The 140,061-nt window shown below is 36.9% G+C and overlaps 4 protein-coding genes and 1 pseudogene across 8 annotated transcripts; 2 read left to right on the top strand and 3 right to left on the bottom strand.

The window, feature by feature from the left end:
• The first annotated feature begins 27,164 nt into the window (after window positions 1-27,164).
• LOC133675315 (uncharacterized) lies at window positions 27,165-108,946 on the top strand. 2 transcript variants are annotated; one of them, XM_062096657.1, is made up of 7 exons: window positions 27,165-27,287; window positions 29,559-30,139; window positions 30,291-30,446; window positions 30,669-30,692; window positions 105,662-105,688; window positions 106,961-107,586; window positions 107,923-108,946. In XM_062096657.1, exons 2-7 carry the CDS (start codon window positions 29,581-29,583, stop codon window positions 108,613-108,615), a joined length of 2,085 nt encoding a protein of 694 aa, XP_061952641.1. In that variant the 5' UTR covers window positions 27,165-27,287; window positions 29,559-29,580; the 3' UTR covers window positions 108,616-108,946. The 2 variants fall into 2 exon arrangements, with proteins under 2 accessions (XP_061952641.1, XP_061952642.1); XM_062096658.1 differs by lacking the exons at window positions 27,165-27,287; window positions 29,559-30,139; window positions 30,291-30,446; window positions 30,669-30,692 and adding exons at window positions 104,522-105,113; window positions 105,263-105,418 and having other exon boundaries at window positions 105,641-105,688.
• On the top strand, window positions 32,841-34,705 carry LOC133675213 (ankyrin repeat-containing protein ITN1-like). Its single transcript, XM_062096519.1, has 2 exons — window positions 32,841-33,515; window positions 33,838-34,705. The coding sequence occupies exons 1-2, from the start codon at window positions 32,856-32,858 to the stop codon at window positions 34,519-34,521; spliced, it is 1,344 nt and encodes a 447-aa protein (XP_061952503.1). The 5' UTR covers window positions 32,841-32,855; the 3' UTR covers window positions 34,522-34,705.
• LOC133676373 (small nucleolar RNA R71) lies at window positions 74,962-75,072 on the bottom strand (annotated as a pseudogene).
• Window positions 87,063-92,017, bottom strand: LOC133676272 (uncharacterized). 2 transcript variants are annotated; one of them, XM_062097921.1, is made up of 5 exons: window positions 91,814-92,017; window positions 91,627-91,712; window positions 88,576-88,657; window positions 88,392-88,486; window positions 87,063-87,756 (listed from the first exon to the last, which is right to left on the bottom strand). In XM_062097921.1, the coding sequence occupies exons 1-5, from the start codon at window positions 91,877-91,879 to the stop codon at window positions 87,105-87,107; spliced, it is 981 nt and encodes a 326-aa protein (XP_061953905.1). In that variant the 5' UTR covers window positions 91,880-92,017; the 3' UTR covers window positions 87,063-87,104. The 2 variants fall into 2 exon arrangements, with proteins under 2 accessions (XP_061953905.1, XP_061953906.1); XM_062097922.1 differs by having other exon boundaries at window positions 88,576-88,654.
• Window positions 108,947-113,734: 4,788 nt separating the features above from the next.
• Window positions 113,735-125,204, bottom strand: LOC133675250 (ankyrin repeat-containing protein ITN1-like). Of its 3 annotated transcripts, none has more exons than XM_062096573.1 (7): window positions 125,093-125,204; window positions 123,826-124,382; window positions 123,511-123,666; window positions 123,246-123,293; window positions 120,552-121,042; window positions 114,122-115,030; window positions 113,735-113,997 (listed from the first exon to the last, which is right to left on the bottom strand). In XM_062096573.1, exons 2-6 carry the CDS (start codon window positions 124,346-124,348, stop codon window positions 114,164-114,166), a joined length of 2,085 nt encoding a protein of 694 aa, XP_061952557.1. In that variant the 5' UTR covers window positions 124,349-124,382; window positions 125,093-125,204; the 3' UTR covers window positions 113,735-113,997; window positions 114,122-114,163. The 3 variants fall into 3 exon arrangements, with proteins under 3 accessions (XP_061952557.1, XP_061952556.1, XP_061952555.1); XM_062096572.1 differs by having other exon boundaries at window positions 114,129-115,030; XM_062096571.1 differs by having other exon boundaries at window positions 114,135-115,030.
• Between the last annotated feature and the right edge of the window lie 14,857 nt (window positions 125,205-140,061).

Below are 140,061 nucleotides of genomic sequence, written 5' to 3'. Positions count from 1 at the left end.
ATAATATCTTTTTACATCCAAACAAGCCTAAGCTCAAAGCATTTTGAATCTCAAGACCTTCATTCAAAAGCTAGCAAAGGGAGAGATGTTCCAGAATTGGGAGACCCAAGAAGCTCTATTGGTGTTCAAAATTTAATCAACAATGCTTGTTTGATCATGATATTGTGTTGTTTGCCTTTTTCACCTTTTTAAATCGAGTTTTCAAATGTCAATTGGATTTTATCCTCTCTTTTTTTTAGCTAAACTTTTCCTTTTAATGAGATCATGCATTTTCAAAAGTTCATCTTTATGTTTTTACTATGCATTTACACATCACTTTCCGCTCGTAAAAACCCTGAAAGGGGATCTTCCATAACAAACACCTGCACTTTACACTGAGAATGAATGGCTGAACTTTAAAGAATACATATTAGTTGTAGAAGAAGAAGAATGAAAGGGAAATAACATTAGGGGATTCACAAAAATTAATAAGAACAACATGAACAAGCTTGGAAACCCGCTAAAGAGGAATTTGAAACCATAGATGTGGGCAATGAAAAAAATCAAGAGAGAGTTGAAAATAAGGATTTTGATCACCCCTAAAAGAAGGAGAAAAGTTAATTGCACTACTCCAAGATTATATAGATTTTTTTTTTCATGGTCCTACAAGGATATGCCTGGTTTGTATAGGATACCACTAGTAGAAGGATGCAAATCGGTTAAGCAAAGGTTAAGAAGGACCAATCTGAATGACTTGATCAAGGTAAAGATATAAATTGCAAAGTAGTGGAATGCTGGTTTTCTAGAAATAGTTAAGTATCCGCAATGTGTGTCCAACATAGTGGTAGTACCCGAAGAGGACGATAAAATCAGAGTTTGTGTGGACTTTAGGAACTTAAACCGAACTAGCCCTAAAGACAATTTTCCTCTATCACACCTAGATTTGCTAGTTGACAATGCAGCACGTAACTCCATATATTCCTTCATGGATGAATTTTCTGGCTACAGTAAGATAAAAATGGCGCAAGAGGATAAGGAGAAGAAACCTTTGTAACACTATGGGGAACATTTTGCTACAAGGTCATGTTATTTAGGTTAAAGAATGTCGGGGCCACCTACCAAAGGGCCATGGTGGCTTTATTTCACGACATGATGCAAAAAAAGATTAAAGTATACGTGGATGACATGATTGCTAAATCTAGAGAGGGAGCGAATCATGTCCAAATATTGAAGGAATTATTTGAAAGACTAAGGAAGTACAAGTTGAGGCTTAACCATGCAAGGTGTTCATTCGGGGTGAAATCTAGGAAGTTGTTGGGATTTATGATGAGTGACAAAGGGATAGAAGTGGACCCTGGTTAAGTAAAGGCTATTCAATCTATGCCAACTCCCAAGGTTGAGAAGGATGTAAGAAAGTTCTTGGGAAGGTTGAATTACATTGCTCGGTTTATATCCCAATTAACCATGACTTGTGACCCAATCTTCGATTGTTAAGGAAGAATAATCTTGGAATTTGGAATAAGAGTATGAAGAAGCTTTCGCGAAAATCAAGCAGTACCTACTGAATCCACCCTTATCTATCAAGCCAAATGGCAAGTTCTAATGGCTGAGTACGACATAGTATATATGACAAGGAAAGCCATGAATGTCATCGCCGATCACCTAGCTGACCATGCTATGGAATATTATGAGTTGTTAAAATTTGATTTTCCTGATAAAGATGTGTTTTCAGTCGAGGAAGGGAAATCAGATTGGTGGATTATGTACTTTGATGGTGCTATGGTAATGAAGTGGGGGCAATGCTAATCTCTCCTGATAAGAAACATTATCCGGTTTCATTTAAGTTATAGTTTAGGTGCACTAACAACATAGGAGTATGAAACTTGCATTCTCGTTTTAGAGGTGGCATTGGAGCTAAATATTAGAAAGATAGATATGTATGAAGACTTTATTTTTTATTATTTGCCAAGTGAAAGGAAAATGGCAAACCAAGGACGAGAAGTTGAGACCTTACCAAGAATACCTGTCTAAATTGGCTAGAGAATTTGAGGAATAAAGTTCACCCATCTAGGAAGTGAAGGAAACCATTTTTCTGACGCTTTGATCACGTTAGCTTCTATGGCTAGAATAGACTTTGGGCACAAGGTACACATTGATATCAGAAATAACCCAGCTCATTATTGCTCAGTTGAGAGAGAAATAGATGGAAACCCTTGGTACTATGATATCAAGAATTTCATCCAAAAAACCAGACATATCCCATGGGGGCATCCAAAATCAACAAGAAGACTTTGAGGAGGTAGGCAAGGGATTTCTATCTTGATGGGGAAACTTTGTATAAGAAATCATCTGACGGGACTTTGTTGAGATGTTTGGATGACGTGGAGGCAAAAAATGGTGAAGAAATTTATGAAAAGAGATTTGATCTGTCGATATGGTCCCCTAGAAAAGATTATATCTAATTATGGCTAGAACTTCAATAGTAAGATGATAATAGAACTCTGCGCTAAATGGAAAATCAAGCATTCTAATTCCTCGCCATATAGGGCAAAGATGAATGGTGCGGTAGAAGCTACTAACGAAAATGTCAAGAAGATTATTTAGAAGATGGTAGTCACGTACAAGTATTGGCATGAGATGTTGCCATTGGTCCTTCATGCATACTGCACCGCAGTCCGAGCACCAACAGAAGCCACCCCGTACACTTTGGTATATGGAATGGAGGCGGTGATGCCTTTAGAAGTGGAAAACTCCCCATTAAGAGTATTGGTAGACTCTGAATTTAGAAGAGGAGGAATGGGTAAAAGTTAGATATGAATAGTTGAATCTGATCAGTGAAAAGAGGATAGGCAATCTGTCATCATCAACTATACCAAAGAAGGATGACCAAATCATATGATAAGAAGGCCCGACCTCGAGGATTCCACGAAGGAGATCTCGTACTAAAGAAAATGTTGTTTTTACCAGGAGAAGATTAGAGTAAATGGACGCCAAACAATAAGGGCCCTTACATGGTAAAGAAAGCATTCTCGGGAGGAGCTTTATTGTTATCTAGAATGGATGGAGAAGATCAAGTTAGACCTGTGAATTCTGACTCTATAAAGAAATACTATGCTTCCCAGTCAATAAAATAAAGTTCGGCCATGAATTCTCTTCGTAAAGAACTTTTTTTCATAAAACGTATGATCTCATAGCATTTGAAATCTTTTACTTAAAAGAACTGTTTTTTTTAATGCATGACTAAGGAGATGACTCCATCAATTGGGGAGAACCAAATCAAATCTAAACTTGACATATTTTTGCTCACCACACTGGGGGCAAGAAGTGTACGAAGTGCACATAGGGGTCCATAGTGAACCAAAGCCCAAAGGGGTATCATCATAAAAACTTCTAAAAAAGCATCTTTTATGAGAATTGTTAATTGCATTGAAAGTTTCAGTTTTCATGAACAAAACCAAATTTTTTGAGTTTTCCTTTTAAAATAATGATAAAAGACAATACTAAATGGAGCAAGAAAGGGCCCCATAAGGAACCAAAGATCTCTTCACCAAGAGGATAGGAAGTATAGTGTGTCGAGCATATTCTGTTTCAAGAGGACGAGTCGGACAAAAAAATGGAAAACAAGAGCTCAATAAGTCTACAACAGAAAGGGAGACCTATGTTTCCAAAATAGGTAACAAAAAAAAACATGCATGCTATTTGTCATAACACTAACCTGGCAGGAGAAGGTGTGACGAAGGCCAAAATAGTTCCAAGTTTTTGGGAAAACCGTTGAGGTCCAAAATCTCAGGTCAACAAAACTATAGAAAATGATAGGAATTGTGAACCAGCACTGCTTCATTCCTCGAGGTAAGATGATTTCTTTTTAAGTTCAAAACGGGCAGGTCACCCGATATTGAGATCATTTTTTGAAAAAAAGCGTTGAATTTTTCTAAAAAAATAGGACAGGTCATCCGATATTGAGACCATTCATTAGAAAAGCGTGGAGTTTTCTAAAAATATTTTTAAGATGGGCAGGTCACCCGATATTGAGACCATTGGTTAGAAAAGCGTGGAGTTTTCTAAGAATTTTAAGATGGGCAGGTCACCCGATATTGAGACCATTGGTTAGAAAAGCGTGGAGTTTTCTAAGAATTTTAAAATGGGCCGGTCACCTGATATTGAGACCGTTTCTTCGAAAAGCGTGGAGTTTTCTAAGAATCTTAAGATGGGCAGGTCACCCGATATTGAGACCATTTCTTAGGAAAGCGTGGAGTTTTCTAAGAATTCTAAGACGGGCCGGTCACCTCATATTGAAATCATTTCTCAGAAAAGCGTGAAGTTTTCTAAGAATTTTAAGACGGGCTGGTCACCCGATATTGAGACCATTTTTTAGAAAAGCGTGGAGTTTTCTAAAAAAAAATTGAGGTGGGCAGGTCACCCGATATCGAAACCATCCCTTAGAAAAGCGTGGAGTTTTCTAAGAATTTTAGGAGGGGCCTGTCACCTGATATTGAAACCGTTTCTTAGAAAAGCGTGGAGTTTTCTAAGAATTTTAAGAGGTGTCGGTCACCTGATATTGAAACCGTTTCTTAGAAAAGCATGGAGTTTTCTAAGAAAAGCATGGAGTTTTCTAAGAATTTTAGGAGGGGCGGTCACCTGATATTGAAACCGTTTCTTAGAAAAACGTGGAGTTTTCTAAGAATTTTAAGATGTGCCGGTCACCTGATATTGAAACCGTTTCTTAGAAAAGCGTGGAGTTTTCTAAGAATTTTAAGAGGGGTCGGTCACCCGATATTGAGACTGTTTCCTAGAAAAAAAAAGCGTGGGGTTTTTCTAAAAAAAATAAAAAAACCTGGAGTTGTTCTAAAATTTTTACAATAGGCAGGTCTCCAGATATTGAGACCCCTTTCTAAAATCCTTTTCTCTTACATCTGGGTAGGTCACCCATCATAATGAGACCATCATTTTTTCTGGGTAGGTCACCCATTAGAATGAGACCATTCTCCATATTTTTTTACCTGGGTAGGTCACCCATTATAATGAGGCCATTCTTTCCCCTGGGTAGGTCACCCATAAGAATGAGACCACTCTTCCCCTTTTCCACTTGGGTAGGTCACCCATCACAATGAGACCATTTTTTCTGGGTAGGTCACCCATTAGAATGAGACCATTCTCCATCTTTGTTTTACCTGGGTAGGTCACCCATTATAATGAGGCCATTCTTCCCCCTGGGTAGGTCACCCATAAGAATGAGACCACTCTTCTCCTTTTTCAATTGGGTAGGTCACCCATCACAATGAGACCATTTTTTCTGGGTAGGTCACCCATTAGAATGAGACCATTCTCCATCTTTTTTTACCTGGGTAGGTCACCCATTATAATGAGGTCATTCTTCCCCCTGGGTAGGTCACCCATAAGAATGAGACCACTCTTCCCCCTTTCCACTTGGGTAGGTCACCCATTAGAATGAGACCATTCTCCATCTTTTTTTTACTTGGGTAGGTCACCCATTATAATGAGGCCATTCTTCCCCTGGGTAGGTCACCCATAAGAATGAGACTACTCTTCCCTTCTCTCCACTTGGGTAGGTCACCCATCACAATGAGACCATCTTGCATTTGGGTAGGTCACTCGTCAGAATAAGACCATCTTGCATTTGGGTAGGTCACCCGTCATAATAAGACCACACACACATTTTTGTATTGGTTTCGGATTAAAGGAGATCACCAGATGGGATCTTAGTTTAACCTAACCCCACACAGAGTTTAGCTTTGGTTAAAGGGAATCGCTAGATGGGATTTCAGGTTGACCAAGCTACACACCAACTTTGCTTCGAATTAAAGGAGATCGCTAGATGGGATCTCAGGTTAACCCAACCACACACATAGTTTAGCTTTGGTTAAAGGGAATCGCCAGATGGGATTTCAGGTTGACCGAGTTACACACCGACTTTGCGTCGGGTTAAAAGAGGTCGCCAGATGGGATCTTAGGTTAACCCAATCAAAAGGGCAGGTAGCCCATGAAAATAGACCAATTTTCTTTTTTTCTTTTTTTTTTAAAAAAAAAGGGCAGGTCACCCATGATAACGAGACCATTTCCTCTTAAAAAAGTGAAATGCTTGGATGAGTGGATCACTCAGCAAGCAAGGAATACTTTTTTTTTCTTTACAAGCTTACTGTTGTAACCCATTTTTGGGTCCCCAAATAAATGAAATAAAATAAATAGCCAAAGGAGGTTAGAAAAATAACAGGAGGCAGAAGCGCTCAGCAAATGGTCAGAAAAATCAGTCAAGGAGGTTAAAAATACAAAGATTGGATTTTTGACAGTATATTCTTGAAGGATGAGAGCCCTGTTGAGAAGGAAAATTTGAAATTTGAGGAGAAAAGCCCAAATTTGGAGGTTTATGGACTTAATTGGATTTTTAATTGAATTTACAGGGGATTTGATTGCAAGAAAAATTGATTTTTAAGTCAATTTGGGCTTTAATTAGAAGAAATTTAAGTTCTGGGGCCAAAATATATTTTTTAGGAATTTATTGGGTCAAATCAGGGGTTTAATTGAATAAATATTGAAGTTTAATGATCAATTAGGGGTTTAATTAAAAAAACCGAAACCAGGGACCAATTTGGAAAAACCGGGTAAATAGAGGGGGCTGTTTTATTTGGAAGTTTATTGATCAATTGAGGGCTTAATTGCATAAATCAGAGGCCAAGGACTAAAGTGAAAAACGCGGCCAACTATGGGGGCGGAGATCGAATTTGGTAGGGATACAATTGAAATGAACAAGAAATGATAGAGGACTGATTTGAAGTTTGGCTCATTTAAATGAAACGACGCGTTTTATCCAAAACGACATCGTTTCATTAATAAAAAAAAAAAACAAAAAAACAAAAAAAAAAAGAGGAAGGCCAGAACGGTGTCGTTTTGAACGACACTGTTCATCTTCCTCCTTCCCCCGTCAAACAACAACAGAAGACAAAAACCATTTTCAAAAAAACCATCCCGCCTCTCTCTCCTCGTCCCCACCGAAGCCCCACACCTTTAGACCACCGAACGGGTCAATGGCCGACCACCCACCGCGCACCACCCGCCGAACCTCGGCAGCCGCGCCCATGGCCGACCAGCCGGCTGCCCCCCCCATGTGAGCTGTAAAAAAGGCCATGGCCTTGGCTCTATAAAAGGGGACCCGAAAGAGGGAGAAGGGGTGGTGGAGGGGGAGAGGAGAAAACGAAAAAAACAGAGGACGAAGGGAGAGGGAAGTGACCCGAAAGAAAAAAAGAGGTGAGAAAACGGGAGGAAAAGGAAACGAAACAACCTCACTCTCTGCCACTGGAAACAGCCGCAGCACCGCCGCCCGTGAGCCACCGGCCTCCGCCACAGCCTCGCCAAGACGCCGCCACCAGCTTCCTCCAGGTAACCCTTCTTCTCTTTCATTTCCTGCATTTTTTTTTTCTTTCTCTGCATGCAGAACGAATAGCGTTCTGCATGCAGGGGTGGGGGGAAAATAATTCCCCCCACCCGTTTTGGGTTGCTGGGCCAGGCGGATCCTGGCCCAGCTCTGCCTTCTGGGCCGGGCCTGGCCCAGAAGGCAGCATTAGTTTTTTTTTCTTTTTTGGGCCGAGATCGGCCCAATCCATTTTTTGGGCCGAAATCGGCCCAAACACCTTTGGGCTGAGTCCGGCCCAGCCCAGTTGGTTGGGCCGGACCAGCCCAGCCCATTTAATATTATATATTATATATTATATATTATTTTGTTTTAGATTATTTATATATAGATATATATATATAAAAAAAAATTACGTAAATTCTTCAAAAATTATTTCAAAAAATATGTGATTTTTCTGTAATTTTATTATTGTATTTTGATCAATTTTGGTTTGTATTTTTATGTTATAGAAATATAAATTCGGTTTTAAAATACCCGGTTTTCATAAAAAAATCAAAGATTTGCAAAATAAAAATGTCTTTAGCTTTCAAAAATTTTCTAAATATTTTTAAAAATATTGTTGATTTTTCTGCATTTTTTTATCAAAGTGGATTAATATTTGGTTATATTTTTATACTGTAAGAATACAAACCCAGTATTAAAATACCCGATTTGCGTCAAAACATCAAAAAATACATAATTACAAAAAAAAAATGTTTTGTTTTCATGCATACGGCCTAGTCTCTCCAATATATATATATAAATATCACAACATCATATTTTTCATACAACAAAGAAAATTTCAAAACGATATATGTATTAGCATGCATTTTGGCTTTAATAACCAGTTTATTCAAGCCATGAGAACTAGGCCAATATTTCAAAAATTCTAAAAAAATCTTTTTGTCTTCTTTTAGTATTTGGGATTAAGAATTTATACGTAAAATGTATTCCTGATATTAAAAATATAGCTTTTTTTACATAGACATTAGAACGGTTAGGTTTTACCCGATAAGATAAGGACCTCCTTATTGAGGAGGACTTTTCTTGAACCATAGACGGACCAACATACATAGACATTAGAACGGTTAGGTTTTTTACCCGATAAGATAAGGACCTCCTTATTGAGGAGGACTTTTCTTGAACCATGGACGACCCAACAACTAGGAAACACAACGAGACCTTGAATTTTATCAGACAAACAAACAAAGCAGCTTACCTTAGGTAGGACGTATTTGGGGTGCTAATACCTTCCCTTTACGCAACCAGTCCCCGTGCCCGATCTCTGAGACCAGTTAGGGTTCCTAGTGACCAAAATACTAGGTGGCGACTCCCACACCATTTTTATTGCTAAGAGACAAAGAACTCCTTGTCTCTCCATATTTACCAGATATACCCCCCATCACAACACCTGAGGGTGGACGATCGCCGCGACGTCGCGCACCCCGCGACAGAATGGCGACTCCGCTGGGGACCTTGTGGACTAAGCTTTGTTTTTGTCTGATTTGTTTTTGTTTTCGTGTGTTTATTGTTAATATGCCTTTCCTTTTGTTATCTGCTTATATGCTTTAAATATTTTTACACATTGTTCATGCATTTGTATAGAACTGTCTCATACATCTTATAGAACTGTTACATGCCTTACATACTTCGATTATTGAGAGCACACACAAACTTTAAAGTTAAGTGGGGGACTAGCAGCTTACCTTACGACTGTTAGTCAAGGTTTAAGTTTGTGTAAACCCCAACTCTTCGCTGAGTGCTTAGACTGGTAATAGTTGGTACATGTGCCATCTCATTGCCTACAAGCCCCCATATTGCCTCCACGAGGGCAATCACTGGGACAGCAAGAGACCCTTTTAGAGACTGAATAGCCAACCTACCCTCGTCAAGCATAAAAGAATTAGAACCGGCTATAGGGTGTATGCTCCACAAAATATTTTTGCATAAGACAAAACCTAACCATAAGGCATTTGGTTTTCAGGTCTTTTCAGCTCACATCATATATGCATCATGCATTGTTCTTTATCATACATTCTTTTACATTTTTCCACGCACGCCAGATCGTGAAACATAGGTCCCACCTCCAAAATCCACAACACCCGGTCTAGAGCGAGAATGGAGAACGAAGAAAGAGCCCACTTAGAGTCACATTATCAGACCGAGTTGGAGTCCGTAAAAAATGAAGTTTCTCGGCTAACCGACTTACTCGAGCAGCTTTTAAGAGCTAAGAAGGGGGAGGGAACATCAGCACAACATGAAGGAGCGCCAGTAGCTCACATCCCTCAAGCATCTCAAAACCAGGGGGCAAACTCGGCCAATGAACAACATTTTGTGCCTATCACCCCTATCCAGCCAACTCACGCTCCAATCACTGTGGACTTAACAGCGGAGGGAATCCCGGATAATAGGTCTCCTAGTTTGATGGACCAAGACAAGCTGTTTGCTTTGGAAGAAAGATTAAGGGCAGTTGAGGGTAATGACTGGTTTGACCCTATACGAGCATCCGAAGTATGTTTGGTACCAAACATTGCGGTGCCAAAAGATTTCCGGATACCAGAATTCATTAAGTATACTGGTTTGGAATGCCCAAACACTCACCTTCGATCCTACTGCAACAAAATGGCGGAAGTAATCCATAACGATAAATTGCTAATCTATTTCTTTCAAGATAGCCTAACAGGATCCGCTTTGAGCTGGTACATGAGGTTAGACAGTGTCAGGATCAGGAGCTGGAGAGACTTGATGGAGGCTTTCCTTAAGCAGTACAAGTTTAACATAGAAATCGCTCCTGATCGAACAAGTCTAATGTCAATGGAGAAAAGGAGCCAAGAGTCGGTAAGGGCCTATGCGCAAAGGTGGAGGGATGAGGCAATGCATGTCCAACCCCCTTTGATAGAAACGGAGATGGTGACCTTGTTTGCCAATACCTTTAAAACACCATATTATGAGCACCTAATGGGTAGCTCATCTCAGCATTTCTACGATGCGGTACGCATAGCTGAAAGAATAGAGCAAGGGATTAAAGCTGGACGTATAGTTGAGCCATTGGAGGCGAAGGGTTTTATTGGAAGAAAAATGGAAGGTCACATTTACGACTTTGAAGGTGGGTCTAAGGGCAATATAGTGGATTCACTCAACCCACAAATACCTACCTCTCATGTTGCCCACATAAACTTTAACAAACCATTTTCCTCTAATCGAGCAAATAACCAGTCAAACAACCAAAACAACTACCAAAGACCAAATACAAGGTACATTGCAGAACAACTACCGCCATTACCCATGCCTTTGAAGGAAATGTATGCCAAACTACTGAGCATTGGACAAATAGCTCCTATCCCTACATTACCACTACAACCACCATTCCCCATCTGGTATAAGCCCGAGTTGACTTGCGAGTACCATGCTGGTATTCCCGGACATTGTCTTGAAACGTGCTACGCTTTCAAGAGCATGTTGTTGAAGCTCATCAAGATAGGATGGGTATCGTTTGAAGACACACCCAATATCAATTCAAATCCATTGCCTGGTCATGACAAAAGTAATAGGGGATAAAGGGTTGGAAAACCTTGGTCAAGAATCGTCAATAATGAAGAAGGCGAGATCGAAGGAGAAGACAAGGAAACGCAAGTGGGGAAGGAAGATGAAGCATTGCCTCGGTTGACTTTCCATAACGGGTTGACCCAATAACTTCTCGTAGTTTTCAAAATGTAAAACAACTTTATTTGCCTTAGCATGTTTTTGTCATTTGCTTTTGTCATTGCTTTTATTTTCTCTATTTAGCAATCAGGGCTCATGTTTTCAGCCAGATTTTATGTTTGTCTTTGAGCCTACTTTTTTAATAAATGATGAGATTATGCACTTTTTGAACAAGTTTGAGTGGTTATATCATAAAATGGTTTAATATGAAATTTAAGAAAAGCTAACCCTAAAGTACATCCCTACCTCTGATAGCGTAATGAATGGATAAATGATTAAGGGGTCACTTTATAATCATCTGTAATTGTCTTTATCAACCATAACAATGTGCATTTTGAAAAAAAAAAAAAAATCATCATTATCCCTTCACGCACTAAAAAAGTTTATCATTGGCTGAATGAATAAAAGCCCAGACTAGGATCACACCCCTACACTGGGGGCAAAACGAGTTGTTTTTTGAATTGGTGGGAAGCCCATAGTTTTGAAAATCAAGCTAAAGAATTTGACAAAAGCATGACAAAGAGGCAAATACAAGTCATACATTTTGAGAAAAGGACTACTTGAAGAAAGTCAAAGACTTCTTCTCCAAGAATATGATAGGCAACACGAGAGATGAATTCAGCATACGACTTCAAAAGTAAAGTTCATGTTAAGAGGAAGTCTCATGAACTAGAAGAAGAGGATGGGGCCTATGTTTCAAAACCAGGTACGAATGCATGCATTGCATCTAATCATAAATCATTGCATGTATGTTTTTTGGATCGTTACAGAAGGAGATCTTAGCGCATTCCAACAAGATTATGGACAAAGAAAGAATCATTGAGTTGATTCTAGAACAACAAGAAGATAAGATAATGGTTTTCAAACCATGCCAGCAGGAAGAACGACATCAATAGCATTCGGTAAAAAGGAATCGCCAAATGGGATTCCAAGTTGTTAAGATCGCTAGAAGGGATCTCGTATTTCGATGGAGGTCGCCAGAAGGGACCTTAAATTTCAGCTTTTGTATAAAAGGAATCGCCAGATGGGATTCCAAGTTGTTTGGATAAAGGAGATCGCAAGAAGGGATCTTGTATTTCGATGAAGGTCGCCAGAAGGAACTTCATGTTTTAGCTGAGGTAAAAGGAATTGCCCGATGGGATTTCAAGTTATTTGAGATCACCAGAAAGGATCTCGTACTTCGACATTCATCAAGGAAGGTCGCTAGAAGGGACCTCGTATTGAAACTATTTCTTAGAAAAGCATGGAGTTTACTAAGAATTCTTCCCCTTGGGTAGGTCACCCATACAATGAGACCATTATTTTTCTTGGGTAGGTCACCCATACAATGAGACCATCATTTTTCTTGGGTTCGTCACCCATACAATAAGACCATCATTTTTCTTGGGTTCGTCACCCATACAATGAGACCATCATTTTTCTTGGGTTCGTCACCCATACAATAAGACCATCATTTTTCTTGGGTTCGTCACCCATACAATGAGACCATCATTTTTCTTGGGTTCGTCACCCATACAATGAGACCATCATTTTTCTTGGGTAGGTCACCCATACAATGAGACCATTATTTTTCTTGGGTTAGTCACCCATACAATGAGACCATCATTTTTCTCGGGTTAGTCACCCATACAATGAGACCATCATTTTTCTTGGGTTAGTCACCCATACAATGAGACCATCATTTTCTTGGGTTCGTCACCCATACAATGAGACCATCATTTTCTTGGGTTCGTCACCCATACAATGAGACCATCATTTTTCCTGGGTAGGTCACCCATAATAATGAGGCCATTCTTCCCCCTGGGTAGGTCACCCATAATAATGAGACCACTCTTTCCTTTTCCCATTCGGGCAGGTCACCCGTCATAATGAGACCACATACGTGTTTTTGTATTTGGTTATGGGTAAAGGAATCGCCAGATGAGATTCCAAGTTTTTGGGGTTAAAGGAGATCACCAGAAGGGATCTCGAGATGACTAAATTTTGATCATAGTTTTTGGGTTAAGGAGGATTGTTGTAAGGACAAAGTTTCAGAGCAATCGAGCTCCGACTAAATCAGTTTCGGGAGCTCAGTTTTGGTTTATCTTTATAAAACTTACTGCGCAGAACCTCTGCTCCATAAGCTTTATAAAGAGGGGGCATCTGTTGTAACCCATTTTTGGGTCCCCAAATAAATGAAATAAAATAAATAGCCAAAGGAGGTTAGAAAAATAACAGGAGGCAGAAGCGCTCAGCAAATGGTCAGAAAAATCAGTCAAGGAGGTTAAAAATACAAAGATTGGATTTTTGACAGTATATTCTTGAAGGATGAGAGCCCTGTTGAGAAGGAAAATTTGAAATTTGAGGAGAAAAGCCCAAATTTGGAGGTTTATGGACTTAATTGGATTTTTAATTGAATTTACAGGGGATTTGATTGCAAGAAAAATTGATTTTTAAGTCAATTTGGGCTTTAATTAGAAGAAATTTAAGTTCTGGGGCCAAAATATATTTTTTAGGAATTTATTGGGTCAAATCAGGGGTTTAATTGAATAAATATTGAAGTTTAATGATCAATTAGGGGTTTAATTGAAAAAACCGAAACCAGGGACCAATTTGGAAAAACCGGGTAAATAGAGGGGGCTGTTTTATTTGGAAGTTTATTGATCAATTGAGGGCTTAATTGCATAAATCAGAGGCCAAGGACTAAAGTGAAAAACGCGGCCAACTATGGGGGCGGAGATCGAATTTGGTAGGGATACAATTGAAATGAACAAGAAATGATAGAGGACTGATTTGAAGTTTGGCTCATTTAAATGAAACGACGCGTTTTATCCAAAACGACATCGTTTCATTAATAAAAAAAAAAAACAAAAAAACAAAAAAAAAAAGAGGAAGGCCAGAACGGTGTCGTTTTGAACGACACTGTTCATCTTCCTCCTTCCCCCGTCAAACAACAACAGAAGACAAAAACCATTTTCAAAAAAACCATCCCGCCTCTCTCTCCTCGTCCCCACCGAAGCCCCACACCTTTAGACCACCGAACGGGTCAATGGCCGACCACCCACCGCGCACCACCCGCCGAACCTCGGCAGCCGCGCCCATGGCCGACCAGCCGGCTGCCCCCCCCCATGTGAGCTGTAAAAAAGGCCATGGCCTTGGCTCTATAAAAGGGGACCCGAAAGAGGGAGAAGGGGTGGTGGAGGGGGAGAGGAGAAAACGAAAAAAACAGAGGACGAAGGGAGAGGGAAGTGACCCGAAAGAAAAAAAGAGGTGAGAAAACGGGAGGAAAAGGAAACGAAACAACCTCACTCTCTGCCACTGGAAACAGCCGCAGCACCGCCGCCCGTGAGCCACCGGCCTCCGCCACAGCCTCGCCAAGACGCCGCCACCAGCTTCCTCCAGGTAACCCTTCTTCTCTTTCATTTCCTGCATTTTTTTTTTCTTTCTCTGCATGCAGAACGAATAGCGTTCTGCATGCAGGGGTGGGGGGAAAATAATTCCCCCCACCCGTTTTGGGTTGCTGGGCCAGGCGGATCCTGGCCCAGCTCTGCCTTCTGGGCCGGGCCTGGCCCAGAAGGCAGCATTAGTTTTTTTTTCTTTTTTGGGCCGAGATCGGCCCAATCCATTTTTTGGGCCGAAATCGGCCCAAACACCTTTGGGCTGAGTCCGGCCCAGCCCAGTTGGTTGGGCCGGACCAGCCCAGCCCATTTAATATTATATATTATATATTATATATTATTTTGTTTTAGATTATTTATATATAGATATATATATATAAAAAAAAATTACGTAAATTCTTCAAAAATTATTTCAAAAAATATGTGATTTTTCTGTAATTTTATTATTGTATTTTGATCAATTTTGGTTTGTATTTTTATGTTATAGAAATATAAATTCGGTTTTAAAATACCCGGTTTTCATAAAAAAATCAAAGATTTGCAAAATAAAAATGTCTTTAGCTTTCAAAAATTTTCTAAATATTTTTAAAAATATTGTTGATTTTTCTGCATTTTTTTATCAAAGTGGATTAATATTTGGTTATATTTTTATACTGTAAGAATACAAACCCAGTATTAAAATACCCGATTTGCGTCAAAACATCAAAAAATACATAATTACAAAAAAAAAATGTTTTGTTTTCATGCATACGGCCTAGTCTCTCCAATATATATATATAAATATCACAACATCATATTTTTCATACAACAAAGAAAATTTCAAAACGATATATGTATTAGCATGCATTTTGGCTTTAATAACCAGTTTATTCAAGCCATGAGAACTAGGCCAATATTTCAAAAATTCTAAAAAAATCTTTTTGTCTTCTTTTAGTATTTGGGATTAAGAATTTATACGTAAAATGTATTCCTGATATTAAAAATATAGCTTTTTTTACATAGACATTAGAACGGTTAGGTTTTACCCGATAAGATAAGGACCTCCTTATTGAGGAGGACTTTTCTTGAACCATAGACGGACCAACATACATAGACATTAGAACGGTTAGGTTTTTTACCCGATAAGATAAGGACCTCCTTATTGAGGAGGACTTTTCTTGAACCATGGACGACCCAACAACTAGGAAACACAACGAGACCTTGAATTTTATCAGACAAACAAACAAAGCAGCTTACCTTAGGTAGGACGTATTTGGGGTGCTAATACCTTCCCTTTACGCAACCAGTCCCCGTGCCCGATCTCTGAGACCAGTTAGGGTTCCTAGTGACCAAAATACTAGGTGGCGACTCCCACACCATTTTTATTGCTAAGAGACAAAGAACTCCTTGTCTCTCCATATTTACCAGATATACCCCCCATCACAACACCTGAGGGTGGACGATCGCCGCGACGTCGCGCACCCCGCGACACTTACTATGCAAAACATTGAGGAGTTTTGCTTCGTAAGCATTGTAAAGAGGGGGCATCTGTTGCTACCCAATTTTTGACCTATATTTTGATAAATTTTCAAATAAAATAATAAATAAAAAATAATAATAAGGGTTTACATGTGACGATAACATAAAGCATCAAGGCTAATATTAAGGAAGCAATATGTCAAGGAGATAATTAATGAATCATATATAATTACTGCAATATAAAATACCATATATATATATATATATATATATATGATTTGATTCGTGCTGGTTATGGAAAATAATCACTGCAATATAAAATACCATATATATAGGATTTGTTGGTGCTGGTTATAGAAAACAATCTCTGCAATAATTATTGTAATATTTCCTTGAATAGCACGTGTAGAGATTTTCTATATAAATAAACCTCCAGCCATAATAATCAGTGAGAAAAATATTGAGAATGAGGTAATTTTTCAGAAAAGAGAGAAAACACAAAGAAAAACCTAAACCTATCCTCTCTAGCAAAGAAGCCATAGCCCTCCCCCCTTCTCATCTTTTTAAAAAAACGAAGCAGCCACCCCCTGATTTTAAAAAGAAAAAAGAGATCTCTCTCTCTGGCCGGACACTGTCCCCTCTCCCTCTCATCAACATAGACCTTTTGCCCTGCTGGTCTCCGCTCACTCTGCTCTCTTGAGGACACGGCGTCCCTGAGCCGCATCCGTAAGGCTGCAAGAATGTTTCTCACCCTGGATGAGAAGAACCAACGCTGAATTTTCGAAGGTGAAGCCTTTCTCCGCAGGATGAACATGTTTGACTCCCAGAAACACATTGATTTTTCTCTCATAAGTCCACTTGGAGGTGGCGGTCCTGGAAGAGTGAAGAGAAAGAATCAGAAGGCTGCTACCTAGTGGATGCTTGAGGCGAGAAGGCAGAAGCTCTGTCCATCAGCTTGCACGTCATCTTCTACATTTAAAACAGGTCATATCAGCAGGTATGAGCCTCAGTTTTTTCTTCTTCTTTGCCATATGTATATTTGGGGTTTGCTGTTCGTTCTTTTCAAGAACTTGTTAGCTGCCATTTATTTCTTTAGTCTTAGTCTTTAACATACGGGGAATAAAGCATGGTGCCCAGGTTCTTCTCCTTTCGCATGAAATTAGTATGGCTGCACTGCATCAGTTTTTTTTAGCTCAAACTTTGGTGTCAGAACCTTGGCCCCCTTTGCGCATACAGAAGTATTCATTTTCCAGTTATAGCATTTTAAGTTAGTTGGCTTTTGAATGGGTTTTTATGAGTTTTTTTAAGTTTTTTTGTAAATCTTACAATATATATGAGGGCTTGCTATTTTTTATCGTAATGTTTGCGTTAAATTGCGATGCTTATGATTTGGACCAAATACAAAAAATGTTTTTTTTGTGTGTTGCATACGGCCAATACCCTAACATATTTTGAACTTTTTTTATAAACAAAAAATATTCGAAGTTTTGAAAATGTGTTTTCGCATGGATTTCTTAAACACAACAAAAAAATTGTTTTCTTGCATTTATGGATTTTACAACATGTTTGGAAAACTCCAAAGGGTATTGGCCAATATTCCAAAAAATATAAAAATCTTATTTTTGGGGGGAATTCATCTATTATTCACCGTTAATGTTTGGATAAAGAAACCTCAAAGGGATGAATATCCAAAATATTATTGGGAATAACTTGTTATTATTCACCGTTAATGTTTGGATAAAGAAACCCCAAAGGGATGAATATCCAAAATATTATTGGGAATAACTTGTTATTATTCACCGTTAATGTTTGGATAAAGAAACCCAAAGTGGTTAATATCCAAAATATTTTTCTAGGAATAATAAGTCATTACACATCCTTGAAAGAAGCCTTGATTGTAATCGAGGACATTTCAATTTTTTTACTCCGCGGTTTACGAGCCGTAAGAGTATGAAATACTAAGGGGAAAATGAGTTTTTAAGGCACATGGAATCTCCTTGGATTTCTATCTTAATAAATTTAGTTTGAATCAAACCTAGGAAAATTGATGGGATTAGAAAAACACCAACACCATAGCAATTATAAGACAAACCAAATTAACACCAAGCAGCTTACCTTAGGTAGGGCGTACTAGGGGTGCTAATACCTTCCCTTTACGCAACCAGTCCCTTGCCTTAGAATCTCTGAAAGACCAGTTAGGTTTCCTAGTGACCATAATACTAGGTGGCGACTCCCTTTATCCACAATCAAAACAAAAGACTCTGAAATCAATCGAGGATCATAGGATCGCCGCGCTCCGCTCGCGAGGCTGCGACAATGCTAGGGACTACTTTAATCAGATTTTATCATCATACTTTGAAAAAGAAGGGATTATTCATCAATCATCTTGTGTTAATACTCCCCGACAAAATGGGTTGGCAGAAAGAAAAAATAGACATCTCCTTGAGACTACTCGAGCTCTACTTTTCCACCATCAAGTTCCAAAAAATTATTGGGGAGAAGCAGTTTTAACCTCTATGTATTTGATAAATCGAATACCTTCAAGAGTTATTGGTTTCAAAAGTCCTTTAAACTATTTGTCAGAATTCTTTCCAAAGAATAATTTTTATTCTAAAATTCCCCCAAGGATCTTTGGGTGTGTCACCTATGTTCACATTCATAAACATCAACGAGACAAACTTGATGCTAGAGCTCTTAAGTGTGTTTTCATAGGATATTCTATCACACAAAAAGGTTACAAATGTTATCATCCATCTTCAAAGAGATTTCTTGTGTCAAAGGATGTAAGTTTTAATAAAAATCAGTCTTTCTTCAACAAATCTTCTCTTCAGGGAGAGGAAAACAACACAGAAACAGAAGATAAGACTAACAATGACTTTGATATTTTTTCATTCCAAATCCCATCTAGGCAACAATCATCTCCCATTTCACCATCCTGTGAGTCTCCAAATACTACTCTGCAGGGAGAAACTACTGCTGACAGACCTCTTCAGGTATATAGAAGAAGGATACAACCTGATTTGACTCTCTTGCAAGCCCAAGAATCCGAACCAGAGCAAGGTAATGAACTTTCTCATTCATCTCTACCTATTCCTGACCTTGATCAGCCAATTGCTATTAGAAAAGGAAGAAGAGAATGCACTAAGAATCCCTTATATCCTATAGCTAATTTTATGTCATTTCAAAAGTTCTCACCATCACACAAAGCCTTTCTCTCAAAAATAAACACCATACCTATCCCCAAAAACTTATATGAGGCTCTAGGAAATGAGAATTGGAAAACTGCCATGAGAGAAGAGATGAATGCACTAGAGAGGAATCAAACATGGGAAATAGTTGAGTTACCAAAAGAGAAGAAAACAGTAGGGTGTAAGTGGGTTTATGCCCTGAAATATAAAGCTGATGGCAGCCTAGAAAGGTATAAAGCCAGGCTAGTTGCAAAAGGATTTACACAAACATTTGGTATAGACTATCAAGAGACATTTGCTCCAGTTGCTAAGATGAACACCATTCGAATTCTGTTTTCTTTATCTGCTAATCTTGGATGGTGTATGCAGCAATATGATGTTAAGAATGCCTTCTTACATGGAGAGTTGGAAGAAGAAGTTTATATGGATCCACCACCAGGATTCAGTCACTCCCTTCTTCCCAACCAGGTCTGCAGACTAAAGAAGGCACTTTATGGCTTAAAACAGTCTCCTAGAGCCTGGTTTGAAAGGTTCACCAAAGCCATGGTTTTTCAGCAAAGCCAAGGAGATCATACTTTGTTCATCAAACACTCCAGTTTAGGGGGAGTTACTATTCTGATTGTTTATGTTGATGACATTATAATAACAGGTGATGACTTTGTGGAAAGAGATAAGTTGAGAAAGAGACTTTCAGCAGAATTTGAAATTAAGGAATTGGGGAAGTTGAAATACTTTCTTGGCATAGAAGTGGCACATTCAGAAAAGGGGATTTTTATCTCTCAACAGAAGTATATTCTTGACCTTCTAAAGGAAACAGGAATGGTTGACTGTAGACCATGTGAAACACCTATTGATCTAAAGCACAGACTTGAGAATGATGAGGAAGGAGCTACAACTGACAAGGGTCAATACCAAAGGTTAGTTGGTAAGTTGATCTACTTAGCTCACACTCGTCCAGACATTGCTTATGCCGTAAGTGTGGTGAGTCAATTTATGCACAACCCGAAAGATTCACATCTACAAGCAGTGTATAGACTTCTCAGATACTTGAAGTCTACTCCTGGAAAAGGAATTTTGTATAGAAATCATGGGAATTTGAACATTGAATGCTATACGGATGCAGACTATGCTGGTGCATTAACAGATAGAAGATCAACATCAGGATATTGTACTCTACTGGGAGGAAATCTTGTGACATGGAGAAGCAAAAAACAAAGTGTTGTGTCAAGATCAAGTGCAGAAGCAGAATTCAGATCAATGGCCCTTGGAATTTGTGAGTTGCTATGGATGAAGATTATCCTAGAAGATTTAAGAATCAAGTGGGATGAACCAATGAAGTTGTATTGTGACAATAAGTCTGCCATTGCAATAGCACACAATCCAGTACAACATGATATAACTAAACATGTGGAGGTAGATAGACATTTCATCAAAGAAAAGTTAGAGAGTGGATTGATATGCACTCCTTATGTGCCTACCGGGGAACAACTTGCTGATATACTTGCTAAAGGTGTTCAGAATCCTATGTTCAAAAACACCTTGGACAAGCTGGGAATGAAAGATCTCTTCCATCCAGCTTGAGGGGGAGTGTTGAAGATTCTGAAGTAATTAAGGCAGATTTGAAGCTGATTTGTTGGGAGTAAAAATAGAAAGTCAGATATCCTTTCCTATAAATCAGAACCTAGCAATAATACCTATTTATGTGTAGTTAATAGCTGTCCTAATATAGATATTTAGATGCTGTATATATTCAACAATTCATTATGAAATAGAGTGAGAAGTCAGAATTTAACAACTCTCCATAGTTCTTCATATTTTACAATATCTTCGGAGTACAGTCTTTCAGAGTCATCTTTTACTTTCATCCACCTCTTCCTTAGAGCTGCGTGCATACTCTGATGCTGATCATTGTCATAACTCATTTTTGCGTTCTTCCGAATTACATTTTCTTTTCTTAAAAAAAAAAACAGAACACTAAAATAGTGCTGTTTTGAACGACACTGTTCTCCTTCTTCCCTGCGCATGCAGAGGCAGGGAAGAAGAAGATTTTAAATCATTTTTCCCGCTTTCACTCTTCCCCCCGACTTGATCACTCACTGACACCACCCATACCCGCATGCCCTGCCACCACGACGAAGGAAGAGAAAGGTCATGCCCTGCAACTCCCACGCCACCATGCCTTGCACTTGGACAGGGTATGGTGAACCTCTCCCCCGGTTGCCTATAAATACAGGGGGGAGAACAGAAAACAGGAGGGGGGACGAATGTGAGAGAGAGAAGGGGAAAACCAAACAGAACAGAGAGGGAAGAAGAAGAAAAAAATAGAGAAGGGAGGAACGATTTGAGAAAGAAGACAGGGGGGTTTACAGGAGAACAGAAAACAGAGGGGAGAGTTTGTTTTTGAGAGGAGTGAAGCTCGGGCAAAATAGAAGAAAAAAGGAAGAGAAGGGGGGAAGAAGAGAGGAGCAGAGCAGTGACAGAGAGGGAAGATACGGAACCGAATAGAGAAGGAAAACAAACCGGGGGTGGGGAAGAAGATTTTAAAGACAGATAAGAGGAACAAAGAAGGCCAGAAACAGAGGCAACACTAAGAAGGGAAGGAGAACCACCGGCCAAGCAGCTCCCCCAGTTCCCCTATTGCCACCAACACCGTGAGCTGTCAGCAGCAAAGCCACGGCAGAGAGAGGAGGACGTTGTTGACAGAGGCAACACACATGGGGAAGAAGAAAAAACCGCAGCAGCTGCCGCCGTGCCTCTCCCCCGCCACTGTGATCCACTACGAACAGGAGGGAGGCCACACATCCACTGCAGAGAGGGAAGAAACCTTGTTGACAGAGAGAACAAAAAACAGAGGAAGAAAACAGCACAACGAAGTAGAGGGGAGAAGAAGAAAGACCGCCGCCTCAACCACAGTCTGCCACCACCGCTGGCCCCACGTTGCCCTTCACGCCGGCCAGACCACCGCCATCGCAGGTCAGCCTTCCTCCCCCCTTCTTCTTCTTCTTCTTCTTCTTCTTCCCCGCTGTTCATGCAGCAGTGGGATTCGGCCCAGATTTTTGTGGGCCGGGTCTGGCCCAGTTTTCAAAAAATTTCAAAATAAAATAATTTTGAAAAATTTTGTGATTTCCCCACGTATTTTGTTACGGAATTTTGATTAATACCGGTTTGTATTTTATGCCATAAAGATACAAATCTGGTATTAAAATACCCGATTTTCATCAAAACACTGAAAAACAAAAAAAAAGGCATGTTTTTGTTTTCATGCATACGGCCAAGTCTCTCAAAGCTAAAAAAAACTCATATTGTTTTCATACAACAAAGAAAACTTCAAAAAAAATGTTTTAGCATGCATTTTGGCTTTAATAACCAGTTTATTAAAGTCATAAGAACTTGACCAATATTTCAAAAAATCCAAAAAAATATTTTGTTTAGTTTTAATGTCTGAGATTACGAATTTATACGTAAAATGTATTCCCGATATTCAAAAGGTAGTTCTTTTATAGACATTAGAACGGTTAGGCTTTACCCGATAAGATAAGGACCTCCTTACCACGGGGGATTTTTCTTGAACCATAGACGGACCAACAATTAAAAAAACATGACAAGACCCTAGATTTTTATCAGACAATAAAACAATGCAGCTTACATTAGGTAGGGCGTATTTGGGGTGCTAATACATTCCCTTTACACAACCAGTCTTTGTACCTGATATCTGAGACCAGTTAGGGTTCCTAGTGACTAAAATACTAGGTGGCGACTCCCATTCCTTTTTTCCACTGATAAAAAGACAAGAACTCCTTGTCTCTCCATATTTGCCAAGATAGACAGACCACACCTGATGAGTGAGGGTGGACGATTGCCGCGACGCCGCACACGTGCGACAATCATGGTAGTGATCCCACAGATCGCAAATCGGTTACTGGTTTTTGTATCTTTTTAGGTGATTCTCTTATTTCTTGGAAGAGCAAGAAACAATCTATTGTTTCTCAATCCTCAATTGAAGCAAAATATCGTGCTATAGCATCTACTATTAAAGAGATTATTTGGTTACGTTGGTTACTTGAGGATATGGGAGTTTCACTCTCTCATCCTACTCCTATGTATTGTGACAATCAAAGTTCTATTCAAATTGCTTATAACTCGGTTTTTCATGAACGAACTAAGCACATTGAGATTGATTGTCATCTTACTCGTCATCATCTCAAGCATGACACCATTACTTTGCTTTTTGTTCCTTCTTCCTTGTAGATTGTAGATTTCTTTACCAAGTCGCATTCCATTTTTTGTTTTCGTTTTCTAGTTGGCAAACTCTCGATGCTTGTAGCTGCCGCATCGTGAGTTTGAGGAGAGATGTTAAATAATACATTTATCTTGTTTTATTTATTAAGAGTAGAATAATATTTTTAGCTTAACCTATATATAAGCTCTTTGTATTTAGGTTAAATGATGTACTTTTCACAAATAATTACAAAGGAGAATTCTAGCCTCCTTCTCTTTCATGTTCATATTTTATTTGTGTTAATTGAATTATTTTAACAGCTAGAACTCTTGGAAAGAAAAATATTCATGATGATCTGGATGCTAAAGAGTTTTCAAGGAACTAGCTAGGTGGTACAAAGTTCAAACAATGATGGGAGATATGTTGTTTGTTAGTATCTATTTCCACGATCTAATATTCTAAACCCAAATCCATGTATGGTCCAGAAATTCACCTCACTGTTTTTAAAATCTCTCTCCTTCCTAAAAATAATCGTCTACTTCTAGTATTTTCTTATGATAAAAATCTTTTTCGATCAACTTTCGTTTATCAAATCTAAACTTGTTTTCATTACTAGTGTCTTGACGAGACCTTCCACATTTTAAATTATGCATTTAAAAAATAAAAAATGTTTTCATACCACCCCATCTAAGATTCTAATCTTTAAATAATATATAATAGGATGCATGTGTTCACAAGCTCCACGATGTGATACACTTTTATGTATGTATGTATGTATGTATGTATGTATGTGTAAATAATAGATTAATAATAGATTAAGAGGTTTCTATGGAAAGAAAATTTGGAATTACTACGATCATATATAGGAATAGCATTGCAGATTGTGACATTCGAACTTTGATGCGTGTAGAACCTGGGATTGCAAAGATTTTAGCCTGTGTTTTGTGAAGGAAATAGTCAGGTGCAAAAATGAGTGGATCTCTTCATGTCCGGCAATTTCGGGGGTGTTTGATAGTGTATTAATGGTTGGTTTTTAAAGTTTTTTTTATTTGAAAATATTTTAAAATAATTTTCTTTTTATTTTTTAAATTTTATTTTTGACATCAACATATAAAAATGATCCAAAAATACTAAAAAGATTAATTTAAAGCAAAAAAACAATTTTAAATTTTGATAAAAAAAACAGGCTAAAACTCAATTATATCGAACAAACACTTTAAAATGGAACACCTCCCACGCTCTCAAATAAGCTTCTAAACACGTTTTAAATTCTGACAGTCGTTATTTTCAAAGGACTGATAACAACTTGTTTTCTAAAACAAAAACCAAGTGGTCAGTTTAACATGGTAGCTTGCCCTTGTGTTTTAGTCAATTTTAAAAAATAATTTACTTGGTAGCCTTATGTGGGGGGGGGGGGGGGGGGGGGGGAGTGATGAAGCAAACTTTGAGGCATATTGATCATGGTTTAAAAACGAAAATTGAATTCTACAAGATCGAATCTTGTGCTGTGTTGTTTCCCAGTAGCTCAACGGTAGAGCCAGTAGGCTTTATGTAGCGCTTCAAATTCGATGTGACCCTAACAAAGTAAAAAATGAAAAAAAAAATAATCAAAACAAAAATTATAATATTAATATAAGAAAAGAAGAGAAGGAATAATAAATAAATAAATCTTTGTTCGAGATCGAGAAATTCATTTACTCAAAAAACTTCATCACTGTGAGACATATAATCCAAATCCACCACCGACAAGCCTGTAACTTCTCCCAAGTCCCATCACCTAGTGTCCCTAATGGAGCGGAAAATATTGAACAAATGGGGTAATTAGCACACAAACGGCGAATATTGACTTAGCGGCAAAAAAATAATAATTTCGCGGAATAGCAAAGATTTGAATGTTGTAATTCTAAATTATGACATTTAATTTAATATTGCATTTTTAAAACATAACATTAATTAAATTCAGAATTAATCAATTGCTTGGTTCATAATGATCAGTTAAACCCGTCAACTAATTATAAAAATAACAAGAAAAATCACAAAACTGTCAAAATAAAATCTGAAAACTCTTGTACAAAATTGAGTGTGATCCAATGGTCGAATCAAAAGTTATGATTTTTTTTAGTCATCATTCTAGTTTGGCGCAACCAGACCTCTTTTTGGGCCTTGACCGATCTCACTAATCCGTAAATACTTCTTCTAGGTCATTCATGTAATATGTTTAGGGTAGATTCTTATCTAGTTATGACAGACCCCCATATGATTGATAAAAGCATTAGTTATTGCAAGTCTAACTACATTATTGACATATATTTGAAAGAAAAGATGCATAAAAATTATGGTTTTATATGAAATAGTCAATTGGTTCATACATCTGAATCAAATTGATCGACCAGTTGAGTAAAATGATTATCATTGAGGAGGCTACATGCTAAGTTGTTGCGCTTCAGAAGCGCGACTTGTTTAAATGTCGTTATTAAGGTCCAATTAAGCTCCAACGAGAATATATATATAAAAAAAGGCACATCTTGCTCAGCCAAGACTACTTTATTGTAGTCGTGTTTACGAACTGGTCGTGTTTAAGAACTGGAGTGTGATTTTTATAAGTTAACTCAAATTGATCTTGATCAATATAAAATAATATTATTTTTAATTTCATCCTTAATTATTTTATAATCTTCATCATATTTAGTTTGAATTTTGATTAGGATGGTAGTTTTTTAATAATAAAGTTCAATTACGAAAAGATTAGAATACTTCATTATATATGTTGCTTTTTTTTTCCAATAGGAGATGAATTAAAAGGACTTTTAAGATTTTTTTTCTTTCAATTTCTCAATAAAACCCTATTACAATGGGTATTTTTAAACAATGTTCTCGCTTCTCCTTTAATTATTAATTAAGAAATAATCTAAAAAGTTGTCACTATCCAGGAATAGTTAATGAAAATGATAATAATAAAAAAAGACTAAAACCAAAGTCAAGCTATTAATGGAAATTTCAAAGCAAGAGCTGCACATGTGTATTCTCGAAAACACATGATATGTCAATTGTTAGCGTCCATGTTACTGATTAATTAATTAACAACAAATAATATAAAATGCAAGGTTTTTTTTTTTCACCGGACACTGTTTCTTGAAATATAATATATAAAATAAATAAAATTTTATAATATATAAAATAATTAGTTACACCTGTGCATTGTTAACTACGTCATGCTATTGTTATTTTTCATTTCTTAGAACATGTGCATTGTTGAAAAAACATGCAAGATATTGATTAATAAATAATCTAAAATCAAAGGTATATGTCATGTAATAAGTTAATGAAAGTTTTTTTCGTTGTTCCCGTAACGATGCTTTCACTTTATTCATTAATTAATATAAAATAAGTTATATCTTCCATCTACAGATGCATCATTGCCTTTTCTTTTCTTTTTTTTTTTTTTTTTTTTATGGAGAACTCAACATGTTTTAAAATTAAATCACACTCTATTGTCAAAAATTAAGTTATATAGTATTAAAATCATTATGAAACACTTACTTAGTGATTTTAATTGCCTTTTTTTTAAAAAAAAAAGAAAAAAAATTAAGGGGGCAAACACTCTTACGAGGATTTCTACCCAATTTTAAAACTGGCTGCTAAGATACATACACGAGGTTAGCCAAACCTATTTCCTGAGCTAAATAAAAGATTGCACGATCCCAGTCAACTCTTCTACTATTTTTTTATTTGTTAATTTTTTGTCTTGCTTCAGGAGGCCTTTTTTTTTTTCCGGGGAAGGTGTGAGCAGAAGGGGACAGGTTATAAAGTGATAATCCTTTTCTAAAGCTGTAACGTCGCAGAATTTATCAGGATTCAAAAGTCTGTGGGACTAGAAGATTAATAAGGAGAGGAAAGCCAGAGGCGCAAAGAAGCGAACCTGACGATTCGACATTGTGAAGGATAGGCTGAGCTAGGTAAGAATATATACTTCCTCCTAACTTGTTTAAATCCCTTCGTCAATGCATTCTCTGAGTGAAGATTTGCTCTAGTAAAGCCGTGTGTTTTTATGCTCTGTGTTAAGGTTTTCCCTTTCATTTGTAGCTGTGCTTATAACTATGATGATCGATACGGAATTATATGGTTGCTTTTTTTCCTGCATGCTTCACTACTTTCCTTTTTATGCTATGTTAAACAGTGCATGGTTGGTGTTCCTTGTTTTCTCTTGTGCCATTTAATCAATCATATGGTAAAATCGAGACCTTCCCCTATTCATTCAAGCTTCAGTTTTGACTTACGTGATCTATTGTGGTGTCGGATGAGAGTTAGAGCCCGATTTGTATTGTGATAGTAATTGTTTTGTAAAGTATATTTTGCTTCGAAATATATTGTAATAATATTTATTTTTTAAAAAAATCTATTTTTGATATTATCATGTCAAAACAATAAGAAGAAAAAAAATATAAATGTAAATTGAAAACCTTATGCAAACATCTAATTAAATAAATTGAGAAATATTTGTGTAAATAAATTAATAAAAAATCATTAATAATAACTAAAAACAAAACATAAAAAATCAAGACACACATGTAGATTAAGATATTTGATATCACAACATAGAACATTTACCTGGTTGTGTTTACTGAATTTATTTATTAAAATTATTTTTTTATTCAATTAAATGATAATGAAAATAGATACACTTTTGGAATTGATTGAATAAGATAAAAGAGACAAAAAAACTATGCAAGGCTAGACATATTAGAAGTATTATCTACAAATAAATATTTTTTTTAAAAAAAGTTCATCTATATAAAATATATAAAAATTCATAGAAGAATTAGTATCTTCAAAGATTAAATACATACAAAATAATTTTAAAAAATATATTTATTAAAAAAAAGCTAAATAAGCAAAATAAAAAATCCACAAACCATGGATTAACCTGCAAAACTTGTTATCTAGGTCATGAGATTGGAATAACTCCATTGAAAATAAAATTAAAGAGAATCACAAAGTCAATCTTAAAAAAAAGCTAATGTTGAACAATGAAATAAAAAAAAAGCTAAAAAAAGATGTCGACTCACATCAACTTTTCAAATATGTGAATTAGATTATTAGACCGAAAACACCATACATGGAAAAACAGTGAAGTCCAATCCCTAACAAATCAAATATTAAAGGATAAAATCAGGAAAAAAAATCAATAACACAAAATGATATGAAGTAAAAAAAAATGATAATTAAAAGAATGAGGATGAAAATTGAATTAAAAAATTAGAGGACAACAAAATATTTTTTGATTGGAGGGTTAAATTGAAAAGAAAAATAAGTTTAATAAATTGAAAAAATAATATATAACAAATTGAAATTGAAGGAATAAATTGAAAACAATTTTTTTTATAAAATGACAAAAAATAAATAAAAAACCAAAAGAATAAGGATTGAAATTGAAAAACTAAAAAAAAAAATCCACCAGCAACAAACCACCCCATCTTTGTTGTCATGCATCGCACCAAGAGAAAGAGGATGTGACGGTGCCTTCAACAACATAATAGAAGGGTAAGTTTGGTCATCGAGCGCTGCACACATCGATCAAAGGGTGCAAGCACCTATATTGCATGCACTAACAACTTTTAGATTTAAATATTAATTTATCAAGTGAAAAAAACCAAATTGCCCTCCATGTTTATGAAATTAACAAAAAAAACATATATGAAAGGAAAAAAATACCCCTGGATGCATGGCTTTTATATTTAAACTTTTTTGAACTTTTTTGTATTTTTTATATTTACTATAATGGTATGGAAATGGAACCATTTGATACTAAAATTAATACTTTTCATGATCAGTTTAATCGATATCAATTAGCCACTTTCTCTCTCTTTATTATTTTTAGGCGAGTTTTTAGGAATTGACAAGTTCTTTTTAAGAATTTCGTTGTATTAACGTGGTCTCGATCTTTCTTTTTAAGATTAGAGGTCGAGTAAGATATTGGCACTTGGTGAGGAGTCTTACAGAGTACTTAACGAATGGATTAATTGATTGTCAATAAATTTTGAAACATCCTCAGTAAATTGCTTAGTACTCAATTTATAGATGTTAATCCGCCTAGCCCTCCGCCCTTACCAGTCTTCTAAATTATTTGTTTTTTGTTTACTTAATGTTTTCAATGAAGAGTTTGCTGGAACCAAGAACGTACGTAGCATTACGAGTTCGCTCCTAATTATTAATGAATACAATTGCAGAGAACTTTAAGGTAGACAAAAAATGAAGAGAGAAGGCCAAATGGGGACATATATAACTGTAGCGAAGGATGTCTACCTAGCAGCCTTGGAAGAAGACTGGGATAGGATGATACGTGCTTGCAGTGGCAGCAGTGATATGTACGTGATGTCTCCAGTAACGGTTTCGGAAGATACTCCATTGCACCTGGCAGTGTATAGCAAAAAAGTTTGGCCGCTTCAAGATCTACTTCATATTGCCGATAAAAATCCAAAGCTCGGGAATCCATGTACAAAAGAGAACGCGTATAGAAATACAGTTCTTCATGAAGCAGTTTTTGCTGGAAATATGGAAGCAGTAAAGCACTTACTCCAGTTTACCCCTAAAGAACAGGGTGACTATGATCCTTCAATGCAACTTCAGACTAAAAACGCGCTTGGGGAGACTCCATTGTATAGAGCTGCTGCATGTGGTAAGAAAGAAATAGTGGAGTATTTAGCTGGACAAACGAGCCAAATCTTAGAGGGAAAGCTATCAGAGGATCACAGCAAGAGAGAAGATTCAAAGCCGATTCTTCATGCTGCCATCCAAGGACAACACTTTGGTTTTGTTCTTAAACCTTTTATTCTCTCTCAAACGAGACTCTTAAGACATGTAGCACACACATTCATCCCCAAACACTTTAGGTACAACTTAAATCTACAATTTATTAGGAAAAAAAGAAAGTAAAATGACATTATACTTTCTAAATGCAGACACTGCTCTGACGTTGCTGAAACTGGATCCATCACTTTATGAAATGAAGGACAATCAGGGAATGACCTGTCTTCATGTCCTTGCTGGGATGCCTAGTGCTTTCAAGAGTGGACATGCACTGCGCCCAATTACCATTACAAACTTGTTCTACCGTTGTATGTTTGATGCAACATTTTTTCTTCTATTTATTTATTTTTATGATCAGCGTTAATAAGCTAACCCCAGCTCGAACATCTGCTCTCAAGGCAAGCTGTTTAAACGGCTGATTAAACACTGCTTTTCGAGTTTTAATTTCTTTTCTTGGAGCATGTTAAATTGCTTACACTACTTTAAATCCCAGAAGGTTTGATTTGACTTAAGTTGTGAGTTTTTTGCAGGCCTTTCCGCCGCAAAGGGTGATGGCGACCAGAGCCGGAGTAAAAAAGGTACTGAAGATAAACTATTTTGCCATCTTGGACAGCCTAACTATTAAATTGATAATAATAATTTTCCACTGATGATGCTCCCTGGTTCTTGTGGTTTTGAAATCGAGCAAGTATAAACAACAACCACACTGCTCATGCAACAAAATCCTCAGTAAATGCCGACAGGAATTCGTCGAGGGACGAAATTTCCTGCTGCCAAGCAAGAAATATAATCGGCCTTATACTTAGAGATTGGGAGGTAGACCGCACGAGCTGGCCTGATGGATTGTTCCAGTCTCGAGCTTGGGTTTAGCGTTTCCCTATGGGGCTAGTACTGTCCACCCGAATATATATAACTAAAATAAGAACTGCCATATAATCTTTCTAACAAGCTTTTGAAAATGTTGACATTAATCCTTTCAAGAACACATGCTTGTGCTTGGGAAATTGTTGAAAAGATAGGAGAGAAGCTAGCTGTCACGGGGTAATTTTTCGCTCCGCGAATAAACTCGTGTGGCAGCCTAGTCCCTCACCAGACTCAGCCTTCCCTCTCCGATGTCACTCGTGTTTACCTAGCAACTTGTTTCACTCACCCAAGAGGTTTCCCACACTTTCTCTCATTACGTAGACAAGCGGAATACACAAGTAGATTGCACACCACAAAGCACACCGAGAATACAAGAAGAACTCTCAACCTTTATTTATCTCGTCAACAAAGGATTACACAATGTGTACTATGCACAGAATTCGCATGCTACACAACCAAGCTTACACACGTTATTTCCTCTCAATGCATCCTCTCTACAACTAAGAGCAACAACAACTATTTATAGCCAAGTATGTGAACTGCAAGGCTCATCCATGATCTTCTATTTTTCAGGACATAGTGGGGCACTTTCTCTCCCATGTTCTCCATGATCTTAGCAGCTTGGAGAGCACCCCAGTTATGCTCCCACGTTCTGCCCCCATGATGCTGCCACTTCACCCACATTCTGCATGCCAACCTGGCAGCCCCATCTGCGTCAGCTGTTGAGTCACTTGTATGCCTTGGACAGTCTTTTGTTCAAGTTTCAGATCGTGCCAAGTCGAACCCATGACTTGCACGAGTTTTCCTGTCTGGCCTGGACATTCCAGCGTCCAGCCCATGTTCGTCAACAATCTGCGCTGCCGATTTTTCTTTGACGAACCTACAACCGCATAAATCTGCGCTGCCGATTTATCCCACTGTTGGCATAGTTGCCAGTAACCTTAGGCACTGTTTTGGACAGCCTGCCAAAGTGTGCACCTCGTGCACTTTTAACACTGTTACACTAGCCTACAGTATGATCACAGTATGGATAGAACATTAGAAAATATCTTTTTTAAAAAAAAACACATCTTTTTCTCCTTTCTGAGAGTCACTTGAACGGAGGGAGTACTCTTTGACCTCGCCGACTTGGGAGGTTTTCCTTGTCTAAATGGGTTTCCTAGTTTCAAAAGATAAAATATTAAATTTTTCTGATCCGATTAGACTAAAAGAAAATGGATCTTGTTATGGTTATATTTGTAAAGATCCGAGTTGCCGAGCTAAAAAGGCTCCATTCTCTTTTTTCTAGACCTAGGAATTTCAGCCTCTTCTGTTCCTCTTCTATGATGTGATAATTTCACGGTCATGTATCTCACTATGAATCCAGTTTTTCAAGCTAAATTGATTTTCCCTTTTTCCGTGATATGGTCACTCGTACAGAGATCTAGGATCAGTTCATATCATTTGATGATCAAATTGTTGATGTGCTTACCAGATCTCATTCATCTACGCGCTCTGCATTCCATCGATCTTATTTGAATGTGGTGCCTTCTCCATATTCAACTTGCAAAGGCATGTTGAGGAATAAAATCATCTGACAGAATAGGAGAAGCCAGAACAGAAATCCTTTTGTGATACTAATGATACATACATACATACATACATATAGGAAGCAACAGTCAGTAGCTGCTTTGTGAATGATTTTTCCGCAGCCTTCTATTTGGGAAACTCCGGAAAAGTGACATAGGAGTAGAAACTTGTACACTTCTCACCAAAGTTGAACTTTTGTATTTTTTCCGGTATACTCCTCTGGTCATATTTGCAGAAAATTCATTATCTAGCTCTGTCGGTGTATATCTCACATATGAAGAATCATGATAGGATGGCCTGTGGTGGAAAGAATCCAGAAAGAAAAGCACAAGCATGAATCTGCATTGGAACTTGCCCAGGAGCTTATCAAAAAGAACCAGCGTAAATGGTGGCAATCTATCAAAGTGAAGCCTACCAAAGTTAATATCGAGACCCCTGGTCAAGGAAGCAGAGGAGGACAAAGTGAAAGGCAAGGAGGGGGCGGAATCCCGGGAGTAGGAGGCGAAGGACAAGAGGGGGCACGAGTAGGAGTGGACACAGGAAAAGGAGGGGGAGGAGGAGAGGTAGAAAATAATGAAAATGTTCAACCAAAGATTGAAGAAAATAGAAGACAAGACAGGCCTCCTTCACCTCCAAACCCGTTGTTTATAGCAACTAGTAATGGAATAGTGGAGATTGCTGAAGAGATACTTGATAAATTTCCTCAGGGTATTGAGCTTGTTAATGATGAGGGGCAGAACATATTGCATGTGGCCGTGATGCATCGACGGCGGGAGATTTTCGGTCTTGTAAAGAAAAAGAATATACTAGTGACCAGGCTGAGTTCGAGCGTAGATAATAATGGCTTCACATTGTTGCACCAAGTTGCACACGTGAAGCACTACAGCGGAGGAGCCAAGCCCGGCCCTGCTCTCCAGCTACAAGAAGAAATAAAATGGTTTAAGGTGAGCTAGCTACTCTTAGTACAATCGTAACCCATGCCATATTTTTATGAAATGCAGTTCTTTATTCCAAGCTTTAAGTAATATCTGTTCGTTAATTACAGAGTTTTCAATTTGCCTATATTTCAATTTACTTGAAAATCAGTGAAAGGCAGCTCTTTATGCCTCGCAATAAGTAAAGTAAGATTGTACTTTAAATGCACAATCTGTTGCTTTAATAGAAGAAAAAAGAGAATATGTGCCAATGAAAGGGAAACCCATTTACCTATAATAAATGACTTTACCGACACTGATGAATTTGTTTCCATGTTCTCTGTCCGTGCAGCGAGTGCAGATGGTGGTTCCACCTTCTCTGTCCGAGCAGCGGGTACGGTGGGTGCTTCCGAATGAAAAGAATGACAAACTCATGACTGCATTCGAGCTCTTCCAAGAGGAGCATAAAGGTCAACTCAAGTTGGCGCAAGATTGGATCGAGAAAACCTCTCAGTCATGCTCAGCAGTAGCCGTTCTTTTGGCCACCGTTGTCTTTGCTGCCGCTTACACTATACCTGGAGGTTCTGACGATCGTGGCTTTCCCATTTTCCTTCACAATCGTTTCTTCATAGCTTTCACTGTCTTGGATGTTACCGCCTTAGCGAGCTCCTTGACCTCAGTTGTGATGTTCCTTTCTATCCTCACCACTCCTTTTGAATGCGAGAAATTCTATCACAATATTCCTCGGAAACTGATATGTGGCTTTACTTTGCTCTTCTTCTCAGTGATGACAACCATGCTTGCTTTTTCCTGCACTCTTCTTTTAGTCGTTCGCTTGAAGAAGCAATGGACCACAGGTCTGATGTCCATTGCTGCTTTCCTTCCCGTGTCAGTATTTGCAGTAATGCAGTTCCCTTTATATGTCGCATTTATGACTACTATGAAGGACTTCTTTAAGGAAGTCGTGAAGTTTCTACCTTGGATCCACCTCCCTTTCCGCTCCCATTTCAGGCAAGGGAAGGCCAGAAGAAGATGATTGGCATTTTGAAAAAGTACCTGTTTGCTTCAATATGTGTCTGGAGACCTACCATCGTCTTCAGTTAAGTATTTACTTGTTTTTTCCTTGTAACAAACCCTTCTTTATGGGAGTCAGTCAGTGCCTCTGTCATTTTCTCTTATGATCAGGACACTAAATGAAAAATAAAATATTTGTGATCCAATCTGAAGCAGGGCCGAATCATTCTGGCAATGAGAAATTCCATCATTGATTATCTTTTTTTTTTTATAATCATCGAGAGTATATTGAGAAGGCCATAAAGCGAATAACCAAAGAGAAATACAAGCAATATAAAAAATTAAAAAAAAAAAAAAAAACTGATCTACTACAGCAAATAACAAGAAGACAACCTAAGATTTCTTATTACACCATAATTTGATGCCATCAGAAGATCTTAAGAGGTCATTTCCTGTATAATTAAAGTTTGAATATTGAGTATGCAACCAAATAGCAACCCGATGAAGGATGGTGGAGAAACAATCAAACAAGTTTATAGCTCCCTCCTCAAAAACAATTTTGTTCCTCAGCAACCATATACCCCAAATAGTACTACTTGAAATTAATCTCCAAGCTGATCTTTGGAATTTGCCATGAACCATTTCGGGCCACTGCAGAAGAAGCAAGTCAATTGTTCTCGGTAAACAACATTGGATACCCCACCAATCCAAAACTTTCATCCAAACACTCCTAGAAAAGTTACAATGTATAAAAAGATGCTCTGAGGTTTCCAAATTTGAGCTGCAAAAGACACATGAAGCTTGTGTGGCAGACAAAACAGTCCGTTGATAGAGAAAAGCTCTTGTACTAACTTTGTCCTGTACTGCCAACCAGAGAAACACCTGAACTTTTGGAGGACCCCTTTAATCCAAACATTGGCTTTGAAGACTCTATCAGTCGCAGAGGAGGTATTGTCAATTAGGGTGCAACACGATTTAACTGAGTAGCTGCCATCAGAATTGCATGGCCATATAAGTTTGTCATCTTTTCCTTGACGAATTATCATTGTCTCCAGCATTGAGAGCAAATGATGATATTGTTGCTCTTCATAAGATAAGAGCTTCCTACGCCAAACCAGATTCCATCGCCATTGATCATTCACCCATTGACCCATGTCATTAACCAAACCATTCCGAAAAGTAGAAATTTGGTAAAGCTTAGGGAAAATGCTACGTAAAACATTTGATCCTATCCACATGTCAGACCAGAAAAGGATGGAGGATCCATCTCCAATCTTGAAATTAATGTTTTTACGCAATAATAAGTCGATGACACTGTTTGGATCCAAGATTGACAAAACATCTTTCCAAAATGGGGAAATCTGACCATGCAATTTTGGGATTCCATTCTCGAAAGTTGGGGAGTAAAGATGGGTTGTTACCTGTTTCCATAAGGCTTGTTCTGGTAAGCTTAGCCTCCATATCCATTTGAAAAGCATGGATATATTTTTTGACATTAAAGAACCCAACCCGAGGCCTCCTTCTTTTCTAGCTTTCACAACAATACGCCACTGCACCTTGCAGATTTTCTTTTGCTTCGCCACTCCAGACCACAAGAATCTTCGTTGAATAGATGTTAGTATATTGCAGACACCTTTGGGCATAAGAAAAGAAGACATATAATATACTGGCAATGAACTCAAGACACTTTTGATTAAGCAGATACGTCCTGCCATACTAAGCATACGACCTCTCCACATGCTCAACTTTCGTCTGAAATTCTCAATAATAGGCTTCCATGTAGACAATCTTTTAGGATTGGATCCTAAAGGCATGCCTAGATAAGAGCAAGGCAACAAATCAAATCTGCAAAAGACTGAATGTGCCATACTAGCACAAGTATCTTCCCCAACATTTATGCCAATTAAAGAGCTTTTATGGAAGTTAATGTGCAAACCTGAACAAATAGCAAACCACAACAGGATCCTTTTAACTGTTTTGACCATATGAAGATTAGCAGGCATGAAGATCAAAGTGTCGTCTGCATATTGTAGGTGACTGAGGCAAAAGTTGTCTCCAAAAGGGATACCTTTGAAAAGATCATTTGAAGCTGCTCTTTGAAACAAAACAGATAATCCCTCTGCTGCTATTAGAAAAAGGAATGGAGAAAGGGGGTCACCTTGGCGAATCCCACGACCCATCAGGAATTCCTTAGAAGGAGATCCATTAATCAGCACTGATAAATTTGCAGTGGAGATGCAAGTGTTGATCCAATTAATCCATTTTTCACCAAAACCCATATGCCTCATAACCTGCTCTAAATAATCCCACTGCACACTATCGAAAGCTTTGTGAAAATCCACCTTAAAGATAAGGCTCGGCACTCTGTGTCTTTTCAAGGAATGAATTGCTTCATTGGCAACCAAAAACCCATCAATTATTTGCCTCCCTGCCAAGAAAGCTGTTTGATTCTCACTAATAAGGTCATGCATAACTGCTTTCAGACGGCTAGAAAGAACCTTTGCCATTATCTTGTAAATGCCATGAATCAAACTAAGAGGCCTGAAATCTTTGAAGCCAACCGGGGAAGCTATCTTCGGAATTAGATGAACATAAGCATGATTGACTCCTTTTGGAAGCCTACCTGTTTTGAAGAAATTCTTGGCCAGGTCTAACAGATCATCTACAATAAAATTCCAAGCAAGCCTGTAGAATTTGAAATTGAAACCATCTGGACCCGGACTCTTGCTCCCATCACAATCCCAAACACTCTGCTTTAATTCCTCCAAAGTGATATCTCGCTCCAAGTTAGCTGAAGAAGAAGCCGAGTGTTTTAAAACCAACAGGCCCTAAACCAATTCGGAATCTATCAGGACTTCTGAATAAGTTGGAGAAGAAGTTAACTGCCGCATCTTTTATGACTGGTAAACCTTCAACAACAAAACCATTATGAACCACTTTCTTGAGATGGTTTTTAGCCCTCCTGAAGTTAGCAACTAGATGGAAGAAACGCGTGTTGCGATCGCCCAGGCGACACCAAATTTGGCGAGACTTTTGACGCCACATGCTTTCTATATGCAAGTTACATTGCCACTGTTTCTTGATCAATGAATCAAGCGAGTTCTGCTCTATAGTAGATAATTGCCCATATTCTGATTTGTTTTCTATAGCTGAAATATTGCTTTGGATCAATGACAAAGCAGTCTCCTGATGCCTAAAACCAACCCTGTTCCACTGTCTGAGCCGAGTTGCCATAAAGCTGAGCTTCTTAATGAGCTTGAACTGACCTGAAAATTCATTGCAAGCTTCATCCCATATACCCTTTACGATATCTTTAAAATTTGGATGATGGAGCCAACAATCCATGAATTTGAAAGGAATCCAACCTTTTTCTGCAGGTGAAACCCCTAGGATTAAAGGGCAATGATCAGAGAACCCTCTTGGAAGCCGTCGAAGAGACAAAAGGGGGAATTGCAAATGACAACAAGGACTAGAAAAAATACGGTCTAGTTTACTCATGGATCCCCCACGAAACCAGGTGTACAACCCCTCTGACATGTTGTACTCGATTAGGTTGCAATCATCAATAAAATGTCTAAAAGCCGTTGAACCCACCTTGTTAATGAAGCCACTGCTTCTGTCACTTCGCAACATAGTTTCATTGAAGTCACCTGCTAAAAACCAAGGACACTCAAAAGCAGCCTTCAGAATACGAAGGTCCTTCCAAAGAAGAAGTCTGTCAGCTTGATTGCAAGGGGCATAAACACCTACCACCGCCCCTGAGAAGCCTGTCAAGGCATTCTGCCCAAATAACCCGATCCAACCATGACCATACTCCACTGATGATACCGCAAACTTAGAGTTATCCCACATAGCCAGAATGCCCCCTTTAGTACCTTCAGCCTCATTACCAAACCAAGAAACATTACTGACGCTCCATAATTGAAAAACCAATCTGTCTTAGTAACTTTGTAACTTAGTTTCAAATAAAAAACAAACCTCTATATCAAAATCCCTGATTAACTTTGAAACTGTCCTCTTCTTTCTAGCTAACCCCAAACCACAAGAATTCCATGAAAGAATCTGCATAAGAAAAGAGATTTAAAATCCTTACAGAACAAAGAGGAATATCTGCTCACTGGGATGCTTCCCAATCAGCCTTCTCTTTACGCCTTTGCTGATTTATATAGGATGTGAAGTCATCTAAATTGTGAGGTTTTTCAATCTGCAAAACCTCTCCTATTTCCAGCATTAAACAAACCTCATCACCCTCAGAAGGTTTATTGTTTTTGTCATGAGCTAGCAAGTTCCTCCTGTTACACCTCTGTATTGTTGAGTCATCAGAATCCATCTCACTCGTATTAACTGTGTCATTCAAACTTCCATCAGCTGTAATCATCTTTGTACGTCGCAACTTCCTTCTTGTTTTTGCAGATAGAGCAATTGCACTCTCTTTTGTGTTTGCATCAGAGTGCAAAATAACTGGGTGATTCATGTGTTGCGGTTCCAGAATTACTATGGCTTGAGGATTATATGTTGATTGAAGGGCTAAATCATTGTTTGATCCAAATGAAATAGAGAGAACGTCAGATGGGCTTTGAGATCCACTGCCATAAACTGGGCTTTCAATCTGGGCCAATATAAGGGAGTCAAGGTCCAAGGCAGCTGCAGGTTTTCTAGCATCTTCTCTCAAAATAGGAGTGCCCTGTCCCATATATACGGTAAGAGCATTGGGAATGGGACTGCTTTTTATATAGCTGCTGTCAGAAAAAGAAAGATTGTATGCCATAATTTCTGGAAATCTCTCTAAAGATGAGGCAACATGTTGATCTTGCACCACATCCAGATGAAGAGCATTGAATATGATAAGAGAGCTGTCGTCAGAAGTTGGTAGCTTGTCTCCATCCTGTGCCAGATCTGAATATTCCCACCCGCTGTTGCCGCCCCCAAGAGTCCTGGTGACTGATGGAGCCACACCTGCTTTGTCCTCATCTGTGTCTACGCCATCACCCACATCAACCGAGTCTTCCTCATCATCCTCATCCCCTTGCTCTAGGGATGTCTGAAAGTCATCCATGGTGTATGAAATAGAGCCAGCAATTGGGTAATGTAACTGGTCCATCTCCTCTATCTGAACCTGATATGTTTGATTATTGAGTTGCAAAGCAATCACCTTATTCACCTTATCCAGTTGTGTACCAATGAGGATCTGTAACTGTGATAGTTCAAAATGCTTGAGAGTAGTTTTATCATAACCTATCATCTGACCAGATCTTTCTAAAATCTTTGTGAGGCATCTGCAATTCCACCCTATAATGGGTAGATTTGTTATTGTTATCCAGGCCATCCGATTCAAAGTTGTGTCAGTCTCAACCCAGGGGCGAACTTCCTCAAAAAATACATCCTAACATTTATTATTCTTCCTCCATGATTCCATTAATATGTCTCTATTATCAAAAATCACAAGGACCTAAGATGCCCCAAGAAAGCGCAGTCCAACAAAATCTATATCATGTTGGATCAGTCCAAAACGTATAGAAGAGTAATTGGATCCTTTTTTTATTTTTCCCAGAAGACATCTCTTTAGCCAAGCATAATCCTCTTCTTCAATATCAATGGAGAGTTTTTCAAAGTAATCATTTGGTCCAGAAGCCACAGGCAGAAGTATTTGTTCCACTTTTCCTTCACTGAGTACCTCTTTGTAACTTCTTTCATCTCTTTCACTAATAGGCACTCTTATAGTTGTTTTGGATTTTGATCTGTCAGGAGCTCTGTTCTCTCTTGGAATCTTTTTATAGTGTCTGGCGAAATTGGCCTTTAGTCTGTGATATTCAAACCAAATGTCATTCACACTCTCTAGCAAAACTTTATCAGAAAAGTTTGATGCTATTGTTACAAAACCAAAAAGACTCCCTGATTTGTTGACACGCCTGGATACATAGAGTTTGAGTACAGAGCCAAACTTGTTAAAAGAAGCCTTTGTGCGATGGTAATCAGCCTATATTGGGAAACCTTCAAAGTAAATTTGTGGCACTAAAAAGTTAAAAGAGTGGTTATTCTGGGTTTTTGGGCTAGAAATATTGTGAATGTGTTTAGGAGGTGGTTGTTGTTTTGGGTCAAGGTGGAGGTGGCTATTGGAAAGGGATTTTTGAATGTTTGTTGATTTGTGGGATTTTAGAAACCTAACCTGCGTTGAGGAGGCTGTATTTTGGATGTTTTGATGATGGTTTGTGGGTTGTTTAGTGATTGAGTGGGTGCTGTTAGCTTTGAGGGTTTGAAGTTTCGGATTGGAAGCCATGATAGATTCTGGGCAGAGCTTCAAATAGCAATTACTCACCAACAATTCAACAAATAACAAATCGCAACGGTGAACAGGTAAAACCAAATCTTATGCAGAACATATCCAAATATCAGCTCAAGTTAATGGTTGGATCTCCATAGATCGGAGTTAGACCAAAACTGACCTGAGATTGATGGACCACTGTTGAGCGTGCATAACTTTTTGTTGGAAGAGTTTCATCTCATCTCCACCGTTCCGAATGTGTAGTACGACCATACGCATCACATATCCAAAATTCAGATGGATCCAACGGTAGAAAGAGAAGAAATAAGCCGGCGATTCTGACTGTTCCGAGAGTGATTTGCCCAGAAATTTTCAAACGGTAAGATTTCTCTAGTGAATTCAAATATGAACGATCGCTCTGGTCAGGATGTGGGAACTATAGTGACACACAACTTACCCAAAATTCGTGTTAATCCAACGGTGAAAGAATGAGAAATCGGCCAGAGACGCTGACAGTTCTGAGGAGGGTTTTCAAAAACCTTCAAGCTATTAGATTTTCAAAATGTGACTGATATCCCCTCCTGTCAGAATGAGGACAATGCGTTACAGAATCTGGTTCTAGAAAGGGTTCTTTTGAGGATGAAGGAGGTGGCGGGCTTGGTGGTGGAGGTGGTCTGGGGAGGAAAGGGTTTTTTACTGTAGCATCTATTCTCTTAGGTTTAATACTCAAGCATGTTTCTCGCTTTCCTTAAGACCAGAGGAAAGATCCATCATTGATTATCTTAATCACCATCATTATATATTTAAGGTGTTTAGGAAATTTCTCGGCAACCACCACTTAGTTTTTGTTTTGAGAGTGTTCGTGAATTAATAAATCATGCTGTCCCTGTTATCTTACGTGTCACATTCTCTCTCTCTTCTTTTTCTTCTTCCCCAAGTGATAAAGGATTTACCGATGCTCCTTTGGCCTTGAAACATTCTCCATTAACATGCTCTAACGATCATAATTACCATCAAAGCATGGATAACAAAATTATCTGAACCCTTGATTTATTTTTTGTGTTGGAATCGCTACTGCCGTAGAAGTTCCTTATTGCTACCAGTATTTGCTAACTTCAGACGCTCTTTTTGCGCTGCGATTGGAGGCTGATTTTCCTCCGCCACCTTTTTAGGTTGATGCATTGGTTAAAAATTGTTGCTTTTGTGCTTACTGCTACTTTTTTTTAAGGCATTATTTTACATTGTAATAGCCATGTTCTGTAAATTGTTTTTTTATTTAAAAATATTTTAGAATAATATTTTTTATTTTTTAAAATTTATTTATAATATCAACTCATTAAAACAATCCAAAAAAATATATATATTTTTTGAAGCAAAAACAAAATCAGCTTTTGAATTAAAAAAAATTAATATGGTGTTGTTAGGATACTGGCATGCAAACCCGACAAGATAAAAGGCAAGAGATAGGATAAAATGAGAAATGAGACACACAAGAATTTACGTGGTTCACCCAATTTGGCTACGTCCACGGGCAAGTATAGAAGGATTTTACTAAGTAATGTGGGAATTACAACCTCTCTCAAATAATAGGAGAACAACTAAGAATCTCTCTATTACTAGGAGAAAACACCTCACTTACTCTCTCACAAATACCTCACAACTTTGTGGGATTACTCTCTCTTCACTCTCCTCTTCTTCTTCTCTAACTTGGTGTGCAAAATAAGCTTGAAGGCATTGCCTATTTATAGGCAAGAGTGAGGGGACAAATGCCATAAATCATGGCACCAATTATGCCATAAATTATGCCATAAATCATGGCACCTAATTATACCAACAACTCCACTAATATTTGTCTTCCACCAATTAATTAAGTGGTGGCTTCACATTCTCCCACTTGAAGACTTTGATGATTTAATCAAGTCTTCACACTTGATCATCTGTGATTCTTCTATCCTTTCTATACTTGCCATCTTCATGCTGCTTACGTTTCTGCTAGGCCAGAAGAGGATCTACACCATATATACTTATCAGTGTTGACTGGTTTGGTCAAAGCATCTGCTGGGTTTTCCTTTGTGTGAATCTTTTGAAAGTCCACACTTCCATCTTCCACCACTTCGCGAACAAAGTGATACTGAACATCTATGTGTTTTGTTCTTGAATGAAACGCTGGATTCCTTGCAATATGCAAGGCACTCTGACTATCACAATACAAAGGAATCTTCTCTTGTTTGTGTTCGAGCTCCTCCATAAGTTTCTTCATCCATATTGCTTCTTTACAAGCTTGTGTAGCTGTTATGTACTCAGCTTCTATTGTGGACAATGCTACAACAGTCTGAAGTTTAGAGATCCAGCTCACAGCTCCTCCTGCAATTATGAACACATAGCCTGTAGTGGATTTTCTTTTCTCAAGGTCACCAGCAAAATCTGAGTCAACATAACCTCTGACAGTAAATTCTGATCCTCCATAACATAATGCAACATCTGAGGTACCCTTGATGTATCTCAAGATCCTCTTAATAGTATTCCAATGCTCTCTACCAGGATTTGTCATGTATCGACTAGCTGCTCCCACTGCTTGTGCAATGTCTGGTCTTGTACATATCATGGCAAACATTAAACTTCCCACTGCTGATGCATACGGTACTCGAGACATCTCCATCCTCTCTGCTTCATTGCTAGGAGACATACTTGAGGATAATTTGAAGTTAATAGGAAGTGGGGTGGAAATTGGCTTACAATCTTGCATGTTGAAGCGACGCAAGATCTTCTTCAAATAATTCTTCTGAGAAAGCCAAATCTTCCTCTTACTTCTGTCTCGGTGAATTTGCATCCCTAGAATCTTGTTTGCTGGTCCCAAGTCCTTTATATCAAACTCCCTAGCCAACTGTGCCTTCAATTCTTGGACTCGATCTTTGTTCGGGCCTATCACCAACATGTCATCCACGTACAACAACAGAATGATGAAAACATTATCTTCTTCAAACCTCTTGTAATACGTACAATGGTCTGAACTGAGTCTGTTGTACCCAAGGCTAATTATGAAGGAATCAAATCTCTTGTACCAACACCTCGGCGCCTGTTTGAGACCGTATAGAGATTTTTTCAACCTGCAAACCAAGTTCTCCTTGCCTGTTTCAGCAAAACCCTCTGGTTGGAGCATATAAATTTCTTCTTCAAGTTCTCCATGAAGAAATGCAGTTTTCACATCTAACTGCTCTAGGTGAAGATCAAATATAGCACACATTGCCAAGACTACTCTGATTGTAGTAAGTCGTACCACCGGAGAAAATATCTCATTGAAGTCTATTCCTTCTTTCTGAGCATATCCTTTCACCACCAATCTTGCACGATACCGCTCCACTTGATCATTGCCATCACGTTTTATCTTGTAAACCCATTTGTTGCCAATGGCCTTTCTTCCTTGTGGTAGCGGAACAAGATCCCAAGTGTTATTCTTGTGCAGAGCTTCAATCTCTTCTTGCATTGCTGTCATCCACATAGATACATCTGTGCTTTTGATAGCCTCATGGAAAGTTGATGGCTCTCCATCCTCTGTTAGAAGACAATATGCAATATTGCTCTCAGTACTATATTCTGAGTGCCAAGCCGGTGGTCTTCTTTCACGAGTCGACCGCCGAACTTCAGGAGTTTCAGACTCTATTTGTTCTTGCTCTTCATGCTCTGGTGCAGCTTTAGAAGAAGTATGATTCTGAGTATTTTCAATCTAGACTGCTGTAGTCTCCTTTAGAATGCTATTATGTTCTTCCATTTGCATTTTACCTTCTGCAAATATGACATCTCTGCTGATGACTACTTTGTGGGCAGTGGGATCCCACAAGCTATACCCCTTCACTCCATCAGCATATCCCAAGAATACACATTTTCTGGATTTTGAATCCAGCTTGCTAACTTCTTGTGTATTGTACATCACGTACACAGGACTTCCAAATATATGCGATCGAGAATAATCAGCTGGCTTCCCAGTCCACATCTCCATCGGTGTCTTCAGCTCAATTGCAGTTGATGGAGATCGATTTATCACATAACAGGCGGTATTGACTGCTTCTACCCAGAATGACTTTCCTAGACCTGCAGCCTTCAACATTGCTCTTGTTCTTTCTAATAGAGTTTTGTTCATCCGCTGTGCCACTCCATTTTGTTGTGGAGTGTATGCCGTTGTGAACTGCCTTTTGATACCTTCATGTTGACAGAAGTTATCAAATTCATCACTGGTATATTCTCCTCCATTGTCAGTCCTCAAACACTTGATCTTCTTTTCAGATTCAAGTTCCACCCGCGCTTTGAAAATTTTAAAGACTGCGAACACATCTGCCTTCCTTCTAATTGGATACACCCAACATCTCCTGGAGAAGTCATCTATAAATGATACAAAGTATCTTGCTCCTCCCAAGGATACAACCGGTGCTTGCCAAACATCAGAGTGAATCAGGTCTAAGATGCATTTGCTCTTAGTTGTTGATGTGCCAAACTTTAACCTGTGTTGTTTACTTGTAACACAATGCTCACAAAAGGGTAAAGTAACCTTTGTAAGCCCAGGGAGTAACTTTTGATCAGAGAGAACTTTCAAACCTTTCTCTGACATGTGGCCTAGTTTTTGATGCCACATCATCGTCTTCTCTTCTGCAGGATTGGCTGATGCGATTGACGCTTCTGCCCCATGATGTGTTTCTCCCATTAATACAAACATGTTTGCAACTGTCTTTCTTGCCTTTAAAACCACCAACGCTCCTTTGACAATTTTCATTATTCCATTGTCTGTTCGGATCTTACAGCCAAGACTATCAAATTGTCCTACGGACAAAAGATTCTTCTTTAAGTCTTTCACATGTCGCACTCCTGAAATAGTGCGAATCAAGCCATCATACATCTTCAATTTGATGGTGCCAATGCCAGCAATCTCTACAGCATGATTATCACCCATGAACACTTTGCCTCCAGAGATGGGTTCATATGTATGGAACCAATCTCGATTAGGAGTCATATGCCATGTTGCTCCTGAATCCATTAGTCAGACGTCAGTAAGCTCTTCTTTATCTGTAGAGATTGTCGCTGCTTCACTATATAAAACCTCCCCATCTTCTGAGGTGCTCGCAACACATCCTTGAGGTTTTGATGACTCTGCAGTGTTCTCTATACCCTTTTTAAACCAACAATCCCTTTTGAAGTGCCCTTTTCTGCCACAGTTGTAGCATTTCACAGTCTTCTTGCTTCTTGATTTGGACCTCCCTTGCCTTTGACTCCCACTGGAGCCACGCTCCGTTGATCTCCCTCTTGACACCAATAATGCCTCTACTTGGTTTGAACTATTTCTGTCTCCTTTATTTTTGCGCCTATTTTCTTCTTCCAAGATGGCGGCTGCAACATCATCAAAGACTAAATAGTTTGTGAGGATATTATTGGTCAAGTTGATAATGAGCTAATCATACGAATCTGGAAGACTTTGAAGTAGAAGCTCTGCACATTCACTTTCCTCTATTTGTTGACCCAACGTAGTGAGTTGAGAAAATAGAGTCCTTATTGTGTTGATGTGGTCAGTCACCACCGTGGTTTCTGCCATTCGAAGGGTATAAAGTCTCCGCTTTAAGAAAATCTTTTTGTGCAAAGACTTGGACTCATATAGCTTTGTTAGAGTCTCTCATATCTCCTTAGCTGTTTTCTTCTCCGCCACAATTGATAATACTTCATCGGCTAATGCTAAATGTATGTTAGCAATAGCATTGCCATCCATCTCATTCCATTTTGCATTATCAGTGATCTCCGCGGGTCGATCCCCAATTGCTGCCAAGCAATTGTCTTTCCTTAAGATTGCCTTGATTCTCATTTTCCACAATGAAAAATTGCTCCCTTTGAACCTCTCAATCTCGTACTTTGCTGCCATTTTATTCACCGTGATCTATTCAGCTATCACCGTTTCACCGATCTGTAACGTATATAGAACTAGTATCGTGTAAATAATACTTCACTAAGTAAATTCCCAGGAAAGATTGGAGGGGTCACAAACGGTCCCGCTTAAAACCCAATCTCCTTAGACTGAAAGCCTGTATTTATTCACCGCACTGATTTTCTATAGACGCCAACAGTATCGTATGTAAACAGTATCGTATGGATGAATAGTGTCGTAGACGTGAATAGTGACCGTATACACGAATGACTTTTGTGCATTAACAACACCAACCAAGAAGGCTCTGATACCACTGTTAGGATACTGGCATGCAAACCCGACAAGATAAAAGGCAAGAGATAGGATAAAATGAGAAATGAGACACACAAGAATTTACGTGGTTCACCCAATTTGGCTACGTCCACGGGCAAGTATAGAAGGATTTTACTAAGTAATGTGGGAATTACAACCTCTCTCAAATAATAGGAGAACAACTAAGAATCTCTCTATTACTAGGAGAAAACACCTCACTTACTCTCTCACAAATACCTCACAACTTTGTGGGATTACTCTCTCTTCACTCTCCTCTTCTTCTTCTCTAACTTGGTGTGCAAAATAAGCTTGAAGGCATTGCCTATTTATAGGCAAGAGTGAGGGGACAAATGCCATAAATCATGGCACCAATTATGCCATAAATCATGGCACCTAATTATGCCAACAACTCCACTAATATTTGTCTTCCACCAATTAATTAAGTGGTGGCTTCACAGGTGTCACCGGAGAAACAAAGACTATCTGCTGCTGCTGCTGTTTTGGCTACTCCTGCTGCTGCGCAAACCTTCTGCTGTTGTAACTTGAAGCTGTTGTTACGTGAGGAAGCGGCATCTTTGCTGCTGCTTCTCTTCCCATTTTTGTTACACGACGAAATTACAATAATACTCTTAAATTTTTATTTTTATTTTTTTAAAAAAAAACCTCATTCTGCGTGGCCTTGGTGTTTTCACTTTTTTTCAAAATGAAAAACTAAATTACCTTTAAAATAAATAAAAAATGATAAAATTTATTGTCAGGGTTTTTTTTTGTATTTTTATCATATTTATTTTTATATTAATTTGAATAAGGGGCAAATTAATCTTTTAAAAATAAAAATATATATTATCAAAACACACGCTAGCAAATAAACGCTGGCAACTAGATTCATTTTCATTTGAATGACTCCAATATTTATGGTCAAGTAAACAATTGATCCATTTTGCTAAGTGGTAACTAGATTCATTCTATGAGCATATATAGACCCACATTAATTGCCACCAAGAGAAAGTTCAATTATGAAGAAGAAGAAAAAGGAATTTTTTCTGTGCAGAGACTTTTCCCTAAGCTAGATCTATTTTTAAATGCAATAAACCCATCAATAACTTCAATAAAATTAGTGAATTAGAGGACTCATTTATTTTATTTTCCTTTACGTTGTAATTAATTTTGAAGTCTAAATCTAACAAATCATTATAGCTATTGTAGCTGTACGTATTTTAGACATGAATGATATTGTGATTATCCAAGTATTTAAAATTATCTTTAGACTAAGTATAACTATGTATTAAAAGTCTATACAAGAAGGCCATACAAGAAGAAGAAAAGAGCAGACTCTTCATAAAGGAGATGAAAAAGGGTACAGCCTTAATTTTAGTCTTTTTCGATAAGTCTTTTATTTTTAGAACTCTAATATCGAAAGTTGTTGTTTTAATTAAAAAAAATCTTTTTTTTAAAGGATCAATACCAAAAAGTTTACAAACAATCAAATCAACATGTCTAAGGATCAACGTCAATTTTTTTCGGTAATCAATTAATGCAGTTGAGTGAAGAACAAAGGATCTTGCAAATAATGCTGTCGAGGATGGAACCAATTAATGTTTAAGGAAACGGGGAGGGCAAAAATTGACTTAGCGAAAGTTTTTCAATTTTTCAAAAACAAATCAAATAATATTCCTTATTTAGGAAAAGCTTATTCTTCTTTCTAATTTCCTTATTAACCAAAGTGCTTATAAGAAAAAAAAAAACATTTTTCAATTGATCACCGAGTAATTGGGACAAATTGATAAAGTTATATTGTTTAATAGCGCGATGCAGACGTTCAAACAACATGAAGGATCAATCAAGACAAATTACAATTCAATGCGGTGCGGCCCCCCCCCCCCCCCCCCAATTCTTATTTAGGAAAAGCTACTTTCGTGAAATTAGTATTAATATTTAGTTTAGCTTTTTCTTATTTACTTAGTTATTAAGTTTGATATTTTTTTTATAAATAGAAAACCAATATCTTTGTTTTTCTTTGCTATCTCAATACACATATTTTTCTCTATAAATATATCTTCAAAGCTATAATTTATCATTTTTTCCTTTTTTCTTACATCTATGTTTTTTTTAATTAAGCTGTTTTTATTACTTCATTTACTTCATTTATTTTTTTATATATTTTTTAAAATCTTTCCATTTACTTGAATTTTTTCAAACTTTAATATTTTATTTGATATCTTTTAATATAATTTTTTTTAATTTTCATATGCATATGTAGAATCCACATCAAATTTTGCAGTGTCAAGTTAATTTAGAAGATCCAAAGACACACCCAGAATGACAGGAGCACGTACCATCAGGAAAGGAGAAGTGTCATTTGTGTATCCTAGTTAGCTACCCCAAGCTTTAAAAACTTCAAAAATGAAAGCACATGCAAGCAAGGATTACTGAAATTAACAATATATATCAAGCCATTTTGTACTTTTTTAATTTGTCAAGCAATATAACCAGCTCTTTAGCATAAAGAGGCTATACACATCAGCTGTTTCAATGAGTAATTCTCCACACTATATTGATAAATACTGTGTGCAATATATACAGCAGCGTGGAATTCAGTTTTGGAAACAAATAAATGGTAATGCTAAAACTATGCTATTACAGTATACAGCTGCTGTTACAATATACAGCTGCAGATTTCAAGCTCCAAATATAGCGTTAATGGCAGAGTCTTTACCATGATTTTCGGCTATTCCTTCTCTGTGTTGATTTGAGCAGATTCTCTGCAAGTTTCCCTGATATAGCAGTAAGATCACACCTGCTTAAAAAAATTTCTTAATCAGTTCACACCCAGAGGACTATTGGATGTTGACGCAGCAAATCACAAGGCAAACAGAAAAGCTCTGGAGAAAGAGTCTTTAAGTCTATAGTTCTTATTCAATCCATAGCTACATAACTGGGGTCTTAACATCGTATAATATAAGTTTGCTATAGTTGCGCAATGGAAATGGATTTTGACCCTCAAACAGCCTTTGTTGGCTTCACATGTGTTCCCACGTTACAAAGCTCTAAATCAGTTTTTCATATTGGGATTTCGGATCCAATCAGACACTCGAATTTAAGGTTTTGCCTTCCAATAGTTAACTTTTGGGGCTTCTGTTGTTTACTCTTTTTTAATCGAGCAATATTATTGATGATAACTAGCCATATAGTAGATGTGGAGATTGTTAGATTTTGACAGAATAAAATGCAGAGGCCAACAATTAACACATTTATTCTGAAACTTCACATGTTTATTGATCATTAAAGGTCTTATTTAAGCAACAAGAAAAAACAAAAATGCAAGTAACAAGCAGCTCAATTTGCTGTTGTTACGTAACAGAATCTAAGAACATCATGACAAAATAAAGAACTAACAGATTTTGACAATTTCAAATCAACAAGTGTTTTATTAAATCTTAAACTCTTATCAGGCTCCACATCAGCAGGCTCCACATCGGCAGATTCTGAGGCATCAATTCAACACTTCTCTTTGGCTCTGAAGCTGCAGACTCCAAGTCTCTGTCTTAAGAACTGATACTTAGCTTTAGGAAGTGGCTTGGTCAGAATATCAACATTTTAATTTTCTGTTTTGCAATAGATCAGCTGTATTTCACCTTCTCTTTGTACTTCTCTTAGGAAATAGAGTTTTAGTTTGAAGTGTTTCATTTTTCCATGAAACACAGGATTTTTTGCAATTGAAATTGCAACTTGGTTGTCTACAAGTATCTTTGTGCTTTCCTTTTGCTTTATCTGCAGATCAGCCATCAATTTTCTAATCCAAATGACCTGATTCACGGTGGCAATAGTAGCTACATACTCTGCTTTTGTTGTGGATTGAGCTAGGACTTCTTGGTTCTTAGAGCTCCATGAAAAAATAGCAGAACCAAAGCTAAAACAATAACCTGAAGTGCTCCTCATGTTATCAATTGTCAAATCATTGTCAGAATAACCATGGAGTGTGAAGTTTTTAACTTTATAGAACCTCAATCCATAATCAATTGTTCCCTTGATGTATCTGACAATTCTTTTTGCTGCTTGAAAATGAATTTCACTTGCACAATGCATATACCTTAAAAGTATACTTGTAGCATTCATAATGTCTGGTCTTGTTGCAGTGAGATATATCAAGCACCCTATTAAGGTTCTGTAGAGCTTTTCATCAATTTTTGCAACTCCATCTTCTTTGCAAAATTTCTCTTTTTGATTCATTGGTGTTGATGTTGGTCTGCACTCTTCCATGTTGAACTTCTTTAGAATCTCTTTGGCATATTTTTGCTGGCATATGAAGATTTCATTCTGCTTTTGTTTAACTTCCATGTCGAGAAAGAATGTCATTTTTCCTGGGTTAGTCATCTAAAAAACATCCTTCATTTCTCTTTTGAACACATCAATTTGCTTCATGTTATTTCCTATCACAAGTACATCATCCACATAAAGAGAAACCACAAGTAATTTGTAGCATATGTGTGGCGTCACGGCGAAAAAATCCACTCTCAAATCCTAGATGTTGGTATCCTGAAAAAAATCGGGAAAAATAGGGAGACAAGGAATTCTTGTCTTTTATTCGTGAAAAAATGGAATGAGAGTCGCCACCTAGTATTTTGATCACTAGGAACCCTAACTGGTCTCAAAGATCGGGTACGGGGACTGGTTGCGTAAAGAGAAGGTATTAGCATCCTAAATATACCCTACCTAAGGTAATCTGCATTGTTTTATTGTCTGATAAAATTTAAGGTCTTGTCGTGTTTTCTAGTTGTTGGTCCGTTTATGGTTTAAGAAAAGTCCTCATTGGTAAAGAGATCCTTATCTTATCGGGTAAAATCTAACCGTTCTAACATCAACAAAATGATTTAATATGCAGAATATGTCTTACGTATAAAGTCATAACCTCATATACTAAAATTAAAAAAATATATATTTTTTAGAATTTTTAAAATATTAGCTTAATTTTCGGGACTTTATTAAATTGGTTATTAAAATCAAAATATGTGCTAATATAAATTTTTTTGAATTTTTGTTGTCTTCCCCACTCATTCTCTCCCTCACTACAAACCCTCCCCCCGTTGCATAACCCAGACTTGCCTCACACACAACAAAACAAAACCATTTCCCCATCATTATTTACAGCTCCACCCGACAGAGGGAAAGGTCGTCGCTCCTTTCATCTCTAGACTGAACACAGCGGTAGCTCCCGCTGTATTCTTCAACTGCTCCCGTCTCCGCTTTAGCCACGGTCTCCTTCTCCTGGCCAACCACAGCCCCCCGGCCCTCACAGATCTCCACCGAACAGACCCCACCACAAGAGCAGCCGATCTCCTTCACCGCCAATCGACCAGCTCGCCCAGACTGAATCAGAGCCTCTAGTAGCAGCCCGACATAGCGGCGCCCACAGATCCCAGATCTGTCCGCCTCCAGTCTCCAGCACTCCTCCCACAACTGCCGGATCTATCACCTGGAGAAGGAAAGAACAATGAACCGAAAATAGAAAAAAAACAGAAGAGAATAGATTTGAAAAAGGAGAAAGTGTTGAATATTAAACTCAATCTAGATGGTCAAGGAAGGCAACCACCAGCTGCCACCGACCAGCCGCCAGCCACTAGCCGCAGCCGCCAGCCGCCTTCACACCACCGTCCACAGCCGCCTTCACACTTGAAGGTTGAATTTTCTTGTTTTGAATTCGTGTATAAATAGCAAGCTGAGCTTATGCTATTATGTGTGGGAGAGTAGAGAGAATAGAGAGAAACACTAGAGAGAAAGAGAGGGTGTGTATTGTTAAGCTTGTTGTCTTTCTTTTTGCTCCTGTAAGCTTGTGTTCTTGAAATAAAACTTTATGTTTTATCCCCTCTGAGTGTTTCAAAGCCACCACCAGTGGTTCCTCCCACCAACAATTGGTATCAGAGCCCCGTTCGTCAGAAAACAGAGGTATTTTCAGAGATAGACGAATTTTCAAATTTGTCAAAAACAAGTTTTGATCATTCCACCGTGTAGAGCTCATCCATACGAACTCACTGCCGCAAAAATCAGCTCAATCGGACACCGGGGTGATCCACACGCGCCTCCTGAAGATCCGGTGACTGTAGCCCAGTCGCACCCACGCGCGCCAGAGGAAGAAGACGAGTGACGTCCACGCGCGCCATATTGGAGCCGTTTAAGCCGCGCCGAGCCGAGCCTCCAGCCGTGCCAAAGAATATTCCCGAGAATATTCCCTTTTCAAGCCGAGCCGCTCTTAGCCGAAGCCGAGCCGATAGAATATTCCACAGAATATTCCCGGTTCAACCCAGCGAACCGCCCGACGCCCAGAATTGGTTTTTGGACCGGTTCACCCATTTTCTGACCCGATTTCTACAAAGTCAGACCGGTTCCCGACTATTTCGACCATTCCGGATCTATCTACAGTGTCCGTTGTGCCAAATTCAACTCCCAAAAGGAGATATAGTCATTAAAAGAGCAAAATGACTACAGAAAGTACACAAACACTCATCCCGAAGCTGACCAAAGACAACTATGATAGTTGGTGCATCAGATTAAAGGCATTCCTTGGTTCACAAGAGTGTTTGGAGATTGTACACTATGGTTATGATGAACCAGAGTCCAAAGAAGAAGAAGATGCTTTACAAGAGGCACAGAAGCAAGCCCTGAAAGTCAACAGAAAGAAGGACAACAAAGCAAAGACCATCATCTACCAAGGTCTTGATGAAGATACATTTGAGATCATAGCTTCCGCTGAAACATCAAAAGACATATGGGAGGCTCTCCAACAAAAGTACAAAGGTGCTGACAGAATCAAGAAGATTCGTCTTCAATCTTTGCGAGGTGAATTTGAGTTATTACAAATGAAGTCCTCGGAGTCTATTTCTGATTATCACACAAGGATTATGGTGATAGTCAATCAGATGAGGAGAAATGGAGAAGCCATCGTCGATTCTTGAATTACTGAGAAAATTTTGAGATCCCTAGATCCAAAATTTGATTTTGTTGTTGTCGCTATTGAAGAGTCCAAGGAAGTGGACAAGTTGACAGTTGATGAGCTTATGAGTTCTTTGCAAGCTCATGAGCAGAAGATTGTAAAGCGAAATGGAGATAAGGCCATCGAGCATGCCTTACAAGCAAAGCTGTCTCTCAAGGACAGATATGTGCAAGGGGAGACTTCAACAAGTGGATATACCACTCAAGCAGGAAGTCAAGAATCCAGAGGAGGATTCCAGAGATTTCAAGGAAGAGGTTCTTGGAATACAAGCTTCAGAGGAAGAGGTGGTAGAAACACCACCAGAGGAGGTCGAGGACAACAAGCATTCACTCCTAGAGGAAGAGGAGGCGGTTACAATAATCGTGATAAGAGAAATATCCAGTGTTATAAGTGCAATCAATTTGGGCATTATAGCACTGAATGCAGAAGGAAAGCTCCGTTGGAGATACGTGAGCAAGCCAACTATGCAGAAAAGGATGACAGAGAAGACGCTGCATTTCTTGTCCAACAAGAACTTGGCGAGAAACAGGAAAATATATGGTATCTAGATACTGGAGCCAGCAATCACATGTGCGGCTACCGAGAGTTATTTAGTGATCTAGATGAGACCAAGCAAGGTCTAGTTACTTTTGGAGATACCACAAAGGTTCCATTCAAAGGTAAAGGCAGCATCCCAATCAAGTTGAAGAACGGCGATTCCAGCTACATCGCCAATGTCTATTATGTCCCAGCCATAAAGCAGAACCTGATCAGCTTAGGTCAACTTTTGGAGAGAGGATATACTTTTTACTCGAAGAATTGTCATCTGACAATTAGAGACAACAATTGGAGATTAATGGCCTATGTGAAAATGTCCAAGAATAGGATGTTTCCTTTGAACATCCAGTATGATGCAGCAAGGTGTTTGAGTGCCATCACCAACAGTGAAGAATGGCTTTGGCACCTGAGGCTTGGACATCTGAATTTCACAAGTCTGAAGATGCTAGCAAGCAAGAAGATGGTCAAAGGTTTGCCCCACATTGATCATCCAGATGAAGTCTGTGAGAATTGTGTCCTCAGCAAACATCACAGATCCAGTTTTGCCAAAGAAGTCAACTGGAGAGCAAAGAGGCCACTGGAGTTAGTGCACACAGATGTGTGTGGTCCAATAACGCCTATGTCGACTGGACAAAATAGGTACTTCCTCACTTTTATTGATGATTTTAGTAGAAAGACGTGGATATACTTTCTGAAGAGGAAGTCAGAAGTATTCAATTGTTTTAAAGATTTTAAAGCAATTGTGGAGAAGCAAAGTGGCTACATGATCAGAACCGTGAGATCTGATCAAGGTGGAGAATATACAGCAAATGACTTTGAAGCCTATTGTACACAACAAGGCATTAGACATCAGACAACACCTGCGTATACACCACAGTTGAATGGTGTAGCTGAAAGGAAGAATCGCACGATTCTTGACATGGCAAGAAGTCTGCTCAAAGCAAAGAAGTTGCCCAAGCAATACTAGGCTGAAGCTGTATCATGTGCAGTGTATCTACTGAATCGCTGCCCAACCAGAAGTTTGCAAGGAGTCATTCCAGAAGAAGCATGGAGTGGTCACAAACCAAGTGTTACTCATCTACGAGTCTTTGGTTGTGTGGCATATGCAAAGATCCCAGATGCAAGAAGGAGAAAGCTCGATGATAAAAGCGAGAAATGCATCTTTGTTGGATATGGTGAAAGAAGGATGGGATACAAGCTGTATAATCCCATCACGAAGAAGGTGATTATGAGTAGAGATGTTATCTTTGAAGAAGATAAATCTTGGGAATGGAATGATGATAAAGAAGCAACCAAATGGATCAACATTGATTTGATCCTTGAAGGTGAAGAAGTACCAACAGTACTTGTCGAAGAACCGATTGTGCCAGCAGCTGAACCACAAAGTCCGGTACACAGATTCCCTGTATTCAACAGGAGGAACACACCAGGAGCATCATCATCAACACCAGCAGCAACATCCTCATCGTCAGAAGGACAAAAAAGGATGAGAAATCTTGACGAGTTGTACGATGCCACACAAGTCATCGAAGATACAACTCTATTTTGTTTCTTTGCAGATAATGACCCACTTAGCTTCAACAAAGCTATCACAGAAGAGAAGATAGAAGCAATGGATGAAAAAATACATGCCATTGAGAAGAATAATACCTGGAAGCCGACTCATCCACCAGAAAACAAGAAAGCAATAGGTGTCAAAAGGGTCTACAAGACGAAAGCCAAATTAGTGGATAAAGGCTACAAGCAAAGAGAAGGCATTGAAAGGAGAAGTGTTCATGCTTGGCATGACATCCCTCGATTGAGTTTAAAGGGGAGATTTGTTGAATATTAAACTCAATCTAGATGGTCAAGGAAGGCAACCACCAGCTGCCACCGACCAGCCGCCAGCCACTAGCCGCAGCCGCCAGCCGCCTTCACACCACCGTCCACAGCCGCCTTCACACTTGAAGGTTGAATTTTCTTGTTTTGAATTCGTGTATAAATAGCAAGCTGAGCTTATGCTATTATGTGTGGGAGAGTAGAGAGAATAGAGAGAAACACTAGAGAGAAAAAGAGGGTGTGTATTGTTAAGCTTGTTGTCTTTCTTTTTGCTCCTGTAAGCTTGTGTTCTTGAAATAAAACTTTATGTTTTATCCCCTCTGAGTGTTTCAAAGCCACCACCAGTGGTTCCTCCCACCAACAGAAAGAACCGAAAACATTGCTGTTTGTGTTTCTTTGCTTTGCAGGTGATGGTCGCCCTCGCCGCCTGCAGGGAAGGAAAGAGGGGAGGAAGTCGTTCCAGATCCACCCCTCCCCTGGTTTTTTTTCTTGCGGTGGCACATGAACCCACAAACCAGTAACCCGACTGGCTTCTACCTGCAAGCATGCGTGAATAATTCACGCACGCTTGCTACAAGCACCATGTAATTAAATTTCAAGTGCACAGTGTTTGTGCATTATCTTGCAAAGCTGGAGAAGTTTACCTGGAAGCAAGACGAAGGCAACAACATACTTTGGACCTCTATCTTCCCCTTTTCGTTTGCTTTTCCTTGCTACTAGTATTTATGTTTTTTCCCTGTTCGTCTGAGCTCGATCCCGGATACTGCAGATTTGAAAGAGATTCAATAGTCCCTCTCCTCTGTTTCCATCTCCCTGTGCTACCCAGTTCTCACTCGTGCATCCCTCTGTTTCCTTTTTTTATTCTTCCTATTTTTTTTTTGTTCTCCTTCAGCTCCCCTTCTCTACTCTTCCTCTCTGTACTCTCCTTCTCTTTTTCTCCCTGTTCATTCTTCCCCTGTTTTTTTTTTCAGTTTTGTGTGCTGTGTAATTTCGTTTATGTCGTTTGGGGTTTTTTTGGTTTCTCTCAGTACTCTATGTTTGCCTCTATTATCCCGTGTCTGTCTGCGTCTTCTCTCATCTCCTTCCCCTATTTCTCCTCTCCTTGGTTTTTTTTCTCCCTCTACTCTCCCTTTCCCTCCTCTTTGTCATGGTCGTTCTCTGGTTTTTATGGCCAGAGAATGCCATTCGGTCGCCTCCAGATAATGAGGCGAGCATGCATGGACTTTAATGCAGGGATAACGGTCGACGATTCTTTCGTGGACATTTAGCAGGCGTTTCTTTCTCTGGCTTTATAGCCGAATAAATGCCATGCGTTTCAGTAACGTATTGCATCGTGGGCAGGTGGGGCTAGTTGTTTCTTCTGTTGAAATAGTTCCCTGGTGCAATGAAGAAGATGATGAATAATGTCCTTTGAAACGACGCGGTTTTGGGATGCGAAAGGACCATTTTTAGTTTGGTCACTCGAGTTCTGAAATTTTATAGTCAAGTTCTTGGGCAAATTATAATTTAATCCATGAATTTTAATTTCTTCCAAATAAAGATCAAATTGACTTAATTTTTTTTTCTTGCAATCAAACCCTCCGTAAATTCAATTAAACCTTCAATAAAATTTAATTGAGTCCATAAACATCTGATGTTGGACTTTTCTTCCTCAAATTGAATTTTCTTTCTCAACAGGGCTCTCATCAGTCAAAAATATACTGTCAAATTTTAATCTGTGTTTTTCTAGTCAATTTCTCTTTTTTTCAGTTTTCTAGGCATTCCATCATCATTTTCTCGTTACTATTATTTTTTGGATTTCTTTCGAATATTTTTTTAATACATATTTTTTTTGTATTTTCTTTTTTTTATGTGGGGATCCAAAAATGGGTAACAACATAATTCATCATTGACTTTCTTGAAATAGAGTGTAAATTCACTTAGACTTTTTGTAAAGCCAAAGTCTAACAAATGTGCATCAATCCTGTTGTACCAACCCTTTGGTGCATGCTTTAAACCATAAAGAGCTTTTTTCAATAGATATACTTTCTCCTCTTCTCCTTGAACGACAAAACCTTTAGGCTGCTCCACAAATATTTCCTCCTCCAAATATCCATTTAAAAAAGCAGATTTGACATCATTTGATGTATAATCCAGCCATTTTAAGCAGCAAGAGTAAGTAGCATTCTTATAGTATCAAGCCTAGCAACCGGAGCAAAAGTTTCAGAGAAATCCACTCCAAACATCTGAGCATAACCTTTGACAACAAGCCTTGTTTTGTGTTTGTTTGTAGAACCGTGAGCGTTGAACTTGGTTCTATAAACCCATTTGACTCCTATGACCTTTTTATGTGTAGGTCTGTTCACTAGAATCCAAGTCTGATTTTTCTCAATCATTATAAGCTCCTCCTTCATTGTTACCATCCAATGTTGATCTGCAACGACTTCTACATATCCTACAGGCTCAATTATTGCAACATTACAACTATGGTAGATGTTAGAGAGTGATCTGGTTTTTATAACAGATTCATCATCAATGTCAGCATTCTCCTCTTGGAGTTCAAGCTTCTTATTATTCTCCCAACTCTAGCTTTCTGACTCAAAGAAGTGGATGTCTCTACTAACAATTACTTTGTTGTCTTGTGGAAGATAAATCCTGTAGGCTTTTGAAACTGAACTGTAGCCTACAAAGAACCCAGGTTCTGCCTTTTTATCAAGTTTGTCTCTCTTAACCTGCAGAATATAAGAGAAACAAAGACAACCAAAAGTTTTTAAATTCTGGAACTTTGGTTTGTAGCCATACCATGCTTCAAATGGAGTCTTTTGTTGCAAAGCTTTTGTTGGTAATCTGTTCAATAGGAAAATTGTTGTGTTTGCACCCTTAGCCCATAAATTCTTTGGCAACCTTTTGTCATGTAATAAACACCTTGTCATCTCCATGAGTGTTCTATTTTTCCTCTCAACCACCCTATTTTGTTGAGGGGTATAGGGTGATGTCAACGGGTGCTTAATGCCTTCTTTTTCACAGAATTTGTTGAATTTTTCTGAGGTATATTCTGTTCCATTGTTTGATATGATCACCTGCATTTTATATGTACTTTGTTTTTCCACCCAAGCTTTAAACTTCCAGAAGATGTCAGCAACTTCAGACTTATACTTCATGAAATAAATCCAACACATTCTTGTATGATGATCAACGAAAGCAATGCAATACTTACTGCCATTCAATGATGGTGTTTTCAAAGGTCCTCCCACATCAGTATGCACTAACTATAGTTTCTGTGTAGCTCTCTAGGTTTTATTTTTTTGAAAAGGAAGTCCTGTCTGCTTCCCATACTGGTAGGCTGCACATGAAGGAAGTTCTTTTTCTAAATCAGGTAAGCCTTTCACAAGATTCTTCTTCTTCATAAAAAGTAGAGATGTATGATGAAAATGCCCCAATCTTCTATGCCAAAGCATTATACTGCTATTTGATAAAAGTGATAGTTGTTCTTGTTCAAAATGAAATAGAGGTCTGCGCCATTGTAGGGACCAGAGCCAAATTCCATTGCTCCATCTACCGATGTTAGCCACCAAAGCAGATTTAGAGGAAGACAAAAGATATAGCCTAGGGAAGGCTGTTTTGAGAGGGTAGTCACCAATCCAGTTGTCTAGCCAAAAGGATGTTAAACTGCCATTCCCCATCATGAATTTGCAATGATTTGTGAAGACGTGGTGAATGTCGGTTTGAACAATGGACATAATATCCTTCCAGATCTAGGAGGGTTAGTTGTAGAAAATTGGGATCCCATTCTCATAAGTTGGATTGTACATCGAAGAGATAATCATTTTCCATAAACTTGTACATGGGGAAGAGAGTCTCCAAATCCATTTTAGCAGCAGGGCTCTGTTTTTTGATATAAGGGAGCCTACACTGAGGCCTCCTTGTTTCTTATCGCACATCACTAGTCTCCATTGGATCTTGCAGAAAGATCTTTGCTTGGTACATCACCATAAGAAACGTCTTTGGATGGATGAAAGAAGCTTGCCTACCCCTTTTGGCATCTTGAATACAGACATAAAATATATAGGCAGGGAATTAAGGATACTTTTAATGAGACATAGACGACCAACCATGCTTAGTAATCTCCCTTTCCACATATGAAGCCTTTTATGAAACTTCTCTATCACTGGCTTCCATGTAAAGATACGAGATGGATTGGCTCCCAGTGGCATGCCAAGATATTTGCTTGGGAGGGAGTCTGATATGCAGAAAATAGATGTAGCCAAAGGGAGTCTGATCTGCAAAAATAGATGTAGCCAAACGCAAGCACAAGTGATTGTCGACATTGATACCAATAATGGAGCTTTTATGGAAGTTTATATGAAGGCCTGAAGTCAGAGCAAACCATCTTAAAATTCTTTTGACTTGAACTAATTGATCAATATCTGTCGAGTTGAATATTACCGTGTCATCTGCATATTGTAGATGGCTGAGGAAAATTCCTGATGTGAATTGTAGCCCTTTGATACTATTCCCACTAGATGCCCTTTGAAAGAGGACCGAGAGGCCCTCAACAGCTATGTCAAACAGAAAAGGGGAAATCAGGTCTCCTTGATGCAGTCCTCGCCGAACAGAGAATTCTTTTGAAGGAGATCCATTAATGAGGACCGAGAGTTTTGATGAAGAAAGACATTCATAAATCATGGTTCTCCATTTTTTGCCAAACCCCATATAACCCATGATATCATCTAGGTAATCCCAGGAGATTAAGTCGAAGGCTTTATGGAAATCAATCTTGAAAATTAGACCTGCCGGTTTTTGCTTTTTTAGATCACTCACCAGCTCATTTGCAATCATAAAGCCATCTATAATGTTGCGGTCTGCTATAAACGCTGATTGGTTAATGCTAATGATATCTTGCATAATAGTTTTCAGTTTGGATGCAAGGATTTTGGCAATGACCTTGTAGATACCATGAATCATGCTGATAGGCCGAAAATCTTTAAACTCTATGGGTTTTACTGTCTTGGATAGGAGAGTTACGTAGGTTGTATTGATTCCTTTGGGTAGCCTTCCTGTTCTGAAGAAGCTTAAGACTATATCGAGGATGTCATGAGCAATAAAATCCCATGCTAATCTGTAGAATTTGAAGTTGAAACCATCTGGTCCAGGACATTTTGACCCATCACAACCCCATACACTACGCTTCACTTCTCCCATTGTGATTTCCTACTCCAGCCATTCAGAGGATTCTTTAGAGAGCCATTTGAAACCCAAAGGATTTAACTACGGCTTTTTTTCAGAGGGGGTGTCATCACCCAATTTTGGGTGATTCCCCAAAATTCGTTTTTTTTCAAAAAATCAAAAAAATCAAAATAAAAATAAAATAAAATAAAGGCTGCAAAAATAGGCGAAAATCAAGCTGCAATTTTCGGAATAATTTCAAGGGCCAAGTGTACGCTGTTATGCCCAAAAATAGAAAAATGCAAATTCAAAAGTCAAACTAAATGAGTATTGGACGAGTTTGCATAAAAATTAAGTCTAAGGACATAATTAAATTTTTAATTGGCCAATTTGATTTAATCATGGGCCAAATTGAATTTTAATTATGTTCAAGAATTAATTTGGGTCCAATTGAAGGATTTAATTAAGTGTAAGGACTTAATTATACTTTAAAACGGGTCAAAAATTAATTGGAGGGCTTAATTGGTTAAAATTAAGTTTGGGAGCTTAATTTGGACTTAATTGAAAAATCAGAATTTTTGGAGACCCAATTTAATTTTTACCAAATGAATTGATTGAAATTAGGGGCCAAACACAAAACTTGAGGGACCAATTTTGAAGCCCGAAAAACTATTTTTGCCTATAAATAGCCTTCATTTTCAGCTAAAAGGGGGGGCAATTTTGACAACTTAAAAAAAAATACAAAAAAAACCTAACCCTAAACCCATCTTTTTTTCAAGGAGAGCTGCCTGCACATTTTCCTTCTCTTCTTCTAGCAGCCGCCGCCCCCCCTGTGTGAGTTTTGGTTTTGCTTTTCCTCTCCAGCAGGTTGCTTTCTCCTCTCCACACAGCCGCTGCAGCTCTTCCAGCCGGACTTCTCCCCTGAAACCGGCGCCATCTCCACACAGCCGCTGCACCTATCCAACCGGGACTCCATTTTCCTTCACCCAACCCCGATCCACCCTCTCCACTGCCTTCAACCGGCCGCCGCTCCTTCTTGCTCCACCAGGCAACAGCGGCGCCGTCTCCATCCTTCTCCCTCCGATGGCGTCTGCAGATCCAGCCTCCCCCTTAGCAGTGGCCGCGACAGCAGCGACCCACAGTCGGGTCTCTTTCAACCGACCCAGCAGCTGCTCCCACTCCAGTTTTCCGACAGACCGTCTCCAGCTCCTCCCCCCAGCAGTGGCAGCAGTAGCAGCATCTTCACCTTCGGTCTCCTCCACAACCACCGAACGGCGGCAGCAAGCCACCTCGTCGTCTCCTTCAACCAGCGCCCACAGACCAGCAGCTCCATGGTCCAGCGACCGGCCGCTTGAAGAAGAAGAAACCGGATCTGCAGTGAAGCAGATCCAACCATGACAGACCCGAAGGAACCGGATCCAAAGAAATGAAAACTAAAATCAACTGCCTGTGTTGCGTTTTGATTGTTTTGCAGGTAGCGGTGTTCCTCACAGACGGCAGAGAAGAGAAGGAGAAGAGGCCGGTTTCGGCCAGCTGTTTTCCCTGCGGCGCGTGGGTCCACGCGCCGCCAGTGGCGGTGGCGCGTTGGAACACGCGTCGCCAGCTGTTCCTGCCTCCAATTCCTGTGCAGAAGGGTTCCCTTGCAATTTTTGGAGTTTTGGGGACCATTTTGTAAATTGTGGATTATTTAATGTAATTGTTACTTAGTTTTGAATTGTTATAATTTGTATTGTGGATGTAAAAAGAAAAGAAAAAAAAAAAAAGAAAAAGCAAAAAAAAAAGGAAAGAAAGAAAACAAAAGAAGAGAAAAATATAATAAAAAAAATGTGTTTTTGTTTTTTGTATTTTTTATTTATGTTATTGAATTATAAAAAATAAAAAAAAGCAAGAAAGAAGAAAAAAACAAAAAAATGCATGTTTGTATTTATTTCAGGGATCTTTTTATAATGAGACGACAAAAGAATAAAGAAGGATTTAATATTTTGATTGGATCACGGTGTAGAAATACAAACTTGTACGGAAGTAGTATTTCTAAAATCCGATGAAAAGACAAAATTTTTAAAACTTCTTTAAACACATCAAAGCCACGAAGCAGCTTACCTCAGGTAGGGTGCGTTAGGGGTGCTAATACCTTCCCTAACCACAATCAGTCCTTTACCCGTGAATTTCTGACAAGACCAGTCAACTTGGGTTTCCTAGTAACCCTCAATTAAATACTAGGTGGCGACTCCAAACAAAATCAATTCCAATAACAGAGAGAGCAAAAAGCGCCATCGCCAGGACGGGTCGACGCCGCGCGCGGGGTGTTTTCCGACGTGCCACTGTGAAGGAAAGGAATCATGGAGCCAGCTCTACCAGATGTTTTTGATTGCCCTCCAGCTTGATCATGCCCCCAAGTATGCAAATCAGGTTTGGGGATGAGGCTATGTGAAGGAAGATTTGGTTATTTACAAGGAGTTGTTTTCATGCAGAATTTTTGGAATTTCAAAGCTATTCCAGACACAGAAATCATTTTGATGTTTGTTCAAAGCAAACTCATTCTGAAGAAAATCAAGTGATTCCTATTGAGAGGTTTTCAGATGTGATGAAAACTTTTGGTTTTGATTTTGGTGAAAATGTGAAACATGAAGTGACATATGGTTAGTCACAAAAGGTTTAAATTTCAATTTGGGGGTTATTGAGAACCGTCTTTCGAAAATGTGAAGTGACATTTGGTTGGTCACAAAAGGTTGAAATATCAATTTGAGGGTTATTGAGAACCGTCTTTCGACGAAAATGTGAAAAAGTGACATCTGGTGAGTCACAAAAGGTTTAATTTTCAATTTGAGGGTTATTGAGAACCGTGTTCAAAGCATTCATTTTATTTGCATGAATAATGATTTTGCTTGCATGAGAAAGCGCTGCCTACCGATCCAGATTGCTTGCCTTTGATCAGAAAGGGCTTGATTAGGCACGTAACGTAGGCTTTGGCTCTTGGCTATGAAGAAAAGGATATTTGTAGGCTCAAAAGGTGTTTAAGGGACTTTAAGACTAAGGATCACTAGTGCTTATATCCCAAACTCTTTCGTTCCTAGATTTATGGACCTTGGAATTGATTTGTAAAATGGTCCATGGTGCCCCCCAGTGTTGGGCTTGGGCTCTTTCTCTTTGTTTTTTTCTTCATTTGATTTTGAGCATCATTGCATTGGCTTTTTTTGCTCAAAATTTTTGGATCATTTGGATTTTTTTTTATGCCCCCGGCTTTGTACCTTTGATTGATTGAGAATTTTCTTTTGTGCCCCCCAGTATTGTTTGGGCACTTTCAATCGTTAAGGTTTTTCATGCCCCCTAGAGTTATTTGGGCATTTTTAGTCATTAAGGATTTTTTGCACTTGCCCCCCAGTGTGGGGTGTGATCCTAGCCAAGGTTATTTTTCAAGAAAAATCTATTAGGCTCAAAAGGGGACTGCAAAGGATATATTTTCGCTTTGTGAAAGGATTATCAAAGATGGCCTTTCTTCATCTCAAATGCATGCAATTAGGATCGGTAAGCCTTGCTTTCATGCGAGTATGCAGAGTGATTTCTCATTATTCATGCAACCAAAACTGAGCTTTAGAGTCACTTCATTGTGTTTTTGTGTTTTTTTTTTTTGGGTTTTCTTGGTGTAAGGTTACCTCTCTAAGGAATCACCCGAATTTTCAAAACTTGTTTGTTTCGAACAAACATCAACAGGATTTCTGTTTTTTGTACTAAACTTTGATTTCCCAAAAATCCTTGTGAAAACATGGGGTCATGCTTGTTGTGGGAAAAAGGGAAAAACACCAAAGAATTCTTGGTGCGGTGGTTTTGTAAGTACAAAGGTGTGCTCAGTATGTTATTTGAATGAACACACAAAAAAGAAAACACATGATTTTATTTAAAGGAAAGGCTCATTGGACAAGGAAAGTCTTGTGGCGTTTTGAGCCAAATTACCAACAAAAACTGGAATAGGTTGAAAAAATCAAGAAACTTTTGCAGGCATGATCAAGCAGGGGTAGCAACTGGCTCGCCATTTTGCGGTGCAACTCCCCTTTGGATTGTGTCAAGGCATTTGATATTTTTTTTGGGGCAGAACAAGAACAGACTCCATTCTGCCACGGAGGTGCAATTCCCCTTCGGATTGTGTTTAGGCTCTTGAACATGTTTGCCCCCCAGTTTTTTTGGGTTGAGTTGTTGTTGGGTTTGAACAAAGATGATAGGTCAGTTGGAAGGAATCAGTTTTTGCTCGAGTAAGCTAGAGGCGAGTCAAGCTTTTGTTTAGAGACTCCAACTCTTTTTGAAAATGAGTGCTGCGATGAGCACATTTTTTATCTCCCATGTTTTTCGCTCAAAATTGGGTGTTGCAAACTCATAGGGGACCCACCTTTTATTCTGGTGCATGCATGAGAAAATGTATGAACATGCAATCTATATGATGAACTTGCCCTTCGAGGGTGACATATGATTGTCACTTTTGTATGATGAAACAAGAATATTGATTCTTGCCCAAACTCTACAATGAAAATTTTCGAAATGACGATCATTCTATCACCCACAAGTCTTGAATTCAAGATGTTTCAAGAAGGGTTCGCCCCGATGCAGATAAATGATAGCACATACAACCTAAGGACAGGTTCTATTGATTATGTGAACATGGGTAGGTTTTCTACCTGGTCTCAAAAAGGTCTATGAACCGCCCAGTGATCACCTCATGTGAAGGCAGTATAGGGGTTTACAAGGAATGGTCAGGGCACCCTGTGACCGCCATTACCGAGTAAACACTCAGCTCATAGTTGGATTTTCACAAATCTGAACCCCGACTGAAAGTCATGAGGCAGACCGCTACTCCCCACCTAACTTAGAGGTTTGTGTGCTTTCGAAAATAAATACAGGTGATACATGAAAAATTCTAAAAATGCATGGATAAAATAAAAAGGACATAAATGGCAAAATTTAAACACATCAAATACACGAAGCTTAGTCCAAAATTGTCAGAAACAATACCTCCCTAGTGGAGTCGCCATTCTGTCGCACGTCGGAAAACACCCCGCGCGCGGCGTCGACCCGTCCTGGCGATGGCGCTTTTTGCTCTCTCTGTTATTGGAATTGATTTTGTTTGGAGTCGCCACCTAGTATTTAATTGAGGGTTACTAGGAAACCCAAGTTGATTGGTCTTGTCAGAAATTCGCGGGTAAAGGACTGATTGTGGTTAGGGAAGGTATTAGCACCCCTAACGCACCCTACCTGAGGTAAGCTGCTTCGTGGCTTTGATGTGTTTAAAGAAGTTTTAAAAATTTTGTCTTTTCATCGGATTTTAGAAATACTACTTCCGTACAAGTTTGTATTTCTACACCGTGATCCAATCAAAATATTAAATCCTTCTTTATTCTTTTGTCGTCTCATTATAAAAAGATCCCTGAAATCAATACAAACATGCATTTTTTTGTTTTTTTCTTCTTTCTTGCTTTTTTTTATTTTTTATAATTCAATAACATAAATAAAAAATACAAAAAACAAAAACACATTTTTTTTATTATATTTTTCTCTTCTTTTGTTTTCTTTCTTTCCTTTTTTTTTGCTTTTTCTTTTTTCTTTTTTTCTTTTCTTTTTACATCCACAATACAAATTATAACAATTCAAAACTATGTAACAATTACATTAAATAATCCACAATTTACAAAATGGTCCCCAAAACTCCAAAAATTGCAAGGGAACCCTTCTGCACAGGAATTGGAGGCAGGAACAGCTGGCGACGCGTGTTCCAACGCGCCACCGCCACTGGCGGCGCGTGGACCCACGCGCCGCAGGGAAAACAGCTGGCCGAAACCGGCCTCTTCTCCTTCTCTTCTCTGCCGTCTGTGAGGAACACCGCTACCTGCAAAACAATCAAAACGCAACACAGGCAGTTGATTTTAGTTTTCATTTCTTTGGATCCGGTTCCTTCGGGTCTGTCATGGTTGGATCTGCTTCACTGCAGATCCGGTTTCTTCTTCTTCAAGCGGCCGGTCGCTGGACCATGGAGCTGCTGGTCTGTGGGCGCTGGTTGAAGGAGACGACGAGGTGGCTTGCTGCCGCCGTTCGGTGGTTGTGGAGGAGACCGAAGGTGAAGATGCTGCTACTGCTGCCACTGCTGGGGGGAGGAGCTGGAGACGGTGTGTCGGAAAACTGGAGTGGGAGCAGCTGCTGGGTCGGTTGAGAGAGACCCGACTGTGGGTCGCTGCTGTCGCGGCCACTGCTAAGGGGGAGGCTGGATCTGCAGACGCCATCGGAGGGAGAAGGATGGAGACGGCGCCGCTATTGCCTGGTGGAGCAAGAAGGAGCGGCGGCCGGTTGAAGGCAGTGGAGAGGGTGGATCGGGTTGGGTGAAGGAAAATGGAGTCCCGGTTGGATAGGTGCAGCGGCTGTGTGGAGATGGCGCCGGTTTCAGGGGAGAAGTCCGGCTGGAAGAGCTGCAGCGGCTGTGTGGAGAGGTGAAAGCAACCTGCTGGAGAGGAAAAGCAAAACCAAAACTCACACAGGGGGGGCGGCGGCTGCTAGAAGAAGAGAAGGAAAATGTGCAGGCGGCTCTCCTTGAAAAAAAGATGGGTTTAGGGTTAGGTTTTTTTTGTATTTTTTTTTAAGTTGTCAAAATTGCCCCCCCTTTTAGCTGAAAATGAAGGCTATTTATAGGCAAAAATAGTTTTTCGGGCTTCAAAATTGGTCCCTCAAGTTTTGTGTTTGGCCCCTAATTTCAATCAATTCATTTGGTAAAAATTAAATTGGGTCTCCAAAAATTCTGATTTTTCAATTAAGTCTAAATTAAGCTCCCAAACTTAATTTTAACCAATTAAGCCCTCCAATTAATTTTTGACCCGTTTTAAAGTTTAATTAAGTCCTTACACTTAATTAAATCCTTCAATTGGACCCAAATTAATTCTTGAACATAATTAAAATTCAATTTGGCCCATGATTAAATCAAATTGGCCAATTAAAAATTTAATTATGTCCTTAGACTTAATTTTTATGCAAACTCGTCCAATACTCATTTAGTTTGACCTTTGAATTTGCATTTTTCTATTTTTGGGCATAACAGCGTACACTTGGCCCTTGAAATTCTTCCGAAAATTGCAGCTTGATTTTCGCCTATTTTTGCAGCCTTTATTTTATTTTTTTTATTTTGATTATTTTGATTTTTTGAAAAAAAACGAATTTTGGGGAATCACCCAAAATTGGATGATGACAGGGGGAGTCATACAACTCAGAGAAATAATCCACAGCAGCCTGCTTAATACCCTGCTGAGAATCAAAAGTGTTGCCATTATGGTGGATTTTAAGGATAGATGATTTAGCCTTCCTGAAATTAGCAATCAAGTGAAAAAAATTTGTTATTTTTGTCCCCCAATTTGCACCACATCTGTCTTGATTTCTGCCTCCAAATAGATTCAATGTGATTGTTGCGAACCCAGCGGTCTTTCAACAAAAAGTGTAAATGCTCCTGCTCTTGGTCGGTTATACCTTCTTCTTCACATTTTTCCTCTAGTATGTTGATAGCTGAAAGGGTTCGTTGAAAGGCAGCTTCTTGATTTCCAAATTCAAGCTTATTCCATTGCCTCAATCTGACTGCAATATGATTGAGCTTTTTGAGAAATTTAAAGCGGCCAGGGTGAAGGGAGCATGCATCATTCCAGAAGTTTTCAATAATGTGCTTGAAAGTTGGGTACTGAGTCCAACAGTCCAAGAAACGAAAAGGATGCCATCCATGGTCCTGCAAGAAACTAGATAGAATTAAAGGGCAATGATCCGAGAACTCTCTTGGAAGTCGTTGAAGAGATAAACTAGGAAAGTGAAGATGGCAGGATGAGTTTGCGAACTTATGGTCCAGTTTGCTCTTAGACCCTCCTCTGAACCACATAAAATAACCTTCTGCTAAAGGGTATTCAGTGAGCTCACAAGACTGCAGAAATCTGCTAAAAGAATTTGAGCTTGCAGGATGACAGATTCCACTGTTTCTGTCTTTCTAAGAGAGTGTGTCATTAAAATCTCCTACTATTATCTAGGGAACTTCAAAAGCGTGCTTAAGAAGAATGAGATCATCCAAAAGTTTTTGTCTGTCCTGATAGTTATAAGGAGCATAGATGCCAATAACAAAGCAATGAAAATCACTGTGAACATATTACCATATAAACCGATCCAACCATGACCATATTTAATATTAGAGACTTCAAAGTTAGTGTTTTTCCACGTAGCAAGCAGACCTCCTTTTGTTCCATGAGCATCATTACTAAACCAACTCACATGATTTTCATTCCAAATACGAGACACAAAGCCAATGGAACAATTAGCTAGCTTAGTTTCCAGCAGGAAACATATATCAATCTTATATTCTGTTATTAATTTCATGATTCTTCTTCGTTTCCTCATCATGCCCAAGCCACAGGAGTTCCAAGAAAAAAATATTCATGACAGAATTAAAAGATCTATCTGCAGGGACAGGGATGAAAACTTACTATTCATAGTTGTTTCTGTCAATCTTCCCTCTCCTTTTCTAGCTGCCTTATGATAAGCCCAGAAAATTTTTCCAAGAGAGCTGAATTACCAAGACCCAAAGCTTCTCCCAAATAGATCATTTTGTTGACTTCATTGTGAGACGACTGATTAGTACTTAAAAGTGCATTCTCATTAAGGCTTTATATCATCATATTGCACTAAAGTATCATTAAATTCCCTAACTAAAGCATGTTTTATAATAACAAGTCTAATAATATAATATATCTTTAATTTATGGTAAATGCTTGTTTTGAATGCAGGTATATCTCACAATTCAAAAGATTGATTGATGTGATTAACTAGTGAAAGTGAAGAGACAAAAAGAGGACTAGGCTAAGAGAAGAGATGCTGGTTGAAGTCCAAACTGGAACACCATTTGGTTATTTGATCATAACTAGAGTTGTAGAACTCGGATTTAGGTCCAATTTATATGGATGGAAAGATAAGACATAGACCTAAAACTTTTATTAGAGTTCAAGACTCAATTATGCCGTTTTCAAGTTCAAATCTTAGCAACAACAAAGAAGTCAGAACCTGTCCTGCACCTCAAACACTATTCGGTTTTCAGCTCATATCTTGAGTTCTAGAAGTCCAAATGAGCTCTGGTTTTTTTTGCTGGTGTTGCTATCCAATTTTTGACCCATGTTTTAATAATTTTTTTTTAAAAAAATAAGGGTTTACATGTGGCGATAAAATAGAGCATCATGGCTAATATTAAGGAAGCAATATGTCAAGGAGATAATTACCGAATCATATATAAATTATTGCAATATAAAATATCATATATATATGATTTGATTTGGTTATGGAAAATAATCATACCATAGATATATGATTTGATTCGTGCTGGTTATGGAAAATAATCATTACAATATAAAATACCATATATATAGGATTTGTTGATGCTGATTATAGAAGACAATCTTTGCAATAATTATTGCAATATTTCCTTGAATAGCACGTGTAGAGATTTTTTATATAAATGAACCTCCATCCATAATAATAGGGAGGAGAAAAATATTGACAAGGTGGTAATTTTTCAAAAAGAGAGAAAACACAAAGAAAAACCTAAACCTATCCTCTCCAGCAAAGAAGCCGTAGCCCTTCCCTCCTCTCATCTTTTTAAAAAGAAGCAGCCACCCCCTTGATTTTAAAAAGAAAACAGAGATCTCTCTCTGGCCACACACTGTCCCCTTCAGCTCTCATCAACACAAACCTTTTTCCCTCACTAGAATCGGCTCCCTCTTTGGTTCACCAGTTGCTCTCCCTTTCAGCCACAAGACAACCACCACATACTCCTTTCTCGTGTCACAGCCCCATCTCTCTTTTCACAGACCTTCCCCTTCCCTCAGCAAAGTTTTCCCTTCCCGTTAGTCTAAAAAAACAGCCCATAGCCGCTCATCAACACAAACTTTCAGACTCTCTCTCGACCATACCCACCTTCAGCAGCACACTGCCCTTTCCATCTCCATTCTCAAAATCGAAACACATCTTCCCTTTATCACCCAAACAGCAAGAAAACCAAAGCCTCGTCCTCTCCTTCTTTCTTTTTGGCTTCTCCGCATCACCACCAGATTCTCCCCCCACGGTCCAACAACCTCTCTTAAGATCAGCCAAAATCGTGAGCCACAAGCAGCGTCAGGAGCTTTGCTTCACATTCCAAACAGACAGCTCTTCTCTGAGTCCTGCACTAGTATGCAGCCATCTCCAGCTTCATCAGCGGCATTGTCTTCAGCCCCGACAGCCATCGCTAACTCGCAGCCAGCAGCAGCAAAGGGGATTTTCACTTCTGCCATAGTTTGCTCCTCCAGCAACATCCTTCTCTTCCCTGCAGAGGCTGCACTGGTCGTAGTAACACCGAAGGGCCACCATTGAGATAATCATCTTTCAGCCAGCAAACCTGTCTCCACCGGGAACAGCGAGGAGGGTCGTCCTTCGTGAGCAGCGCCCGACCGCCTCCCTCCACTTCTCCTCTAGTCCCTGCCTCACCAGGTAAGCCGTCTCTCTTCTCTTTCAGTTTTTTTAAGTAAAGGATTTGGCACTGTGCGAAGGTAAATTAATTACCTTCGCACTATGCAGTGCATGCGTGAGTAATTCACGCATGCAAGCTGCAACAGTGCCCAGCCGGGTCATTGGTTTGGGCCAGTGACCCGGCTAGGCTTGCTGGGTTCAGCCCAGCCACATGGGCCGAGCTAGACCCAGCCCAAAAAAAACAAGTAATATCGTTGTTTTTCTCTTGTATTTATTTTATGTTTTTGTTATTTTTTTATATTGTGGAAATATAAATCTGGTATTAAAATACCTGGTTTTTCCATGAAATGTTGCAAATATATATATGTCTGAAAAACAAAAAATGTTTTCTTGTGTGTTGCATACGGCCAATACTCTAACATGTTTTGAACGCTTTTTTATATATATATATATAAAAAGAAACATTTGAAGTTTCAAAAATGTGTTTTCACATGGATTTCTTAAACACAACAAAAATTTATTTTCTTGCATTTCTAGATTTTACAACGTGTTTGTAAAACTCCAAAGGGTATTGGCCAATATTCCAAAAAATACAAAAATCTTATTTTGGGGGAATTCATCTATTATTCACCGTTAATGTTTGGATAAAGAAATCCTAAAGGGATGAATATCCAAAATATTATTGGGAATAACTTGTTATTATTCGCTGTTAATGTTTGGATAAAGAAACCCTAAGTGGTTAAATATCCAAAATAATTTTCTAGGAATAATAAGTCATCACACATCCTTGAAAGAAGCCTCGATTAGAATCGAGGACATTTCAATTTTTTACTCCACGGTTTACGAGTCGTGGGAGTATAAAACACTAAGGCAAAAATAGGCTTTTAAAGCGCCCTAGATTTCTAAATTTTTGTCCCTCATTGTGATTTACGAGTCGCAAACTCTTGAAATACCAAGGGAAAAATGAGCTTTTAAAGCACATGGAATCTCCTTGGATTTCTATTTTAATAAATTTAGTTAGAATCAAACCTTAAAAAAACGGATGGAATTAGAAAACACCAACACCATAGCAATTATAAGACAAACCAAACATCAAGCAGCTTACCTTAGGTAAGGCGTACTAGAGGTGCTAATATCTTCCCTTTACGCAACCAGTCCCTTGCCTTAGAATCTCTGAAAGACCAGTTAGGGTTCCTAGTGACCAAATACTAGGTGGCGACTCCTTTATTCACTAAAAAACAAAAGACCCTGAAATCAATCGAGGATCGCCGCGACGCCGCGCTCCGCTCGCGAGGGTACGACAGCTGGAAAGCTGAGACAATTGCCCAAATCTTTCATGGAACAAAGGGCTCAAATTCTGATGTTAGCAATGACGTTTTGGCCAGCCAACAATATCAACAATCTGCCAACAATATCAAGAACCAGCAGCCAACAATGTCAAAAACCAGCCACCAAATCAGTGGTTGCCTACCAATCAATAGTTATGAATCTTAGCCTATAAAAGGAGGCATTTGCCATGTATTTAGTCATATTATTTTTCAGATCAAAATCATGTTCTTGCTTTCTCTCTTTATATCTTTGTAATGTTCAAGTTTTCTTTCATGTTATATTAATCTCTTGTTTATGCCTTTTCGTTTCCTTTCTTATACTTAGTTAACTTATATCATTTTTATGTTCTTATGTTGTTTATTTATGTTTTTCTTCTTCATTATGTTTAGCTAAGTTAATTATGTCAAGATGAAAAGGTTTTACTAATGGTGTTAGAATAGGTATAATATAAACTCAACATGGACTTTAATGTTTATATCCAAGAAAGTTTGTTATTAGCATGTCTTATCTTTTTATCTTACTAATTCTTAATACCTTGCTTGTTAAATGGTTAATCTAGATTTGTGTTCTATAACACTTGGTACATCAAATGCTTGATCCTTCATAGTTTTCGGCCGACATCGTTATTGTGATAGGAACTTGATTTGTTGTTAACATAAGCTAGCAACATGAATGTCTGATGATATTTATAAGTATGGTGGTACTTAGACAAGATAATTAATATGATCATGTTAATACTTTATAATGAGCCATTAATGATAAATCATCCTATTTGAACCTCCTTTGTGTGCGGTTTCTAGTTGAGTAATAAAACGAGTTTATATTATATTTATTTGAAATACCATTAGTGAATCCTCTAACCTTGACATCTGTTTTATTATTGTTTAAACCTTACATCAATATCACATCCCAAAACTCTCTTCAACTCCTTTTTTGTTATTATTCTCTTCAAATCTTTGTCTTTATTTGTAATTTATATAATTCACCTCGTTGTGGTTCGACCTCGGTCTTGCCGGGTTATTTATTACTTTGACACTCCTGCACTTGGGATAAGACATCAACTCTTTGAAAGTGTCAAGTTTTTGGTGCCGTTGCCGGGGAGGTAAGTATTGTAAAAATTATATATTTCTTTTATTTTCTTTTGTTTTTACTTTTATTTGTTTTTCTAATTTTGTTCTTTTTCTTTTTCTTTTCTTTTCTTTTGCACTTGCATGAGAGTTTGGACACGTACATTAAGTGGTAGACTTTCTAGGAAATCTTCATTTTCTTTAGAAAACATGGCCGAAGAAGATAACCAGTCAATTCATAATGAGAATAATCATGTGAGAACACTTAGAGATCATATGAATCCAACAAGAACAAGTGCACCATCATGTATAGTTTTTCCTCCTGATGCATCTCATTTTAATTTTAAGCCAAGTATTATTCAACTTTTACCCACTTTTCATGGCTTAGAATTAGAAAATCCATACTTGCATTTAAGAGAATTTGAAGAAGTTTGTAACACCTATAATGACTTAAATTGTAGCATGAACACCATCAGATTAAAGCTTTTTCCTTTTTCATTAAAAGATAAAGCTAAAACATGGCTACAAAATATTAGGTCAGGATCCATTCGTGCTTTAGATGAAATGCAACAACAATTTTTAAAGAAGTTTTTTCCGTCTCACAGAACAAACTCTTTCAAAAGACAAATCACCACTTTCACTCAAAAACCAGGAGAAACATTTTACAAGTATTGGGATAGATATAAAGACTTGCTTAATACCTGTCCTCATCATGGTTTTGAAACATGGAGATTGGTCTCACAATTTTATGAAGGGTTAACACCTAAAGATAGGCAAATGGTGGAATTGATGTGCAATGGAACTTTTAAAGATAAAGAACCTGATGAAGCAATGGAGTACCTAGACTTGCTAGCTGAAAATGCTCAAAATTAGGACACCATAGGTACATGTGAGGCACCAGGTAAAACTCAACCTCATACATCTAATGGAGGCATGTACAACCTTAGGGAAGATCATGACCTCCAAGCCAAATTTACATCTTTAGCTAGAAAAGTTGAGGCACTAGAATTAAAAAAGAGTAGTCAAATAAAATCTGTTCAAGAAATTGTGTGTCAAATTTGTGAAACTAATGATCACTCAACCAATGATTGTCCAACTTTGCCTTCTTTTAAGGAATGTCTCCATGAACAAGCCAATGCTTTAAATAGTTTCCAAAGGCCAAGTCATAACCTATACTCACAAACGTACAACCCTGGTTGGAGAAATCACCCAAATTTCAGTTGGAAGAGTGTAACAATAATGCACAAACTTCACAACCATCATTTCAAGCACAACATAATTTTCAAAATTCTCATGGATATGCACCTCCTTATGTTCCCCCTCCTAGAAGAAATCTTGAGGAAACACTACATGCATTCATTGAAAAGCAAGAGACAATCAACATTCAAAATGCTTAAACAATGGCAGATCTAAAAGATACTCTTGCAAAGTTCACATCTGCTCTTAGTTTTCAAGAGAAAGGTAAGTTTCCATCTCAACCCTAGCAAAATCCCAAAGGGCAATCCAATTCAAGTGCAAGTGGTTTCGGAAGCCAACATATGGATCAAGTCAAATCAGTCACTACTCTCCGCAGTGGTAAGGTTATTGAAAAACCCGTTCTTGAACCTTGTGAGAAAGAAGATGAGTTAGTCTCTGAGGGTAAGGAAAGGGTTGGACCTGAACACTGTAAGGAAGAGACTGATTCCCTACTAGCACTTCCATTTTCTCATGTCATGACCAAACAAAGGAAAGTCAATCACAATTCTGAAATCTTTGAAACTTTGAAACAGGTAAGGATCAATATACCTTTGTTAGATGCTATTAAACAGGTACCGTCTTATGCTAAATTTTTGAAAGATCTGTGCACTGTGAAGAGAAAACTGAATGTGAAAAAGAAAGCCTTTTTAGCCGAACAAGTAAGTACCATTCTTCAGAACAATAATGCTTTGAAATATAAAGACCCTAGTTGTCCTACAATTTCTTGCTTTATTGGAGAACATAAAATTGATAGAGCTTTACTTGATCTTGGAGCTAGTGTGAATTTACTTTCATATTCGATTTTTCAAAATCTCAATCTAGGTGAGTTAAAACCTACTTCTGTAACTCTTTCACTTGCTGATAGATTTATAAAAGTACCTAGAGGAATAGTTGAAGATGTGTTAGTACAACTTAATAAATTCATCTTTCCTATGGATTTTATTGTCTTGGATTCACAACCTATTGAAGCATGCAATTCAATTCCTGTTATTTTAGGATGTCCGTTTCTTGCAACTTCTAATGCTTTGATTAATTGTAGGAATGGACTAATGAAGCTATCATTTGGAAACATGACATTGGAGATGAATATTTTTAACATTTGCAAGCAACCTGGAGATGATAATGATTTACAGGAAGTAGATTTTATTGAAGAATTAGTTTATGATCAACTTGAATCTATTTTGAGTAAAATTGAGTTGGATGAATCTGAAGATTTGCAAATGATTTATTCCCAGAAAGAAATCACGGATGAAAAAGGCACTGAAAATGTTGATGCGGATCTTTTGTCATGAGTGACAACAAATTTGACATCCGACATCACACCAATCGATGATTACTTTCCTGACGAATCCTTACTTTCTCATAGTCCAATGCCTTGGTTTGCTAATCATATCAATTTTCTTGTAACAGAAGATTTGCTAACTCATTTGGATACTCAAGACAAAATAAAGTTTTTGAGCGACGTCCATAACTTTTATTGGGATGACCCTTACTTATTCAAATATTATCCTGATCAAATATTTCAAAGATGCATTCCCGACAATGAGGTAAGTAGTGTCATTAAACTTTGTCATTCTGAGGCATGTGGAGATCATTTCTCGTCAAAAAAGACAACTGCAAAAATCTTACAAAGTGGATTTTATTGGCCCACCATGTTCAAAGACTCATATAAATTCTGCAAAACCTGTGAAAATTGTCAAAAGGTGGGATTTATTTCAAAGCATAGAGAGTCTTTAGATAATCTTCTATTGACTCTGAAGTCTCATCATAGTGGAGATGTGCATCGTGCAATTCATGATTTATGACCCTATTTTCATAAAGAACAAGATCGACTTAGTCTTGGGAATCTGACTAAAAAAAAGACCCTGTTTGCTAGTTTTTAAGAAAACTGGATGGGAAGCTTATCCCCGACCCACAGAGAGCGTTTAAGTTGTTCTTGGACGTAAAACCAAGGGAAGATGTGAGCCACAATCATAACTGCTTATACATACACATGTTTTACAAGAGAGAGAGAGAGAGAGAGTGAGTGAGACTCCAGCTAGCCTACATATAGGTGGCATGATTGCATTTTTAATTTCTCATCTATAAAATCTTCTCTTCCTTCCCATCATTTCTACTCGACCCATTCATTTAACAGATATAGAAGTGTGTAGAAATGGCAGGTTCCTCTATTCCTAAAATAAAAAATATTGTGTTTTTTGTGGATCCAGTCCTCGGAAAGAAAAAGAGTTTTTAGAATCAGCAAATCATCTTGGTCAGGTACTAGCTGAGAGAAAGATTCATTTAGTGTATGGGGGAGGCAGCCTTGGGTTAATGGGGCGTGTGTCAATAACTACATTTTTAGGAGGCTGTCAAGTTTTAGGGGTCATCCCCAAAGCTTTAGCCAAAGGGGACATCATTGGAAAAAAAGTTGGAGAGGAACTACAGGTCTCCACAATGTTTGAACGACTGTCTGTAATGTTTAACCATGCTGACGCCTTCATTGCTTTACCAGGTGGTTTGGGAACTTTAGAAGAGATATTTCATATTTCATCTTGGGCTCAACTGAACATTCACCAGAAACCTATAAGTTTGCTCAATGTTAATGGTTTTTATAATACTTTACTGTCTTTCCTTGATCATGTTGTGGAACAACAATTTCTAACATTTTCAGCGCGACAAATCCTCATCTCTGCTGCTACTACTGAACAATTGATTGATGAACTTCAATCTTTCATCCCTGTAGTTGATTCCTTTATGAGTCGACTCAATTGGTCAATCACGAAACATCGTAAAAAGCTTAGATTGGATTTGAGCCTTAGTTTGTGAAAACTTGTGTCTTTTGGTTTTATTAATAGCATAATATTTGTGTTTTGTTCTTTCTTATATTTGTTTAAGTGTGTTTCAGGTTTGTTAGTAGTCGCTGTTCCAGGTGATGTCTTCTATACTCTATCTTTCAACCTTAGAACATTGAGGACAATGTCTCGTTTTGGTTGGGGGGAGAGGGTAGTAGTTGATAAAAAAAAATTTAACTAACTGTGTTTTCTATTGTTACAACCATTTGCAAACTTGTTGTTACTAGGATGGCAGAGAAAAGGAGGAACTTTAGTGACTCTTGAGACGCATCTTAGTAAACATTCTTAACAAGGTCTATCATAATACTTCTTGAAATATTTAGATTTACAAACTCTCACATTATTATCACTTAATTCTGCTCATATACTCATTTAACAAGTATTTTTAAAGCTTCATTCTCACATACACACTTTAACATATGATTGTGGGTTGCATATTGGATTATTACATTATTCATGTTCTTTTGTTAAAGGTAACAACTAAGGGAAGTGGATAGTATATAATATGCCAAAAAAAACAAAATAATAATAATAATAACAAATTGAATAAATAAAAAAGTAGATAAGTTTGGTTTCGTAGGCTCTTTGACTTAAGCAATTAAGCCCGAAGGGGTGTTTTAACACCTAGTACCCTAAAATCAACTGACTTGGGAGCTATTGGCCCAATGCTTGTTACATGGGTTAGGGAGAAAAGCTTAAGGGAATCAAACATTGCACTATCTATGTATCAGTATCTGCAACCCGAGTTACTAAGCTCGTTGGGGTGTCTCAACACCTGATGCCCTAAGACCAACTGGTCTGGGAGTCATTAGCTGAAAGTTCATTACATGGGTTCAAGATACATTGTGTTATAAATTCATGCTTTCAAAAAAAAAATTCCCAACCCAAGGAAGTTAACCTTAAACATTGGAACAAAATTTTGTTTTCTTCTATGAAAAGCTCCATAGCTATGTTTTGATTTACTGAGCACAAAAAGAAGGTTTATTAATATCTTGTTTAAGAAGTATGAAGCAGATATATAAATTTAATGAGAGTTTGTTTATTTGGATAGATTAATGGAAGTTAAATGATGAATGCCTTGCTTTGTGGAACTTGAAAATTGTTTTTATATTTTAACGCTTTGATTACTAGGGACTAGTAATAAGCTGGTTGGGGGATGTGATTAGTACTTAAAAGTGCATTCTCATTAAGGCTTTATATCATCATATTGCACTAAAGTATCGTTAAACTCCCTAACTAAAGCATGTTTTATAATAACAAGTCTAATAATATAATATATCTTTAATTTATGGTAAACACTTGTTTTGAATGCAGGTATATCTCACAATTCAAAGGATTGATTGATGTGATTAACTATTGAAAGTGAAGAGACAAAAGGAGGACTAGGCTAAGAGAAGAGATGCTGGTTCAATTCCAAACTAGAACACCATTCGGTTATTTGATCATAACTGAAGTTGTAGAACTCGGATTTAGGTCCACTTTATATGGATGGAAAGATAAGACATGTCGTTTTCAAGTTCAAATCTTAGCAACAACGGAGAAGTCGGAACCTGTCCTGCAGCTCAAACACTGTTCGGTTTTCAGCTCATATCTTGAGTTCTAAAAGTTCAAACGAGCTCTGGTTTTTTTTGCTGGAAAGCTGAAACAATTGCCCACAGCTTTCAGCCAGCAAACCTGTCTCCACCGGGAACAGCGAGGAGGGTCGTCCTTCGTGAGCAGCGCCCGACCGCCTCCCTTCACTTCTCCTCTAGCCGCTGCCTCACCAGGTAAGCCGTCTCTCTTCTCTTTCAGTTTTTTTAAGTAAAGAATTTGGCACTATGCGCAGGTAAATTAATTACCTTCGCACTATGCAGTGCATGCGTGAGTAATTCACGCATGCAAGCTGCAACAGTGCCCAGCCGGGTCACTAGTTTGGGCCAGTGACCCGGTTAGGCTTGCTGGGTTCAACCCAGCCACATGGGCCGAGCTGGACCCAGCCCAAAAAAAACGAGTAATATCGTTGTTTTTCTCTTGTATTTATTTTCTGGTTTTGTTAATTTTTTATATTGTGGAAATATAAATCTGGTATTAAAATACCTGGTTTTTCCATGAAATGTTGCAAATATATATATGTCTGAAAAACAAAAAATGTTTTCTTGTGTGTTGCATACGGCCAATACTCTAACATGTTTTGAACGCTTTTTTTTATATATATATAAAAAGAAACATTTGAAGTTTCAAAAATGTGTTTTCACATGGATTTCTTAAACACAACAAAAATTTATTTTCTTGCATTTCTAGATTTTACAACGTGTTTGTAAAACTCCAAAGGGTATTGGCCAATATTCCAAAAAATACAAAAATCTTATTTTGGGGGAATTCATCTATTATTCACCGTTAATGTTTGGATAAAGAAATCCTAAAGGGATGAATATCCAAAATATTATTGGGAATAACTTGTTATTATTCGCTGTTAATGTTTGGATAAAGAAACCCTAAGTGGTTAAATATCCAAAATAATTTTCTAGGAATAATAAGTCATCACACATCCTTGAAAGAAGCCTCGATTAGAATCGAGGACATTTCAATTTTTTACTCCATGGTTTACGAGCCATGGGAGTATAAAACACTAAGGCAAAAATAGGCTTTTAAAGCGCCCTAGATTTCTAAATTTTTGTCCCTCATTGTGATTTACGAGTCGCAAACTCTTGAAATACCAAGGGAAAAATGAGCTTTTAAAGCACATGGAATCTCCTTGGATTTCTATTTTAATAAATTTAGTTAGAATCAAACCTTAAAAAAACGGATGGAATTAGAAAACACCAACACCATAGCAATTATAAGACAAACCAAACATCAAGCAGCTTACCTTAGGTAAGGCGTACTAGGGGTGCTAATATCTTCCCTTTACGCAACCAGTCCCTTGCCTTAGAATCTCTGAAAGACCAGTTAGGGTTCCTAGTGACCAAATACTAGGTGGCGACTCCTTTATTCACTAAAAAACAAAAGACCCTGAAATCAATCGAGGATCGCCGCGACGCCGCGCTCCGCTCGCGAGGGTACGACAGCTGGAAAGCTGAGACAATTGCCCAAATCTTTCATGGAACAAAGGGCTCAAATTCTGATGTTAGCAATGACGTTTTGGCCAGCCAACAATATCAACAATCTGCCAACAATATCAAGAACCAGCAGCCAACAATGTCAAAAACCAGCCACCAAATCAGTGGTTGCCTACCAATCAATAGTTATGAATCTTAGCCTATAAAAGGAGGCATTTGCCATGTATTTAGTCATATTATTTTTCAGATCAAAATCATGTTCTTGCTTTCTCTCTTTATATCTTTGTAATGTTCAAGTTTTCTTTCATGTTATATTAATCTCTTGTTTATGCCTTTTCGTTTCCTTTCTTATACTTAGTTAACTTATATCATGTTTATGTTCTTATGTTGTTTATTTATGTTTTTCTTCTTCATTATGTTTAGCTAAGTTAATTATGTCAAGGTGAAAAGGTTTTACTAATGGTGTTAGAATAGGTATAATATAAACTCAACATGGACTTTAATGTTTATATCCAAGAAAGTTTGTTATTAGCATGTCTTATCTTTTTATCTTACTAATTCTTAATACCTTGCTTGTTAAATGGTTAATCTAGATTTGTGTTCTATAACACTTGGTACATCAAATGCTTGATCCTTCATAGTTTCCGGCCGACATCGTTATTATGATAGGAACTTGATTTGTTGTTAACATAAGCTAGCAAGATGAATGCCTGATGATATTTATAAGTATGGTGTTACTTAGACAAGATAATTAATATGATCAATGTACACTTCATCATCTGAGTCACTGTTAGCATCTTCTCCCTGAAGTAATGTGGTTTGAAATTCTACCATAGAGTATGAAATTCCTTTTGCCTTTAAATATCTTAAAGGGTCAATCTCATCCAGCTATATGTGTACTAACTTGGAGTTTAGCATGAGATCTATAGAGTCGTGGATCTCCAGCAAGTGAGTACTTATAAGGATTTTCATGCTGTGAAGTTCAGAGATTTTTAGGCTGGTCTTGTCAAAACCTATCACATGTCCATGGTTCATAAGGAGGTTTGAGATACATCTTAGAGTCCAGCTAGTAGGGCTGAGCATTTCCGGTTCGGTTCAGTTTTGAACCAAAATAAACAACCAAACCGAATTTTATTTTTAATTTTTTGAACCGAACCGAACCGAAAACCGGTTCAAACCGATTAATTTCGGTTCAGTTAAGTTCGGTTTTTTTCCCTTCCAAACCGGTTCAAACCCAATAGTCCTCTCTACTTCTCCTACAGCCTCGTATAGCAGATCCCAAGTTACTAGAGGTGAAGACCCATTCGGGCTTCCACGGCTAGACCCTTGTCTACAACCTCACCTGCGTCCAACTGCACATAGCGTTGATTGAGGCGATCTAGACTCAACCCTGCAAATCAGGCAAAAAACCCAAGACCTGAACATTAGCCCCAAAAAACATAATCACAAAAACCATTAAGTTGTCCTACTTTAAAAAGAAACATAAAGGAAGCAATACCTTAGTCTTTTTGGTGCCACAAGGGAGGTCGTTTCTCTTGAAATCATCTTTAAGGGTGGAGTGAGCCATTTGGCGAGTTAACCCAGCCAAGTAATCTTCTTCATTGCTCTCTGTCTTAGTAGAGCCAACCACAGACTCGACAGGAGAACTAAGATCCTAAGAAAACCCAAAGGAACCAAATCCATAAGGAAAGAGAGGAAAATCAAAGTAGAGCAGAGAGTAAAGGGAGAGAGATGCAGAGAAGAGAAGGGGGGGCAAGGGAGGGGAGAAAGTGAGAGTAAAGGGAGAGATGCAGAGAAGAGGAGAGGGGGGGTGACGGGTGAATGTTAGTCTAGGGTTAGAAAACATTGTATTTATACTTGTTTTTTATTTTAAGTGCTGGTTGGTTGAACCGGTTCGGTTCAATCTGTTTCAGGCTTTAGAAACCGAAACCGAAACCAAACCGAACCGGAATTTTTTTGTGATTTTTTAATTGGTTAATTCAGTTTTTTTTTGTTCGGTTTTTTCGGTTATTTTTTTTCCAGTTTTCTCGGGTTATCAGTTTTTTTGCTCACCCCTACCAGCCAAAGATAGGCAAATGAGAGATGGAGATCCATGCTAGACAAGTCTCTGTCACATCTTCTTTCGTCCACGGGCGAACTTCATCAAAGTAGAGCTTCCAGCATTCCATACCTTTCTGCATGGCTTGTTGCATAGATTTCTCACCATCAAAGCTTATGATTACCTGGGAACCCCCCAAGAAATGGACAACAGAGAAGCAGATGCCTAGCTGAATTAATCCATGTCTGATTTGTGCATAATCTACTCCTTGAGATATCTTGCCTACAAGACTATTTCTTAACCATAGAATTTCCTCATATGTAGTGTTCAAAGAGATGAAGTTATGAGGACGTGGTGTGGCATTATCAGATGCTTGACTCCCTGATCTTACTACCTCAAGATAGCTTCGGTTGTCTCTTACACGGATGGGGGCCTTGGCTTTGTTGTTGAGCTTGGATATTTGTTTCCCTATTCCCACTGTTTTCTGTTTCATCACTTCATCTTTTCTTCTGTGCTTAGCTACATTAACTCTCAGTTTGTAGGAATCAAACCATATGTCATTTAAATATTCTAGTAGAGTTTTGTCTGACAAATTCGAGAGGATGATGACAAAGCCAAAATGCTTTCCTGCTTGATTTGTTTTCCAAGAAACAAAGAACTTAATAACTTTGCCCTGTTTTCTGAAACGGTCTTTGAGCTTATGGTAATCGACCCAACTTGGGAAGTTTTCATAGTAACATTGTAGGTGAAAACCACGGTAGTTTGTTAAAGTCTGAGTGCTTTAGGTGATGGATGGTAGCTAAGGCTGGGGGTAATATGGCTTATATGGATGATTAGGTTGTTTTCTGTGTTTGTGAGAAGAAATTATGTTTGTTTGGAACAGTGGCTGGGTTTTTTGAAAGAGAGCTTTTCCCCCCATCATCATTCACTGTGACTTATCATTTTTTAGGAAAAGACATGTATTTTTCTTCTACCTTCTCTTTCCTTTTCTTCCTCCCTTTGTCTCCCAACAGAAGAGGTTTATATAGCCTAACATGCAACTCTATTTAGGAAACAAATATTACATTAACTCTAGGGTGTAATCTCGGGTGAGCAGAAATAGGAAACAAAAATATTTTGATTCTGATTCTATGATCATCAGTGATTTCTTTCCAGTATTTTAAAGGATGGTGCGGCTCCTTTCTTTCCTTCCATAGCTGAGACCATGAGGCACCAGTTGCTTCCTTTGAAATGAGGCAATAAAAACATGGTCTGCAGCTCTCCAATCCAGCAAAAGAAACATGGAAACCAGCAGAAAATTGCAAAGAAAAAGGAAAGAAATCAGATGGGTAAGGGTGCATGCTACAAAGTCTTATTTTTCTTATTCAGTGTGGTAGAAATCTCGTCATTTATGATGATCTAGCCCCCTCTCTAGCTTCCAATATCCTTCTTCAATTAAATCCCTCATTTTAGCACTTTTCAATTCAGTTCTTGGTCCAAAAACAATCCTTCGAATCAAGCCTGCGAACTTGGGCTAAACCCTTCTTGTGGCAGGATTCTCTACTTTCACATTAGATATTCAAATGAGAATATCTTGTGCTTCTGATATCGAAATCAAGTGATTCAAAAGCTCAAATTCATCTACGTGTCTAGGACTACAACTTTGATGGTGGATTCAAAGTGAGATAAAATCGTTTTAGAGAACAGAATCTGGCAGTAATCTGGTTGGTCAAAAAGGATCTCCTGAACTGATTTAGAAACTGACAACGCCGAGCATCCCAATATAACTGAGAGTATGACCTAAGAACAAACCAATAAAATTTGTGATGGAAATAGAGTCTTTAGTGCAAAACTCAGGTTAGGATCCTTCTCGTTAGATATTCAAACAGGAATATTATGAGCTTTTAATATCAAAATCAAGTGATTCAAAAGTCCCAAATTCATCTCCACTTGTAGAGCTACCACTTTCATGAAGGATAAAAAATGAGATAAATTTGTTTTGAAAAACATAATTGCAACCAAACTCGGCTGGAAACCTTCTCGTGGTAGGATTCCATGCTTTCACACTAGATTTCAAATAGGAATATATTGAGCTTCTGATATCGAAATCAAGCAATTCAAAAGCCCAAATTCATCTACGTGTCTCAGACTACAACTTTGATGAAGGATTTGAAGTGAAATAAAATCGTTTTAGATAACAGAATGTGGTAGGAATCTAGTTGGTCAAAAAGGTTTTCTTGATCTCATAATGCCGAGCATCCAAATCTGACTGAGAGTCTGCCCTAAGAATAGTGACCCCTAGGAACCAATAAAGGTGTAGGTCAATTTTTCAACTTGTCATGAGTGACATAATATAGTTAGGATGGTTAGATATCGTACGAAACCAAGTCAGAATCAGAGCCTAAGTTAGAACAAAAAATTACGACAACAGCAAAATTAGTTTTTTTTTAAATGCAAATTTTGAGGGATTTATATGAAGACTTCTTATCAACCTAAGAAACCTGATGCTTTTAGCAACAAAGGAGGAGGATAAAAAGAGTAGATAGCTCAAACAGGGTTCGAAAAAATATTTCTTTCTCCTCCGCTTTTGTCAATTTTCCAGCAAACATGAGCTACACTCCTACACTTGGTTCAAAAGGGGTACACACAATCTTCAGCACGTGGGGTCCAAAAATGAGTAACAACAATATTGTAGCTTCAATTTTTTCAGGAATTATGACAAGAATTTTTTGAACAATTCTAGAATCAGAGAAATTAGTACCAAGAATCCTTACTTTGTTTACAATGTCAAGAAGTCTGTCAGAGTAATCCTTGATGGTTTTTTATTCCTTCATTCTTTGCATCTCTAATTCTCTAATTAGATTTAGAACTTGCATGCCTTTCACTCGTTCATTTCCTTCATAATCCTTCAGGAAGTTCCAAATTTCATTTGATGTTTTTAGTGTCATAATTCTGGTGAAGATTGAAGATGAAATAGCTGTAAATAAGCTAGCTTTCTCCCTTGATTTCCTTTGCCCACTCTTCTTGTGATTTTTCATTTGAGCTATAGCTGAATTGTCATGCAAAGGAGGAACCTCATATGTATTTTCAATGGCTTCCTACTGATCATTAGCATCAAGGTAAGCTTCCATTCGAACAGCCCATACTTGATAATTTATTCTATCAAATACTGGTGGTGCCATCACATTCACAGAGGCTTCTGAACTCATTTTGCGTTGGTTGGGTTTTTTAGAAAAGATGATAAGTGTTTAAGGTAAGTGTTTAAGCTCTCTCAACCTTATAGATCTCTCAAGAAAGGAATAGGCTCTGATAGCAATTTGTTAGATTTTGACAGTATAAAATGTAGAGGCTAGCAATTAACACACTTATTCTAAAACTTCACACGTTTATTGATCATTAGAGATCTTATTTAAGCAACAAGAAAAAACAAAAATGCAAGTAACAAGCAACTCAATCTGCTGTTGTTACATAACAGAATCTAAGAAGATCATGCAAAATAAAGATTTATGTCAATCCTAATAGATTTTGACAATTTCAAATCAACAAGTGTTTTATTAAATCTAAAACTCTTATCAGCTTCCATATCAGCAGCTTCTGAGGCATCAATTCAACAGAGATTCTGTTTATCACTTATCTTCTAGAGATTCCTTCGTGTCAAAGATCTCATCCTGTAGATTTTCCTCACGAGATGCGGCAGCTAAATCATCAACATGATTAGTAGATGTAGAGGCCGAATCGTGAACTGTTATTTTCTGAGCTACGAGCTCGTCGGGATGAGCTGGTACTTGCTTAATTATGGACATGTCCGGAGGGTTTTCAGATGCTGAAGTAGACTTGTCAGCTGTTACTTCTTGCACTTTGGAGTCGTCCGAACGGGTATTAGATGTAGAAGCAGAATCCTCAGCAGTTAATTCCCGAACAATGGCCTCATGGATCCGTAGACCACACTTCCAGTTGTTAGTCCACACCTCATACAAGCCAAAATAGAGTGTTTTCTCATTATTTTCAGCGTTTTCATCACTTCTAAACTCAACCCGACACTTCTCCTCCGGCAATTCCTTTTTTTCCGGGCCTAACTTTGATAGATCTATTTTTACGCGCGTATACTCTCCCTCCTCTCCTATCCTTGCCATCACATAAACAGGATCATCCCAGCCAAAGGAATTCTCTTTATTCATGGATAATATGAAGCTAATTTCATACGCCTTCCCTTTGGTAGCAGTCTTTGAACCAGTTACATCAAGCCAACACCCCTCTAGCATCTCTGCAGTAACTTCCCTAGAGCTTGCAAAGAGCAAATTAATAGAATCATATTGACATAAACAAAATAGTCTCTACAAAAACTACAGCACCACTATTCAGAATCAGCAGATGCACAAAAGGTAGTGACACAGTTCCATCATGATGGTAACTAGTTTAATATACTCCTAAAATCCAATCCTGACAAGTAATGAAATATATCAAAAAACTTTTTTTTATGGTCTCGACCAAAAATGAAAGGAAACAACAGGAAGAAACTATAACTAAAACTTCGCCAAATCTCATTCCAAAGGCCCTCAAAGTTTCACTCCATATTGTATACTTCTCCTTCTTAATTTTGGATTTTAGCTATATTATTTTTCCTGATTGGTTGTTTCCTAGTTATTTGAGGTATTTAAACCAATCTTTTCAGATTTTAGGGACTTTTGTTGAATAAACTATAGACTTTTACAACTTTAGCTGTATTTTTGTCTAGCCTTAGGGTTTTATGCGTGTGTTAAACTCAAATCCATAGCTTTCTCTGTCTCATTTAATATTTCTAATTTTACTTCTATTAACAAAATACTTGTAACACAACAGCAGAAGCAGATGATGAACCACACCAAAGTTTGTAACACAACACTTCAACATGAAAATAGGCATATTATCCTCACCTTTCAGAAATTTCAGAAATTGTCCAAGCTTTACTTTCTTCCTCCGAAAAGATGCTAAGATTGTTTGGTTTAAACGTGGTTTTACCATCAGCGTCCTATAAAACATGTCGAACAATGGAATTTCCAAATTATCATCATGATCATCGCGAACTGATGATTAATTACCATTCATAAGTATTCTCACCTGTGAGAGGGCTGGTTCTGTAGCCGTCTCTGGATTTTCATTATTTGGAGATGGTTGTTGAGAGTCGCTACTTGCCTTACTGCTGTTAATATTTGTCGAAATATTCTTAATATCAAATAACGAAAGCAGTTCTGAATTTAATACACAACTATTGAAAAGTAAATTAAAGTTTAAAAACGTGTGGGATCATTGATCTCATAGGTTCTATGTTTATTTTAATATAAATACTCTGCGTGTCTAAAACAAATTGCATAATTAACTTATATTGTTTAATTTCTCGTGATATAACTACACTATACTGAATATAATATATTTCAATATAAATTTATGTTTAAATTATATAAAAGAATTGTGAATAAAAAAGATGTTCTTGTGATAAAATTCAATCCATGTGATTTTATGAGACCCATAAATTATTTAGATATGATTTGAAATCTCTAAGTTATAGTGCAGTGAATATCGCAGATGACAACTACTTTTAGATTATTATATTTGTTGTAGGAAGAGGTTTTATAAGTCAATTGTGTGTTTGTTTTACAATATGTAAAATAATACCATATTATTTCAGTTGTTATGGAAGAATATTCTTGTCAGTTCAAAAGAACATAGAGTGAGACTAACAAGTTGTGGAATGGGAATAACATTATCCTTAATCACAAATTGTAAAGAGAGAAGAGTTAAACTAATGCTAGAATCATGTGAGTTTTTCTTATTTATTTATGTTAAACAATGCCCTGTTAATTACGAAACATTCAATTACTATGAACCATGAATATGTTCTCACAGAGAAGTTCATATTCAAGACTTCACTACACTTTAAGGCCAGTTATAGATACAATTTTTCTTTATTAAGTTCAGGTCAAAAGTATAGGGATCAATTAGTAAGAGAAAACGTGAGATGTTTAATTTTTATTAAGGTAAAGGGAGAGATTTAATCCACAAAATGTATCTCCCAAGTTTTGAGAATGCTCCTTTTTTCAGCAAGAAACTACCATGTATTTGGCAGCGAATAATGAAAACAATAAATCCATTTGAATTAGTGCAAAATTTTTAAGAAATAAAACTAGATTTGTAGTCCAAAATGACGAGTATGTTCACTTTTAAAAAGATATGTTGTTCGGAGATTCATTGCTGAAAGATAGACAACTGAGACTATACAAATTGTCTCCTGGGAAGCTAGTGACAATTTTGAACCTGAGTTCATGGTATAATGGATTTTGGACTTGGCAGTTAGGTTGGCAAAGAGAGTGAAGGGCTTTTGAGCTCGATCAAGTTTCTTCCCTGAAAGGCCTCTTAAACGAGATTCAATTGTTTCAATGGAAACCAAATGCTAAAATCTAGAATATTGGAAGTGATGGGAGATTTTTAGTTAAATCTTACAGTACACTAGTTGATGGCTCCTTTACATCAAACATTTGGGATTCTGCAGATCCCCCAAAGATTCAGACATTTTTATGGTTAGCTGTGCAGAACAGATCATGTTTCGTTCTTTTAGCAGATGGTAACTTCCATTTGATCAATCTTGTTGTTCTTTTTTGTGCGGATGATCTGGAGACTTTAGACTATTTGTTACTTCAGTGCAAGTTTGCTGGGAATTATTGGTCAAAATTCTTCTCTTGGTGGGGTATCTTTTGGTGCGTCCCGGAGATTTTCGATGAGCTACTTTTTAAATGGCATACAATGGCTAAAGGCAAATTTCAAAGGAAATCATGGAATCTTTTCTTTTTGGGTGTTGCTTGGAGTATTTGGTTAATCAAGAATAATTAGGTTTTCAAGGAAATTCAACCAAATTATAAAATGTGTTTTACTCTAATATTGCATCATTGTTAGCCTGATTGAAAAATATGACTTAAACTTTAGTTATTAAGATAATGATCTTACCAGAAGTTCAGATGGATGAACATCAACGGTAAGCGGATAAGTCATACAAATTGATAGAGTCCAGACAAAATTAGTGAACTTTGTGAAGCACCTCTCCAAGTTGAAAAAAAAAAGAATAATGAAAGAATATGGAGAATAAAAATAAAAGCGAGAAAATTTTGGAGATATACTTGTTAAGCAAACAGATTTTAAAGGATATAAAATATCGAAAGTTTTTTTAATGAAGACAAATAAAAATATTGTTATTTCAATCGTTAGATGTCAAGTAAATCATTGGCTAAAATTCATAATGAAGAAGAAGAATACAAGATGTGGCAAGGCATTAATTGGTAGCTCTTCACACCTCAATTCACAAAGATTTTGTTCTTGTTTACGATCTTGATTCACCAAAAAAGTATGGAACAAATTGAAGAAGTTTTTAACAATAAATAAATAAATCCCACCTTCAATTTTTAGAGAATGATTTGACCAACACCACTCAACTCAAGGAAGTAATGTTGTTTTCCAAGATCAAGAATATTTAATTTTAAGACTGTTCAGCTGCCCCTAATGAGAAAAACACTATATTGCCTAAAAAGATAACATATTTTTTTCATATGGCTGGCTGACCTTTCGACATAGAAAAGAATAATGGACCTCATGCCACTTTCCATGTGAAATAAACTGATTAATAAACGGTGTTGAAACTGCTAATAAAAAAGATAAAAGCATATTCTTACCCTCTAAAAATCTTCTGTAAGGGACTTTCTATCTTAGAGGAGAAGCTGGAAAACACTGATCCTTTTGATGAAGCATAAAGTTAAGGTACGAATTAGTGCTGTTCTTTGATAAAGCAGGCCAATATCTTGAGGTTTAGCCTTTTTTGCAATGTTTTATTTTGAATTTGAAACTAAAAAACGGGTTAAGTTTCAATTTACCCTATGAGATTTGAAATGAGTCCATTTTCATTCCCTATGGTTTCAATCCTTTAGTCCTAAAAGTTGACAGAAAGAAACTTTTATGAAATGATTTGACGAGAATTAATATTTTATTTTCAGTTATATATCAAAATAAGATTTATATGCAAAGAGAGAGTTTAACTATTTGAACTACATCTTGAGGTCACCGAGAAAATAAAGAAATAAATATAAATTAAATCATTTGTTCATAAAGGAAGGCGCATATTCTCACCCTTTAGACCCTCTCCCGAAGAGATTTTTCATCTTGGAGAAGTCGGGAAACGATGATCCTGTACCTTCAGCACCCTTTGAAACATGCTAAACAAGAAAAAAAAATCCAAATTGACATATCATTTAAACATTTCATTTGCTCCCCTGATCATTACGAATTGATACCGTAGAAGAAATAGTATTCTGACCTTAGAAGGCGGTTCTTTAGAGCCTTTGGAATCCCCTTGTCTAGAACTCTTGGAACGAAAACTCATGATGATCTGGATGCTAAGGAAAGAGTTTTCAAGGAACTAGCTAGGTGGTACAAAGTTCAAACAATGATGGGAGCTATGTTGTTTGTGGGTATATATTTCCACGATCTAATATTATAAACCCAATCCATATATGGTCCATAAATTCACCTCACTGTTTTAAAATCTCCCTCCTTCCTGACAAAAAATCATCTACTTCGAGTGTTTTCTATGATAAAAATCTTTTCTGATAAACTTTTATTTTAGAGAATAATATAAATTATATTTTAGTATCTTATTTAATAGCTTAAGTTATCGAGTTGAGATAGTTCTTTGACATAGCATAAGAGTTTTAATGACCAAGTGGTCATTGGTTCAAATCTCACCACCTATATTTATTTGATAAAAATCAAGCACAAGGTAGTGCAGACCCATGCAAGTTTTAAGTACAAAGAGCTGACTTTCACTTGAGAGGGTATGTTAGAGAATAAAATAAATCATATCTTGGGATCTCACCTAACAGTTTAAACTATTGGGTTAAAATGGTTCTTTGACATTTCATTTATCAAATCTAAACTTGTTTTCAATATTAATGTTTTGACGAGCATCCACATTTTAAATTATGCATTTAAAAAAAAAAGTTTTCATACCACCCCATCTAAGTTCTAATCTTTAAATAATAATAATAATAATAATAATAATAATAATAATAATAGTAGTAGTAGGATGGGTGTGTTCACGAGCTCCACGATGCGCGCGATACATTTTTATGTATGTATGTAAAATAGATTGAGAGGTTTCTATGGAATATCACGAAGCAACTAATGTGGTCTTATGTGTTTTGGGCAATGATGCATCTGTAGATTACTTTTGGAATATCAAACGGCCACTTTAGCATTTTAGATTGTTTTTACTCACTTTTTCTGGGATGGTGACAACTTTTTATATTATTTATTAATTAAAGAATAATAGGCATGTGAAAGCATCGTCAGGGGAACAAGAACAACAACTTTCGTTCACTTATTACACGACACATATCTTGCATGTCCTTCCAACAACGCGCATGTTCAAAGAAATGAAAAATACCAATAGCTTGACTTAGGTAACAATGCCTTTTGACTTAGTTAATAATATTTCAGTCACCACCGTACCATATTTTTATTATGAAGTGGTATGAATTGTTATATATACAAATCGACAACCGATATAAAGTAATACAAATCTAAATTCTGAACCCAAAACACATAAGACCACATTAGTTGCTTCGTGATATTCCATGGAAACCTCTTAATCTATTTTACATACATACATAAAAATGTATCGCATCGTGGAGCTCGTGAACACACCCATCCTATTATTATTATTATTATTATTTATAAAATATATAACAATCAATACTGTTAAGAAATATATATTTATCTTGTTTTTTTTATTAAGGGTAGAATAATATTTTCAGTTTAGCCTATATATAATCACTTTGTATTTAGGTTAAAACCAGTACTTGAGAATAAATAGATTAAATGAGAATTCCAGCCTCCTCTTTTATGTTCGTTTTTCTTTTATGTTAATCTAAATTAATTTAACATGGTATCAGAGCTGATTTTATAAAATAAGAATTAATCTGCTTCTGCAAAATCTGGTATTTTAACTTTCAATTTGGTATTTCTGTTCTATTTCTGCAATTGTTTTGGTATTTCTTCTTCTGCAATTTGTGTTGTATTTTGGAGTGATAGTATAATTTCGAGAAGATATTTGTTGAGTATCTGTGATATCTGTTCAGTTTCTGCTATCTGGTATTTTATCTTTCGCTGCTTTTGCATTCTGGTTCTTTTTGTTTATTAATTATGGCTACCGAAAGAGATGATTTGCTTGTGACATTGGATGGAAAGAATTATTCGTACTGGAGTTATGTAATGAGAAATTTCCTTAAGGGTAAGAAGATGTGGGGATTTGTTAGTGGAACTTATGTGATACTCAACAATATTGAGGAGGGGGATGTTGTTCTGATAGATACATGGAAAGCAAACAATGCAAAGATTATTACTTGGATCAACAATTCTATTGAGTATTCCATAGGTACACAGTTGGCAAAGTATGAGACAACAAAGGAGGTTTGTGATCATCTGCAAAGGTTATTCACGCAATCAAATTTTGCAAAGCAGTATCAGTTAGAGAATGACATACGAGCTCTTCATCAAAAGAATATGACTATTCAGGAGTTTTATTCTGCTATGACAAATCTTTGGGATCAGTTGGCTCTTACAGAATCAGTAGAATTAAAGGCATGTGGTGCCTATATTGAACATAGAGAGCAGCAACGATTGGTATAGTTTTTAACAACACTTCGCAATGATTTTGAAGGACTTAGAGGTTCAATTCTACATCGTTCTCCATTGCCTTCTATTGATTCTGTTGTCAGTGAGTTATAGGCTGAAGAAATACGCCTTCAATCTTATTCTGAAAAGGGAATTCTTTCTACTTCCAATCCTTCTATCCTAGTAGTACCTTCTAAGCCATTCTCTAGTCATCAGAATAAGCCTTTCACAAGGGTTGGCTTCGACGATTGTAGTTTTTGTAAGCAGAAAGGTCATTGGAAGGCTCAGTGTCCCAAGTTGAGACAACATAATCAAGCTTAGAAGCATGGCAGCCAGTCATAATCTAATGCTTATAGACCACCTCATGGTTATAAACCATAACACCACAATATTGCAACAGTAGCTTCATCAGGCTCTATCAACGATCCTAGTATTCTGGCTGAGCAATTTCAGAAGTTTCTCTCCTTACAGTCACAAGCAATGTTCGCTTCTCCTTCCGTAGGTCAGTTGCCTCATAGTTACTCAAGTATGTCATATTCTAAATAGGTCTTGGATTATGGTGCTTCACATCATATGTCTCAAGATTCTTCATCCTTTACCTCTGTGTCCCTTTCATCCTCCATTCATGTTATGATTGATGATGGCACTCTCATGTCCTTAATAGGTGTTGGTTTTATTGTCACGCCTCACTTGTCTCTCCCCAATGTTTATCTTATTATGAAACTCAAATTAAATCTTGCTTCTGCTGGTCAAATATGTGATTCTAATGATTATTTAGTCATGTTTTCTATTTTTTTTTTGTATAGGATCTACAGTCTTAGAAGCTGATTGGGACAAGTTGTAGGGAGAATGGACTATATATTTTGGATGTGTTAAAAGTGTCAGTTGTCACTGTTGTTGCTACTACTACTGTTGATTTGTCTTCCTTTCGTTTGAGTCCTTCATCTTCTAATTTTTATTTATGACATTCTCATCTAGGTCATGTTTCATCTTCTCGTTTAAGGTTTTTGGCATCCACATGAGCTTTAGAAAATTTGAACACTTGCGATATTTCTTATTGTAGTGGATGTAAACTAGCAAAATTTTCCGCTTTACCTTTTAATCAAAGTATTTATGTTTCTTCTTCACCTTTTGATTTGATTTATTCTGATGTATGGGGACCTTCTTCTATTGCTACAAAAGGAGGGTCTCGATATTATGTTTCACTTATTGATGATCATACTCGTTATTGTTCGGTTTATTTAATAAAACAACGTTCTGAATTCTATGAGATATATACATCCTTTCGAGCTCTTGTGAAAACCCAACATTCTACTGTAATCAAATGCTTTAAATGTGATTTGGGTGAGGAATACACTTCTAACAAATTTTGTCAGTTACTTGCCTTAGATGGAACCATTCACCAAACTTCATGTACAAATACTTCTGAGTTGTTGCTGAAAGAAAACATAGGCACATTATTGAAACTGCTCGTTCTTTTTTGTTGTTTGCTTTTGTTCCTATTGAGTTTTGGGGAGAAGTTGTCCTTACTGATGTAAGTTTGATTAATACCATTCCATCCTCTCATAGTTCAGGTTTGTCTCATTTTAAAAAGTTATATAGGTTTGTCCCCGATTATTCCTCTTTTAAAGTTTTTGGATGTACTTATTTCGTTCTTTGACCTCATACAGAACGCAATAAGTTATCGTTTCGATCTACTATTTGTGTCTTTCTGAGTTATGGTGAAGGTAAAAAAGGGTATCGTTGTTTTGATCCAATAACTTAGAAACTTTATGTGTCTCATCATATTGTCTTTCTCGAACATATACCTTTCTTTTCTATTCCATCCACTACTCATACCTTGACTAGATCTGATATTATTCGTATAGATCCCTTTTCTGAGGATTTTGGTAGTTTATCATCTCAGGTTCCTAGTACCTCAGGTACCCCTTCCTATGTTCGATTAATTTGTACTCTCCAACACACCTGAAACTCCATTCTCATCTATAGCCCCCCAAGCTTTGTCAGAGATTGTGGATCCACCTCTACATCAATCCATATGTATTTATAAGTCCACAAAACTACCAGACTTTGCTTATTCTTGTTATTCTTCATCATTTACTTCCTTTTTAGCTTCTATTCATTGTCTTTTTTAGCCCTCTTCCTATAAAGAGGTCATTCTTGATCCTCTTTAGCAACAAGCTATGGATGAGGAACTCTATGCTTTGCATAAGATAAATACTTGGAATTTGGTTCCTCTACTTTTTTGTAAGAGTGTTTTTGGTTGTCGTTGGGTGTATACAAATCAAGACTAATTATGATGGGTCTATTGAGTGATACAAAGCTAGGTTGGTTGCAAAATGATACTCTCAACAGTATGGTATGGATTATGAGGAGATATTTGCCCCTGTTGCAAAAATGACTACTATTTATACTCTTATTGTCGTAGCTTCGGTTCGTCAATGGCATATCTCACAACTTGATGTTAAAAATGCCTTCTTGAATGGAGATCTTCAAGAAGAAGTCTATATGGTGCCTCCTCCTAGTGTTTCACATGACTCTGGGTATGTTTATAAACTCAAGAAAGCATTATATGGTCTCAAACAAGCACCTCGTGCTTGGTTTGAGAAATTTTCTGTTGTGATCTCATCTCTTGGGTTTGATTCTAGTAGTCATGATTCTGCCCTGTTTATTAAGTGCATTGATGCAGGTCATATCATTTTGTCCTTATATGTTGATGACATGATTATTACTGGTGATGACATTGATGGTATCTCAATTTTGAAGACAGAATTGGCTAGACAGTTTGAAATGAAGGATTTGGGTTCTCTTCGATATTTCCTGGGTATTGAGACAGCTTACTCACCTAGAGGTTACCTTCTTTCCCAATCAAAATATGTTGCAGATATTCTTGAGCGGGCTAGACTTACTAATAACAAGATTGTAGATACTCTCATTGAAGTTAACGCAAGATATTCTTCTTCTGATGGTTTACCTTTGATATATCCTACTTTATATCGTACTATTGTTGGGAGTTTGGTATATCTCACCATTACTCGTCTAGATATCGCATATGTTGTTCATATTATTAGTCAATTTGTTGCTTCTCCTACTACTGTTCAGTTGGCAGTCATTCTTTGTATTTTGCGATATCTTTGAGATACAGTCTTCCAGAGTCTTTTACTTTCATCCACCTCTTTCTTGGAGATGCGTGCATACTCTGATGCTGATCATGATAGTGATCCCACATATCGCAAGTCTATTACTAGTTTCTGTATCTTTTTAGGTGATTCTCTTATTTCTTGGAAGAGCAAGAAACAATCTATTGTTTCTCAATCCTCCACTGAAGCAGAATATCGTGATATGACATCTACTACCAAAGAGATTGTTTGGTTACGTTGGTTACTTGTGGATATGGAAGTTTTCCTTTCTCATCCTACTCTTATGTACTGTGACAACCAAAGTTCCATTCAGATTGCTCACAACTCGGTTTTTCATGAACGAACTAAGCATATTGAGATCGATTGTCATCTTACTCGTCATCATCTTAAGCATGACACCATTACTCTGCCTTTTGTTTCTTCTTCCTTGCAGATTGCAGATTTCTTTACCAAGTCGCAATCCATTTCTCGTTTTTGTTTTCTAGTTGGCAAACTCTCGATGCTTGTAGCTGCCGCATTGTGAGTTTGAGGGGGGATGTTAAGAAATATATATTTATCTTGTTTCTTTATTAAAGGTAAAATAATATTTTCAATTTAACCTATATATAATCACTTTGTATTTAGGTTAAAACCATTACTTGAGAATAAATAGATTAAATGAGAATTCCAGTCTCTTTCTCTTTTATGTTTGTTTTTTTTATGTTAATCTAAATTAATTTAACAAATACCACTTCTTCATAAAAATATGTTACGGTGGTGACTGAAATATTCAAAACTAAGTCAAAAGGCATTGTTAACTAAGTCAAGCTATTGGTACTTTTCATTTCTTGGAACATGCGCGTTGTTGGAAAGACATGCAGATATTTGTCGTGTAATAAGTGAACGAAAGTTGTTGTTCTTGTTCCCCTGACGATGCTTTCACATGCCTCTTATTCTTTAATTAATAAATAATCTAAAAAGTTGTCAACTTGCCCTTGTGTTTTAGTTAATTTATAAAAATAATTTACTTAAAAACCTTACGTGGGGGAGTTATGAAGCAAACTTTGAGGCATATTGATCATGGGTTAAAAACAATAATTGAATTCTACAAGATTGAATCTTGTGCTGTGTTGTTTCCCAGTAGCTTGATGTGGCGCTTCAAATTCGATTTGACCCTAACAAAGTAAAAGATGAACGAAAACAACAGATAAAACAAAATCAAAACAAAAATTATAATATTAGTATAAGAAAAGAGGAGAAGGAATAATAAATATATAAATCTTTGTTCAAGATCGGGAAATCCATTTGCTCAAAAAAATTCATCACTGTGAGACATATAATCCAAAGCCACTACCGACAAGCCTATAACTTCTCCCAAGTCTCATCACCTAGTGTCCCTAATGGAGCCAAAAAAATATTCAACAAATTGGGTAATTAGCACACACAAACGGCTAATTAACTTAGCGGGAATTATTTTTTTTTGGGGTGAAATAGCATAAATTTCGATGTTGTAGTTCTAAATTGTGATGTTTAATTAAATATTACATTTCTAAAACACAACTTTAGTTAAATTAAGGATTAAACAGTTCATCGGTTCATAATTATTAGTTAATCTAGTCAATTAATTCCAAAAATAACAATAAAAAACACAAAACTATCAAAATCAAGAGTCCAAAATGATTTTTTAAAATCTAAAAATCTAATGGTCGTAGTAGCAATTTCATAGTTACTTTGAGGAAACATTCTTCAAAAACTCTTGTAAAAGTTTGAGTGCGATCTATTGGTTGAATAAAAAATTATGGTCTTTTATAGTCATCATTCTGGTTTGGCGCGTCTAGACCTTCTCTTAGGCCTAGACCTGTTTCATTGGTTCGTAAATATATTTGTCAGGCTATCCACATAATCTGTTTATGACAGATCCTCATCTAGTTGTGGCAGACTCATACCTAACTACATAAAATCACCGGTTATTGCAAGTCTAACTACATGATTCACACTCCTAGAACATATTTGGAAGAAAAAATCTATAAAATTATAGATTTTGCATAAAATAATCAACCAGTTCATATATCTAGATCAACTAGTTAGTTAGTTAAGCAAAATGATTATAATTGAGACTACATGTTAAGTTGCGGCATTTTAGAAATGTGAAATGTTTAAATGTTGTTATTTTAAAACGTGATAATTATCTTATCACACTTAAAAATAGAGATATATATTTAATAAATATTAGCCTAATTTGTTATTTCACTTGATCATAAAAAAAAATGTTATTTTATCAAAAAAAATTTAACTGGCTACGCTAATTTTTTTTCTTGTTTAAATCTAAAAATATTCGGGTGTTGAGGACGTGGGAAGGAGGGAAAAATACGGAGGTTGCAGTAAACTATGACAAATTAATAGAAGACTAGAGGTGAGGAATCCAATGTCCCTGGGATTAGGCTATATATTATTATATTCAGAATGATGTTGGTACGCTATTTCATTAAAAATATTAGATTTATTATTAAAATAATTCCTACAAGGATAGATAAGAAAAACTAATAATCTAGGAAATACGAAGAATTATTTTCAAAATAAACTTTATATTTTGATGAAAGATGGGATGGATCTGTTAACATATTTAATAATTTCTCACGTAAGTTTTGAAAGATTTATGGATATCGGTGCTAGTCTAGTTGATTTTGAAAAATTAAGAGCATGGGTGTACTTGATATTGTGTTTTAGAAGTATTTTTTTAAAAAAATTCTTTAAATTAATATTTTTTTTATTTTTTAGATCATTTAAATGTGCTAATGTCAAAAATAATTTTGAAAAAATAAAAAAAAATTATTTTGATGTGTTTTGGAATAAATTAAAAGCACTTTCACAAGCAACCGCTACCACCAAAGGCGGAGCCAGGAATTTTTCCTACCCTGAGCTACTTAACAAATATATAAATTTGTTTTTCAAAATCAATTATTAACTCATGTACATGAATTTGTGAAGTTAGAGTAAAGTTTTAATTATTCAAATACACTATCCAAAATATTAAAAAAATAAATTTGAAAATTCATAAAATTGAAGTGAAAGTAAAAATAAACTCACTATTGAAGTTACATCATTCGATATTTTGTGGAATAGAATTCATCTATAATCGAATTTGAATCGATATTGTAACAACCCCTCAACCGGGATAAAATAACAATCTCAAGTCAACTGAAAAATAAAGTAATTTAAATTTTCCCTCTCTCAATTCATCATTCCTTCACTTGATTCTTTCTTAGATTAGTGTTTTATAAGTGGGACTTTGTAAGTTTACAAGGTTATTCTCTTACTTTTCTTTTCTTTTTCCTTAGATTTTTTTTTATGTTTTTCCCTTACTTTTCTCTCTTTCTCTCTCACCTTTTCTTTTCTTTCTTTTTCTATTCTGCTTCTACTCAGTCGGCAGCTTATAACAGCAAAATGAATAAGGAAAAAAATTGAAAGATAAATAAATTGAAGGGTTATTTTAAAAATGTGTAAGGGTGAGCTCTAAAATCTAGAAGGAAAGAAGAAAGAAGGAAGGAAAAAAACCATCGATGCAGAACCCAATATATTTTACGCGTTGATCATAAATGAAGGCAAAACTGCAATGATTAAAATGCCATTGTGAAAGTCGGAGTTTTGCCGCTAGACGGTGTCGTACATATCGTCCAAAGAGTACGGAAGAATCTAGGCGTGTTCGCGTTAGGTACTAGCACAACTGAATTTTTCAGATTAAATATTATTTTATTTATACAAAAATATTAAATTGTCTCTGACCAAGCTTCATGGTTAAAAATAAAACTGAAAGATCAATGGCGATGGAATCTGGTTTGGCGTAGGAAGCTCTTATCTTATGAAGAGCAACAATATCATCATTTGCTCTCAATGTTGGAGCCAACGATAATTTGCCAAGGAAAAGATGACAAACTTATATGGCCATGCAATTCTGATGGCAGCTTCTCAGTTAAATCGTGTTGCACCCTAATTGACAATACCTCCTCTGCGACTGATAGAGTCTTCGAAGCCAATGTTTGGATTAAAGGGGCCCCTCCGAAAGTTCAGGTGTTTCTCTGGTTGACAGTACAGGACAAAGTTAGTAGAAGAGCTTTTTTCCATCAACGGACTGTTTTGTCTGCCACACAAGCTTCATGTGTCTTTTGCAACTCAAATTTGGAAACCTCAGAGCATCTTTTTATACATTGTAACTTTTCTAGGAGTGTTTGGATGAAAGTTTTGGATTGGTGGGGTATCCAATGTTGTTTACCGAGAACAATTGACTTGCTACTTCTGCAGTGGCCCGAAATGGTTCATGGCAAATTCCAAAGATCAGCTTGGAGATTAATTTCAAGTAGTACTATTTGGGGTATATGGTTACTGAGGAACAAAATTGTTTTTGAGGAGGGAACTATAAACTTGTTTGATTGTTTCTTCACCATCCTTCATCGGGTTGCTATTTGGTTGCATACTCAAGATTCAAACTTTAATTATACAGGAAATGACCTCTTAAAATCTTCTGATGGCATCAAATTATGGTGTAATAAGAAATCTTAGGTAGTTTTCTTATTGTTTGCTGTAATAGATCAGTTTTTTTCTTTTTTTCTTTTTTTTTTCTTTTTTATATTGCTTGTATTTTTCTTTGGCTATTCGCTTTATGGCCTTCTCAATATACTCTCGATGATTATCAAAAAAAAAAAACTGAAAAGATAAAAACACTCAACCCAATGACTTTGTGACAATACTAAATCTCCAGTAAAAGTTGGAGCCCTCGCATAAAATTAATTAATTTGGTCAAAATATCTTTTGGGATCATGTGACTTCCAGAGTTGTTTAATTTCTTGTTCCATTTTTCTCATACAAATCGTCTAAATTAGAACCCTGCAGGTTTGACGAACTTGAAAAACCGTTATGGAAGCACTTTCTCATAGTTTCCTTCTCATAGATCACATTAATTAGGCAATATCATCTTCAAATCTTAAACGTCTGGCCTACCTTTACCTCATTTCTGTCATATATATGTAATCTCTTTCTTCTGTTTCTTCTAGGCTTAAGCCCCCTTTTCTACCAAAAAAGTAAAAATAAAATGTCTAGCCCACCATAGCCAGCCAATGTTTACGAGCTTTTCTTGGGTTGACGAGAACTATCCCAACTTCAAGCTGAGTTGCTTGTTACATCCTTGTGTAGACCTCTCCTTAATGGAGTATGTACAAGTTTAAACTTGAAGCTGGGCTATAGCCCACCTAACTGACCTAAGCCTTCAACATGTTTTTGTTTTTAGTTACCATATTTCTAAACACACTAGAAATGTGAATTTTGTTTATATTTGGAAGGTATCATGATAATACACGATACTTTAATTCTTAATTATTTAATGTAGTCCCAATATCATTTTATTCAAAGTTCATTAAGGTCCAATTAAGCCCCCCTAAAAAAAAAGAGGAACGAGAAAAGAAAGACACATCTTGCCCAACATGTATATTTTTTTGTGGTTGTGTTTATGAATTAGAGTGTGAATCTCACATGTTAATCCAGATTAAATTACATCAATATAAAATAATATTGTCTTTAAATTCTTCCTCAATTATATTAATATTTCATTATATATTTCACTTGTGCGGTCTTGGCTCCAGCACATCTGGGAAAACTCATCACCACGTGAGGCATTCAACACGAAAGGTTAATATTCCAATTCCAACTTCATAATAAAAAAATGTGGTACAGTGCTGACTGAAATATTATTAACTAAGGCAAAAGGCATTGTTAATTAAGTCAAGCTATTGGTATTTTTCATTTCTTTGAACATGCGCGTTGTTGGAAAGACATGCAAGATATTTGTCGTGTAATAAGTGAACGAAAGTTGTTGTTCTTGTTCCCCTGACGATGCTTTCACATGCCTCTTATTCTTTAATTAATAAATAATCTAAAAAGTTACCCGTCCCAGAAAAAGTGAGTAAAAAGAATCTAAAATGCTAAAGTGACCGTTTGATATTCTTCTACAGGCATCATTGCCTTCTCTTTTTCCTTTTTTCAAGGAGAACTCAATATGTTTTAAAATTAAAAGTATATTTGTGGTTATATTTTAAAAGTATTTTTGTAAAAAATTATTTTTTATTTTAAATTAATATTTTTTATAGTGTTTTAAGGTGACTTTGATATGTTGATATTAAAAATATTATTTAAAAAATAATAAAAAATATTATTTAATTTGATATATTTCTAAAAAAATATATATTTTTTCAAAATTATAATCATATTTACAAACACCTCCTCAATCGCATTATATTGTCAAAAATATTGTCAAAAATATTGTCAAAAATTAAGTTATATAGCATTAAAATCATTATGAAACACACTTACGAGGATTTCTACCCAGTCAACTCTACTACTATTTATTATTATTTTTGTCTTGCTTCAGTAGGCTCTCTTCTTTTTTTTTGGGACAGGTTAAAAAGTGATCGATCCTTTTCTAAAGCTGTAACGTCGCAGAATTTATTAGGATTCAAAAATCTGTGGGACTAGAAGATTAAGGAGAGGAAACCTAAGCCAGAGGCGCAGAGAAGCGAACCTGACGATTCGACATTGTGAAGGATAGGCTGAGGGAGGTAAGAATAAATGCTTACTCCTGACTTGTTTAAATCCCTTGGTCAATGCATTCTCAAAGTGAAGATTTGCTCTAGCATTTAAAGCCGTGTGTTTTTATTCTTAGAACTATGATGATATAGAATTAGATGGTTGCTTTTTTCCTGCATGCTTCACTGCTTCCCTTTTTATGCTGTGTTAAACAGTGCATGGATTAACCGGTAAAACTTATTATCTAATTCATGAAATTAAAATAACTCCGTCAAAAAAAAAAATCACAAAGCTTATCTTAAAAAAAAACTAATATTGAAAAATAAAATAAAAAAAATAAGTTAAAAAAATGTCGATCCATGTTAACTTTTTAAACTTGTGAATTAAGTTATTAGACTGAAAAACACCATACATTGAAAAACTGCGAAACTTAATCCCCAATAAATCAAATGTTGAAGGATCAAATCGGGAAAAAAAATCAATTACACAAAATGATATGAAGTAAAAAAATATATAATTAAAAGAATGAGGATAAAAACTGAAATAAAAAAAATTAGAAGGAAATAATTTTTTTTATTGAAGAGTTAAATTGAAAAGAAAAATAAATTTGATGAATTAAAAAAAAATAATATATAAAGACTTGAAATTGAAGGACTAATTATTAAAGCAATTGCAGAGGTACTTTAAGGTAGACAAAAATGAAAAAAATAGAGAGGACATATAAAACTGTAGCGAAGGATGTCTACCTAGCAGCCTTGGAAGAAGACTGGGATAGGATGATTCGTGCTTGCAGTGGCAGCAGTAATATGTACGTGATGTCTCCAGTAACGGTTTCGGAAGATACTCCATTGCACCTGGCAGTGTATAGCAAAAAGGTTGAGCCGCTTCAAACTCTACTTGATATTGCCAAAAAAAATCCAATGCTCGGGAATCCCTGTACAAAAAAGAACGCGTATGGAAATACAGTTCTTCATGAAGCAGTTTTTGCTGGAAATATGGAAGCAGTAGAGCACTTGCTCAAGTTTACCCCTAAAGAACACGGTGAATTTCATCCTTCAATGCAACTTGAGACTAAAAACGCGCTTGGGGAGACTCCATTGTATAGAGCTGCTGCATGTGGTAAGAAAGAAATAGTGGAGCATTTAGCCGGACAAACGGGCCAAATCCCAGGGGGAAAGCTATCAGAGGATCACTGCAAGAGAGGAGATTTAAAGCCGATTCTTCATGCTGCCATCCAAGGACACCACTTTGGTTTTGTTCTTAATCCTTTTATTCTCTCTCAAACGAGACTCTTAAGACATCTAGCACACACATTCATCCCCACACATTTTAGGTACAACTTAAATCTACAATTTACTAGAAAAAAAGAAAGTAAAATGACATTATACTTTCTAATGCAGACACTGCTCTGACGTTGCTGAACCTGGATCCATCACTTTATGAAATGGAGGACGATCAGGGAATGACCTGTCTTCATGTCCTTGCAGCAATTCCTAGTGCTTTCAAGAGTGGATATGCACTGCGCCGAATCACCATTACGAACTTGTTCTACTGTTGTATGTTTGATGCAACATTTTTTCTTCTATTTAATTACTTATTTATATTATCAGCGTTAATAAGCTAACCCCAGCTCGAACATCTGCTCTCAAGGCAAGCTGTTTAACCGGCTGATTAAACACTGATTCTCGAGTTTTTATTTTTTTTGAACATGTTAAATTGCTTACACTACTTTAAATCCCAGAAGGTTTGATTTGACTTAAGTTGTGAGTTTTTTGCAGGCCTTTCCGCCGCAAATGGTGATGGCGACCAGAGCCGGAGTAAAAAAGGTACTGAAGACTGAAATTATTTTGCCATCTTGGACAGCTTAACTATTAAATTGATAATAATAATTTTCCACTGATGATGCTCCCTGGTTCTTGTGGTTTTGAAATCGAGCAAGTATAAACAACAACCGTACTGCTCATGCAACAAAATCCTCAGTAAATGCCTATAGTAATTCGTCGAGGGACGAAATTTCCTGCTGCCAAGCAAGAAATATCATCGGCCTTGCACTTAGAGATTGGGAGGTAGACCGCAAGAGCGGGCCGATGGATTGACCCAGTCTCGAGCTTGGGTTTATCGTTTTCCCTACGGGGGGCTAGTACTGTCCACCCGAATATAAGTACAATAAGAACCACCCTATAATCTTTCTAAAAAGCATTTGAAAATGTTGACATTAATCCTTTCAAAAACACATGCGTGTACTGGGGAAATTGTTGAAAAGATAGGAGAGAAGATAGCCTACATGCAGATCACAGTATGGATAGAACATTAGAAAATATCTTTTTTTAAATAAAAAAACACCGCCCATCTATCCAAATAAAACCGCCGATTTGGGAGGTTTTCCTTGTCTAAATGGGTTTCCTATTTCAAAAGAGAAAATATTAAAATTTTCTGATCCGATTAGACTAAAAGAAAATGGATCTTGTTATGGTTATATTTGTAAAGATCCGAGTTGCCGAGCTAAAAAGGCTCCATTCTCTTTTTTCTAGACCTAGGGATTTCAGCCTCTGCTCTTCCTCTTCTATGATGTGATAATTTCACGGCGATGTGTCTCACTATGAATACAGTTTTTCAAGCTATATTGATTTGCCCTTTTCCGTGATATGGTCACTCGTACAGAGCTCTAGGATCAGTTCATATCATCTGATGATCAAATTGCTGATGTGCTTACCAAACCTCATTCATCTACGCGCTCTGTATTCCATCGATCTAATTTGGATGTGGTGCCTTCTCCATATTCAACTTGCAAAGGCATGTTGAGGAATAAAATCATCTAATACAGAATAGGAGAAGCCAGAACAGAGATCCTTTTCTGATACTAATTATACATACATACATATAGGGAGCAATAGCCAGCTGCTGCTGTGTGAATGATTTTTCCGCAGCATTCTATTTGGGAAACTCCAGAAAAGTGACATAGGAGTAGAAACTTGTACACTTCTCACCAAGGTTGAACTTTTGTATATTTTCCGGCATACTACTTTGTTCATATTTGCAGAAAATTCATTATAGTTTGCTCTCTGTTTGTAAATCTCACATATGAAGAAACACGATAGGATGGCCACTGGTGCAAAGAATCCGGAAAGAAAAGCACAAGCATGAATCTGCGTTGGAACTTGCCCAGGAGCTTATCAAAAAGAACCAGCTTAAATGGTGGCAATCTATCACAGTGAAGCCTACCAAAGTTAATATCGAGACCCCTGGTCAAGGAGGAAGAAGAGGACAAAGTGAAAGACAAGGAGGGGGAGGAAACCCAGGAGGAGGAGGAGGCGAAGGACAAGAGGGAGCACGAGAAGGGGAGGTGGAAAATAATGAAAATGTTCAACCAAATATAGAAGAAAATAGAAAACAAGAGAGTTCTCCTCCACCTCCAAACCCGCTGTTTATAGCAACTAGTAATGGAATAGTAGAGATTGCTGAAGAGATACTTGAAAACTTTCCTCAGGGTATTGAGCTTGTTAATGATGAGGGGCAGAACATATTGCACTTGGCTGTGATGCATCGACGGCGGGAGATTTTCCGTCTTGTAAGGAAAAAAAACTTACTAGTGACCAGGCTGAGTTCGAGCGTAGATAATAATGGCTTCACATTGTTGCACCAAGTTGCACACGTGAAGCACTACAGCGGAGGAGCCAAGCCCGGCCCTGCTCTCCAGCTACAAGAAGAAATAAAATGGTTCAAGGTGAGCTAGCTGCTCTTACTACAATCGTAACCCATGCCATATTTTTATGAAATGCAGTTCTTGATTCCTAGCTATAAGTAATATGTGTTCGTTAATTACAGTGAAATTAAAGAAAGTTTTCAATTTGCCTATATTTCAATTTACTTCAAAATCAGTGAAATGCAGCTCTTTATGCCTTGCAGTAAGTAAAGTAAGATTGCACTTTAATGCACAATCTGTTGCTTTAATAGAAGAAGAAAATAGAGAATATGTGCCGATGATAGGGAACAAATTTTCCTATAATAAATGACTTTACCGACACTGATGAATTTGTTTCCATGTTCTCTGTCCGTGCAGCGAGTGCAGAGGGTGGTTCCACCTTCTCTGTCCGAGCACCGGGTACAGTGGGAGGTTCCGAAGGACAAGAATTACAAATTCACTGCATTCGAGCTCTTCCAAGAGGAGCATAAAGCTCAACTCAAGTTGGCGCAAGAATGGATCGAGAAAACCTCTCAGTCATGCTCAGCAGTAGCCGTTCTTTTGGCCACCGTTGTCTTTGCTGCCGCTTACACTATACCTGGAGGTTCTGACGATCGTGGCTTTCCCATTTTCCTTCACAATCGTTTCTTCATAGCTTTCACTGTCTTGGATGTTACCGCCTTAGCGAGCTCCTTGACCTCAGTTGTGATGTTCCTTTCTATCCTCACCACTCCTTTTGAATGCGAGAAATTCTATCACAATATTCCTCGGAAACTGATATGGGGCTTTACTTTGCTCTTCTTCTCAGTGATGACAACCATGCTTGCTTTTTCTTGCACTCTTCTTTTAGTCGTTCGCTTGAAGAAGCAATGGACCAGAGGTCTGATGTCCATGGCTGCTTTCCTTCCCGTGTCCGTATTTGCAGTAATGCAGTTCCCTTTATATGTCGCATTTATGACTACTATGAAGGACTTCTATAAGGAAGTCGTGAAGTCTCTACCTTGTATCCACCTCCCTTTCCGCTCCCATTTCAGGCAAGGGAAGGCCAGAAGAAGACGATTGGCATTTTGAAAAAGTACCTGTTTGCTTCAATATGTGTCTGGAGACCTACCATCGTCTTCAGTTAAGTATTTACTTGTTTTTTCCTTGTAACAAACCCTTCTTTGTGTGAGTCAGTGCCTCTGTCATTTTCTCTTATGATCAGGACACTTAATGAAAAATAAAATATTTGTGATCCAATCTGAAGCAGGGCCGAATCATTCTGGCAATGAGAAATTCCATCATTGATTATCTTAATCACCATCATTATATATTTAAGGTGTTTTGGAAATTTCTCGGCAACCACCACTTAGTTTTTGTTTTGAGAGTTTTCGTGAATTAATAAATCATGCTGTCCCTGTTATCTTACGAGTCACATTCTCTCTGTTCTTTTTCTTCTTCCCCAAGTGATAAAGGATTTACCGATACTCCTTTGGCCTTAAAACATTCTCTATTAACATGCTCTAACGATCATAATTACAATCAAAGCATGGATAACAAAATTATCTGAACCCTTGATTTATTTTTTGTGTTGGAATCGCTACTGCAGTAGAAGTTCCTTATTGCTACCAGTATTTGCTAATTTCAGACCCTCTTTTTCCGCTGCGATTGGAGGCTGATTTTCCTCCGCCACTTTTTGAGGTTGATGCGTTGGTTAAAAATTGTTGCTTTTGTGCTTACTGCTACTTCTTTTTAAGGCAATGTGAATTGTAATAACGTTTTCTTTGTAAATTGCATTTGGTTTAAAAATATTATAAAATAATATTTTTTTATTTTTAAAATTTATTTATGATATCATCACATAAAAAATTACAGAAACAAAAAAAATATTTTAGAATAAAAAAAAAACAATTTTTGTCAAAAGCATGGTTAGAAACAATATAAAAGAGTTGAATAGGAATCCTGCAGTATAGTATTTTGAAGGAACAATAACCTTATCTTGATGAGGATACTTTCTTTGAATCCGAATAATGCCATATTGTCTTTAAGAAGACCATTACTAGATTAATTTGAGATCCTTTAAATCAGGTAAAAAATCTAATTATATTTATTTAACGAATAGAACTTGTAATTTGCATCAAGAAAAACCTGTCATGCTAATCTTGTATTGCAAGATGCTGTACTGAAATCATAAATTCCATAAAATACCTATCTTTTTAATAATTTGGGCAAGAATTTGAGCTGGCATAGTTAGCTGAAGAAAACTGTCTGGCAATTTATGCTAGTAAATTACCAAACATTACAAAGGTGAATCACATGATAAATGACCTGGAAAAATTGCCACCCATCTTGAAGTACGTTGATGAGACTATCTTTGAGAGACAATATGGAAGGATTGTGCAGCTAATGAGACTACCACTACATACAGAATCTATAAATGCTCTATTGAACTTTTAGGATCCTAATTATAATTATAAGTGTTTTACCTTCAGGAATATTCATATCACACCTATATTGGAGGAATACGACATGATCTAGGATTTTTCGAATAATAGCCATAAGATCTATTTCAAACAAATATTTAAAAATACAACATTAGAGGTAGTCAGATTGTTGTGCTTGGGAAAAGTCAGGCAGTGTAGGGTAGCTGATGGAGAATTTAGAATGAAGGCCATCGATCGAAGCCAGGATGAAGAAGAATGACGAGGAAGGAAAACTGGGAAATGAACGGTACACACTAGTAGCTAGCTTTCGCTATATTTGGTGTAGTTCTTTTTCCATCTGAAAATGAGGACATCAGTCTAAGCTACAAATGCATTTATGGAATATGAGCATACCCAAATTAACCCTTTCATAGCAATTTTGGCAGAAACATTGCTATCACTCAATCATTATAACACGCACGGGAAAAGATCTTTGAGGTGTTGTATTCCTTTAATGTATTTATGGATCGTCAATCACATTAAAATACCGAGATATATTTTAATAACTTTTAGTGGTTTGATTTTGGATCATTGGAGATCGTAATAGATGAGACTGAGAACAATTTGGATGTGTATTTTTTTAATTTAGTTTTTAATTAATATTAAATTTTAAATTTTTTTTATAATTTTATCCTTAATTTCAACCAACTGATTTTATAAAAATTAAATTTGGCAACCGTAAATTTCAATCTTCTCAATTAAGTTTAAATTGGACTCTCAAACTTAATTTTTTACCAATTAAATTCCTAATAAAATTAATTTGACTTATTTCAAGTATAATTAAGTCTTTACACTTAATTAAATCCTTTAATTAGACCCAAATTAATTCTTAAACATGATTAAACTTTTTATTTGGCCCATAATTAAATCAAATTGACCTATTAAAAATCTAATTATGCCTTTGGACTTAATTGTTTTATGTTGATTTGTCCAATAACTATTTTTTTGACTTTGAATCTATATTTTTTTCTTTAATCTTGGGCATAATGAAATACAATTAGGGTTCCAATATTATCCAAAATTGTAACTTGATTTTTCACAAAATTTGAAATACTCTCATCTTTCTTTGTCAAAACACTAGTCTCCTTGTTATTATTATTATTTTATTTTATTTGTTTTTATTTTGAAAAAAAAATAGGTAAATTTAGAAATAACCCAGAAATGAGTTATGATATGTTTGCGTATAAATATTTTTTTAACTTAAATAAAAAAATTGTTACAAAATGGAGTCAAAATTCTATTTTATTTAAAAGTTATAATTTTTAAGTTTCTTATGAGTTTTAACTTATAGTATTTTTTTTAAAAAAATGTTTTTAATCATTTTTACCAAATATACTCCTAATCATAGTTATTAAACCCGAACCGGCCCGACGAGTCGACCCAGTGGCTGGACCGGTCCAGGTAAGTCAAAAGGCTGAGGTAATCAAAAACCTGAAAAAACCTGGTTGACTGGCCAGGTTGACCTGTGACCCAGTCAACCTGGCAAAACTCAGTTGAGACTCGATGTTTTTTTTTTTAAATGTGTTTTTTCTCCTAGCAAAAGACTTATCTTTTTTTATATTTTTAGTTGGTTATTAATCTTTTTTAAAGTTCACTATATAAATACTAGAACAATATTTTATTTTTTCAATGTGGAATGTAAAGTCCTTTAGTATATATATACTCTATGTTCACAAGAAAAAAAAACTTTAATGTGAGATTTGAAGTCTTTTAGTATATATATTTTATATTCACAAAAACAAAAGTTATATTTTTTCAATATGGAACAAAAAAATATTTTGTTTTAAACACTTCAACTTAAAATAATAACATATTAACATAGTATTTTTTTCAATGTGAGATACAAAACCTTTTAAAATAATATTTTAAACTTCATTATTTATAATATGTATAACATATATTCACATGAATTATTTCTTAATTTTTACATATAAAATATTAAAACTTTGATTTTTTTAATTTTTCTGGGTCAACTCAACTCCTTGGCCGGGTTAACTCCGAGATCGAGTCCAATAACTATGCTCCTAACATAAAATTATTTTAACTTATTTTTGTTAAAAATTGTTTACAAGAAAAACAACTTTTGAATTATAACTTAAAATCTCGAAAGCTACTTTTCATAAATGATTCAAAACATATTCTAATATCATTTATTAAACAAAATGTTTAGATACTATTATTTCTGATAAAGCGTTGACCACACTTCACACTACTCGTTTGCCTTCAAAGGTTATATGTGATTTTCTCGAGAAAGAACTTCATCGGTAGCAGCAGTTGGGGTCATTCCATTCATCAAGGGCAGAGGAATCCAGAAACAGGAGAGCTTGGACTTTCTACAAACTCATCGGTGCATCTTACTATGCACTTGCTTCTACTTTGATCAAGAGCAGAGGAATCCAGAAACAGGAAAGCTATGTGGTACGACCTCAATATGGAGTGTCCCAATCCAGCGGGACCAATAGAGATGCAAATAATAAACTTGGGGAAGAAGAGATGAACAGAGCAAATGTGACACTTCAGGTAACGGGATAACAGGATTTATTAATTCCCAAAACTAAAACTCAGGATTTATTAGGAAATCAAAATATTAAATTTTATTTTATCTTGGCAGCTTTATTATAATTTTTTTAAAAAAAAAACACATTCACTTTTATTATATTTTACACATCCAACCATGTTTTCACGTTACAAAATATCAAAAGTTCAAAACAGATCAAACAACAGTAGTAATCTAAATATACATTCCCGTCTGAAAATTACATAAAGCCTCGGGAACAGTGCTGGCAAAATTCTGAGCACCCTGTGATTGCAGAACAATGGCGGCGCGTCCTCTAAACACGCGGCCGTCACGGTCCTCCCCTCTTCACTTTTCTCGCCGGCGGTGACAGCCACCGTTACCTGCAAAAGAAGAAACACAACAAGCAGTCGATTTTAATTTTCTTTTCCCTTCCGGATCTGTTCTCGGGTCTGTTTTTCTGCAGCTAACGGTGAAGGAGATCGATGGAGGTCGATCTGTGCCGATGAGGGAAGATCTGTAGTGGTCGACGATGGAGAAGAAGAAGCTGAAGTCAGTGGGGGACGGCCGGCTTGGGTTCTGTGAGAGGGAGCTGCTGCGGGGCAGATGGAGGTGCAGCGAAAGGGAAGGAGAATGGAGGCTGTCTTGGCTGAGAGGTTGCGTGCAGGGAGGATGAGGTCGTGGCTGAGGGGCTGTATTGTGGCCGGCTGGGAAAGGAAAATGTGTGGTGGCCGGGCGTGTGTGGGGACGAAGAAGAGAGGTGCTGGTCTTGGGAGCTGAGGAAACGGTGGGTGTTGGTGTGGCAGCTGCTTTGGCTAAGGGACTGGGAATACTTTGTTGGTGTGGCGGCTTGGTTTGAAAGAGATTAAAAATTAGGTTTCTAGGGTTTCTCCTTTTTTCTTCTGACCACCAAAGTTGGCCTCCACCCCCTCTTTGTGAATTCTCTTTTTTCCTATTTTTTTCTTCTTTATTTATACAGTCAAATGCTTAATAAAACATATGTATTTGATTTAAAAAAAAACATTGAAAATACTAAAATTAATACAAATATATCAAGAATACATATTTTTTAAGTTTTTATTATTTTTTGCTATTTTTAAATTTTTCAAAAACTTATAAAAAAATATATCAAAAATTGGATATCAACAATACATAAATAGTAATTAAGATAACCATGGAAGGAAAATATCAAGCCAAATTGATTTGTCCTGCGTCAGATTGAATCACAGATGTTTTATTTTCCATCGAGTGTCTTAGTCATAAGAGAAAAGTAACTGAGGCATGGCCTCCCATAAAGAAGAGTCTGTTACAACGAAAACACAAGTAAATACTTAACTAAAGACAATAAATAGTAGGTCTACTGACTCGTACGACCTTACAGACATTTTCAAAGGCCACCAGTTGAACTCCCAGCCCTTGCTTTCAAATCCTTAAGTCCCTTGCTTTTCTTCAATGATACAGTCGGTCCCCATTAACCTGTATCACAGATTAGTTAATATTTGTAATAACTCAACTTTTATAAAATTCTCAAAAAAATTAAAACCAAAAGCAAAGAAAGTTCAACGTGAAAAAAACATAGCATGTCATGAGTGCCCTTTACCGCTTACACGTACGTTTAGGAGAACATATCTTTTGTAACCAGCTAGTAAGCCAAACAGAATATTCGCCTCCTTTTCCTACAACACTGGCACCGAAAAGGGCAGCAATATCGAGGCAGATACTTCCCGGCTTCCTTAAAGAGGTCCTTCATAGTGCTCATAAATGAGACATATAAAGGGAACTGCATTAGTGCAAATACTGTCACTGGAAAGAAAGCAGCAAACGAAATAAGACCCGTGGTCCATTTCTTTCTGAAATGAATTATTAGAAAAAGGGTGCAAGCAAAAGCAAGCATGGTTGTCATCACTGAGAAGAAGAGTAAAGTGAAGCCCAATATCAGTTTCCGAGGAATATTGTGGTAGAAGTTCTCATATTCAAAAGGAGAGGTGAGGATAGAAAGGAACATCACAACTGAGGTCAAGGAGCTAGCCAAGGCGATAACATCCAAGATAGTGAAAGCTAAGAAGAAACGGTTGTGAAGGAAAATGGGAAAGCCACGCTCGTCAGAACCTCCAGGTATAGTGTAAGCGGCAGCAAAGACAACGGTGGCCAAAAGAACGGCTACTGCTGAGCATGACTGAGAGGTCTTCTCGATCCATTCTTGCGCCAACTTTAGTTGAGCTTTATGCTCCTCTTGGAAGAGCTCGAGTGCTGTCAATTTGCAGTCCTTGTCACGTTGCATTGCTTTATAAGGCGAAACCACCACCCTTAGATGATCTTCAGGCTCCATTTGTAAGAACTTGTGTGCTGTCAGTTTGTTCTCATTGTCAGGCGGAACCACCACCCTTAGATTATCTTCAGGCTCCATTTGTAAGAACTTTTGTGCTGTCACTTTGTACTCATTGTCAGGCGGAACCTCCCTCGGTGCCCGCTGCTCGGACAGAGAAGGTGGAACCGCCCTCTGCACCCGCTGCGCGGACAGAGAACATGTAAACATACTCATTAGTGTCCGTAAAGTCATTAATCACAGGAAAATGGGTTCCCTATCATGGACACGTATTCTCTTTTATTAAAGCAACAGATTGTACATTAAAGTACACTCTTATTTATTGCAAGGCATAAAGAGCTGCGTTTCACTGATTTTGAAGTAAATTCGAATATGGGTAAATTGTTAAAAATGATCTAGATTTCAGTTTGTTTGCAGTATATCGGTTAGGAAATCGTTGACTAGTTAAGTCGGTAAAATTACTCTCTCTATTCATATTTTACTTTTATTAGTTTAATTCTTTACTTGTATAGAATTTTAAGCCTATAAATACGCTTTAGAAATATAATTCAATAATATAGAGAGTGATATTAAAGAAAGCAAACTTAATAAAGTATATTAATATATCTTCCTCTCAACTTTTTTTTTTTTGTTCATGAGTTTGCTATTTAACATTGTTGTCTATAAGCTTCTATTATATTAATTTTCTTCCAACACGAATTAAAAACATTCTTTAATTTTAACTAACAAATGAATACTACTCATAGCTAGGAATAAAGACCTGTATTGTTAAAAGTAAACTAAATTTCTGAAGAATTAATTAGATCGGTCGACTAGTTGGGAACTAGTCAATCGATTGAATTAGGGCAACCATCAGTCGACCGATTCAAAAAACGATCAACCAGATGAGTCGGTAAAATACTTTTCCTTATCAACTTAGGTTTTTCTTTTGTTAATTTAATTTCTTGATTGTCTAGGACTTTATACCTATAAATAAGCTTGTAATCAGAAAGTGAGAAATGCATATAAAAGAGCTTATAGAGTGTATCTTTGAGAAAATAATTAATGAAAAACATCATTTCTCTTAGATTTTTGTTGTTCTTCAGTTTTGCCTTATACCGATTAGCTTCTATCACACCTAGAGTTATTTCCAACAAGTGGTATTAGAGTTTGTGTTTGATTATTTCACATAGCCAATCCAAACTTCTCACTTCAATGTCTTCGTTTGAGAAATGATAACTATGAAAATTGATATATTCAAGTGAAAACTTTCAAAGTTCCTAAGATATATAAGAAACAATTTAAAAGGGCTATAAAAAGCCCATGGAAAGAGTAACGTTGACTTCATCCCAAAAAAAAAAAGCCATGCAAAAGGCACGAATGATCAACAAGCACTCACAATCATCCACCAATGCATGGATGATGCCACTTTTGAGATAATGGTCAACACAACCACCATCAAGTAGGTATATGAAGGTTTGCAACAATCAAATCAAACCAAGGAGTTGTGTAAGAAAGTTATGTCTACAAAAGTTATGAGGTGACTTTAAAAAGTTATATATGCTTGAATTGAAGAATATTTTAGATTACTTTGCTAGAGTATTAACCATATACAATCAAAAGAAGAGTATATAAAGTGATATCAAAAAGAGAAACACTTAATAAAGTATATATTTCTCTCAATCTTCTTCTTGTTCTTAAGTTTTGCAACTTAGCATTGTTGTCCATAAGCTTTTACCACACCTAATTTTCTTCTAATAAGTAGTACAATGCTACTTATTAGATAATGGTCATAAGATGTGTGGTAGAAAATATTTTACACTCGTTGCAAAAGAAATTTGATTATGTGATGATCGCGATAGAGGAGTCATAAAATATGGATTTTCTTACAATTTACGATCTCATGGGTAAACTACAAGCCCATGAAAAAAAAGTCAATGAAATTCAAGAAGACATATGTGCATAAGCACTTTTCTTAAAATTCTCAACAAAAAAGAAACAAGATGATTTTGAATATACCCAAAGGAGTAGATGTGGACAAGGCACAAGAAGAGGAAAATGTAGATTTGGAAAAGGAAGCCATGACAGCCTTAATAGGTCAACCAGTCATTCGAATGAAGCAAACGGATCAACCTGTTCCACTGACAGTAGCAATCCGAGATCCAAGTTTGACAAAATAAAAGTTAAGTGTTATAAATGTCAAAAACAATAAGTCATTATGCTAGAGATTGTTGGAATCCAACAAAGAGGGTTGGAAAGAATGTCAATCTTGTGATAGATGAGGAAAAGGAAGCTATCATATTACTAGTCTATGATAAACGAATGCAAGCTAAAGAAAACATATAGTATTTTGACAATGGTGCCAACAATCACATATGTTGAGATAAAGGCAAATTCATGGAGCTTAATGAATCAATTAGAGGCCATGTCACCTTTGTAGATCATTTAAAGATTTGCATAAAAAAGAAAGGTACGATTTTAATTCAACTGAAAGATGATAGTCATCAATTTATTGGTGATGTTTATTAAATCCCAACTGTAATAAAGCAATATATTGAGTTTGTGATAATTGTTGAAAAAAAAGTTATGAAATTAAGATGAAAAATTATACTTTGATATTATTTGATAATCATGGAGCTATGATTGCAAAGGTAACCATGGGAAAGAATAAAATGTTTTTGCTAAATATTCAGACAAATGTGCCTAAATGCCTAAAGGCATGTGTGAAAGATGAGATTTGGCTTTGGCATATGAGACTTGGGTATGTAAACTTTGATAGTATGAAGATGATGGTATAAAAAAAGATTGTGAAGGGTCTACCATCAATTGAACATCCAAATCAATTGTGTAAAGGATGTTTAGTGGACAAACTATTTCGCAAGAGCTGTCCAAAGAAGTCTATATCAAGCGAAAGTCAACCCCTACAAGAGATACATGCAGATGTATGTGGTCCTATTAAACCATGCTTGTTTGGTTTAAAATTATATTTTCTACTTTTTATCGATGATTATAGTACAAAAATATAGGTATACTTCTTAAAAGAAAAGTCTAATATATATATAAAGTTTTTATGAAATTTGAGGTATTAGTTGAAAAAAAAAGTGATTATTCTATAAAATCACTTATAACAGATAAGGGGTGAACTTTGTTCTATTGAGTTGAATGAGTTTTGTGAAAATAGTGGCGTAAAGAGACTCCTAATAGTGTTTAGATCTCCACAACAAAATGAAATGGTAGAGAGAAAGAATAGAAGCATCCTCAACATGATAAGAAGCATCCTCAAAACTAAGAAGATACCTAACGAGTTTTGGGTTGAAGCTATAGATTGGGTTGTTTACTTGTGAAATAGATATCCTACTAAATGCTTGAATGTCATGACTCTACAAGAGACATGGAATGGAAGAAAGTCAAGTGTTACTCATTTGAAGATATTTTTTAGCATTGGCTATATGCATGTAGATGATCAAATAACGACTAAGGTAGATGATAAGAGCAAAAAAATGATTTTTGTGGGCTATTATCAAAAGTACAAAGGATACAACCTTTACAACCTTAATGAATGAAAGATTGTGATTAGTATAGATATTGAGTACAATGAAGGAGTATGAGATTAGAAAGTAAATGATGGTGAGAAGACTTTCTATCGATTTTTGATGAAAAGAAAGAGAGACGCGAGGATCATCAATAACCTACAATTACACCTCCTCAAACACTAATGAGCTCAACTTCACCTTTATCTTCTTCTTTTTCTAGTGGAAGTTCAAGTAGCGGCAGCCTCCAAAGTCTACTAAAAAGATGAGGAGCCTTGATAACATATATGAGGTAACTAATCTTATTGATGATGATGTAACGTTATATTATCACCTTGCTACATGTGATCCTATAGTATTTGAAATAGAAATAAAGGATGGAAAATAAAGAATTGTTATGGATGAAGAGATTGCATCAATTAAGAAGAAAGAAGCTAATAGATGTCAAGTGGATCTACAAAAATAAATGTCAAAGGAGAAGTAAAAAGGTATAAGATAAGGTTAGTGGCAAAAGGTTATAGTCAAAAGCATGAGATTGACTATGATAAAGTAGTTGCTCTAGTTGCTAGATTGGAGGCCATTTGATTAATAATTACCACATCTATCCAACATAGACGAGAGATCTACCAAATAGAAGTCAATTCAACCTTTCTAAATGGTTTTCTTGAAGAAAAAGTCTACATGAAGCAACCTATGGGTTATGAAGTGAAGGGATCTAAATGGTTTTCTTGAAGAAAAAGTCTACATGAAGCAACCTATGGATTATGAAGTGAAGGGACATGAAGATAGTTTTAAAGTTGAATAAGGCCTTTTATGGATTGAAGTAAGCCCCAAGAGCTTGGTATAATCACATTGATGGATATTTTTTAAAGAATGGATTTAGTAGATGATCCCATGAATATACTATATATGTGAAGATAAAATAGAGTGGTAATACTCTTATTATATGTTTGTATGTGGATGACTTGATTTTTATAGGAAATAAACCAAAAATGTTTGGAGACTTCAAACAAGCAATGATTAAGGAGTTTGAGACGATAGACATTGGTCTTATGACATATTATTTAGGGATTAAGATCAAATAAAAAGAATATGAAATCTTTATAAGTCAAAAGAAGTTTGCAAAAGAGATTCCTAAGAAGTTCAAGATGGAGGATTATGCAAAAACGAATACTCTAGTTAAGTGTGGAGTGAAGTTGTTAAAGAATGATAAAGGAGAAAATATAATCTTTACAACATTCAAAAGCCTAGTTGGGAGCTTGAGATATTTGACACGCACTCATCCAGATATTCGTTTTAGAGTAGAACTTCATATGGAGTTCAAAGAGCACTACAAGTTTTGTTTTTTATATGGAAAACACAACATTCATATGGAGTTCAAAGAAATAATCTATAGTCACATTATCAACTTGCGAAGCTGAATATGTAGTTGTTACACCATGTGTTTGTCATTTCATATAGCTAAAAAGATTATTGAAAGAGTTGTGAATGTCACAAGAGAAACCCATAAAAATTTATTTGGACAGCTCATTAACCATTGTCTTAGTTAAAAATCCAGTTTCTCATTATAGAAGTAAGTACATTGACACAATATTTTATTACATTTGAAATTACATTATAAACAAGAAAGTTGAAGCTAGGTATGTAAAGATTTAAGATCAAGTCGTGAATATTTTCACAAAACCACTTAAATATGATGTTTTTGTCAAGATGAAAGATTTGTTGGGAGTTACAAAAAAAATCAAGTTTAAGGGAGATGTTGAAAGTAAACTAGATTTTTAAAGAATTAATTGGACTAGTCGACCAGATGAGAATCGATCAATTGATTAGAACAGAACAACTAGATTAGATTAAATGAATTGGTCAACCATTTTAGAAAATGGTCGATTGGTTGAGTCAGTAGAATACTTTTTCTTATCAATTGAGGCTTTCCTTTTGTTAATTTAATTTATTGATTGTTTAGGATTTTTTACCCATAACTAGGTTTATAATGAGAATGTCATAGATGCATGCTGAAAAGTTTATAGAGTATCTATGAGAAAACACCTAATAAAAAACATTATTTCTCTCAAATCTTGTTGTTTAATAAGTTTTGCTCTTTAGGATTAGCTTCTACCACACCTAGAGTTTCTTCCAACATGTATCTCATAAAAATATGGCATGGGGTTACGATAGTACAAGAGTAGCTAACTCACCTTGAACCATTGTATTTCTTCTTGTAGCTTGAGTGCAGGGCTGGGCATGGTTCCTCCGCGATAGTGCTTCATGTGTGCAACGTGGTGTAACAATGTGTAGCCATTATTATCGGTCCTCGAACTCAGCCTGACCATAATTGGTTTGAACTTTTTCTTTACATAACGGTAAATCTCCCGCTGTCGATGCATCACAGCTACATGCATTATGTTCTGTCCTGTTTCATTAACAAGCTCAACACCCTGAGGAAATTTTTCAAGTATTTCTTTAGCAATCTCTTCTATTCCATTACTAGTTGCTATAAACAACGGGATGGGGTCTACTCCTTGTCCTCTTCCTCCTTGACCAGGGGTTTCGATATTAACTTTGTTAGGACCCACTACATTGATAGATTGCCACCAATGACGCTTGTTATTTTCTACAAGCTCCTGTGCAAGTTTCAATGCAGATTCATGCTTGTCCTTTTCTTTCTGGATTCTTCCCACCTGCCATCCTATCATGTTTCTTCATATGTGAGATATACATAGAGAGATCTATAATGAATTTTCTGCAAATATGAACAGAGTATACGTGAAAATAATACAAATGTTCAATTTTGGTGAGATGTGTCCGGATTTCTACTCCTATGTCAATTTTCCGGTGTTTCCCAATTTTTAATACAGACTTATATTACGTAAATTTTTTTTTCCTAGTTTGTGGTGAGGTACTGAAGCAATAAATAAATACTGAAAAGGTAATAAGTGATTTAATTTAACCATAACCATAACTATATTTAAATGCAGTAACTTTAATAATTCGAAATATGGATTGGACAAAAACACCCTCCACTAAAAGTCTTTCATAATCAGAGGCTCGTTTACTTTTATTGAGAAAGCTCTAGAGGTAAGCTTTAATCCTTTACTAGATAATTTAGAATCCCAGACTTCGGAAATAATTGGATTTGGTACTGCTTCAAGAAGAGATCTTGTGGCATCAAAAGTCATTAGTTTGGGGGACAGAAATAACAAATTGTACCATGCTCTTACAGTTGAAATCTGCGGATGGAAGCTGGTGTACTGATGTAGATGTTTTGAAGATCATGGCTATATAGAGATTATTATAAACAGTAGTTGATCAAGGATTCTCCTTTGGTCTTAAGTGCATGTGTTTCGGATATTTTCCTGCTCTTTCCTCTAGTGATCTCCTCACTCTTGCCAGGCCTATCACTAATGATGAAGTAGAAAGGGTAATTTTTCTATGGATTCGTATGAGGCACCTGCATTGCATGGACTTCAGCAATTTTTTTTTATCAAAGCTAATGAAATTCAGGTTTTACTTTGCAATGATACCTGGTCCAATATGGTTGGTAGCCATTGGTTGTACAAGATTAAGTGTCTTGCTGATGATAGCATTGGGCGCTATAAAAGTAAAGTGTTACCGTGCTCATTATTCAGAAATGAAAAACATCCTTCTTTTAAGAGTAGCATGTGGCACCACCCATCGATTGTGTTGAAAGAAAACATGCTAAGAAAGAAAGTAAGAGTTGTGGCCATGGGTATTGCGATACTAGAACAACAAATGGCTAGAATGAGCCACGAAAACAATGGTTTATTAACTGGCAAGCCAAGAAAATCCAAGTCAAAAAATCAAAGACTTAGGAACCTATTTAATAAAATATAACTTCATAGCCAAAAAAGTATTGTAGAAATATAGAATCAGTAAAATAACCAAGTCTCAAACTAGAAAAAAAACAAGTATGAAAATCTTGGGAATCGTTTTAAACCAGTGAAAAGCTTAGGTTAAGAGTATGTATAAACAAGAAGACCTCAAAGAAACCCAATGCTGAAACAATGTTAAAGAGGTAGAATATGCATAGACCAATGCTAAAACTGGAACGAACACGCCCAGAAATCTTAGGAACTAGTCTGAAACAACACCAAACCAAGTAAAGAAAGGTTGAACCAAAAGACCCAATACAGTTAGTACATAATTTGGTTGAACTAGAAAACTAGAAGAAATAACAAAGGAGCGTGAGTCACACTCACGTAAGAGTAGGCGATGTTACAGAAGATGTTTATGGAGATCGATCCAATGACAATGAAACTTCGTCGGAAAGTTCCTAGGATAACGAGTAATCCGACGGTCTAGGAATTGTTGAGAAAAAAATGAAATTTGGGATAACAAAGAGTGACAGCGATGTAGACAATTGATTAAATAAATAAAAAAGGAACACTTAAAGCTTGCTTAAGCTGGAAAAAACCCAGGTCATAGGAGGGGGCTCTGATACCGAGATAAAATATGAAACAATTGAAACCTGTACCTAAATAAGAAATAGAATCATATTTAATCTCTAAATAGGGAGGATATCTCTAAATATGAAGGATCTTAGATTGAGTCTCAAGTCAATCCTATAATTATTATGATATTATTCAAATATAATCTAACATGCTTCTAAAATACATCTATTTAGCATCGTTATTGTTGACAGCAGGAAATTTCGTCCTTCCACTAATTACTTTTTGACACTTACTAAGGAGGATTTTGCTGCATGAGCAGTATCGTTATTGTTTCTAAAGCTTTAAACCCTGGTTGCTTGTGTTTAAAACCACAAGACCCAGGCAGCATCGGTCAGCGCAATAGTATTATCAATATAATAGTTGAATTACTTGATGATTTAGGGCTGTCCAAGATAGCAAAATAGTTTCAATTTTCAGTACCTTTATTACACTTTCTCTGGTCGTCATCACCATTTGATGCGGAAAGGCCTGCAAAAAACTCTCCACTTAAGTCTAATCAAACCTTGTAGGTTTAAAGCAATACAATTTTACATGGCTCCCAAAAAACAATTAAAAACCGAAAATCGTGTTTAATTAATTGGTTAAAAAGCTTTCCTTGAGAGCAGATGCTCGAGCGGGGTTTAGCTTATTAATGCTTATCAAATAAAATAAAGGAATGGAAAAGAAAATGTTGCATCAAACATACAACAGTATATCAGGTTCCTAATGGAATATTTGGGCATTGCACATCCACTCTTGAAAGCACTAGGCATCTCAGCAAGGAGATGAAGACAGGTCCTGCCCTGTTCGTCCGTCATATCATCAAGTGATGGATCCCGTTTCAGCAACGTCAGAGCAGTTTCTGCATTGAAATTATAATGTCATTTGATTTGTTTCTAATCAATTATAAATTTATGTTGTATCTAATCTTAGATGTTGAGGGATGAATGTGTGTGCAGTGGGAGTGTCTATAGATGTCTTGAGAGTTTCATTTGAGAGAAAATAAGATTAAGAACAAAACCAAAGTGTTGTCCTTCGATGGCAGCATGAAGAATTGGCTTTGAATCTTTTCTCTTGCGGTGATCCTCTGATAGCTTTCGCTCTGAGAATAGGCCCATTTTCTTAGCTAAATACTCCACTATTTCTTTCTTACCACATGAAGCAGCTCTATACAATGGAGTCTCCCCAAGCTCGTTTTTAGTATGAAGTTGCATTGAAGGATCATATTCACCCAGGAGTAAGTGCTTTACTGCTTCCATATTTCCAGCAAAAACTGCTTCATGAAGAACTGTGTTTCCATACGCATTCTTTAATGTACAGGGATTCTCGGGAATTGAGATTTCATTAACAATACTAAGTAGACTTTTAAGCGGTTCATCCTTTTTGCTATACACTGCCAAGTGAAATGCAGTATCTTTTAAAACCGTTATTGGAGACACCATGTACTTATCATATGTTCCACCGTAAGCAGTTTTCATCAGATGCCATTTTCCTTCCGAGGCTGCTTTGTAGACTGTCTCCATCAAATTTTGAGGTGTACCCATCTAGCCTTCTCTTCTTTGTCTATCTTAAAGTTCTCTGCGATTGCAGTAATAACCATGAGCGAACTCTTAATGGTACGTAAGTTCCAGAAAAAAGATGCTCTTAATTAAATACATCAAGTACACAATATATATATATATTAGAAGATTGATTGATACAGATAGCTAGCTAGAACTTCGCTCCCAAGATGTACGGATCCTTGTGGATTAACATCTAAGATTTCCCTTGAAGGATGAATTCTAAGCACACTTCAACATGACAACCAATCAGGGGGGGAAAAAACTTGTCTATTAGAAAAGAAAGGGAAATCAATAGATTTGATTTTCTATTGGAGGAGACTTTGTTTAACCATAAGTGTGTTATTCAATACCTTGGTTAAAACATAAAATTATATTGACTTTATGCTTAACTGAATGTTTCAAGATTTAATGAAAATCAATTAATCCATTCATTAAGTACTCTATGAACCTTTTAACCAAGAACTGATATCTAAGTCTACCTCACCTCCTAAAAAGAAAGATACAAAACATAATGAAATTCTTAAAAAGACTTTATCAATTCCTAAAAACATTAGGCTAAACCAATTTTTAACCGAATATACTAATTTCAAAATCAAACCAACATCTACCCTTTTTTTACATAAGAAGACTGAACCTTGAAAAAAAATCAAGTTTTGAACATAGAGATTGAGGAGGGCAAGTTCTTTTATTTTATTTATTGTAATGATGGTATGTTTAGGTAAATACCTTGGAGCAGAGGAGTGAGCAGTTGGCAATTGGAGAGAAGAGGTTCAGTGGACGAGAAGAGATGGGGAACGGATATAAAGAAAAGAAACCAGGGTGGGTGGCAAAAAAATTTCCTTGTCTTTTCCCTAATCTTGCTTTTTTGTTCTTGAACCATTACTATTTTTTTTTCCTTTTATACAGCACGAGATGCACCATAAGATATATTTTTTTAGGGGAATAGTTTGACTGAAATTTTGAAATAAAGTTAGTTTGTTTTCTCTAATGTCAGTAAATTGAAATCGGGTGGGTGGCAAACTTTTAGGCTTCCTCATGAGCACCCTATATGAAGGGGAAAAAAAACAATAGCAAGACTTAATTTTTTAGAGGAATAGTTTGACTTGGTTAACAATGTAAATATATCTCATTTTGACTTTTAGCTAAGATATCAAATAATTAAAACAAAGAGGGCCTCACATGCAAATATATCTATAAATAACTTCGCTATTTTGCTTCTCTAAGTGTATGTGGCAGTGGCGAGGTAGTCCCATAAATACACGCGTAGGGTAATAAAATAATTAAAAAATAAACTAATAAGCTTTAATTGTTTAGTTTATTGTAACAAGTGAATACTAATTTTAAGAAATTCAATATTTTGACTAGTATTTATGCAAGTTCAATTTCTAAGCATATAAATTTATACATCATAAACATGCAATCAAAATAAGAACATATAAAAATTGTAGTATATATATTATGTACACATTAAAATTAAGAGAGATTGAAACACAATCCTATCACCTATACCAATCATATATTATTTAAACAACATCAGTATAGAACACTCACTTGTTGAAGCATTTAATAGTTTATTAAACTAAAACCTATTGTTGTTAAATATGATATTTTATTTTTAAAGCTTTATTACTCCTTACTTGGTATAACAAAATGTATGCAATAAGATACTATTGCAATTAAAGCTTGGTTGTTTGCGGTGAGAGGATAGTGTTTAGATATAAAGGGGAAGAAGAAGAAGAAATAGGAAAGGAGAGGGTTGTTAGCCGGGTCATTTATTAAATATTACTCATGGAATTATCAACAGAATAATTTTGTCTGTTAACCTGTTGGCAATTCTATCGGTATAATAAACACGTCATTGTCGGACATCCAGGTTTGAATCTCACTAAAATTTCATCGGTAAAATTGTTCACAAACACTTACACATCTTCGCGCTACATTGTTTTTAAAATTCTTTATATTGCGACTGGGATTTTCTCGGTATATACTGACGGGGTTAGCGATGGAAGGAATTCATTCTGTAAATATCACTGCAAAATACCGATAAAAAAATCATCGGTGATTCTGTTTGTATTCATTGATTTTCTAGTAGTGGAAGATATTTTTGTCATCAACCAAAAAAAACAAAAAACAAGAGGTACCTGATTTTTTATATATATGTTCTCTTTTATTTTTACTAGTTGGGATATTTTGATTAAATGAAAAAACAAGTATTGGTTTTTTTAGTTAATTTTGCACTTATTCATGTTCATCTCAACAGATGAGAAATTACTTTACTTATATAACAATACATTATGATGAAAAATTACTTACTTTAATATTTGTCATTTTAAATGTTAATGACACTTTTAATAAAAAGTTTATCAAATCATCGTTACTTGTTTTTAAACTTAGCAATACATAAACAATAATTATAATTACACAGTTACTAGATGCTATTAATGTAGTTTTTGTTTTATGTGTGCTCACGAATTCACATGTTCAACAGCTACGTTTAGATTTTCAATAATTGCTTGACCGGGAATAGCTGGAATTTGGTTTTAGTCACCGACAAACTCTGCAAACGTCCATCAAGCATTTGAACTTCTAGCCACCGTGGGAACCTACCCGAAATATCAAATTATTAGACATACCATCATAAATCAAAAGCAACCTGTCAAACTTTATCACTTTCGATAGACTAGTACTACACTTCATGATGTGAATCCCACCATCAATCTGAAGGTAGAAGTCTATTGTCCATGTGTGAACCTAAAATACCCTCTCATTTGCAAAAAAGAAAAAGAAAAAGAAAAAAAGAGATGATTAGGAAGGGAGAAACAAAAGACAATTTCTTAAAAAAATAAAATAAAATAAAATAAAATTCCAGACCACAGATGAAATATTCCTTATGTGCTTTGAATTGATAACAAAATTACTGATGGAATTATAAATTAAAACATGTCGTTGGATAACATATCATTTATAATTTTTATTTTATCGATCAATCTATTAGTGATACAATCATTGATGAATTTACATATAGAATTATCGTGCCAAATAAAAAAAAGCATTACAGACATTAATTCTATTAATAAATCCATCGGTGATTATGGCATATTACTGATTTAATAACAGTTGGTGGATACATTGGTAATTATTGCATATTACTGACAGAATTAATTCTTAAGAAAATTACATCATTGAATACCAAAACCATCACTACTGAACTTCTCTCTTAAAAGTTAAAACTGAACCCATCAACACCAAAATTGTTGATCTTTCATTAAGAATATTTTACTACACTTCACTTGGTATACCTTGTCATAATTCAATTCTGGATTATTCTCCAAAAATCAATTTTTTTTTCAGGATAAAAATAAAAAATAAAAAATAAAATAAAGGCTTGTAATGTGGAGAAAGCAGATCAAGGAGGACTACAAAAATAGGGAAAAATCAAGCTGCAATTTTTTGAGGAAATTCAAGGCCTAATTGTACCTCATTATGCCAAAAAATGAAGAAATATGCAAATTGAAGGTCAAATTAAATGATTATTGGACGATTTTGTATAAAAATTAAGCTCAATGATATAATTAAATTTTTAATAGGCCAATTTGATTTAATCATAGGCCAAATTAAATTTTAATTATGTTTAAGAATTAATTTGGGTCCAATTAAAGGATTTAATTAAGTGCAAGGACTTAATTATGCTTTAAATAGGTCAAATTAATTTTATTCATGGCTTAATTGGTGAAAAATTAAGTTTAGGAGCCTAATTTGGGTTTAATTGAGAACATTGGAATTTTAAAACATCAAATTTTAATTTTTACCAAGTTAATTGATTGAAATCAGGGGCAAGATTGCAAGAAAATTGAAGTTTTGAGGTCAATTAGGGGTCAAATTGAAGAAATTGGCAGCCAAGGACGTTTATGTAAAAGGCGCCAAACTATAGGAGTGAAATTGATAAAGAACGGGGGGTGAAATTGAAGAAATTAAAAGTTTAAGAGTTAATTAGGGGTTAAATTGACAAAATCCTAGACCAATGACCATATTGCAAAAGGCGCGTAAATACATGGCTAAAGTTGAAGTTCCACAGGGGCCTAATTGCATTAAATCAAAAGTTTAGGGTCAATTAAGGGTTCAATTGAAAGAAATTGAAATCCGAAAGACTAAATTGCAAAACAGTTAAAATCCCTAATTCAATCTAAAACGGCGTTGAAGACATGAAAAAAAAAATAAAGTAAAAAAATTTTAAAATTTTTTAAAAATACAAAATTAAACAAATCTGTAGTGAAGATGTGTGTGTATGCGTGGCAAATCAACTATTAGGGATGGGTGGCCATCTTAACCACTCTAATTGTCAAGGGGTTAAATTTTTCGCAACGAAATTCAACCCAATGCGGCAGTCTAGTCCCGACTAGACTCAGCCTTGCCTCACTCTTTTCGCTCGTGTTTCCCTACGACTATGTGTTTCGCTCACCCAAAGAGGTTCTCACAATAGCTTCGTCGTAAACAAGGAAACCAACACAAGCAAGCACAACAAGATTACAAGAATCCCTCTCAACCTTTATTTATCTCATCAACAAAGGAATATACAACAAGAGTGTGCGTGCTATGCACAAAATCGCATGCTACCACAACAGATGCTTGGCAAGCCTATTTATAGACATACATGAGCTGCAGGCTCCCCCCCATTATCCCCCATTTTCGGGACCTAGTGGAGCACTTCCTCCATCCCATGATCCCATGTTTTCAGAACATAGTGGAGCACTACCTCTTACCCATGATCCCATGTTTCCAGGACTTAGTGGCAAGGAGAACACCCCAGTTATGCTCCCACGTTTTGCCTCCCATGAAGCTGCCACTTCCCCCATTTCCTGGCTGTCTACTTGGCAGTCCCAACTGCTTGTTCTGCTGCGTCAGCTGCTGACTTAGAAGGTCCAGTATCTAAGCCCCCACATCCATGCCAAGTCGTAGCTCAAAGACTCGCATAGATCATTGCACGCTGCTTGCCGAATTCATTTCTACCTATGCAAGGCTGCCGCTGTCCATCGCTGCCGAATTCTAGGCAGTGTGCCTTCGTTGGCGCGTCCCCGCGCCTAGAGCCCTAACAAACCACCCCCACTAGAAGAGTCTGACGACCTCGTCGGAATAGATGTGAGGTAGTCTTGTATTTGGTCCTCAAATTGCCATAAATCAGTGTCCTTTTCCCACGAAACCTCCTCATTTTTCTTCCATTTTATCAAGAATTCTGTCCGCCGATTCTTTCGATGTTGGCCGAGTCTACGATGATCCATAATCTTGACAATACCATCGTCAAATTGTTTATGAATCGTAGGAGGAGCTCGTTGCGACTTACTTCTTTTCGGATCCTCATGATCTTCATAAAAAGGCCGCAAGTAACTTACGTGAAAAGTAGGATGAAGCTTCAGCCGTTCGGGCAGCTCCAATCTGTATGCCACAGCCCCTACCTTTTCAATGACCTCAAAAGGCCCGTCATACCTTGGCACCAACCCTCGGTGCTTCGTCGTCCCCACAATTTTCTTCCAAATTTACGGAGTTAACTTGAGTAACACCTTGTCACCCACACTGAATTCCAGCAATCTTCGCTTTTGATTGGCATATTTGAGCATCCTTTTCCTTGCCTTACGCAAGCTATCTTGGGCTTGCTCAAATAGTTCCTGCCGTTCCATCGCAAACCTGTACGCCGCTAGACTCTTCCCACCCGATATCTGCACTGCAATCTCCGCAGGAGTTTGGGGTTGGGCTCCCAAAACCAGCTCAAACGGACTTGCTTCCGTTGCCGAGGATTTTTGAAGATTATAGCAAAACTGCGCACTATCCAGCACCTCCAGCCAGTTTCGCTGCGTCGCTGTCACGTAGTGTCTCAAATATTCCTCCAGCAAAGCATTTATCCTTTCCGTTTGTCCATCAGTTTGCGGGTGATTGGCAGTTGAAAACTTCAGCCTTGTTCCCATCATGTTGAACAATGCTGTCCAGAATCTGCCCGTGAATCTCACATCACGATCACTTACAATGTCTGAAGGTACTCCAAAGTATTTCACCACGTTGCGGTAGAATAATTCAGCGGCCACTTCGGCTGTACACACCGTCGGGGCAGCGACAAACACTGCATACTTAGTGAATCTGTCCACAACAACCATGATTGTGTTCATGCCATCCACCTTTGGAAAACTAACAACGAAATCCATTGAGACCGATACCCAAGGCCTTTCTGGAATCGGCAGCGGCTGTAACAAGCCTGCCTCATGCTGCCGTAACGTCTTGTCTTGTTGGCACACTAGACAAGTCCTGACATAAAGTTCTACATCTTCCTCCATCTTCGGCCAATAATAAGTCTGCGACAGGAGAGCAACCATCCTTTCTCTACCTGGATGTCCAGCCCACTGCGGATCATGAGTCTCCATCAATAAGTGTTTCCGCAGCTCTCCCTTTGGCACGAAGATTCGACCCCCCTTTGCATAGAGTAAGTCTTGTTCCAACCAATACCTCCGTATTGTCCCTTCTTGTACAAGCTCAACCAATTTCTTGTACACTGCATCCTCCCCCGCAGCTTGACGAAGTCGACACAGCATGTCCGACTCCACCTGAACAATAGCAAGAACAGTAGCGATTACTTCGCTTCTGCTAAGTGCATCCGCAACCTGATTGTGGCTTCCTGGTTTGTGCTTCCATACAAAATCATATTCGGCCAAGAATTCCTGCCACCGAGCTTGTCGCTGCGACAATTTCTTCTGCGTCCAGAAGAATGTGTTGGCAACATTGTCAATCTTGACAACAAATTTCGACCCCAACAGATATACTCTCCATATGCCAAGCCAATGCACTACTGCCGTCATTTCTTTCTCATGCGTCGAGTAATTCTGTTCCACGTCATTTAGCTTCCGACTCTCGAAAGCAACCGGATGTCCATCTTGCACCAGCACTCCACCAATAGCCCTATCCGAAGCATCCGTATGCACTTCAAATGGCTTCTCAAAATCAGGCAGCCCCAAGACTGGAGTTGACGCTACCGCTGTTTTCAGCTTCTCAAAAGCTTGCTGACAGTCAACCGTCCATTCCCATCTCCGACTCTTCTTGAGAAGATCCGAGAGAGGAGTTGTCTTCTTGCTATAACCCTCAATGAATCGTCTGTAGTAGTTTGCAAGCCCCAAAAATGATCTCAATTCCAGGACAGATTTTGGTGCTGTCCATTCAACAATGGCTTGAATGTTCCTTGGATCCATCTTCACTTGTCCTTCCCCAATCAAGTGGCCTAGGAACATAATTTCAGCTTTTGCAAACTCACACTTTTCTCTCTTTACATACAATTCATATTCTCTCAACCTACTTAGGACTTTAGAGAGATGAGTTACATGATCTTCAATGCCTCTACTATAGATTACAATGTCATCTAAGTAGACTACAACAAAATTATCTAAGAAATCATATAACACGTCATTCATTAGATTACAAAATGTTGCTGGAGCATTTGTTAGGCCAAATAGCATAACTAGAAACTCATAGGAGCCATACCTTGTCACACAAGTAGTTTTATGCTCATCACCATCAGCAACCCGCACTTGCCAATACCCCGATCGCAAGTCCAATTTTGTAAAGATTGAGGCTCCACACAATCTGTCCATCAAATCCTGAATTAAAGGAACAGGATATTTGTTTTTTATTGTTACCTTGTTAAGTGCTCGGTAATCCACACACATGCGAAGGCTCCCATCCGCCTTCTTTTGAAACAAAACCGGAGCACCATACGGAGCCTTGGAAGGCCGGACAAACCCTGAGTCAATCAGCTCTTCCAATTGTTTCCTCAATTCTGCCAATTCCCTTGGCGACATTCGATAAGGAGCTTGAGATGGTGGCTTTGCCCCTGGCACCAGCTCAATTCGATGGTCAATGGCCCTCCTAGGCGGGAGTTTCTTGGGTAGCTGAGGCGGCATCACATCTTCGAATTGCTGCAGCACGCTAGCAATTTCTTTCGGCACCTCACCACAATGGTCTGCCTTCTCGTCAACTATTGTTGCCAGAAACACTTCCCCTCCTTTCCGCAATGCTTTATCAATAGCAATTGCCGAGACCAAGTTCTTCCCCTTTTTCACCACATTCGCAGCTGCGACATTACAACATAGGACGAAACAAGGGCATCCCTCACTTGCAATCATCATTCCATTGAGATAAGGCATCAAGACAACCTTGGCTTTTCGTAAGAAATCAAGGCCAAGAATAATATCGTAATCGTCAAGATTTACGACCAGCACATCATGCTTACCTCTCCACTGATCCAGCGTTATCGGCATATCATAAGACATCCCAGCAATCCTCTGTGCCTTCGAGTTTACTGCCTTCATAGATGTGTGGCTGTCACTCAGCCGCAGGCCAAGTTCTTTCACCAGCCGATCTGCCACAAACGTGTGTGTTGCGCTTGAATCCAGCATAGCATTCACGTCTTTGCCATTTACCACAATCTTCACATACATTAGATTGTCCGTAGCCCCTGACTTCCCTTTCCACAGTGCATCAATCCTTGCCAAGTCTTTATCGACAGGGCGGGTTTCGGCAGCCCCATCCCCTGATTTAGCTACCAAGCAGTTTATCACACGCATAGGATTGACGTGCGTAACTACCCCTTCCCCCTCATCGCTATCCCCAGCCCGAATAGCATTCAACTTCTCCCTCTTTGGACATTCCCTCGCAAAGTGAGGACCATCACAAATGAAGCAAGTAAAGTTCGGTTTAGTACTCTTACCTTGTGCACCCATAAACTTGGCCTTGCCCTTCTCCGCGGCAGTAGCCCTCGAAGCACCCCCACCGAACTTCTTCCTCGTTCTTTCCTCCTTGTTTCTTCCTTTAGACTTGAAGGAGGTTGATGTATAGCCCTCTCTAGTAGTTGATTTAAAATCAATCAAACTGTCCGCAGCAGCAATAGCGGAGGACAGATCCTTTACATTCTGTCGCCTTAGTTCCGCTTGCGCCAAAGTTTGCAATCCGGACATGAAGTTGAATAGCCTGTCCTCCTCGGACATATTCTCGATGTCGAGAATCAAAGAACTGAAAGACTTAACATAATCACGAACTGACCTGTCATGTTTGAGTCTTTTAAGTTCCTCCCGCGCAATCCACGACGTGTTGTTTGGAAGGAACTGCTCTTTCAGCTCCTGCTTGAGACAATCCCACGTCTCAATCTTTGGACGTCCAGCACTTAAGTCCTCTTTGGTTCTCGTTCGCCACCAAAGCTTCGCATCACCCGTGAGATACATCACGGTAAGATCCACTTGTTCAGCCGCGCCAATCTTCGCAACACTAAAGTATTGCTCCATATCCCACAAGAAATTCTCCAGCTCTTTGGAACTTCTTGCTCCACCAAAACACTTTGGTTCAGGCACTTTAGGTTTCGAATTAATTACCCCAATAGGAGCGTTTGTCACTGCCCTCTTTAGAATGGCAATCGTCTCTTCGGCAGCAGCCAATCGTTCACTCGATTCTGCCGCAAGAGAAATATACAGGCTCTCAGCCCTTTCAGCGCTTTCCATAGCTTCCTTCAAGCGATCCATAATAGAACGTTCTTCGTCTTCTTCATCCGACCCTATCAAAGTCTCAAGACGCGTCAACCGTTCCCGAATAGCTTCCATGACTTCTGCTGCACGTTGTTAGAATCAACCGTGCTCTGATACCAATTGTCACGGGGTTAAATTTTTCGCAACGAAATTCAACCCAATGCGGCAGTCTAGTCCCGACTAGACTCAGCCTTGCCTCACTCTTTTCGCTCGTGTTTCCCTACGACTATGTGTTTCGCTCACCCAAAGAGGTTCTCACAATAGCTTCGTCGCAAACAAGGAAACCAACACAAGCAAGCACAACAAGATTACAAGAATCCCTCTCAACCTTTATTTATCTCATCAACAAAGGAATATACAACAAGAGTGTGTGTGCTATGCATAAAATCGCATGCTACCACAACAGAGGCTTGGCAAGCCTATTTATAGACATACATGAGCTGCAGGCTCCCCCCCATTATCCCCCATTTTCGGGACCTAGTGGAGCACTTCCTCCATCCCATGATCCCATGTTTTCAGGACATAGTGGAGCACTACCTCTTACCCATGATCCCATGTTTCCAGGACTTAGTGGCATGGAGAACACCCCAGTTATGCTCCCACGTTTTGCCTCCCATGAAGCTGCCACTTCCCCCATTTCCTGGCTGTCTACTTGGCAGTCCCAACTGCCTGTTCTGCTGCGTCAGCTGCTGACTTAGAAGGTCCAGTATCTAAGCCCCCACATCCATGCCAAGTCGTAGCTCAAAGACTCGCATAGATCATTGCACGCTGCTTGCCGAATTCATTTCTGCCTATGCAAGGCTGCCGCTGTCCATCGCTGCCGAATTCTAGGCAGTGTGCCTTCGTTGGCGCGTCCCCGCGCCTAGAGCCCTAACACTAATCCTCTAATAATAGATCAAGGCCCGTTGACCCTCACCTACCAAGAGACAAACAGTACAAGAATAAATGTTCTCACATGTGTTAAACACATATCTCTATTAGAACTGAGAAACATCTCACTATGAATGAATTAAGGACAAAACCCGCACCTTTTCAGAAGTAGCTTTAAAGAATCCTAACATATCTTATTATTGAAGATACTGCAGACGTCAAGGCAGAATCAGCGATTCTACAAAGGAAGAAGATATTGCAGATATTCGACCATTATGTCATTGCCTAATATAGCTTATTTATTACCTAGTTTAGATATGTTTGTATTATTAGTATATGATCTTAGCAAGATTCATGGGAGAAGTTATGTGCAAGATTATCTTTTCTTGCTGCATAATTTCCCTGCTGTATATACGTGTGTACATCAAAAGAATACTTCAAGAATTCCATTTCCGCGAATCACTGTCTCAAAATTCTTCACTCATTAGGCCACAACACTATACAAACTAATGGTAAAATACCATAATGCTTCTCAGTAAGAATATGAGGTCATATGTGCTAAGGTTATATATATAACTTTGAATCTCAAGGTATGGGATCACATATAGGGTGGGTGGCAAAAACATTTCCTTGTCTTTTCCCTAATCTTGCTTTTTTGTTCTTGAACCATTACCATTTTTTTTTTCCTTTTATACAGCACGAGATGCACCATAAGATATATTTTTTTAGGGGAATAGTTTGACTGAAATTTTGAATACCAAAACCAAAATTACATCATTGAATACCAAAACCATCACTACTGAACTTCTCTCTTAAAAGTTAAAACTGAACCCATCAACACCAAAATTGTTGATCTTTCATTAAGAATATTTTACTACACTTCACTTGGTATACCTTGTCATAACTCAATTCTGGATTATTCTCCAAAAATCAATTTTTTTTTCAGGATAAAAATAAAAAATAAAATAAAGGCTTGTAATGTGGAGAAAGCAGATCAAGGAGGACTACAAAAATAGGGAAAAATCAAGCTGCAATTTTTTGAGGAAATTCAAGGCCTAATTGTACCTCATTATGCCAAAAAATGAAGAAATATGCAAATTGAAGGTCAAATTAAATGATTATTGGACGATTTTGTATAAAAATTAAGTCCAAGGACATAATTAAATTTTTAATAGGCCAATTTGATTTAATCATAGGCCAAATTAAATTTTAATTATGTTTAAGAATTAATTTGGGTCCAATTAAAGGATTTAATTAAGTGCAAGGACTTAATTATGCTTTAAATAGGTCAAATTAATTTTATTCGGGGCTTAATTGGTGAAAAATTAAGTTTGGGAGCCTAATTTGGGTTTAATTGAGAACATTGGAATTTTAAAAGATCAAATTTTAATTTTTACCAAGTTAATTTATTGAAATCAGGGGCAAGATTGCAAGAAAATTGAAGTTTTGAGGTCAATTAGGGGTCAAATTGAAGAAATTGGCAGCCAAGGACGTTTATGTAAAAGGCGCCAAACTATAGGAGTGAAATTGATAAAGAACGGGGGGTGAAATTGAAGAAATTAAAAGTTTAATAGTTAATTAGGGGTTAAATTGACAAAATCCTAGACCAATGACCATATTGCAAAAGGCGCGTAAATACATGGCTAAAGTTGAAGTTCCACAGGGGCCTAATTGCATTAAATCAAAAGTTTAGGGTCAATTAAGGGTTCAATTGAAAAAAATTGAAATCCGAAAGACTAAATTGCAAAACAGTTAAAATCCCTAACTCAACCTAAAACGGCGTTGAAGACATGAAAAAAAAAATAAAGTAAAAGAATTTTAAAATTTTTTAAAAATACAAAATTAAACAAATCTGTAGTGAAGATGTGTGTGTATGCGCGGCAAATCAACTATTAGGGATGGGTGGCCATCTTAACCACTCTAATCCTCTAATAATAGATCAAGGCCCGTTGACCCTCACCTACCAAGAGACAAACAGTACAAGAATAAATGTTCTCACATGTGTTAAACACATATCTCTATTAGAACTGAGAAACATCTCACTATGAATGAATTAAGGACAAAACCCGCACCTTTTCAGAAGTAGCTTTAAAGAATCCTAACATATCTTATTATTGAAGATACTGCAGACGTCAAGGCAGAATCAGCGATTCTACAAAGGAAGAAGATATTGCAGATATTCGACCATTATGTCATTGCCTAATATAGCTTATTTATTACCTAGTTTAGATATGTTTGTATTATTAGTATATGATCTTAGCAAGATTCATGGGAGAAGTTATGTGCAAGATTATCTTTTCTTGCTGCATAATTTCCCTGCTGTATATACGTGTGTACATCAAAAGAATACTTCAAGAATTCCATTTCCGCGAATCACTGTCTCAAAATTCTTCACTCATTAGGCCACAACACTATACAAACTAATGGTAAAATACCATAATGCTTCTCAGTAAGAATATGAGGTCATATGTGCTAAGGTTATATATATAACTTTGAATCTCAAGGTATGGGATCACATATAGGGTGGGTGGCAAAAACATTTCCTTGTCTTTTCCCTAATCTTGCTTTTTTGTTCTTGAACCATTACCATTTTTTTTTTCCTTTTATACAGCACGAGATGCACCATAAGATATATTTTTTTAGGGGAATAGTTTGACTGAAATTTTGAAATAAAGTTAGTTTGTTTTCTCTAATGTCAGTAAATTGAAATCGGGTGGGTGGCAAACTTTTAGGCTTCCTCATGAGCACCCTATATGAAGGGGAAAAAAAACAATAGCAAGACTTAATTTTTTAGAGGAATAGTTTGACTTGGTTAACAACGTAAAAAAACGTAGTTTTGAATATTTCAGTAATCACTCTGTCATATATATTTGTTTATTACAAAAATAAAATATTTATATTTTGACGATATATATAGAATGGACAAAACAAACTAACATTATTTCAAGCTCTTGATACAGGTAAATAAAATAAGAAAAAAAACTTCAAACTTCTTTATATATATATATATAGAGGGATGCAAAACATTATTGCTTAATTGGTAAATTAAATTCATAAATAGGGCACTTTCAAGGGGTTAAACTTGAAAATTTGACTTTTAGCTAAGATATCAAATAATTAAAACAAAGAGGGCCTCACATGCAAATATATCTATAAATAACTTCGCTATTTTGCTTCTCTAAGTGTATGTGGCAGTGGCGAGGCAGTCCCATAAATACACGCGTAGGGTAATAAAATAATTAAAAAATAAACTAATAAGCTTTAATTGTTTAGTTTATTGTAACAAGTGAATACTAATTTTAAGAAATTCAATATTTTGACTAGTATTTATGCAAGTTCAATTTCTAAGCATATAGATTTATACATCATAAACATGCAATCAAAATAAGAACATATAAAAATTGTAGTACATATATTATGTACACATTAAAATTAAGAGAGATTGAAACACAATCCTATCACCTATACCAACATATATTATTTAAACATCATCAGTATAGAACACTCACTTGTTGAAGCATTTAATAGTTTATTAAACTAAAACCTATTGTTGTGAAAGATGATATTTTATTTTTAAAGCTTTATTACTCCTTACTTGGTATAAAAAAATGTTCGCAATAAGATACTATTGCAATTAAAGCTTGGTTGTTTGTGGTGAGAGGATAGTGTTTAGATATAAAGGGGAAGAAGGAGGAGAAATAGGAAAGGAGAGGGTTGTTAGCCGGGTCATTTATTAAATATTACTCATGGAATTATCAACAGAATAATTTTGTCTGTTAACCTGTTGGCAATTCTGTCGGTATAATAAACACGTCATTGTCGGACATCCAGGTTTGAATCTCACTAAAATTTCATCGGTAAAATTGTTCACAAACACTTACACGTCTTCGCGCTACATTGTTTTTAAAATTCTTTATATTGCGACTGGGATTTTCTCGGTATATACTGACGAGGTTAGCGATGGAAGGAATTCATTCTGTAAATATCACTGCAAAATACCGATGGAAAAATCATCGGTGATTCTGTTTGTATTCATTGATTTTCTAGTAGTGGAAGATATTTTTGTCATCAACCAAAAAAAAAAAAAAACAAGAGGTACCTGATTTTTTATATATATGTTCTCTTTTATTTTTACTAGTTGGGATATTTTGATTAAATGAAAAAACAAGTATTGGTTTTTTTAGTTAATTTTGCACTTATTCATGTTCATCTCAACAGATGAGAAATTACTTTACTTATATAACAATACATTATGATGAAAAATTACTTACTTTAATATTTGTCATTTTAAATGTTAATGACGCTTTTAATAAAAAGTTTATCAAATCATCGTTACTTGTTTTTAAACTTAGCAATACATAAACAATAATTATAATTACACAGTTACTAGATGCTATTAATGTAGTTTTTGTTTTATGTGTGCTCACGAATTCACATGTTCAACAGCTACGTTTAGATTTTCAATAATTGCTTGGCCGGGAATAGCTGGAATTTGGTTTTAGTCACCGACAAACTCTGCAAACGTCCATCAAGCATTTGAACTTCTAGCCACGGTGGGAACCTACCCGAAATATCAAATTATTAGACATACCATCATAAATCAAAAGCAACCTGTCAAACTTTATCACTTTCGATAGACTAGTACTACACTTCATGATGTGAATCCCACCATCAATCTGAAGGTAGAAGTCTAGTGTCCATGTGTGAACCTAAAATACCCTCTCATTTGGAAAAAAGAAAAAGAAAAAGAAAAAGAAAAAAAAGAGATGATTAGGAAGGGAGAAACAAAAGACAATTTCTTAAAAAAATAAAATAAAATAAAATAAAATTCCAGACCACAGATGAAATATTCCTTATGTGCTTTGAATTGATAACAAAATTACTGATGGAATTATAAATTAAAACATGTAGTTGGATAACATATCATTTATAATTTTTATTTTATCGATCAATCTATTAGTGATACAATCATTGATGAATTTACATATAGAATTATCGTGCCAAATAAAAAAAAGCATTACAGGCATTAATTCTATTAATAAATCCATCGGTGATTATGGCATATTACTGATTTAATAACAGTTGGTAGATACATTGGTAATTATTGCATATTACTGACAGAATTAATTCTTAAGAAAATTACATCATTGAATACCAAAACCATCACTACTGAACTTCTCTCTTAAAAGTTAAAACTGAACCCATCAACACCAAAATTGTTGATCTTTCATTAAGAATATTTTACTACACTTCACTTGGTATACCTTGTCATAACTC

The sequence above is a fragment of the Populus nigra genome, chromosome 16 (assembly GCF_951802175.1).
Source record: "Populus nigra chromosome 16, ddPopNigr1.1, whole genome shotgun sequence".
Classification (NCBI taxonomy): Eukaryota; Viridiplantae; Streptophyta; class Magnoliopsida; order Malpighiales; family Salicaceae; genus Populus; species Populus nigra.
Note: the sequence above shows the minus strand (reverse complement) of the source record. Positions and strands in the feature narration are given on the sequence as shown.

Coding starts and splice junctions, on each gene's coding strand:
- LOC133675315 (XM_062096657.1), top strand. CDS start 29,581: ATGAAGAGAGAAGGCCAAATGGGGACATATATAACTGTAGCGAAGGAT. Junction 30,447..30,668: donor TACAAACTTGTTCTACCGTT/GTATGTTTGATG, acceptor AGTTTTTTGCAG/GCCTTTCCGCCGCAAAGGGT. Junction 107,587..107,922: donor AAGAAATAAAATGGTTCAAG/GTGAGCTAGCTG, acceptor CTGTCCGTGCAG/CGAGTGCAGAGGGTGGTTCC.
- LOC133676272 (XM_062097921.1), bottom strand. CDS start 91,879: ATGAGTTTTCGTTCCAAGAGTTCTAGACAAGGGGATTCCAAAGGCTCT. Junction 91,713..91,813: donor CTAAAGAACCGCCTTCTAAG/GTCAGAATACTA, acceptor TTTCTTGTTTAG/CATGTTTCAAAGGGTGCTGA. Junction 88,658..91,626: donor TTCGGGAGAGGGTCTAAAGG/GTGAGAATATGC, acceptor AAATATTAACAG/CAGTAAGGCAAGTAGCGACT.
- LOC133675250 (XM_062096573.1), bottom strand. CDS start 124,348: ATGGGTACACCTCAAAATTTGATGGAGACAGTCTACAAAGCAGCCTCG. Junction 121,043..123,245: donor CCAGAGAAAGTGTAATAAAG/GTACTGAAAATT, acceptor GAAACATGATAG/GATGGCAGGTGGGAAGAATC. Junction 115,031..120,551: donor AAGAAATACAATGGTTCAAG/GTGAGTTAGCTA, acceptor CTGTCCGCGCAG/CGGGTGCAGAGGGCGGTTCC.
- LOC133675213 (XM_062096519.1), top strand. CDS start 32,856: ATGATAGGATGGCCTGTGGTGGAAAGAATCCAGAAAGAAAAGCACAAG. Junction 33,516..33,837: donor AAGAAATAAAATGGTTTAAG/GTGAGCTAGCTA, acceptor CTGTCCGTGCAG/CGAGTGCAGATGGTGGTTCC.